The 133,309-nt window shown below is 31.2% G+C and overlaps 2 protein-coding genes and 1 long non-coding RNA gene across 3 annotated transcripts; 1 reads left to right on the top strand and 2 right to left on the bottom strand.

The window, feature by feature from the left end:
* Positions 1–17,048: 17,048 nt before the first annotated feature.
* LOC146993386 (uncharacterized protein F54H12.2-like) lies at positions 17,049–17,747 on the bottom strand. The gene has a single exon (XM_085808246.1). It carries the CDS (start codon positions 17,745–17,747, stop codon positions 17,049–17,051), a length of 699 nt encoding a protein of 232 aa, XP_085664372.1.
* Positions 17,748–34,569: 16,822 nt separating this feature from the next.
* Positions 34,570–67,420, bottom strand: LOC118197243 (uncharacterized). Its single transcript, XR_004759547.1, has 3 exons — positions 67,283–67,420; positions 36,327–36,366; positions 34,570–34,790 (listed from the first exon to the last, which is right to left on the bottom strand). It is a non-coding gene; the product is annotated as an uncharacterized LOC118197243 (long non-coding RNA).
* Positions 67,421–67,442: 22 nt separating this feature from the next.
* Positions 67,443–130,469, top strand: LOC118197242 (homeobox protein Hox-A5-like). The gene is made up of 2 exons (XM_035368749.2): positions 67,443–68,214; positions 115,957–130,469. Exons 1-2 carry the CDS (start codon positions 67,629–67,631, stop codon positions 116,244–116,246), a joined length of 876 nt encoding a protein of 291 aa, XP_035224640.1. The 5' UTR covers positions 67,443–67,628; the 3' UTR covers positions 116,247–130,469.
* The last annotated feature ends 2,840 nt before the right edge of the window (positions 130,470–133,309 follow it).

The raw sequence follows: 133,309 nt of genomic DNA, 5'->3' as shown, positions 1-133,309 counted from the left end.
TAGTGTCGCATCTCACATTCTTAAAATTGTACAAATAGTCTAAATATAAGAAAAATCATAAAATCAGAACATCACTCATAGTTCATTCGTTACATATGAGATGAAAAAAATCCTTTATACTACATATTACTGAAATATGCTATGTTACAAAATGCATATGGGTAGCTACTTCGAAAGTACATTTAGCAAAATGATGTACTCTCAGAAAACGTATCATCATTTAATTCAATTAAGTACTAAGTATTAAACTCACAAATACTTAATACTTAGATTCCAGTAATATTAAGGATAACATTTATCATTTTAAATTGCTTGGAACTTAAAAATGCAAGAATAATTTCAAACAGCGAAATTAGTACATTGCAGAAATGTATCATTTATTAATGTTGTGAGGATACTGGCAGTTATTCAATTGAACATATGGCTTGATTTTCACATTTAATGCTGTTTTGCTGTTTTCCTCAGGTATAGCACATAGCCAATAGCAAAATTAGACACTGAGCAGTTAATATTTTTTTCTTCTTTTTGGGGAAAAATTAAAGTGTGTCCAAGATTTTACAGCAAGAATTCTTAGTGCAAAACATCAGTGGTGGGGGAAAAAATGTTAGAAGAAACTTTAATACTTTAAGATTTTAAATCGTAAAAGAGTAAAGTAAGATAGGCGTACAACTGAATATGGAAGCAAGGTAAAAGTTCTCATTTATATCCAAGAGCAGAAATCGAAAAAAATTTCTTTTATCAATAGCATTTACCAATAATTTGCGAATTTGAAGTCTTGCAAAATATTGTAAGATCATATAAACATACTTGTAATAAAATGAGATACGCTGTCACTAACCTGGTACTCTATGTATTATTAGTTCATGTTTTAATAAATGTTAGGATTACGCTCTGATCAGTTTGAAATTCTATCACAGAGATTAGTAAAACCCTAAATGCAAAAACTGATAAAGAGTTGGTACTTCTTTTACTAGGTAAGAATTATTTCTCATCCTCTGTATTTCATGCTATATTTTGCAGCATTCTAGTATTTGGAGGAAGAGATAATATTACATTCCTCCACAAAAAAAGTGGCAGAAGTCTGTTTGAAAGATTGCCAAACAAGCACTTGATCAATAACTATGTCAAGAGTGTTACTTCTATATTTTATATCTTCTATCCTTGCACTCTTCCCTGTCTTGGAGCAATAACAGACCTTGGTGCTTCATTTTTTATGTGTTCAAGCAACATGTGTCGGTAGGAGTTGTGGATATACAAGCAGAGTATCAATTCTTCCCATAAATGACAAAAAATAAGTATTCTCCAGTAAACAAATTTTTCCCCTTCTAAATAAATCACTTTAGACGAGAATGCATTTAATATTTTGCGAAGTTTTTTAGAACGATGAGCATCGAAACACACATATTTCAGTGGCATTAATAATGCATAAATAATGTAAAAGTACATTTTATAAGACTGGGGACAAATACATACAGAACCTAAAGTAGATGAACGCTTGGCAAAGAAAAAACAACACTTCTAAGAAGATTTGAATGAGTGGATTACTAATAATAAAGTGCATTTCTTGAATTTGCTCACAGTTTAGGTACTTGAGATATTCCTTTAAGGCAAAAGCAGATTTAATTTAAAGTCCTGCCTGCTACAATTAAAGCTAATTTTATACTATTCATGGCCGAAAGGGGCAAGTAAGACTTGAAAATCCTACTAAATAAATAGCGGGTTCTCGTTACGTCTTAAACAGCTAAAGAAGACTTAAATAACCTTTTTTTATTTAATATTAATGCAACAGAACAGATACAACTTGTGCTGCAGACGAAATTTATAACGCTTGTGGATATTCAAATTAACATAACAGACAATCATATTCAGATATTGATAACGTTGTCTAAGACTACATACTATACAGAATAAAAGCTGGGCGCAGATATTTTACCGGCACCTATTTATCGACTAGCGAAAATGCTAAAACCAGAATAAAACTTTTAAGCAGAGCTGGCAACAAATACTAACAGCAACACGCCTTTGCCAGAAGCTCTAATCTAATGAAACTAAAGAATCAAAACCCTCAACTTAAATTCACAGCAAAGCAAATTTGTATTCTGGTAAGGAATACGAGAAGAAGAAGTTATAATAAAGACTTAAATCATAATAACTGGTTAATTAACATAAGATACTTTACAATCCACAGAATTTTGCATTCAACAATTAATTTTATAAAATACTTGAACAGATAATTATTGCAGAGAAATGCAAATACCTGAATATTTTGCGGAATCTGAAATTTTATTATTACATAAGTAACATGCTAACAAATATGCTTAACCTAAGGGTTATTATTTAAAAAAATTTAAAAGCTGCTTAGTCATTTAACAAAAATCTAGATAAAAGTCACTCAAACAGTTTATTTTTTCTTACAATGCAATGAAAAAAAAAACTATATTTGAAAATTATTTTTATGCTTGTATGAATTGATATATGAATTCTAGAGTAAAATCTGAAAAACCTGGAAAGATGAAAAAATTACGTTGCCAAGAATATATGTTTTGCATGCATATTTAAACTTTAAAATAAAAAAAAGTATCCATATAAGTAAGAAAGCTAAATTTTATAGTAATTAGATATATTTTGTTTCTACAAGAAAATAATTCACTGAGTTGTTGTCAGACTTCATTGTATATTAGGTAGACAAAAATAATTGTTTTCTCTTTACCATTCAGTAAATTTGAATGAATACTTTTTGTTACTTATATAAATAACATTTTCGTGCTTTAAGTGCCTAAATCTTACACACTACATATTTAACTGTATTTATGATTTTGTTTTATATCTGTGTAAAAGATTTATTGTTGTTCTTTGATAATATACCTTTGCAAAAAGTACTTAATAAAAACGAATTTTGAAAGATCGGTGGAAAAATGATTTAATAATATTGCGCTTTATTTTTCATAGCAGAACAAATCAGTAATCCTCTGAATGTTTTTCAAGAAGGCAACCCTTAAAAGAGGCCGACCAGCAGCCGAGCGGTAAAGTACACTGGTAGTTCGGTCCGAGGTTCGAATTCCGCGAATGGACTGGATGCATGAGCGTTTTCGTGGTTTTACCCATGTATAACATATATACTAGCCAGTTACCTTAGAAAGTTCTCCACGAAGGCATGTCCTCCCCTTAGGAAGACAGCCCTCGAGGCTTTGTCGTAATCATGTAAGCCAAACCAACCCTTAAAGGCAGATAGACCTCGCGTGTTTTGTTATTATCACTTATCAACCTAATTGTTTGAGCCTAAAGTTTCTTTTTTTTTTTTTTTTTTTTTTTTTAAAGAAGTTATCCTAGGCCATAGATTTGAGCTGTATGTTGCCATAAAATTACTCAGATCTAAGACTTAACCCTTCATTAGTTTCTAGACTACAAGAAGATTTCTTAAGGTGCTACAAACCTGACATTAAATAAAACTGGAAGTAAAGCGTTTTAAAATTTAGCACTGCATATGTAAAAGGGATTAAAGAAATTTGTAGAATTTTGCTTACATTGAGCAGAGAGGAACCAATAACTTTTGATCTTGTAGAATAAAGCAATAAGGAAAACTAAAAATTAAATTCATATTAAAGGAAATATATCTTAAAGAAATCAAAAAATTGTACGGATAGACACAGAAAAATTCAACTGCAATTAGTTGTTTTGTTCTTGTAACTGAATGCGTAGGTTTTTTGCACTGTATAATGTAAATGCGGATAAGTTTCCTCAAAAAATTCTTCTCGAAAGTAAGTTCCAAAGACAGAGGTCCTTCGAATGCTTTTCTCTAATAGCCAACCTAATATATTATTTAGACTGTACAGCATAATATAGTATTTAGAGTGTGTACAAGAGCACTGCTTTTCATTTCACAGCATTTGGAACAGTCATTTGGAAAGCACAAGTTTCTCTTTGTTACTCTCCTACTTCACCCTCTGCTTCTTCACAGTTCCTTAACAATAATCATTAAATGCGTACAATAACACGCACAGTACGCATATCTAGTATCTTATCATTACAGTGCCAGTAATGCATAGTTGAAAGAATAGGAAGAGAGATGGAGAAAGAATATCATTAAAAATGAAACCACATGCACAAGTATTAATGTTACTAACTAAAGTCTTAATAATATTAAATACGAAGTAGTGAGATCTAAAGTATCTTTTTTTCTGATTAGAATAAAAATCTTTCATGAAAAGTAAAAGGAAACGCACGCGGAAGTAAAATGTAGTAGGAATTTAGCTTCCAGCTGTGTATTTGATGTAGTACGCATTTTAATTGCATACATTAGACCAGCAATTTAAATTACATTGCCAGCAAAAGAAAGTAAATAGAAAAGTTTCATAATATACCAAAATTTGAGCTGTTACCAGTCTAAGTAAAATTAAAGCTCCACCTATAAAGAATTATACCGTTTGTGGCTGTCATTAGCAATCTGCAATAAAGCTTATTCTTTTCAATCAGATAAAGGAATTAAAATAATTAGTTTATATGGTTCTAAGTTTCTGCTGAATTAGGGAGAAAAAAACGCGTATCGGCACCTAAGGCTGAATACTTACTTCAGGAAGTGAAGGGGAGGAATAAGTGAAGAAGGTTACGCAGGGGGTCGAATATCTTCCACCCCTTTTTAAATAAACAAATCAAACAACCCCTCTCCCACGAAAGGGAGATTGACAGGATTTCTTATCCACTCAGAACCTAAGCGAATTTTAATTGAGGCACCCCAAAAATTCGATCTTTTATTTCAAATTAACATCGACGTTTCTTCCTCTTATTTTTTCCTAAACTTACCTCTCCCCCCCCCCCCATTTATACGGCAGATTCGAATCGATGGAATTTTTTTCCATCAAAAAATTTATAAGAGTAAAAAAGTAATAAATAAAAAAAAGTGCAGAGGAGGGAAAAAACGAGGAAAAAATGACGCTGAGTACACCCCTCCTGGCAGAAACGACTTTTTAATAGGAATGTGTTTAAATGGGACTTTAGAGTCCCGAAATTAGGGGGAGTGTAGAGGAAACTGATGTGGCGTATTGTATTTCTCCTGCTCACTATATTCGACAACCTGAGTTATCTTGTTTCCCTCTTGAATTTCACATAAATTTATCATATTCCAGTTTCCCGGTTGCGGACAGTAAAAAATCCATTTCGCATGCGATTTATCCATCATAATGACTGACAGGTATTACAGCCTGGAGCGTATCTGCAATGGAGAGTAGGTTTCCGTTGAGTCCTTTTTCAGTTACCTTGCACTCTTTTCTTTCCTTCATTTCAATTTTTTTTATTTGTTTTATATTCTAGTTCAAACGAAACACTTCAATCTTCCATAATTGGAAAAGAAAGTGAGAGAAGGGAAACGGATGAGAAATTCAATCTTCAGAAGTCCTTGCAAAGGAAACGTGCGAGAAGAGTCATGCATGTAGTGTTACGATAATGATTTGAATAACCATTTATTTGTTAAAGCCGTGAAAACGTGCTTCTGGACAGTTCCTGAGACTATTTTTTGAACCATTGTGGTATGTAATTACGTAATGGTATGTAACCATCGCGGTGTGTAATGTTTTTTGCTTTAAGGTTATAAATAAGTCACAAGATCTAATATCTATCAATTGATAAATATTCTTATAATTTTTTTCCCTAACTGGAATATTTTCTAAGGCATGATGTTTATTTGGAAGCATGTCTTTGTAAATATGTGGCCTTCATATTATCATACAAGATGTCTCTGAGAAAGAAAAGTGACGAAAATTAAATACAAATTATGGTGATAAATAAAATAATATTAAAATCGGAATAACGCAGGTTCTTATTTGATATTTTTACTGATATTTTTTACAAAAGATAACTTTGCGAAGACTGCGTGAAGGATATTATACTTAAGACCATGTAACATATTAAACAATGCGGTAGATTTTAGTGATGACTTTTTAAGTTACATTTTTAAGTTACACACTCGTAAAGTAGAAGGGGGAGGGGAACAGAGCTTGGCAATCCATCATAGCTGCACAATCTGAGCCAAAGAGTAACACACCTTCTAGATAGGACACACCTTCTAGATAGGACATTAATATATATATGCGTTATATCAATATATATATATATCAATTGCGTTGAATTTTAAACCCTTTCTTCAGCTTCTAAATTGATAACCAATGAAGCTATTGACTTAACAAACAAGCAGTTTATATGCTCAAGATTTAGTTTCTTAATTAGTGATATCTGTCGAAAAAAATAAGGCATTATATATACACTTTCATTCGTTACATATGTTTTTATTTATCACCCTTCTTCCCAACTAGCTATATATTAACTAATACCTCTGCCAGCCTATACATAACGAATATACATAAACTGCTTAAATCAGAATTGTTGAGTAGTGTAGTCTTAACTTAAGACAATAATTTTACTTTAAGAAATGCAAATTAAATTTAAGGGACTAAGCTCTTAAATTCTGTATCTCCACTATGTTTAGCAGATTTGTACCTTGCCGAAGTTAAACCCTTAAGCAGGTTTATTTGCATAGTGAATAAATAGCATATTTGAATAGTAATAATTGTTAAGTAATAATATCATTTTACTCTTCATGAGAATGGTAGATTATATACTACTGTGTTACCTTATGAACTTTTTTTTAATGAAGGACTTATTCATTTTTTGTCTACTATTCTGTTTGTGCATCAGCTCTGTCTTATTGGTCTGACCTAGTTCTGATATATCTATTGAGTAAGAACTCAATACGAGAAATAAATACAAACACAAGAATAGCACTTTTCAAGTAATGTATTTTATTTTGAGTACAAACACACTCGTAAAGTAGAAGGGGGAGGGGAACAGAGCTTGGCAATCCATCATAGCTGCACAATCTGAGCCAAAGAGTAACACACCTTCTAGATAGGACTGGAGTTGAAGTGGTAGCCCTTTTGAATAAGTGCCAGGCTTTATAGAAGAAAGAAACAAAGAAAAAAGGAGGAAGCAAGAGTTGTTGAGAGGTTGTCATAATGTGCCTGCAGCTGACAAAGACTCGAGAAACATATTTCTTCTAATATATTATTCTGTCACTAATAACAGGCTTTTAAGAGCGCAAGTGCGATGTGCTCTGCACTTCCTCGCGTCAGCGCTTAACTCTTTTGAACCGTACCAGTCAAAAACACTTAATCGCCTGTAAATGCTCCTAGTTAACCTGGTTCTGTGAGATTTCATGTGTGATATCCAAAACTGGATGAGACATACACCCAGCACGAGTAATAGCCGAAAGACGCGTATGTAGGAAATGTTTTTATAGGCTTTCAAAATTCAAGTTCCTTAATGCAATTACTTTTTGTAAGTGGTATAGTCTTCATTCATTTTTATTATCTAAATTTATATGGGTTTTTATGGGAAATTTATATGGGAGCACATAAGATTTTGAATTTATCTGATTACACAGATATTTGTAAAATCTTCTAGTACATAATCCATTCTGAAGACATTTTTAATGCATTTATAAGTATTTTCATTATTAGAATGTCGATGCTTTTGCACGGTTTGTTATACAGCAATGGTGCGATTCTGCCTGCAGGAAATCTGTTCATTAATTTTAATTACTATAAATTAGAAACTATTTTGTATAATTTACAGAAATGTCTTATGTATTTTTCTAGATGCACATTTTTAATATAGCGAATAAAATTTTAATACTACCACAGGGCCACAAAGAGGTCTGGTTAAAACTTATAAATAATTTTTCATACAGATAATAATAAAGTTTAAAAACTAAAGATTCTCAAAATTCTGTAAAATCTTGAGAGTGAATGATCATTCTCCTAATAAATAGAATCTTATAGAATGATATTTTTCTACAAGTTTACATCCACAGCAGCTGGTTGCTTCTGTGAAAGATAAATTTCACTTCATAGGCAGGAGTTAACTTCGGTCTTTTTTTTTTTTTTTTCCTCGAATATCAATGCTACATCCGATTTTCAGTAATTTTATTTTATTAATTTAGTATTCAATCCTAAACTAACTTCTTATTTACAGTTTTCACAGTTTGGGGGGATAATTAAAAATAATAAATATAACGCGGTAAATAACCTAGCGGTTATTAAAGTGGATTTCTTATTTCTAATTTAAAACTTCCTCATCTTGAGTAACTTTTATATACCTATTTTTTCCTTATTATCGCTTTATAAGAAATAGAAAAGTTGTCATCACCCACATTCTGTTGTGGTGTTCAGGATCTTGAACTGATTATTCACAGGTCATTCGTAAGTCTCCATTTCCAATCTATCAGAGGCCGAGCGGTAAAACAGCTGAAACACAGGTTGTTCGACTCTGGTTAAATTCCGACAAGCAAGTTTGCTGTATGGAAGTTTTTGAGGCTTTGCTCATGAATGATTGCCCAGTTTCTCTTTAAAAAGTGTTTTACGAAGGCAGTCTTCCCCTTAGGGAGACTTGGATTTAGAGAAATTGGATTTTAGTTTAGCCATTACCATAAACTAAAATCCAATTTAAATAATTAAATTGAAAGACTCCTAAAACCTCTAACAACTGGTAATATTTTTCTCCTCAAATTACAAAATCAGCCGGTTAATGGCAACGTCATATATTTATTCATTCTTCTTTAAAATTAAGAAGCTATTTCAGTAGTAGATAGAAAATGACAGTTCTGCGACAGGTGGGTCAGTGGGTCAGGGGGCGTGGTCAATGACATCACAGAGGGCGGGGCCAAAGGCAACGTCATCACACTAGGAGGCGTGGTTTCGAGTGGAGTTGAGTTGTTTTTAGATTGTTGGTTGAGTTGTAGACCTCCTGCTTTTCATTTAAAGTTAGTTTTTTTAAATTGGCAACAGAGTCATGGCGTCCTCTAGGGAACGAAAAAAGAAAATAATCTATTTTAGAAGTTTCTTTTTTTTTTTAAATGTCCTATGATTCAAAATATAGGATCGAACCCTGAAACAAAATATCTGCTTTTCTGGAAAGGAATAACTGTTAAAAATATTGGAAAGAATAACATAATACTCATTAAAATTTCACACACACACACACACACACACATGGGCTTTTATCGAAAGCCTCAGCTTTCTGACACCTGAGGGTCTCTCTTCACAGTTTCACAGTCATGGGGTTTTTTTGAATACCCAGGTGCCAGCCCCTTCCCATAACTCCACTGTGAAGTCATTGACCACATTAAAAATAATCCATTTTGTTTTCCATTAAACATTATTTATATTGATATGCCCATAGGCTAAGGAGTGCACTCCATCCTTTAAAATATATCTTTTATCATCAAAAGCTGAAAGTGCGATTTTATTTATAGCCATGGTAAAAAGATGATGGTTCTTACTCTGAATATTATATTGTAATTCTCTGGTGAAGATAGATTTCTCTAAACAATCTCTATAATTTTTATGTTTAAGTTTCCTTTTAATAACACTTCGTTTAACTCATTTCGCGGTTTTCTTCTCACTTTCATCCAACAGTAGAGAGTACATTTTCGCCCTCAGTCCTATAAACTCCAGTATTGGTTCGGAATTCATTTCATCTTTGAAGCATCCAATTTTCTTTTTATTATTGATATTGTATAAAGCATGAGTCTTCGGATAGTCTGACATATCGTACAGATGCGTATGAAAACTCATATCTCGATATACATCTTCTGTTAAAATTTCGTACGTGAGAGAGTCTGTGTCAGTAAAAAGTAGCTTGGCTCTTTCTCCATATTGTTTTTTGATATGATTGTAATGAAAATTGTACATATGATATTTACTAAGTTCTAGTATGACAAATCCTACATATATGGGCCTGTTTAAACTAACACAGTTTTTCAACCTTTGTACTCCAACCAAATCATTATCAAAAATTCTGAAATTATGAAAGGTTGGTGCAGCTACCAATTTTTTCGCTTTTTTTTCTGTATTGACTAATTGGACATCAACATGTTTCCTCACGTTTTCCATAGTTTTACCGTACACACTATTGTTCATTAGTTTAAAAAAATCTTTCTCATATCCTGTCTGTGCATTTTTACGTTGATCTGTATTAAACTGTATATAAGGTTGTAACCAAGCTTTTTGTTTAAATTTTATAATTTTGTGAACATGCATTAATTTCATACCTAAAGAGAGATATAACTGTAAATTTTTATGATAGATGACATAATTAAATTTAGGATTTAAATTAGGAACTAATTTAGTATTCGAGATAAATTTATTATTTTTCAGTACACTGACTGCATAAGGTGAAAGATGATTAGCTATTATTTTCATTTTTTCTGGAGCTAAGGGATAATCGTTATGAGCATTATGAAGTTCTTTGGGATATTCCAGGTCTACTTCCAAGATGTATCCATCCAAACTGTCTTCTGATAAAGTCAAAATCTTTTCTATGACATTCTTATGAGGTTCAACCCACTCAAAACTTCCATAGGGTAAGGGTTGACTCATAGCCCACCCGTAGAGATTGTTTGCATCAAGGTATAAGATATATTTACTTTCTTTAGTTGAATCAAAATTTTTCAGATATTTATTATTTGCTACAGACTTACGCTGGGTAATCATGGACACACCTCCACGAATGCCCTGCTCTATAAATAAATGCATATTAACATCCGTTAATAATTCCAAAGCTTGATCAGTCATTTTTAAGCAGGCTTGCCAAGCTAATCCAGGTGCAGTCATCAAATGCGCACAATCTAAACTATAGTAAGTTTTACAAAGCTGTCTAAAATTTTCAAACACATCTGCTAATTGTAAAACATCACTTTTTACGTATAAATCATGATATTCACCTAAATTTTGAATATGAAAAGCTTGCCAAACAGTTTGAGCATGAATGTAATCATCCGAAGATATACTTTCACCAGTTAAAGTACTTCGAAAGTTCTCTATGGATGGTAACTGAGTATCTTTAAATTTATCAAAAGAGTTGATGTATTCATATGGATATATTCCCTTCCGTAATAATAATTTTATGTTTTGATCATTGGGAAAATTTTCTTTTAAAATCCTAAATTTTTCTTCAGGCAAGTTAGATACCAGTTTTTCCAAAGACGCGTTCATAAACTGTAAACTATCAATAAAAATTAAAGATATTCTTAGATTATTCCATTTTCTTTTAATACTGAAAGAAATATATTTTTCCATATTATTAGGTATAACATGAAATTCCCTGTTTTGAATTTTGCCGATGCCTTGCATGATTAAATGTGCATCATAGTGTTTTAAATTATGAAATACGACAGGAATTTTCTTTTGAAGTTTAAATTTCAAATTGCACTTATTGTGCAGAGCTCCTCTATACTTTCCCGTAAGATGATCGTGATTTTTTACACGATCATTATTCAAATTTTTTTTGCATAAGTAGCAATGAGTTGCATTTTTAAAATTTTGTTCATCTTGAGATGTCATGGAAAGAGGTACAATACTATATAATTTTTCAGCTATTTCCTCTTCTTCACGTAAAATATTTTGTATAAAATGGTCTACTGCATTTGGACCTCTATATACTGTTACTGGTTTAACGCTTTTCCCATCAGGTCCTACAATTATGTAAGCATATCCGCAAGCTTTATGATGATGTATTTTTTCTGTAAAAGACGCAGTAGCTACATCAGGTGTACAAGTGTCTATGTTTTCAAGTAAAGCTTCAAAATCAGCATAAATAATGTACGGAATAGATTCTTCATATTGATAATTGGTATATTCTAATATTTTTTCTTCTTCTGATGGCATTTTAATTCTCTGTATGTTTTGATGTTGACAGTATTTTGCATGTTCTTCTAACAGGTTTTCACGGGTGAATCTATGCAAACACCTCATGCAATAGAACATATTTCCATCATGTTTTGTGAGGTTACCTAATAACCGGGACATATTTCTTATTAAGCAATAATGTTGAGTAGTGTCATCACTGATTAAAAGTAAATTAATACAATCAGTTTCTTTTCTGTTTGAAATGTAGAGGGGAAAGACTTCTTTTTCTTCATATCCAAATACATTTATTCTAAGATTATTTAGTTTTTCAATAGATGATATTTTTGTAATAGGAACAGGGCATTCAATATTTCCCAATTTTATTTCATGTTCATAGGGTTTATAACGATTTACTCGTTCTGGTTTATTTTCTCTTGAAAAGGCATATTTGTGTGCAAGTAAGCACCACACTAAACATTTTTGATCCTCATTTTGAATGTTTAAAATGGCTTTTTTCATGGCAAGTTCTTTGGGAAGAGGTATATAACTACTAGCGGCTAAGGGATGATATCGAGCTGTGCAGAGTTCTAATTTTTCAATTTTATCTAATGTCCATCCCGAGCCATTTTGTAAAAATTCTTCAAACGATTTTTTTATCTTGTTATAGGCCTCATTCAATTGTTCTTCAACATTCTCTATTGTTAAACTTGTGAGGCAGGTAGATCTAAAATGTGGTTTAATAACCTCTTCGTCCCCATCATGTCCTATTCTAGAGAACTGTGCTGTTACTATAATGTACCATTTTAAAGCCTTTTTCTCATTGATTTCTTCCTCGAGTTTCGACATAATATTTAATTTGATATTATTTAAAAATATTTCTATATCTTGATTAATTTCTTTGGTGGCGATAATTGTAAAAGAACTGAAGACGTTTAAGGCCGACGCTGCATGCTTCATTCGCTTGTTTAATGGATGGGGGTTATTACTTTTCCTTTTAATACTTTGAACAGTACCATGTTGAGTACGGTCATGTTTCATTAGATCATGTTTTCTGCTAAACACGTCGTTGCATTTTTCACATGAAAAGGTATTTTTTTTAACATGAATATTTTGTATGTGTCTTCGTAAACTATCTGCTCTCGTAAACTGAGCCTGACATTCTTCACAGTGAAAGATTTTTCCCTCATGTGTTTTCGAATGACGAACTAAATGACTTTTATTGCTAAAACTTTTACCACATATGTCGCAAACCTGTGAAAGATAGAAAAGCGGCTTTCAATATACATGCTTTCCTCATTATAAAATTACGCATTTTTAATTATCCCTCACTAAAAAAAAAGTTAATTACATAAATCATTTTAGAAATCGTTTAGTATTAACTCTTTACGTTTAAAGAACTTTAATTTAGTTTAAAAAACTCTCTCTCACTACTTTTTTTCCTAATAATCACACATTGTACAACAACGACTGAAGGGAAAGAGAACCATTGAATAAATAACTATATCTGCAAGTCACTATTAAAAAGAAAAAAAAAATGTTACCTCTCTTGTACTTGGTTGAGGTTCCATTCTTTCAGAAGTTAGAGAGTTGAATTCCTCCTCCTGAATTCCAAAGTCGATAAACTAAGAAAAAAAAAGAGAAAAAACTGTGTTAATAAAAAATATTTTTTTTAGAATATTCAAAAATGATGACTGCTGTTTAAAAGTATTTGATACTTCATTCATTATCTTATAATAAATATACTTTTAAAATAAAGATTCAAAATAAAAGCATCTTCTCTCATAAAAAATAGTTCATTCATGCATTAAAAATATCATGCAACGATATACAAACTCGACTGATTTCCTTCAGACTCATACAAATGCTTTAAAAAAATTTTTTTTGAGCTCTAAACTATGTAAAAAGCAGGCTATTTAATTCAAATCATACTTGAAGCAAACATATAAATCATGCATTAAAAAATAGATTGATTATAATTCATTTTAAAAAGTTCATCTAGTCTGAAAAAAAATAATAATTAAAATAATATATAACAGTTCTAATACTTACGTTGGAAGAAACAGATTGGTGATCTTGTTCAAAAGCCATCGCAAAAAAATATTAAGCTCTGTGAATCAAATCAGGAAGACTTGCTCTTTTCAAGGTTGAGAAGAGAACTGACTTTTTCCATTTCTGAAACACCTTTTATAGGGATTAAAGAATGTTCTCGAAACATTTCAGATTTGTATAATCTGAACCAGGACAACAACAACAACATTATGATAACCCTTTCTTTCGAATACGATTTCAACTTCCATTAACCCTTATCATAACGTGAAGTCTACAACGCTTATCAAGGATCTTCCTTCACTTCTGTATGTATTGTCAAACTTGGAATAGCAACAACAACCTTAAGATAATACATTCTTTCACATATGATTATCAGAGTTTTAGAAATTTCCATTACTCTATCATGATAAGTGGATGATGCTTTTAAGATTACCCTTATGCATATATGTATAAGTAATGTCAAACTTAAGAATAACAACTCTTTCAAATAAGTTTTCAGTGATTATCAGAGTTTTCCGTTAACCTATCTTACCATGATAACGCAATAATATGACGACGCCTTATAGACTGTCCTTCCCAAACAAGACAAGACAAGAATGTATTACGGTAAGTGTTGATGAATTATATTGGTGAAGATATATTTTTATGTATTAATTTTAAAAATATAAGAGATTCTTTAAGGCAGAAAAAAAAATTGTTCATTTATTTTGTGATAGGTTTTTTGAATCGAAATGTTATGAAGATTATAAAAATGCATTAATATAAGTACAGCTATTCTATTTAAATTTCTGTGTTTGGTTGATGTTATGACTATTTTTTTTTCCTTATGTTTTTAATAGAAATATATTGAAATTTTAGTTTTAATTTTAAAGCAAACGTGTATATCAAATGTCAGTAAATGGATATTGATGTTAATTTGATATTAACTAAGGAAAGAAAATTCCAAGTATATTTTATGTATAATACAGAAATTTATTCTTTGAAAATAAATGTATTGAAAGGTAAAAGCTTCTTGGTGAAATGAATGTTTTTCATAACATTTAAAAACGATGTAAAACAAATATTGATTGTAGAGAGAAGAAAGAGTCTATATGTAAAAATAATAATTTTATTCATTTAATAAGGTTCCCATTTTCGTGGAGAACGTATATGTTTTACAGATTTAACATGCAATACTTTTTTTTTTCATATTAACATCATGATTCTGTAAATTTTCATTTTTGATATAGTCCATTGGCATGTTGATTTCAGTCAAGGCTTTTAAAAATTCGTTTTTAGCAGGAATATTAATCTTTTTCTTTTTGGTTGTAAAAAGAATATTGAATAAGTCTATAATATTTGAATGCTTAATTTTTTCCTTATGATAAAGTACCTCGCCTTTATCATTCCACTTAAGAATATCAGGATGTCGCTTTAAAATAGCTAATGCATTTTGTGCTTTTCTTCTCATTCGTAAAGGTACACTGTCTAAGATAACAGTAGAATAATCAGTTACAGTCATCTGTTTGTCGCCGTCTGTCACAGATGAGGGGGCTTCTTCTTCCTCTTTCACTTTCTTCATCTCAGCTGAATCGTCTAAAGAATTTTGTGAGTCGTCTTTAGGAGGTTTAAAGGGTGAATTGTATTCCTTTAAGTTCAATTTCTTTTGTAAAAGTTCATAATAACGCACTAATTTCTCACGATCGTCATCTGAACTGTTTAAAATATGCATCATGGCTTTATCCAATTCACTTAACTGTTTATCAGAAATGGTATGCTTTGTCATCATCTCTTCTGGAACTAACACATATTTCTTAGTGAACTCCATTGATTAGTCCTGTAAGAACACTGAGAGCAGCAGGAATCAAAACGTTTAGAAAACCTCCTTTTTGTAAAATTAATTTTCGTTTCTTCACAAGAGAAATCTTACGATTTCCTAATTTTCGTAAAGTTGTTTTATGCTTACAGAGAGACTTCTTTTGTTGCTCTGACAATGGAACGTTTCCTTTGAGTATGTTTAAACTACATTCGCATATAGCTTTTATGCAATTGATATTAATTTTCTTTAATAGCTGTTTCCGTAACTTTAACGGACAAATGTTTAACAGCTGTAACTGTCTTAGCTGTTTCTTGACCAGCGTCATTTTATAAAATGATGATGCATTTTATAAAGCTGTTGTTTTTATTATTTTTTAGTAATGTTTCATTTGATAAACATACTGTACTTGGTTAGGTAAAATTTGGGTGCGTAAACGTAATTCTTCCGGAGTTTCACTGCGCAGATCAATGAATAAATAAGAAAAAGGTTTCTTGGTTGCATCTTCATATACTTCTTGAAAAAACTTTAAATGACGCGGAAAGAGCTGTTTTCCTAAATGTACGATTTGACTGACATCTCTTCTGTTTTTACACAAAATCAAATAGTGTGCATTTAAAGTCACTTCACGCATTTCTTTTCCCTTGTGAAAAAAGTTTTGTGTGATAAAAATAACGCTTAAATTTAAATGATGACTTCCTTTTGTAAATAAGTTAGTCAGACGTTTATCATTCCCACATTCGCTCATCAAATCGTCTATGATGAATAATGTGTTGGAACCTAAATATTCTTGATATTTAATTGGTAAACCTTCGACAAAAGTAACATTCGGTATATCATTATACAGAGGTTGGTAAATTCCATAACACCATACTACTTTATCGGGAATCGTTGAAAACATTTCCTCTTTATACTTTAACAGTTCTCGTACAAAATAGGTTTTCCCACATCCAGTGGGTCCCGAAATCACCATTGTGAAAGGATGTTGTAGCTTTGGAAATTCCATATTAAATGAGACAAGACACATAATGTATAAAGTTTAAATGTATTTATTGATAGAAAGAAGATCTTACATGAAATTTCTTGATTACAAAATTATATACTTTAATATCATTAGATATATGTTGAGGTATGAAAGATAACAATATATCATTGAGAGATTTTCCACGACATTTACAATGTAAATAGTATATGCAATATTGACCACATACTGCTGTTACATTAGTTTGGAGAGTCATCGAATTAAAGTCCATCTGTGGAAATCGTTCTGCATACTTGGTTATCGGTCCAGGAAAATAGGATGGGTCATGTCCATAGGAATCGAAAAATTCTAAATGCTGTGGAGATGAAATGTAAAAGGCTAACCAGTGACTACCGGATTCAGATGCACGATCTACATTAGCTATAAAGCAACTTGGATATTTCTTGATCTCGATAGGGAGTCGATCACTTGCAAAAACTCCCAGAAACGCTTTTCGTGTCTTTGCATTCTGAGAGAGTGCTCTGTTTATTTCAAGGCTGTCCATTGCTTAATTAGCAAAATCGCATAGTACATGGCGAGATTTTGTTATTTCAATCACGTTTTGAAATTCTGCATAGACTAGCACCGAGAGAGTCACAGAGAGAGCTTTAGCAAATTTAATTTCTACTCGCAAATTGCCTTGATGCTGTAAGTTAAAATGAGATCCATCACACATATCTGGAGTTAAATCGAAAGCATATAACACATGCCCTTTCACAAATTCTTCTCGAGATAAATAGATGCCTTTGTCGCGATTAAATCCAGAAAATAAACTGTGGTAAGCACGCACATAATGATTAGATTCGAAATCAAGGTCCATTGGTTTACATGGAACGGGTTGTCCATCTACATAAATCGATATAAAGTTGACAGGATAATGGGCAAACAGAAAAGGATTCATTGAATATTGTCCATTCATTGAAGCATTTTCTACACAAGTAATAATGACTCGCTTGGGCATCAATCCTAAAAATACATTATCTTGCATAAAAGACCAACTTCCCTTAGATACTGAATATGTTTTGCATAATACTCGATCTATAGGGTATTTAGCAGAACTTTTTTCCAACGCTTTTACATGTCCGAGAGAGACTCCAGGGTTTACTTTTACTTTTCTGATAAACAAAGAAGCATGATCCAAGATCACTTTATAATCGGCATCTTTCTCAGTAGAAACTAGACAGAAAGCAGATTTACTACGCACCATTTTAATTTTCACATCAACTAAATTTAACATGAGTCGATTTTGTTAAAAAATGTCACAATGTAATTGTCCTATCAAATCCACACTTTGACTGTTTTTTTATAAGTTCACCGCGAGCTTTTAGTCCAGCATCCGCATCTTGAGCTAAGACATCTATTTTATTAGGTGAAGTGTCTTGGAAAAATCCTTCGCAGGTGAGTAAACTTTTCTTTGCATCTTCCCCATAATTCAATAATGTTTCGATGAAGGCTCTATAGGAATAGGTATTTGTCGCAGATGAAATGTTTCTTTCATTTAAACTTACATCTACTTCCGAAAAGAGAGAATGTAAAAATAAATTTACAGGGGCAACCGGTTCTTTGTCTGTTAGATTGGATCCGTCTGCCTTAACTACTTTAACTTTCACGTGTATATAAGAAGCAGCTAGATCAATATAGTCTTCACCACTGCCAGAAATATTAAATTCGATAGGTCCTCCATCTCGTATATTTGCGAGAGGGTGATATTCCACAAACTGTCCTTTTTCTATAGCTGTTTGCGTAGGAGGAATGGTAAATAAATCTAATTCAGATTTGACGCAAACGGGAGAGTCTCGATGAATATACGAAGTCATACTTTTTTTTAAGAGAAAATATCCTGTGCTTTCACCTTCTTTGATCGGTGAGAAATGGTACGCTTTTTCCTACGTTTTTGCTTTTTATTGACTCGTCCAGAACCAATCATGTTCTTCACTTTAGTAGCAGCTTTATCCGTTAATATATTTCCGGCTTCTTTCAGTCGACGCTTAGCAGCCTCTTTTACATCTTGTCCTTGTGATACATCATTTAACAAATTCAGTCCACTATGCCATACTTGTTTTCCAATTGCTTTGGCTCCTGATTTAATAAGAGGTACGGCAGCGCGAAAGAAGGATCTGAATAGACCCCCTAATCCGTATCCTCTCTGATAAAGATTACCTTGATAATAATTCAATCCATGTCCTGTTTGCTGTACATAATAATCTTCAAAAGATTTTTGACAACACTTATAAGGTACATACATTATGACAAGTATTTTTGACGGAAATGAAGTTTCACGTATGACCTTCCTCGTTCAAATGGCGTAAATGCTCCCATATGCGTTCTTATATCAATTTCCAAAGTGTCTATCATTTTCCGATTCACAGGTAAATAATGAGGTCTATCAAATAGTGCACTCACCACTTCTCCATCGCTACCAGTTACTCTTACAATTCGAAGTAGAGGAGCTAAAACATCTCCTACGATTTGAGGTTCTACAATATCCGTATATATCATTAATACACGATAATGTGCCCAGGGGTCGGCTGCAAAAGGACTTTCTACAACAGTTTCGGAACTATCATCTGTAGATGTAATTTCCATAGGTTCAAAACCTAACATTTGTGCTAACCCATCATGTAAAATCACTTTAGCGTTATTTTTCACTTTGATTTTCACTCGTTTTGTTACTGGGTTATAATTAAAAATTATTTTGTTTTGATGTTCTTTAATATAAATAGCTTTTAAAATATCAGGTACTGTTTCATAACATCCTGGAGGTAATCTACGACCTAACATTTCACCATCTTTCTCTAAAACAAATCCAATTAAGTTATTGTCTGCATTCACATTGTGCCATGTGTGCGGATATAGCAATTCAACCAAACCAACTTCCCACATACCTTTTAATTCAATGGGAACAGGTAAACGTGTTATAAAATGTGAAATTTTATTTTCGGGGAAATAATTCATAGAGCTATCGCTCGGAAGTGTTACGTAGAAACTCATTTTCATAAATGATTCGGATACAATATTTTCTCACACTTTATATCGAGAGTAAATTAGAAGCTGGAATCCATTGATTGAATTTGTCGGGATAACCGCGATATTTTACAAAGTATTCTGTCTGATTTTTATGTATACGTTTCTTTAAAATTTTTTCAATGCGATATTCCTCTTTCAGTCTCACTTTCTGCAACTCTTGTGCATAAAACGTTCCTTTTACTGAGTCTCCAAGTAAATCTTTAATTCTATACACGGCTGGATGTCTTTTAACACACTCTGTCACCACAAATAGTTCTTCCGTCCAATTGGTTTCATAGCCTTTTTCGAAAGTAAGCTTTAGTTTGGAAACACGTACCACATCTCCTACAGCGAATATACATTTAGAAACGTTAGAAGGATGATCTTTATACTAGGTAAACCATACATCACTCTCATTTTCTGAATTGACTTCTATGGGAGCTCGCTTTATACTTGAATGAAAAGTAGCATTATAACTTTCTATTAATTTGTCTAAGACATCTACATATTTATATGTATTTCGAGTCGTAAAGTATTTCCACATTTTTGTTTTCAAAGTGCGATTAAACCTTTCCACCACGGATGCTTTAGTAGTATTGAATGTACTGAAAAGTTTAACTTGATTTCTTTTTAAAAATTTTATAAACACTTTATTTTTAAATTCGGTGCCCTGATCCGTTTGAAGGAATTTTGGTTTACGTTGACTCATTATTTTTTGAAACGCTTTCACAATATCTTCTCCCCTCTTTTGTTTCAGAGGAATAGCCCATGCATATTTGGATAATATGTCAATACAGGTTAATATATATCGATAACCATCATTATGATCACGTAAATGTGAAACATCCACTAAATCAGCTTGCCATTGTTGATCTATAGAATACACGATTACTCTATTCGTTGGAAATTTTCGGCGAATTGGCTTGTGAAGCGTGTACGCATCTATTCCCTCTAACCATGTTTGAATCTCTTTCCTGGAAACTTTACCTCCTGCAGCACGATGTAAAGCTTCAACACCACCAAAACTTGCAACATGAGCCGGATCCTGATACGATAAATTCATATTCATAGCCTATTGAATTATTCTTCATATGGATAATGATAAGTTCCCACTGTCGTTAAGACGTAGCGTAAAATCAATAGGAATTTTATGAAATTCTGTAAAAATATAGATGGATGATAAAATAACACATAAAACAGTGTATAAACACACCGCAACGGTGGCTTCTCCTGGAGCAGGCATAATTGCAATTGATGAGCTGATTCAAATTCCATTTTCTTATATAGGCTTTTTTACCTAAATCTGAATGTATCCCGTCAGCTTAGTGGTTAAAATCTTCAAACTACTCGGCTGGTGAGATATTTTGTTTCAGGGTTCGATCCTATATTTTGAATCATAGGACATTTAAAAAAAAAAAGAAACTTCTAAAATAGATTATTTTCTTTTTTCGTTCCCTAGAGGACGCCATGACTCTGTTGCCAATTTAAAAAAACTAACTTTAAATGAAAAGCAGGAGGTCTACAACTCAACCAGCAATCTAAAAACAACTCAACTCCACTCCAAACTACGCCTCCTAGTGTGATGACGTTGCCTTTGGCCCCGCCCTCTGTGATGTCATTGACCACGCCCCCTGACCCACTGACCCACCTGTCGCAGAACTGTCATTTTCTATCTACTTTCAGTCGTGCTACTAATATTTGGGTTTTAAGTCTTAAATATAGGAATTACATCATTAATTGCTTGTTCCTCTTATTCTTTGTTACGAAAAAAAATTTAGCTATCCAAGGGAAATAAATCGAGTATTTACTATCCGCGAATTAACTTTCACTGTGCTATTTTCTAAAAAAATTTTGATGTAAATAATCGTGAGCATGCACTCTTTATTTCGCATGAGAGATACTGTATAACCTCACAAAACTCTGTATGTGTAGAATCTCTAGCTAGTTTTCCTAAAGTGTGTGCCCCAGAAGCATCGCTTCCCCTAGGCAGATAGCCTTCGTGTGATTTACTTTAATTCAGAAAACAAACGAACATAGATCGCTCCCTTTCTACACCACTGAAACTTGCAAGGAAAGAAAAGTCAAGAAGCTTTAAGCAAAATTTAAATGGAATTTCTAAGACAATTGAGTGGCATAGAGGTAACATTGTATTTAACTTCTTAAATACATCTTTGTTTCTTTGATCAATCAGATACTATCATAAAGTTCTTAATTTTTACCTCAGAATATATATACATATATAGGAAAGGTGCAGTTATCAGGTGTCTTTAAAAATGCATGATAAGCAGCAAATTGCAATAACGCTGTACCATTTAAGTGCCATATTAATAATAACTTAAATTAAATGCTATTAATGACAGCAAAACAAGTGAAAACTGCCTACTCTAAGAAGAGATTATTTTGCAGCTAAAAGGCAACCAATTTGAAAATACGTTAAATGTTTAAATTTTCTAAAATATTTGAGTTGTTATTCATATTTTTAAGACTGGATTAAGACCCTATATACAGGGAGTAATTATATACATAAAGGAGTAATATGTGGAGCCACTTAACTTAGTTAGCTGTTGATGGCTGATGTACACTGAAAACACAAGGAAGTTTCATTGATGAGAGCAAGTGTCAGTCATTTTGTTTTGTTTGTTATGACATTTGCATTCGTAAAGGCGTCTTGGAAAGATCTTAAAAACCATGGCTTAGTCTATATTTCTTTAGCGTATTCAGTAAACAGACGTTACTGTATTTATAGCTTGATATCTCTGCCTTCAGAAAAGCTATAGGTTAAAGCTACCATTTTAATTCAAACTCACTTTTACTAAAGTTAGAACTTAAAAGTTCTAAGCAAAATATTGCCACTCCCACCATACAGTTAACTAAAATGAAAATTATTCTGAAAGTTTAACAATAAAACAAAGAGTTTCTTATAATAGTACTAGATTGTAGATTGTGAAACTTAATCAACATTACTTGCAGAAGAGACTTGCAAAGTACACATTAAAAAACTGCTGTTTCGCTTCCTTACAAACTAACTCAAAGCTATTAAGGGCTCAAAATAATACTGTTCCCATAATTTTAAATTAAAGGTTTATAAAACTTCACTTCTAACTTACCACTCTTGCTTTTAATTATCAAATGACTGGGCGGAACGCCGCAATTAAAACAAAGCGAAATATCTGGGAAAGATGCGATAAGCCAGCGCTTAGGTACTCTTCACCTCAAACTGCAAAAGTGCGAAGCCTTAAATGTTCCAAAATTTGTATTTTCTCGAAGAGTTAAAATGACAGGTCAGAAACTCTAACACAAAACAAGTTAGAAACGAAAACTCTGTAAGGCAACTATGAACTATAGCAATCATTTTTGTGAAACAGCAGGGTAATAAGGATTAGGAGCGCGAATATTCAGGGTCATATTTGATATTTGGCTATTCCTTTGACACATGATAGATTTGCCTCTTTTGGAAGAATGAGAATATTCCATTAAATTTTCCTACTACATGGTACATCCAATGTTATCCATTTGTTCAGCTACGAAGAGCAAATATACTAATTGCATGGTTGATTTCTGTCCGCCTTGAAACCTGTTGCTTGGGAAAACATTTCCTTCCACTCAGATTTTTTAGGTGTCTTGAAACAATTAGACTGCTCAGGTATACAAAATCCAAGTTACCAATCGTATCTAAAAATCTAAAGGATAACTACGACTTAAAAGTCTGTTGCCAGATTATAACCCAGATGAAGATATTCAATCAATAAATAAACCTTATGTTTTGAACTTAATAACTTAGGTAAATGGCATTAAGCAAAATGTTTTTGGACCGGTATCAAAATAACTTCAATTTTTCTAGCACCTTGCATAAATTAAATGGGACCGTACTCTGAACAATTTCAATAAAGCCTCCAGTCTCTCGAATGGGGATTTCCCGTTTCGTCCTTTCCCTTTTCATCCTGTGGTCAAGATTGGGCCGTTTCATCCCCTGCTTTCTCCCAACCTCCTCTCATCAGTAACCCTTACTGACAAAATCTTTCCCGTTTCCTCCGCTGCCCTCCCGTATTCCCCTCATCAGTACCCCTATTGATGGAAAGGTGAATTTTCCCCGATTTATCCTCAATGCTATAAATGTCAATTGGTTTGTTACGCTTAACAATCTTATCAATATACCATCTGCTGCGAAATAATTTCAGAACGATGTTTAGGGGCGAAATATAATTTTAATTTCAATCATATGTGATTATTCTGAATTTATTTCTTGATAATTTTGTTCATCTCGGTTTGAAACGTGATCATGAATTTATTTCAATGACAAATACAGAAAAAACAACTAAGTTTGTATAAGAGCTGATTGTGAAAAAAAAAATGTACACTTATGCTGCTCTTAAATCTCTCTTAGTATAAAGAGCCGGTTTTTCAGTTGATGATAGATTAAATTAATTTCACTATCTGTTAGAAAATAATTATAGTGAATTCACTGTTGGCGACATCTCTAAGAGGTCACCTTCTGAAAGAGACCTGTATTTTTGTGAACATAAACAAACATTAGCAGCGAACATAACATTTCTAAGTCCACCACATCCACAGAGCTCCAAAATCCCCTAAAACCGTTGTTGATTACGTTTAAAAAGAGTTTATACATTTTTTACATCTTTATTTTCTTTCTAAGCAGTGAAACCGTGGTTCTATTGCTTTAAAAGCACCTGAAATTAAAATAAATGGATATTTATATAACAAACACGTAGCTACATTCAGATATACAACTTTTGAACGTGTCTGAAATTTATTAGTCTACTCAAGATGAAGAAAAAGAAAGAAAATATAGAGTATATATTTAATATAATTCTAAAGTATATATTTAATATTATAATTACTTGAAGTATATATTTAATATTATAATATAATTCTAAAGAAAATACTTAATAAATATTAAAAATCAAAAGCGAAATCAGGTCAAAGTGGTAAGGGTCATCTCGTCTAAGCCGTTTTGATAAACGAAAACCTGTGTTCGCTTCATCACAAAGTGACTTTTCGAACAACGAATAAAACTGAAAGATAGAATTGGTGGGGGAAGGCAGCGGACGAATTTCCACCTGGGGATGAAACGGGAAAGAACGCAACGGCACTAAACCCTTCGAATTCCTTGATTTTGTTTCACATATTAGAAAGAAGTTGGGGGTATTTCGTTCATGCAGAAAATGAATGTTTTTTTTTTTCTTTTTTAGCAAGACAATAATATTTATATGGGTCGGCAGAATGGGTTAAATATCAGAACAACTGAATTTTTTTTATCTTTTCACATTCATCGTTTAATTTGACATTGATATTATTAACACTTCCCTGTTCTAATATTTATGCTCATGACTCATTTTAGATTTTAGTTTTTAATAGAGCTTTCTTGTAATGGTTTGAAGTACTCTTCACAGTATAGAAAGGCCTATGTTAATGTTATTTATAAAATATTAATATTACTTATTCTTATGTGCTGCTAGATGCTGTGGTTATACTATATCAGTTACGTCGAATCTCCTGTGTCCGCTGATTCAATGTCCACAGTTTCACTAATCGACAGCTCAGACCACCAGAGGAGAATAAAAAAATAACCATTAAGTTCCGAAATGCAATCAAAGTGACGCCATTGTGTGGCATAGCTGAAATAACAGCGATTCAAGCACGCCCAATACTGTCCTTCCGTGCATCTGCATGATCGTTTGGAGCAATGGTAATTAAAATACTTGGAATGGAAATGTTCACTTACAGGAAAACCCTTAAATTCTGAGCTCATACTTCAGCCTTATAATCATAAATACATTGATAAGCATTCTTGGCTCTGAGAGATCAGAAAATTTTTAACTTTTCTGGTTTTCGTATCCTTACTCTGTTTTAGAATATTTTCCACTCTCATTTCTAGTATTCAACGTACTCTGTCTTGCACTCTAAAGTTTTATTTACCTGCACAAAAAGGAAAGTGCTTGGAAACTACTAGTGTGATATTTCATTAAGAAAATGAAGGATTTTTTTTACCTACCATCCTTGGAAATAGCGTGTTTATGATACACAATATAAGAACTGATTTTTTCATTTCTCTCTTGTTTTTTTTACTTAAAATGTAAGAGTCCTTCAGACAATTTAATAATCTCTTAAGTATTTCACTGTGCATACACTTTAAAGACAGTTTATCGAGTTATCCGAAACTTGAAAAGTGAAAATCAACAGTGTTTTTGAAGAGATTCAAATGATGGGTCTTTCAGTTTTTAGACACATGTGCTGAGCACTTACACTACACAAAATGCATGGAAAAATGAGATAATTCCTTCCAACTATACTATGTAATATATTTTACATTATTTGATTTAGTAGTACAGCGTATAACGAATTGTTGCGTAGAATATTTTATTACTATATTATTTAATGTTCTTACTGTCCATCTTACATAATTTATTAATTTAATTATATGTGTTACATGAATAACCTGTTTTACAGAGCATTCACTATTATTCACGGTTGCACATATCCGTGGTAAGTGTTAGAACGTATTACTTGAGAATGCGAGGGTACTATTGCTTTATTATTATTAAAGTTATTAAATATTCAGTTAGAATATTCCTTATCTATTCTGTTTTTCCAGAATCTTCTAGATTCTGTTCTTCCATTCCGAAAAGCGTTGAAATGTAACTTTGGTCAACTTTCCTATCATGGTTTAAAGGATTATAATATTGGAGACGGCTAATTAATCTTATGCTATGCTCTGGTAAATGTCATGCATTGAATTTAACGAGGTATATATCCACACCAAATGAAAAGAGTGAACAAATACAAATCCAGCAGTAAATAAGAAATATATAAGAAACAGAAAACGGCTATGATGGTCCTATTTGTACCAAATCCACACCATATGAGAAACGTGAATAAATGGAAGATTAGAAATATACAAGAAGCAGAAGACGGTTATGGCCCTATTTGTACCAAATAATTCTTAATTTGTATTATACGGAATGAATAAAGATCGAAACAGCAGTTTCGAGTCTTGAACTGAATGACCCATTTAGAGAGATAAGTGAATTTTTATAATAATCGCATCTTCCCGTTGTTTATGGATTTCATTTTTAAAAAAGACAAATCAAAATGTGTACAGCTTTTTCGCAAATAATAATTCATATCTGAAAACGAAAACGCATCGGTATTTTCCTCACTCTCCGGTCTCCTATGTCGTGTCTTTATTGAATTAACTGACCGTGTTACGTCCAGATGGTATATTTGATAACGCTGTCGAATTTCAAGAACGTGCAATTAGTGCAAGCGCATTTAACAAAGTACTAGCGAAAGGCAGATATTTGCTTAATACGTGAATAATCGAAAGCAGTTTTAAAAATTCAAAACATTTGCATACCTGAAATCAAATTTAACCATTAATTTTTTCAAATTTAATGGAAATTTAATTGTTGTTTCGTTATAAAAACAACTAATAGTCTAATAGTAAATTTTCACATAAAGATATGAAACATATCAAGCACACTTTGCTTAATCAGGAAGTATTTTAAATCAACAGTTCGATAGTTAAATCATTGGTATTTTTATGAATAATTTCGTTCAATGGATTTCGTTTTATTTCATTTATAAACAAAATCGATTTCAAGCAAAATAGTAATAATGATTGTATAATGGTAATAATGGCAACAGTGATTATTTTATAATGCTTTCACCTTGATATAAAAAAAACTCTTATTTTAGTTCTTACCGAAGAGGACTGAAAGCTTTCAAATTTGCTTTCAAGTAAAAATTGCTGCGCCATTACTTTACCATATGAATGCAACATAATTTGACCAGTTACGAAAAAAACATTTCACGTATAGGCTCTGTTTACCGATTTTTAAATTTATTTATAAATTCTAAAATTCAGTAGTTGAGTACATACTTGTGTATGCTCTACTTTTTTAATGTAATTTTGCCTCATCTTTGAAGTATGAGACTAGTAACTGAAAATGTCAAATCGGAAGGTAATTCTTTTAAAGTCTGAAATAAATTACTGTTAGATTTCATGATAATGTGACGAAATGCAAGGTAAATGTAAGAATTTGAAAAGTCTTTTTGTTTTAGAGATTGTGACAGGTTGTAATTTTCACGCGATGGTTGAAAACTGAGAAATTGTTTTCGAACAGACATGGTTACGTGAAAAAATATTTATGGTACTTCAAAAGGTCGAAGAGGAAAAAAGAAAAGATTTTATCAAACCTTGGAGAAAAGGGAGGTAAGAGATAACTAATACTTCTTTGTATTTAATTCTAGGGAATTTTTGAGATCACGTGCTTTCTTTCCAAGCTTAATTTAAAGTGAGCTAAAATTAGTACTCTACGCTTCAAGATAATAATCTCTTTTGCATTTCTTTCTTGTCTCATGAATGACTGATTGAGGTCAACTCTTGGATACAAAACTGAGATTTGTTCTTTTCTGTCCACACACACTTTCCTACGATATTACGTTACTAAGTTTTTTTATTTGTATTCAGATTTTATCTCTAATCATTAAATATGCATTTTGGTAATGCATCCTTCATTATCCATTTTTATTTTATTTCGGGCTACCATTTTATAGTTAAATACTGTAAAGATAATATTAAAGCTTGAATTTTGAGCATAAATTTCGAACTGAAAACCCTTATATGGACCAGGTGTCTGAAATCTAAGGGAACTTTTTTCTTAAGGCTCGTTGTTATCAATGGTGCATGCAGCCTTGTAACTGTTTTTTCCAGCAGTAAATAATTAAAACTTAGGAAACACTTTTGGTAAATAATCAAAGAAAAGAATCAAATAAATTCAGTCGAAAAAATTCTTTAATTAACGAATTACACATAGTAAAAAACTTAAGTAAGAAATTATTTGGTTTATTTCGGATGGGAAGAAATTCCATTGTCTTCCTAAAGTCAGACTTTTTATGTTAAAATTTGAGCCAAATTAACGTTTCTGTTGATTGAGTTGTTAAGTAATATGTTCTCCATTCTTTCACTAATATCGGCAAATATGTGGTTTTAATACTTAATGGAGGAAATAAAATCCGCGTGCATTAAAACTAAAATTTTCGAAACTCTTGCGTAGAATAATTCACTTAAAAATCGCATCAAAACGTTGTTTAAATAAAATAATAAAAAGTAGTGGTTTACTTTTTCGCAATGATTAACAGAAGAAAAAGTCGTCTTGGTGTGATGATGATTCCAACATAATTTTAAAAACAGCTCAAATTTTATAAGTGCTCCTAAGAGTTAGTAAGGTTTTTATATTTTGAACGTTAATACTTTTTTAAATTTCGTATTTCAGGAAATTAATGTGCATTAAAAGGAAATTAATGTGCTTTTTGCTTGCTGATTCTGAGTCATATAAATATTTTAATCTCTTTATTTTTAAAACGAGATTATATGGTTGTAAGGATTCTAAGTTTTACTAACGTTTATTTTATTTTAAAACTGTACTATCACTTCTTATTTTCTACTTCCGGCCAGAATTAAACGCTTTAACTTATTTATGCAAATTGTCTTGCTAACGCCAAGTACTTAAGTTGTGGCTTTTTGCCAAGCAAGAGAGAGGATCCGAAGTTTCGGAAATTCCTGTAAAGTATAGAAAATAAAGGGTTTCGTATACCCTTCCTGCTTGTATTGTCTACTTCACACACTCCTGAACATAGCTTGAGTAAGCTCCCTGTTCCTATTCAGGACCATTCATGTTTCCAAAGCAAGTCAAAAGGAACACTAGTCCTGATATGGTTATCGTCATGCAAACGCTGGAGTTTTAAATTACTACCGTATGCTTTAATATTTTACCTAAAACTTTTCTTAAAATGCGAAACGCTATTTACAGAAGGGAATGTATTTTAACCTTTGAACTTTTGCGTTCGATCTGTCACACATCAAAATTTTAGGTAGGTATTTCTGTTCCGAGAGCTTGTCGATTATTTTTTTAGATGGTAATCTCTATTTTTTTAATATATTTTCATTAGAGTAAGATAGACACTTGCGAAAAAAATGAAAGACTTTGATGTGGGGCATAGAAATCCTTGGAATGTCCTATAGTATTTGGTTCATAAATTCTGGTAAACAAGTTCCGAGTACAGCCTAGACCCTCAAAATCCGATTCTGGGACCTCAGATCCCCAAAGCTGAGAAGCACATAAAAGGGTGACATTCAGAAAATTGTGAAATAATTTTATCTTTAATTCGTAGAAACTGGAAAATAAATAAATAAAAAAAATTGGTGGCTTTCATGAGACTCCATAAATGTGCCAAGCCGATTGTTAAGATCGCCAGACTCGCTCTAATAGCAGTTTCGACAATTTTGATAAAACGAACGAAATGAGTAAATTCGTGTTGTGTAGTTTGAAAATAATTTCTCTAATATACACATCATTTTTTTCACAATTAATTGTAATAACTTTTGTATATCTGAGTTGAATCATTTTATCAACACTGTTGAACAGGATTGTGTATCATTATGTCGACGCTCTGAGTTGTTTGTATTCTGAACTGAAAGCTTATGAAGCTATTTAATTATTTCTTTAATTTCCGAAGTACTTGTACTAAAAAAAAACAAAGTAAATTGAATATCAATTTTGGTAATTTTACGAATTTAATACAATGAATTTGAACTGAGAGAATATGAAGCGAATACGAATCAAAGTAATAGCCGTTTGAATAATCAAGAGGGAACACAGAAATTTGTAATTTTTGTCGTCGAAATATTTCCGTAACTCGCAATAAAACACTGGAGCTGTAGAAGAGATTAGTTGAGTAAAAATTGCGATTAGTAAATCGGATATTTATATGCTATAATTTGGTTGAAAGTGCTGAATATTGTGTATGCATTACACGAATGACTTCGTATAACTGATGCCACCCCTGTATGTATAGTTTAAAAAAAAACGTCCAAAATTAAAAAAAAAAAAAAAAAAAAAAAAATAAGGGAGGGAGAAAGAAGAGAAAAAATCGTTTTGCCTTTTACGTGTGTTAGAATTAAACAATTGATGCAGCCATATTTTAAGACACTTACAACCTTGTAAACAGTGTTAGAGAGCCGAATCATTCAAGCCTATAGATTGGTAAAGGAAACTGATGTTTGGTAAGATTTTGCTTCATCTTTTGAAGGAAAAAAGTGTCATTTGTTTCTCTCTGAAACACACGACCTTCAAGATTTAATGATCTTTAAATTACAGGTGTGCGATTCGTAGGTTAAATTTCTAGAGAAAATGAAACATTTGTGTGTAATGAAAGGTGAATCGAAAGGAAGTGAGTTCTGCTTCTAAAAGTAGCTTTTGTGAAAGCCCAAGCTGAATTAAATAGAGAAAAAAAGGGGAGAACAACAAAATTTCAATTGTAATTTCAATGGAAGTTGTTTTTATGTATACGGCACGCATTCTGCCCTATTCGAATTTTAGTTGTATTTTTAACACATATACTTAATACGTGTTACATAGCAAACAACAGGATGATTTTTTTTTTTTTTTTTTTTTTTTTTTTTTTTTTTCAGTTAAATTGACAGGCTTACAAAGTTTTTGCTGAGTTTTACACCTTTAGTAAGCAGACAGAAATTTTCTGAAAGCACTGAATATGAATTTTTTTAGAAGATAATAAATTCAGAAGTCTATATGAAGTAAACAGATTCAGTCTTTATGCAGGAGCTAAAAAAGACACATTTCCGTGGGTGACGATCTTACTTAAATTAGAATCTGGAATGTCAAGATATCGAAAGGCTTTAATTCAATAATGAAATTGATAAAATTTTTAGATATTAAAGATAGATATTGATATTTTAGGTTAGAATTTAGATATTTTAGATATTTGAATTTATTAAAGAATACTATAGACTCTGTTCTTCACCTAAAAGCCAGGATGTTGTGACACTTGAGCGTGCGGCAGTTCCGTACTGGTGAAATTTGCACACAATATATAACTGTAGAAAACTGAAATCTTCTAATAGGATTAATAAGTTATGGACAACAACACTTCTTCACAGCCTTTCAGAAACAATGAATCAGCCTTATATTTTTTTGACATAATTTTTCTTTTTTTTCTGCTCTGACGTAGTAGTATCCGTCAGTGTACGTGAAGTAGAGTTCGTTCCTTCTTTGAATCCTATTTTTTTTTTAAAAATTGTAATGCATTGTGGAAAAAAAATGTGAAGAAAAATAAATTAAAACTTAAAATCGCGATGTAGTAAGGGCTGTTTCTACTACAACCCAGTTTTAATATTTTAATTTATTCATCCTTCACAAATTTTTTTTCAACAATGCATTACAATTAAAACTTATTATTATTGCATTAAACATTACAGCTTACTCCTATCGATGAACCAAATACTACAACTTTTCCCGTTCTTTGAACTGAAGTGACTTTATACTTCGCTTGAACTCAAAGTGGTGTTTTTCTTAGGATTCATTATTCAGGTAATTCGATGTTTTTTTTTCCTTTTCAAATTATTCCTCTTTACTTCTACATATTTTATATTACAGCAGAAGTTTTTTATAATTATTTTTTACAATTAGTTTTTACTGAGTTAAATCAGTTCAAAATTCGTTAGTTTACACTAAAACTTATTCCATTCATTGAACTAAACACTATAACTTTTTTCATGCTTAAACTGAATTGAGTTAATACTTCACTTGAACTCAAATTGGTTTGTCTTTTTGGGATTCCTGTAATACGATGCTTTTTCCCTTTTCAAATTATTCATTTTTGTTTCTACAACTTTTATGCTGTAATAGAACTTTTTTCCTCGTTATTTTTATTGAGTTTAATCAGATTAGAATTTGTAGTTTATCTGAATTCATTACTCAACACAATTTAGGCTTTGTTACTATATATCAGTTTTTCATTTCGAAGCTTTTGTTATTCTTGTGATACAGATCTTAAAAACTTACTCCTTTTCTTATTTTTATTTTTTAAATCAAAATTTCATTTACTTCTTTTTATTTTTGCATACATTGTATTAGTTCTGCTTTGCGTGTTTGTAGACTCGGTCTACTCATATTGAAAAATTTTATTAGATTTTTAACTTCTTTTTTTTTTATTTAGTCTATTATTTTTTTATTATATTATGTTCTCAAAATCGCATACAGTTTTGTTATTGTCCATACCGGATTAAAAAATTTGAATATCCTTTCGTTTTTCAGGTATTGGATTATTATTTTTGCAAGGTTTATCTTTGGAGTCCATCAACTCAAAATAATTTTGTAAATTTTATTTCGCAAAATTTTTGAATTTGTCTATGTTTTTGATGCTATAATTGTGAATTTTTGAGACAGTTTATTTCGGCCTGTAGGGACTGGAATGATAAAGACATGAATTACTTTAAATATTAAATTTGTATTTTTTGTCGGTTCAGAAATTCTTTAATTTATTTACTCCTTCCTCAGTTACAGCCTCCCCTCCCCTGATGACGATGCAGCGAACGATCAAATTTGATTTTCATTTTTGATTTTGGTATGTTTTGCCTCTACCTGTTTCTTGCAGTTTACCACTGTGCTTCAGTTTTTAAGTTTTTGCATGCTGTTTATTCCTCATTATATCAACGATGTCTATGCCCCATTAAAATCTGTCTATCAGCTCTGGTTATAATCCACCAAATGTGAAAATTCTATTATTTTAAACCAGTGGACATTTTTATCTAGCAATCAAAGGAAAGAAAAAGCGAAAAAATGCAAAAATTAAATAGATTTATAGAGGTAAAGTCACTTTATTTCTAGGCAGGAGGACACTTTATTGTTACTGGGTACTAAAAGTTTTGATTTGAATACTTTTGGGATAAATTTTCTGGCGTTACTGATATATTTGTGCATTACTAGCGTTATATAAAAAACACGTGATAAGCACTAATTTTGCAATGACCCACTCCAGAAAGATAAAGTATTTTACTACTTATAGTGAAGGACGGGAAAAACCGAATTAAAGGGAAAATTTTATTAATTAATTTTATTAATTTATTAATTAATTAAAAAATTAAAGGACCACTTTTAAAGTCAAAATTCAGTTATAAAGGCAGCAGTCCACTGCGTTAATTTTCGGACGGCCGCCGCTAGGCTGTCCTTCCAAAAGACAAGATTTGGTTTGGTTTAGTTTGTTATGGCAAAGAACGCTAAATCTATCTGCCTAAGGAGAATCATGCCTTCGTGGAATACTTTCTAAAGGAAACTGACTGGTATATACGTTACACATAGGAAAAACCACGAAGACACCCATGTAGCCAGCCCGTTCGCCTAAATTTGAACTCAGGTCGGAAGTACCAGAGTTCAGCGGCCGCTGGTGGGCCTCAACTAAATAAAGGTGCATTTCGCTTCGAATTTATTAATATGTTTAAGCTGTACTGCGTAACGACTGACTTAGGACTCCAAAAATGATACTGCCTCGCTTAATTTTTATATAAATACATGCACAAAAATTCTTTCTTGTATTTCAACATGCATGCATAACACATATTTCTTTGCTAATATTGGAATTGTAATTGATCAATATGTTAAACTGCTTTTATTTAAATACAGCTTTTGCCGTATTCACTAGATGCTATGGAATGCACTTCGTTTAAAGAAGCCTAGTTTAGATTAAAATTCTTTACAATGAGTACGTTGAATTCAATTTACATGTGTATGAAGCGGAGCGGTCACATCTGAAATTTCATTTCAAGGAGGCAGGAGATGTTAGCACTATCACTGTTAAGAAACTAGTAGCACTTTTTGCTATTTTCATTGAACTCATGAAATATTATATTGGCTTCGAAGATTCTGCTATTTTGAAATTTACTGTTACGCATAAATGGCACATGCGAGCGTTATTATGCACTCCCATTTTTGTTTAACTGATGCAACAAAGCTATACGAAAAACAAAACTTAAATATGTGTATATGCTACACATTTATTAAGAATCTATACGTATATAAGTACGAAAAATAAAAGATGGGTAAGATGAAATACTAACTATAATTTGCAATAGACCTTTTTTAATTTGATTATTTCCCTTTTCCACCCTAAAACATAGTAGCTGTTTGTAATAAGTAGCTTGAAACTACATTATTTAAAAATTTATTCTTCTCACAAGAATTTTACAACGCTGATGAAGCAGCCATATCATAACATTAAAATTTCCTAGCTAAATCTTAAGTTAACTAATGAAAATGAAGCTGAGCTAAAACTAAACCAGTCTTATCTTGACCTTCGAGGCAGCCTGTGGGGATTCCTTTTCTGCTTTTTTCTCATGCTGGCTTGCTGGTGCTGCTTTTCTTATTTACTGAAAATACATTATAAAAATATATAATTTGCTTAAAAACACAGGCGCATGTCTTGTGCCAATTTAGTAACTAAGAGTTAAAAAAATCGAGTGATCAAGAAATGCAATTTCTGTGTTTACCATGAAATAAAACGCAAATGTGTGCCAGGACTAGATCTTTCACTCCATGTTTCGGCTTTCATCGTATACATCTACCAAGTCATTCAACATATATATATATATCTAGAGAGAGATATATCGGGCCTTCCAATAAGAATGATATGATTTGAAAATAAAATAAATTAAAAAATATTTCATTTACAACCAAACGTTTTGTATTATATTGAAATATAACTTATGACATTATGCTTTGAATAAAATATCATTTAGGTGTCTCCCTCGACTTGTCTACACGAGCGACTTTGATGAACACAATTTTCGATGGCTGTGTGCAATAAAAGGGCTTAATGTGACGAGTGCAGGCAGCGTTTGATGTTTATTCTTAATGCATGCTTCAAGGGCTTGTGGTATGTTTGCATAGACTACGTAGTTTATATCAGTCCAAAATAATCATAATAATAATAATAATTTAAAGGAGTTAAATTTGATTTTGGGGGCACAGCTAATAGTTGCATTTCGTGAAATTATGCTTTCACTAAACTTCTTCTGCAATACGTCGAGAGTAGCGTTAATAGTGTGACATGTGGTACCTTTTGCTGAAACCACATGCTCTCCAAATCAATATCCTCCAAATTTCGTCAAAAAAAAAAAAAAAAAAAAAAAAAAAAAATTAATTAATCGGTATCGCTGACCAATCACTGTAGCAGCAGCAGCATTTCCTCTTTCGTTTTGGAAAATAATTGTCTGGTGATGCCATTATGTTATCAACCACACCATGCAGTGACCTTTTGCGAGTGCAATAAGAGCTTCTCGTGCATCTGTTGAGGTCTCTTTTCACACCTAAATTGACCCCAAGCGACAATTTTGTTTCTTAATTTTATACATTCAAGCAGAAATGCGCTTCATCTAAGAAGATAATTTTTTGCCCAAAAGTTCTTGAAACATATATTTAGCCATGATGCATTGTCAGAAAATACGAATGAAACAAGTAAAAATTAGCGAAACAGATAAACTTTTATGTCATTTCGTTTTACAAGCATTCCAATAGGAATGATATATATATGTTTCAATATATGCATGAATAGCAAGTAAATATCAAAGGAGGTGGATTTTAACATGAAAGAATTATTAGTAAAAAGATGATACTAGTATTTTAAAGAGGAATTCTTATGATGCTTTATCAAACATACATACAAAAATGTGCAAGAAACTAAAGACGAAAGGAGCAGATAGAAATATAAAGAGAAAGAATAATGCCATAGCACCAGATAGAAAACGGATAAAGAAAATAAGTCATTTAAGCTAAATTGTTTGAGAAACCGTTAACTTAAATTACGAAGAGTACATACAAACGCAGTTTGCTTAGGAAGGTGTATGGCATGCAAAACATTTCTATCTCAAAACGTGTTACCTTGTACGCTATTCTTAGGTACTTACCATTCTTTTCTTCTTTTTCTGCAGAACTTGATTCCCAGACCTATAAAGAAAAGAAAAAATTAAAAAAAGTTTCTTTTCTTTTTTTTTTTTTTTTTTTTTAAAGCTGACAGCTAGATGTCAAGAACAGGAAGACACGCACATCACCTAATCCCTTTTCATTCATCGAGAACATTTGGGAATGACGTTCTTTATTTTTAAAACGCGCTACACTGGCGAAACAGATGAGCTCGTGGTCGGCGGCCATATTTGTTTACATTCCTCCCCCTTCCCGTTCCCTCCCTCGTCATATCAAAGATGGCGAATACCGGGTGTTTTTTAAAGGCGCGAAGGCGATGAACTTTGACCTGATGTACATCCGTTTTCACCGAAGCTCGTAACTCTGGTAGTGCTACTGAAACAACACGGAACCGTATCAGTTGGCGATAAAACACAAATAGAACTTTATTTATCGTGCCAACAATTCATTCATTATTTTTGCTGGGACAACTTTTCCTCAAGAGAGTGGATGGCTATTTATTTAACGGTTAATGAAGTAAAGATGATGTTCAGTTGTTTTTCCCGGCACGTGCGTTTTTCAGTCGTATCACCAGTCATTAGTGTTATTTAACTGGCCGCTAAATAGCATTTAAAAGTTCTCTCAAAGAGAAAGACGCCTTTTTTTATAGGCATTAAAAAGCAATTTGAAATAAATAAAATACTCTTAAGAGTCATTAAGTCGTTACCTAAAACTTAAGGTTTTTGAATTAGCAGAACTCGACAACTGAGTTTTGTGATATATTTAAAAACAAATTTATTCAAATTTTAGTCTTTATTATTTAAGCAATATGATAATTATGCAAGATAAAAAACATTCAAGTGAAGCAAAGGAAAAAAAAAAAAAAGACATCTCTCTTTTTTCCCCCAAATCAGGCAAATGAAATTATTCAACAGCTAAAACATTTTAAACTGTTACTCAGCTGCATCAACGCAGTTTACGAAACTAAAATTTGATTTTCAGATTTATGAAACATAGACTAAATATTTACTTCGACACAGAAGCATTTGTTTAAAAGGTCTTTTCATAAATTTGTTATAATAAAAATAAGTTATTTTAATTGGAATTCCTGACTGCTTTGTATCCTGACAAAAAGGGTTTAATTTTAAGAAGCATTTATATAGATCTTTTACTAAAAGAGAAAAAAAAAATTCAGATTAAAATTGGTAAGAGAATTTATTTTCTTTCTTCTTCCTTTCAATTCAAAAGAATCTTTCGTGACATTTCATTCTTTGACAGATTTCAATGTGCAATAAATATGTAAAATGTGTTTCTTAACGTGTGTTTCAATATGGAAAAACTTTTCTTTTCGTTATTTAGTAGTTTTTTACAAATTTCATTTAGAAAATTTACAATGCTGTAAAAAAGCATAAAGGCTGGAAACTTAAAATACAGGCATAAAATTTCTCATACAAAATAAAATATCTTATTCTTAGAAATATCTCCAGTAATCAACAGGAAAACTTAAGAAAAAAGTAATTTAAATATAAATATTTAACGTTATTATTTGATCAGTGGAGATATGAGTCCTGCTCCTTCCTGTAAGTACGTTTTAATGCATTACTTCTACATTAATTTGCTGCTTATAATTACATTTAGAGTTAATTTCTTTTTTAGAAAAGTTCTGCAAAGTTTTTAACTTTTATATTCATGTTGACTTTGACAGAAGCTATGAAAACTGTAGTATTTATAAAGTACCTTTTCAGTTTCTTCAAAGAAAAGCAGCAAATGATATATGCTAATATCATTATAATTATCCAAATAGTATTCTTTCACCTATAACTAATCAGATTTGGAAATATTGAATAGTTGTTAATCAAATATAAATACTCGCATTTTCCTACGCGTCATTCACAGTTTAAAGTAACATTATGGTGATTTAATGCGAATTCCCTTCGTTACCGGTTGCTGCATGAATAGCATTATATTGTTCCGCCCCGTTTCGCCGTTGTCCAATAAGAGATATGACATAATTGTAACGCTATGTATACTTAACGTTCTACCCTGCACGTATGCACAGTTATACTAAATGTTTTAATATTAACTACTGCGTGCATGTACATAGTTATCGGTCTATTTTCTTTGTTATTTAATTTAGAAATCGAAGTAAATTTTATGGCCAGTTTTTCAACATGCTGTTAGATATAATTAGCAATTGTAAATTAGCATGCACATAAAAAATTCTTTTGCGCCGAGCAAGAAGAGCAGTGCAACAAAATTAAATTTTAGCTGAGATGATACAAAATTAAAACTAGTAACAAAATAAACTATTTTAATTTAACAATATCAAGCTACAAAATATTATGATTTGTAGTAATATTACTTACCTTTAAGAAATGAATAAATGTTTCTGTAGAATAATTTGAGATAAAGATTAATTTGCCAGTTATAAATCTCGACTACATTTCTAAGTGTGCTTAACAAACTTTTTCATAGAAAAATTAATTAAATGTATTCTTCTTCTGAAAATGTAAATAGCACCAAATGTAAATAACTTATCATTTCAATTTTCATGCGAAGCATTTCAATGCGAAGTCCTTTTTTCCTGTAAAAGCTCTTATAATATCCATTGTATTGTAGCGAAAACTGTTGAGATGATAACGAGTATTACTAATCCACAGACTTTTCAGTTTACTTTGATTATAGTAAACTAATCAATCGAAAAATTCAGGAAGTTAAGATTTAGTCATGAAGTTTAGATTAGAACCAAGTTAAGATTCTTGTCCATGCGCTGAATAATTAAACTGCACGCTTACTTACAAACATACTCCGATCACAACTTAAAACTTCTATTAAAAGTACCATCTTAATTTAATATTTTAAAAGTAAGATTTCTGAACTAATTTTAACTCACTGTGAAATAGCTATCTTAAACTTCTTTCCTATCTATTAAGACTGAGAAATAAGCGTTCCGATTCTTATATTTGTATTTTTTTTTAATATTATTTGCTCCATTTTTAGGGCATACTGCCTTATACTAAAATGCTTAAGCATTGTTTTAATATTTTTTCCGAGCACTTAAAATTTTAAGGAATCCATTCAACAAAATGCCGTTATGAAGCGCTTTAGATATAAAAAGCAAAAATAATTTTATGAATTATTATATGCGTTTTGCTAGATTATTATATGCGTTTATTATTAGAATTATTATATGCGTTTTGCAGCGTGTTCCTCGCTGCATTGAAGTTATTATTAAGAGATTTATTTTTTTAGTTCCTTATTCAGTTAATTATTTAGGAATGGTAATATGATGATCATTTGGAGTTATTCCGATCCGATGATCGAAGGGGACAAAACAAGGAATTGGAGGAACAGAAAGAAAGCAAGAAATGTCCTGTCCACGTGGAATAGCTATAAATGCGATATTTTACGATAAGGAAAAACCTCAAAACCAGCAGTGAGGTAATTTTTTGATTCAGTTTCGGATATCTACACGAAAGAAAAACTAGCGTAGAAAGCAAATATATCAGGTACCAAACGAAGATTGATTTTATGAGATATCATCAAATGGAAGGGAAGCAAGCCTGAAAGAAAATGGAGAACTCTAAAACGGGAAAAGAAAAAAGTTTCATGTGGAGCTTTAAGTAGAAAATTTTAAGAAAGTAGACAATTTAATGCTAAGTTAATTTAAATTAATTAAATGTTAATGACATTTAAATCATTTAAATAAACTTCTCAAAAACAATTGAAAAATTTCTACAAAAAAATACTTTAAATTTCCTTTTGATTGTATAAATTCATTCTTTAAAACAGAAGTGATAGAAATTTTCTAAAAAGAAAAAAATATATTTGAATTCTCCAGAAAAAGCACATAACTGATGAACAGCAGGTCTTTTCCAGTTCAATCCAGCAAGTGTCTGCAATGAAAGAAAAAATATGTAATAATATGAACTATACGTGATTCTAGTTCACTACATAAAATATATGACGAACATCATATATTATTGCTTTCATTATTTATTATTCATTTTATAGATAAAAGCAAAGGAAAATCCTTTCTCTTTTGGGACAAAAATAAATGTATTAAAGCAAGGATCTTATTACTTCTAACATAGCATGTATTTAGATACTTACTGGAATGTATGCATACATGCAGACACAGCGAGAGGAATATGTAGATACTTATCACTTCTTTCTATTAGGAAACAATAAACAATTAATAGTTTCTTTGTATTAACAACTGTTTTGCTTATCTTTATCATTAAATTCGTAATATGTGCAGTCTTGATAATCATAAACACAATGCAGTCTCATGGAAAAGCAAAGCAAAGTTTGGTTGACCCCTGTTCTCAGTATGTGATGTCAGGCGAAGACAATAAAGTTATTTCGAAAGCTAAATGACAGAAAGATAGAATAATGATTTTAAGTAAAGACTAAAGTAAGTTATCTGCTTAAACGGAGATTAAGCTTATGCAGTATCGGAATAATGATGATGAAGAGTACTTAGAATGATAAATCTTTGAACACTTGTTACATCTAAAGTTTTAATGGTATATTTTCATGATAAAAACAGGAAGCGGGCGTTAAGCGGATGTTTAGGCAAGGGGTTTTCTGTAAACGATTCTTTTCAGCTTTGCATATATTTCTCTTAAAATTTCATCGCGATTTATTTAGAAAAACTATTACGAATAGTTTGATATGTGGAACTTGCTTGAATATTTTGCACCTTTTTTCTTTTTTGAAGGAAATCTGTTGGTGTCGTAAATTTATTTTTTAAATTTTATTGAATTTTATTGTGTTGCAAACACACTCCTATATTGTTATTATAAATAATTTTAAAATTGACAGTTTCTTGTCGGGATCATATCAAGCGAATACCGGTAAAACACGTTTGATAAGACATGAATTTTAGAATCATACGAAATACAAACTTCTGTGCCACTTTAATTCAAATCTTTCAGGAAACAGCTTAATAACCGTTGTTCAATAAAACCTTCATATAACGTACACACCCCTTAATGTTCCTTCAGTAGATCAATAAAAACCTTACACTGAAATCAATGTATTCAGTATAACTCCATAAATCATTGTTTATGCGTAGTTAATTCTAAATTCAAAATTAATTTGTCTGCCTAACCTAAGCATGGAGCTAATTTTTGGTGAAAACTATTTATAGCATTTATTTTATTTAACTCTATTATAAGGTAAATATATCCAGTTAATAATACACAAATAAAATAATTTATTCTTAATTTAAAAAGAAAAAATGCAGTTTAGCTGACAGTTCTGCGCATTTTATTCTTTTAAGCCATCGATTGTTAGTTGATTCGATTCTAGTTTATGTTAAAATATCCTCAGACTGACAAATGTGAGCAAGAAGCATAAATATTGAATTCCTATACGTTGTAGCTTTTGAATGGAATTTTTCATTTTACTTACCTTTGGTAAATGAATTCCGTCTTTCTCAGAGGAATTGAGTTCCAAATAATTGTAGAGTATTGAGGTCGCTGGTTACAGACAGATTCTGCGCTAATTAGCGGCCATTTAAAACAACCGTTAAATCAATAGGACAATTATCTCCGCTCAGGTTATTTCACAGGCACAAATCAAATTCGGATTCCACAGAGGCTTTGAGAGTGCTAGTAATCTGATCGTAAGATTCACTTTAACTGGTTTCTCGTATAATCACTAACGGCACGATTGCGCTTTCAACTGGCGCTTCGAATTTATTGTAACAGTAAAGTATTTAAAATGCTTTTCTCGGATTTCCTGCAGTGAGGGGACTGAATTGCAGGCTCTATCTAAACTCATTTACTAGAATTTCTCTTTGATTTCTTTTCTGCATTCCTCTTTAATAGTCTGAATAATGACCGAGTTTTTTAATCAGAAAATAAAGAAAATCTTTATATTCGAATAATAGTTAACGAATTTTTAAGGTTACTCATTTAAAAGATTTAAGATTTATAGAATTATAAAGATTATTTTAGAAACAGAATATTGTGATTACGTTAAGTAAATAAATCAGCTAAAATAGCAAAACCGCATCTATATAATAGTACATTTATTGCTATCTGCCCACACAGATGCACGCACACACACACAAACAAGACAAAAAAATCACACATCTTGATTAAATTAAATATATAACAACGGTTACGTATAGCAAATATGTTCTCAATCACAATATGCCAATCCACTTCATACAAATTATTAGATTGCTTCTGAAATTAATGTGCTTTTAATTTTTTCTGTTGAATATGTTTCCTTCGGTAAAAGTAAATGCATGGAATTTCACACTGTTGTTTAACTTGAAACTGTGTTTCTTTTTTCTAAACAATATTAAATGCTAATTTTAGTTTCCGCATTTCTCGGAAAAAGAAAGCGTCTTTGCTTGAGACTTTTCCTGATCAAATACTTGTATAATTTTCTTAACAAATTTTCCGCAATTTTCGCCAGTTACAATTATCTAATGAGTTATTATTATAAAGCTCAAACTGGTATTGAATTGTAGTAGTCTATCAGGAAAAGTACTGATTTCATAGCAAAAATTTTCTTAGTGAAGTAGATAGTTATAACATTCAGAAATTAATAAAATTCAGAAACAAGAATATAATTTTTCTTATTGATATAGTTAATGGTTTCTAAATGTTTCCCATATATTTTATTAGGACAAATTTTTATCGACGCTTCTGCATTATTTTCTCAAATGCATGCAGCAAAGTAGTTTTCATAAAACAGATGTTATAAGGGAGTATTAAATGAAATGTTATTTTGCACCTGTATGCAGTGAGTTAATAATAGGATGATGCAAATAACTTTTCTTATTCATTATTACAAACAAAAAGCACCATAATTATAAATCGGTGAAAGAAGCCATTCATTAAAAGCGAATGACTTCTCCCTCTTGATTTAAGTAGAAGAAATGCAGTCAGGGTCATATTCAAAAGAAAACAATAAAATGAAACAGATCATCTAAAAGGTAGGAAAGGTCTTTCTCTGAGATGGAAAAAGCTGAACACGCTGAAGGGAATGATTACATTTGAATCCACAAAGGGCTGCACTTGAGACACTTTTAAATCCCCGAAATCTCAAATCCCCTCCATCAATCATCCCTAGGGATTCGGTAGGGATTTCAAAGTGCGTCGCATTAGGCGGAATATAATCGCGATCGAAGTTGCCATTCTCTTCCCTTTTTGTTTCCTTGCACTTGTTTTTTTCTTTTGCCCTTCTTCTTCCCCATTGTCCCTTAAAATCGACAGAAGAAGTTCAAGACATTGTTGTCACCGTTCCTTCTCCTTGTTGCTGGATCTCTTTCGAATTAATCCGAAGGAAATAGATGGAATTCTCTAAGAGGGTGGCTGAAGTGGCCACAGTGTTAGAATTAGGGAGCTAAATTAAAGTCCTCCAAACGGAATACAGGAGCACCGGCAATAGAAAAGTGCTTTTCTTTTTCGCTTGGAGATCCGTATGTTTGAAGCAGAGAAATCTTAGATTACTTGCTTTTTATTCCAGATAAAGGAAAGGGTACACAAGGTATGTTTTTGCGCTGAGAAAATTAGACGAAGATCGGAAAGAGAAGTAATCTGAGTAAATTTCTCAGCGGAAACCATCAAGAAAACTTTTAGTGGTTTAGTATATAGTGCAAGCAAACAAACTGCCAAGATTTAATATATCGTACAGCACATGCGAAATCTTTTTACAGCTTACATTCAGTTCTAACAATATACTGAAGCAATATGCCAGTAGTGGGGAAAAGTGAATCTCTATAGGAGAATAGTAAATACTTATATTACTGCTTTTGATCATAATTAATTGCTAATTAAATTAGATTAGCAAATAATATTTGTAGAGTATATGCTTATTAACCCACTAACTTTTTATTTTTATCTTTACTGTTACTATTACTGTCGTCGACTCCCACTAGGAGGCAAATCAAGTAACGTGTATATGAACGGAGTTCTTGAAGTTAAGAGAGAGAGCTTTTAATACAGACAGCTGATCATCCCCGAATTATTTTTGTTTAGCTTTAGCTGAATCGGCTTTAGCTTTCGCTAGCCGTGTTTGACTCGTGTGATTAGAGGACCTGAGCCAAAGCTTACAGTAGGGGTTTGGAGTAGGAATTGCATACTTAAATTACTCACGTTTCATCTTGATTTTTATGTTTTGTTAATCCATAAAAACGGTAAATTGCTCTGTTTATTTTAAACCTTAGTTTGGAGTTATTTTCGCTGGAAGACCAAGAAAAGGCTTTAAGTCGCTTGATTGTCTACTCGGAGCAAAGAATCAGAATTTAGCACTGAAATAGACTGTATATGTTTAATGTAATAGTTCATCTTATTTTTAATGTAATCTGTTTAATTTGCTGGTTAAGTAAGTATAGCAAAGCACTAGGCCGTCATCTGTCTAAAGAATCCCTTCGTTAAGGACTTAAGCAGCATTCGCTCGCACTTACATTGCATATGTGGAGAGCTCTAAAACCTGAAGCATTCAGTTCGTTCAGTCATCGGAATCAAATACAAGGTAAATTACTCCTTTTTTTCCCCAAAACTTTAGTATTTGATCCCAAGTGAACATGCGGTAAAACTGTAAAAAATAAGCCAAGTATCTTATAAATAATTAATGAAATGATCGTATCTGAGTATGATCGTATGATGATGGCATCCTAACAGGTAATAAAATGGACTTGAAGATTATTGTGCACATTGAGATGTTATTAACAACTTATCGAAGTAATCGTATTGAGGTTCAAGAAAGATGAACTTGCAGTTTCTGCATAAAGTATAAACACATGATTAGGAGATCAAAGGAATAATTAAATTAAAAGGCTAAAAATTTAATAATTGCGCTGAAAAATAAATTTTCGAACTGTATCTGGAAACTTAAATAGCAAAAATATTGCACTAGGATTGGACCATTTAGTTTTGCTTATTACATTTGTATCGTCATTATTATTATTATTATTATTATTTGGATGCAGGAGTTGTGAAAAATGAGCAATGCCCTCACCGGCACTCGAACCACGGACCTCTCGAATACGCGCTGAATGTGCTGACCATTACACCACGAAGGGATGAGAAGAAGGCGGGAGAAATATCTTATACATTAAACAGGAGCTAAATTGTGTTATTCACCATACGTTAGAAGTTTAAATAGCATTTTTCTCTCACTTATCTTCAAAGAATGCATTAATAGCTGAGGATGAAGACTCTTCATCAGTCTGCAGGGAGCCTAAGTTTGAATCCAACGATTAGAATAAAATTCCTTATCTACATCTCTTAAATATCTCAGCTATACTTGTATTAAAGTTTGATTACGGCAAAAAGCACTATAGACTGTTGCAAATCAAAGGAAGAATTAATGAAGAAGAGAGGGAGAATAGAAGAGGAGTAGTAGAACTTCCAAAGATGTTTCTGCGCTTTTTTCCCCTTTCTCTTTATTTATCTATTATTTTTTTAATAACATGAGTGGACAAGTTTCGCTAATACGTTCAAATTGCTCTTAATGATGCCGTGTTAGCAGGCGCGCCGAAGCAAAGTATGCATCTCGGTGAAACTGCCTAGAAAGATTGTTTGCTTTTTCATGCTAAATAATTTTTCAAATGGCTTGATTAAAATACGTTAGCGTTATGCTTTTGATGTACATCGTCTGGAATTTACATAATGCAATTTAATCCTAAAAACGAAAAATTAACAAAAAGCTATATCAAAAAAGATATGCGCACTTTTTGTTACGGCTATCATGTGTGTTAAAATCAAACAGATATGCTAGATTTACCTTAAGTATGAAATATATAAATAATCTAGAACAGACAGTTATTACAGTTAAATTACATGCTTATTACAGTTGCACATAACGACTTCGAAAGTTTAAGCAAAAATAAATTTTAATAAAATTATTGATTACATCTCGCTATAGTAAATAGAAGTATAGTTTCAGAAAAAAATTATTTGGTCTGTAATTAATGCATGGAAGAAGACAATTTGATTTACTTTCTTTTAGCAACAATGGAACGAAACAGAAAAAATGAAAGTCGTAAACTGTCTTTGTTTCACTCGACATAACATTTCAGATATCTCAAAGCATTAAATTTCATGAAATTGTTTACTGCATGTTTTCTTTTACAAAATTTTCTTAAAAAATATAGTAATATTCAATTTCATGATATATTTTTCAGTACTTTATAAGGTATTTTCTCACTCCTTTCTGCATGCCTTCGTGGCGTAATTGGAAGCCTACTCGCTGTATATTCGAGAGGTCCAGGTTCGAGTCTCGGGGAGGGCTGATTCTAATGAATCTACAACCACTGTTAAATATATTACAATTTTGTAAGTAGCATCCGGCTAAAAAAAAAAAAAAAAAAAAAAAAAAAAAAAAAAAAAAAAAAACGTAATGACTTTGCAATGGCGCCCGAACTAAAAGGTGGTGAACGATAATTCGTCACCACTAGGTTCGTTCTCAAATCGCCAGTCGCCCTTTAAAAGAGGGAGTATATAAGGTATTTTCTCCCTTTTTTCCGCATGCCTTCATGGTGTAATTGGAAGTATACTCGACGCGGATTCGAGAGATCCAGGGTTCGAGTCCTGGCGAGGGCAATGGACATTTTTCACGTTTCTTGCTTCAGAAAAACCCTAATGAGTCTACAATTTGAAATTTTTCTCTGACTTTTGTATTACGGTAAACACTTATATATATATATACTTAATTCACTTAAATATTACACCTAATAAATACCTGATTATAAATTACCATATGAATAAATTCTTAACTTAATCAGTTTTTATGTGCAAACAGATAAATTTTTAACATATTAATAAAGTTAACTAAAAAAAAGCATTCAAAATCACATTTGTTTTATGAACATTTGTCTGTTTTTATACAATTGTGATAAGTGAACCAGTTCCTATTAATATGCGTCAATAAACAGCACGCATCTACTTTTCTGATCAGAATTGCATATTGTGAGATACGTAAATAAATCTCATTAATATAATCATTAACATGATTATAAAACTGATTCCTAATTCGATTTAAATCTATAGGAGTAGTTTTCATTTGGCAAATCGAAGTATTTTGTTAAGATTACTTGAAAAAAAAAATCACTTATTAATATCCCTCATTATGTTTAATCAGCCAAATCTAGATGCGCTTATACTTATGCATGACTGTAATCAAAGAAAATCTTTACTTGAAGTTAGTAGTATTGAGAATAAAAAAGGAGTCGTTGTGACTCTGCTAGATTCAAGTTACATTGCTTATTAGACATAAATTTTATAAAAATTGTATAATATAGTATTTTTACTTATTTATTTAATTATTTAATATACTTCTATTTAATAATATTTTTTCGCCCTTGTTTTATAATGCACTGAAAATAACTTATCTCGAGATTTCATAAGATTTACCATATTTCCTCGGGTATTCCTACCCCTCTGGAATTTTAATGCCAGGTTCTGAAATTCTTAAAAATAGTCACTTAATTTTCCCCTTCCTCACTGCGTTCAGAGAACTAGATCCCCTAAATTTTAAAAGGAATTCGTCCATGTAGTGAGTGTTTTCGTCTTACTAACAAACACAAACCGTGACAAAATGCATTCGAAATTTAACCTTTCCCTTCTAACTATTAAAATTTATGCTAACTTAATACAAAAACCGACCAATCACAGCGAAGCAACGACGAACTGACATTCAGTCTACAGTTTCACCAAGTCAGCTGCACATTCGTCTTCGGGAATTATTTATGGATGATTTGAGGTCTAAGGAATAGAAAATATAAGACTAAGAAAGAGTGAGATTCAAGTTACAGTGAAGTAGGAAGATATCTTATTAGATATTGCGATGTTAATATTATTATGTAAGCTTACTGGTATGCAGGTTTCATTCAAGGAAATAATATTGTTACAGTTACCTTTAGTTTATCCATAAGTATACTGCAACCGCGTCCTTTTAAAATGAAATTATTTGCATAATTTTCCTCTCGATTTCGGTTCTCCTTCGATTTTCTGACAATACAATTAGTAAAAAAAAAGGGGGGGGTGCAAATACGGCATTTGAAATATCTTTATAACTGTAGAATGTCAAGAATGAAAATAAAAATATCAATCATATTACCGTTAAAAGACTTAACTACCCATATCAAAATAATTATTTCACGGAATTCATTGCAAGAAATGTTTTTGAATCATTTCTATTGCAATTCATTTCAAAAGGTTTGAGAGAAGTAAATGCACTTTAAGTTTTATGGCAAATAGTATTTTCTTACCTTTTAATCTAAAACAAAAATCAATTTACATATTATCCCATAATGTAAACGATTAGAAGGGGAACAACAGGGTAAGGGCACGAACCTCCCTTTCTAATCAAGGTATTGTTTTGTGGGAAGATTTACTACCGGGAGGTTTGGCAGCCCTGTGGGACTTGTTGCATGTGTCATGACGTTAGTTTCCCAGTCGTGAATGATGCGCGCGGCTCTCTGGTATTTCCGGGGAACGTATTAAATTACTTAGACGTCGCATATTAACGGAGGACTGTGTTAGCGACCACCCAGAAAACTTGCTAAAAAGTTATTTTTTGAAACTATTTCTTATATAAAAATTTTCTTCTCTTTTTAAAAAGCTTTATTCTCCTCTTCCCTTAAAAAATCAATCCATTCATAATATTTTCATGATTAGTATCCGATGCAAAATTTCCTGTGCCTTAAAAGCAATGAAAGACAGTCAAAATATTTTCTTTTTCATTTCTGCTGTTACAATTTGCGGCGCAAAATTACTTACTTATGTATATTATCTGTAGACACCGTCTCTACTATAGCCTCATAAAAAAAGGCGGAAAGTTAATTTACCTCAGCTGCATATTTGCATCAATATTCACCTTCAAACTGATACACCGCCGACAAATATTGAAGTTTTATCCTGCGTGTGTATTAATCTTCTAAAGCCATTGTTCATTACGATTTGATGCAATGCGGTTTCACTTATATCACGACAAAAATATTACGACATAATAGTTTATTATGACTTTGTCATAATAAATTCGAGGCTTTAATAATAATGCCTTTGCGGATAGCTTTAGGAAGATACTGACTAGTATGCACGTTACACACGGGAAAACATGAATACGAGAAAACATGAAAACGCCCGCGTAGCCTACACCCTAAGTTAGAAAAATCGATAAATTAATGAGTATCGCTAATTAAAACCTCTAAAATAATTTTGATTATTTCTTTCTAAATTATGAAATCTAGATAATTAGGAATAAATTTGCTTCAAAGCCCAACAACATGAGTACACCCTAAGTTAGAAAAATCGATAAATTAATGAGTATCGCTAATTAAAACCTCTAAAATAATTTTGATTATTTCTTTCTAAATTATGAAATCTAGATAATTTCGGATAAATAGCTTTTGAATTCTTTGTGTGGTTAAGGAAAATGTAAATATCTGAGATTTAAGAAATCATGTTTTATTAATTTTTCTTTCCATTCAGATCTTAAGACACTGCAGCCAGGTATGACCCATATTATATTAAACATTGTCAAATAATATTTGTGTTATTTTATATCCTTAACGTATGCGTGAGCACACTTAAATAAATATTAGCAGCTTGTCTATCCTATTATCCTCTCAATATAGCAGCTATAGCACAGCATAACCTAAATAATGTTTTCTGTTATGGTTTGGCATTTGCTGAACAGTGATCCATGACGCATGGAGTTTGTATTTTAAAAAATGACACTTAAATTAAATTCGGGCTCTACAAAATTCAAATTCATTAAGCATTAAAATAACTCTTTAAATAATTGGCCAAATATGATCAAACTCCTCAACGTTAAGTGGGCAAAAACCGAAGCTGTAACAGATCTGAAAAGAAAAACCATTACAAATTTTATTCGTAGTAAAATTATTCTTTTCTTTTCAAACCTTTGTAGCATTACATGAGGAAGCGGCAATATTATCTAAGTTAAAAATTCTGTATTTTCTTACATTACTAAAATATACCTTCATTATAACAAGTGAAAAATTGTATTCCCTTCTTACGCAATTGTGTTGCTGATTCCTGTGATTTATTTCCGTTAGTAATAAAGTTAATCGCCTTTCAGAAATATTTATGCGCTGTATACTTATATATCTTACTCAAATTGCTAATTAGGGAAAATTTGAGCTGTCGCAAGGTCAGCTGTATTTATTGTACCTTCAAAAGAATTAATTTCCAATAATTTCCTGTTTAAGAGTAGGTACTCGGCATACTGATTTAGATATCACGTAAAGTGAAATTTACCTGAGGATCAGGTGCATTGCTTGTCTATTGCGGAGATGCTACAGGAATAAAATTAATGAAAGTTTTAACTATTCAAGGATTTCTCATTTCTGCGTATGACTGACAAAAGAAACGCATAAAGAATCTTATTAATATTGGCGTCGCGAGTTCAACTGACACGCGAGGTAACCTGCTCGCTTAGTTGTTCAGTCACGGCTTGAAGTACTTGCCGCCTTCTAATTGTAAGCAGCGTATAATAGCGTTCGTCTTACTTCAAGACGGAGCACTTTTAGAATTTATCGTGGCGAAGCTGAAACGAGAGCGCAGCCACAGTTCAACAAGAAGAAAGTCGTTCTTTGGAGTAATGAAAACATGCGAGGACGAGGGAGGAAAACATATAATGCGATTTTTAAGAACATAATACTTCTTGCCATATTTTTAGTAGTTAAATAAACAGCTAAATAAAAGCATAAAACCAAGAGTACTATGACTTCTGCACCTAATTAATTCCTATGCAAACGTATAACTATTTTTAGTCTTGATATGACCATTAGGGAACTTTATATAGTAACACAATTCCCCAGTAATATATTATATTCATTGCAATTTTGAGTACTAGGAAATAATTAAATGTCAGTTGTTTAGAAAATAAAACTATTATTTAAAACAAAAACACGTAATTTAAAAAATAAAAATACTGCTATGGCCTATCCTAGCTAATTGGACGAGGGGGGGGGGATTTAGCGAAGCAGAACTATTTATTTTCCAAATTTCAGCATTATCTTCTAATTTTACTGTAACAACCAATTTATAAAGTGAAATTCCTTTCGTATTCTTATTCAGGGTTGAACTAATTTTCAATTAGAGATTAAATCTTTCGGTTTAAATGTGCCAAAATTATCACTGAATGCCAATGTAAGAAGTTATGCAAATGTGAAATCGCTCATTTAAATTATTTACTTACACTAAGAATGATTAGAAATAAAAATATGAAATTAAAATAACATTTATATAATTTCTGATCTTAGCCTTTACTATCATTAAATGCAAAGTAAATAAATATTAGGTCACTAGAATAATACACCTTCAAATGTAGATTATAAATTGATTGTTACCTTGTAAACTTATTAATGTGTACCCAGACAGAGAATATAGATCACAGACAGAGAATATAGATTCTTACTCACGCTAGTAAACCTTTGCAATAATTAACATGCCAAAATCATTTAGTATAGGCAAACTTAAAATGTGCAACTATAACAGCACGTTGCATAAATGAGTGCGGCGTGATAGCAAGTTGTCTCTTCACTGCTCTAGATCCATGTCCAAATGCATTCGCGAAGGCTATTTACTTATTTATGTATTTTCCTCTAATTTATGATCTCTCAGTGAATGTTCGTCACACGTAAATACATTTTACTATAATCTCTTCGCGCAAAGGTGTATGTAAATAGTTCAGATTGTATTCAGTTACTTATTAATATTCGTGTCTTCAATTAAAGTGTATTTACATAGCAACAATTCAATTTAAAATAGTTGTGCAGGAGAATTTCATTTTTGATAGTAGTTTAAAATTAAGCATCGAATTAAAATTAGAATTACTACATTAAAATAGTGCTTTTCCAAACAGTTAGTACCGCTACCCACATGCATACAGCTGCAAATTAACGTGACAGGCTTGTATATTAGCTGTCTGGATAGAAGGAAAGGAGGCGGGACAAAATAAAATAAATAATAATAATAATAATAATAAAAGCGCTTGAGAGAAAGAAAGTAAATTCTATGAATATTTAAGTAATATTTATAAACTGATTAGTAAACATAAATAACATTCATAATGATATAGCATCACAAAATCTACAAAATTTTTCTCGACCACCCTAAATTCTTTCTGGATATATTTGTAACACTCACGCGTGGGGCGTCCACATGTGGGTAACCGCTGTATTATTACCATGTTTTACTAAATGAAAGCTTATTATGACTATAATTTAATTCAATTCATTCTTTTTACCATACGCCATAGTCAAAAAAACTTCAAAATAGCAAGTTTTTAATAGTAATTCTCAAATTTTATTTTCAAATATACTTAACGACAAATGCCAGAAAAAAAAATATAAATGCTTTCCCTCCAGAATGGAGTCTTAATTTTTAACGCTTAAAAAACTTCTTTAAAATGCATTTCATCAAATGTAAGACGTAAAGAAATGTTGCCTAACAAGCTGCTATTCCTAAAATAGGCTGCTCTGTGTTGATATTATAAAGGGATCTTTATCCGTTTTGACAACGAATCATTTTAATACATGAATTAGTTTTAGCAAAGTTCTTCACCAATTTCCTGCCAACTGCAGATTTTTTTAAAGAAAGAGACTACAAGAATTTTTATGGAAAACTTTTTGGATTCTAGTAGTTCAAAAGTTATTTAAAGAACATTTGACTCCTTACTTGTTGTACAAGAATCTAGTACTAATTTTAAGTAGACCTAAGAGCTCATTAATTTGATTTTCATCCTAATTCCTTATCGGAAAACCTTTTTTTCCGAATTTAAGAAAGGTTAATACATTCATGTTCTTTATTTTGTTGAAACATGCCTGAAAGGTATAAAATATATCAATGACTTACGAGGTCACTATTTGAGAAAAACTGGTTAGTACAAAAAGAAAACTAATGGAATTTTCAGAAGAAAGAATTCAAAGAATATATGTGAATTTCACAGAAGATTCTTCTGCATCAGTAATCGAGAGGTTAAAGACTGCTGAATACTGACAGTTTGTTCTGGGTTCGAACAAAGGTCTATGGGGCTAGTTGCATGGTTGATTTTAATGGTTTTTCTCTATGTGCAACGTGAATAGTTTTCCTTAAAAAGTCTTCCAGTTTCCCTTCGAAAGTCTTCCACGAAGATATCCTTTCAATTAGGAAAATAACTTTCTTCTGCTTTGCCATGTTCCAATCATCAGTCACAAATGTCTTTTCAGAACTTATGTCCTTAGTGCTTATAATACTTATGTCCAAAAAGCTCCACGCTAAATAACTATTATTTGTTAACTAATATTTGTTATTTGTTCCTGGAATTTATATCGGAATTTTGTTAAATTTGCATATTTGTTGTAAATTTGCAGAAGTCGTTGTGCAATACGCAAGCTGCCACAAGCTCTTTGTATCATATTTCTGAAGAGTAGTGTAGCGGAATTACTAAAGTAATACAATGTTGTTCATAATTTCGATACTTAGCTTCCATGAAGGCTTAGACATTTCTTACAGACTTGCAAAGAAGGCAAAATTATGAATCCGTAACGCTGAAAATTAATAAAAGCATAACGAAATACAGATTTATTTTTAAAATTTGGAATGTAAATAGGGAAATAAATCGGAGTTTTAAATACAACGCCAACGCTATTTTCCTATTTAGCTTTTGAAGAAAATTTACTTACCTTGGAGTCAATGTTGTCCAAAATTTGAAAAGAATATATTCCTTGCCTTAGTCCGTCCTAATCCAGAATCCCTGTCTTACTTTAACATGATACAAAAATGTCAAATATTTACAAATTACGATTATGGATATGTAGAATGAAATATAGACAAATTAATATCATTAGAAAAAGTATTTGTATAAACATCGCTGATAGTAAAAGTAATAACTGTACTTAGATTTAATCATGAGAAAAATCTAGAAACCTAAGCTTAGCTGCGATGCACTTCCATTAATTATTCCTATCATGATGCATTACTTGCTTACTTAGACTCTTAACTACATTTAATATTGGAGCTCAAATTCTACTTAAGCCGCGTCTGTCAATTACTAGAATCCACTAACAGATAATATGACTTCTCACTCGCTGTCTTAACCTGATTTAGACTTCCCTGGGGAAGCAGAATACAATATTAAGAGTTCTTGTATTGATAGATGCGCTGTAGGAAAGCTGATGTCGGTGATTAGGAATCTAATTCAAGTAGCAAGATAATTCTTGCACTTAAAAAGAAAGAATGCACATTTATTTATTTTACTTTGACTCAGTGAACCAAAAAAAAATCCTAATAAGTCTTAGAAAGTTGAGACTAACACTCATAAATGAAATGACAAAAATTCATTGAAATAAGAATATCCTATTTTGAAAAGAGTGGTACTTAGGGAAAGGAATCCCTTGAAATACCGTACTACATTTTATAAACTCTCCCCAAATGTTGTGCTTCTATGCTTCTTTCCTTTTTTGATACCATCATTTGCTTTTCCTATTCTCGCATCTGTGTGTCATGTCTTGATTTGAGAGAAAAGAGGAACGCATTCTTGTCACCAGAGTAGCGCGATCATTAAGGGAAAGCGCCACGTTAATTGCGCTGCCTGAGTCGCAAATCCCCGCCACAGTGTAAACGCTCCCTGGATAAAGGCGGGCTTTCTTTTCATTAAGGGGTACCCCTACGCTGAAGAACAAAAGAATGGAGAAATGCGTTCGGAAAGATTTACCGCTCTCATCTCTTGATCGGGGTTGATTAATTCCCAGCCGCTTGAATCGCAGGGTGCTCAACTCAGTTAATAAAATGAATTAATACTCTTTTCTTACAGCTGATCCATCCTGCGGTTACAGCAATTTTGTTAGATCTTCTGCTGCAGCGGACTTTGCAACCAGTAAGATCGCGAATAACCGATTAATGAGGGGGCTAAAAACAAATAGGATAAATATATCAATGTTGGCGTAAACGTTCATTAGCAGAAACGTGAACTGTTTGCACTTAACTGTTGTAATGTAATGTTGGAAGAAAATGCATAGTCGAAAGATCCCAAGACATAGAATCGAGATATAATCGAGAGAAAAGTTGTTCATGGTACATAAAAATTAAAAGAAAAAAAAATCATCGTAAAAAAAAAAAAAAAAAAAAAAAAAAAAAAAAAGGGAGAATACGCTGATATACCACACAGATTCTTGTGTCCAGAATGCGAAGCGAAACTATAATACTTAGCTTATAACTAACTTATGATCAGTGCCTATCTTTGAGATGCTAAATAAATATATCTGGAAGGGCATTTATGCGTGTGAAGGGCGAAGTCCTTCCATTTATAAATGCACCTGTGTCTTAACACGAAGTCTTTTACTACAAGCATAAATGAGTGTACTTTGAGACTAAACAACAGTACAGTTCTTCGGAAAGAGAGAAACTATCAGCATTATCTCGCAGAAGCTCATCAAATGTTGCAGTTGGCTACAGAGAAGACACATTAGACGGTTTGCTTCACACTGCTGACCAAGGAGTGCGAATAAAGTTGTCTCGAATTTTTTTCTATAGTAACATTCTAATAGATTAAACAGGTTTAGAATGGTTGCAGCACAGAAGATGCAAAGAATCAGAATCAATATTTTGTTATGTACAAAAAGAGTCGCCATGCTATACAGGAAAAAAAAAAAAATAGGTATTTGTCCTTAAAACTTTGTCTTGCCTTGTCATCGTATATGGTCTAACAGCTGCATCACCTGACGCTCCAGTACCTAATAAGAGCATATAGTAAATGGATTACAAAAATGCTACTATAACTGCCTTCCAGATCTTCGGATAACAAGTGAAATTTTGTAAAGGGTAAAATATCTAGCAGTTACAATAAACAGCAATAATGAATTATGATACTGCAATTTTTAATTGCTATTTTTTCTTTGAAGATGTGTTGCATTTTCATTAAGCCATATACTCTGCTTCTCTTTCCATATCTATATAAATAAATCAAACTGATAATAATAAATTAATAAACGAAGGTCAACAAAAAGATTGTAGTCTGCAAACTTTCGATTACAGCTGAAGCACTAAGAAGGAGAGTTTACCAGTAACGACGCCAAAAAATTAAGAACTATTAAAAAGTTAAAAATATCAAAAATTATGAAAATAAAAAAAATGCTATCTGATTTTTGTACTCGGATTTAATTTAACGCATGAGATAAGCATTTAAGATGAACCAATTATTTTAAAATTCAGTCCTAGAAACTAAAATTACAGAACGTAAGATGATATATTTCAAATGAGAGGTTCAAAATAAATTTCTTTGTTTGCTAAACAGGAGCAGAAGGGGGGTTGCTAAATGTTATTCCATCATAAGTTAACAACCCACATAGATGTTTCTGCTTTTATTTAATGTAGAAAAGACTTAGCTGACCATATTTTGCATTCCATCGCTTGAGCACGAAGCTTGCAACAAATATTTCTCGGACGCGACAGCAATTTCTGCTTTGCCAAGATAGGAAATTTATGTAATGAAAAGAGATACCGTTTTTGAGGAGTCAGTAAATTGTCCAGATTTGCATAGAAAGAGATACGAAACCTGAAAATAAGCAAGCATGTTAACTACCTCTAAAAGGTAAAATAAAAGTATATTAGTAGTTAGTTATTAGAGTTAAAAGTAAAAATAAATGTTTGATTATTTAAGGAAAAAGGCAACTATAAGACTGTAAAATCTATTAGTAACTGAGAAGGTAAATAATAGGCTATCAAAAAAAAAATTAAGCTTGATAACGTAAAGATATCCAATGGTTCCGAAAGTAGCAGTTAAGTATGTGGAGGGGGGGAAGGCAAACTGGAATATAGATTTAGAGAACAAAGTCTCGAAAGTTCATAAAATATATTTACTCACCTACAATTTCTTTTCCGAGGAGACAGAATTATAGTTATTTAAATTAATTACACTATGCAGAGCCATTAAAACACTCAAGCACAGAGGAGTAGAAATCCTCTAGCTGTCTAATTAAAACTTACAGTAAACTGTTGCAGTTATACTATACATCGCGAATAAAATTCTCAAACTCAGACGAGCAAAAATTAACTAACTGCCATTCTAATTAAAACGTACAGTAAATAAAACGTAATTAAACAAAATGCATCGTGACCAATCGAATAAAGTTTCGAGGATTATTTAACCTATAGCAGTTACTCTGCTATTCGCCGTAAAATGAAGGAACTGATGCTTCTGCCAGAAAGAGGAAATATGGCTTAAATATTCTTTAAAAAGTAATCCTGACAATACACTCATAATAATTGGTGTCTTCTTCTACAAGGCATTATGTTCTGTAAGTCATGTATATGCTAGAGTGCTTTTAGAAAAGATGTCATGTACTGTAGTTGAAACTTGATAGAAAAGATAATTAAAAGAAAATCGAAAAAAATAAACTTTCAGCGAAAATATTAAAAACGAATGAAAGGCCACCTATATATTTGAGCGCGTACAGAATTTGAGGCTATAAAGTATAATTGGCAAAATAAATAAATAAATAAATAAATAAATAAAAAATAAATAAAAATAAAAATAAAAATAAAAAATAATAAATAAAAAAAATATTCCGAATACCGTCAAGCAACTCTGAAATCTTATTCTGTCTGAGACACGATTTTAAAACCCGATCAGGAAGAACGTAAGGACATCGATACATAAGATGAGATATACTTTGCCCTTGTGGTATCAAGGACGAAAAAAGTACCTGAAATGGGTAAACAACGAAGAGAATGGAAGTATGAATTGAGAAAAGAGAAGCTGCATATTCACTCTGCGAAACTGTTGCCATTTACTTTTCAAGACATTGAAGTCAAATCCGACCTTAGACATAAATCACAATAAAATATGATTTCTAAAAAACTTTATCATTAATTTATAATTAATGCATCGAATTTAACGCGTTTAATGTAAGTCTAATCCTAAAATGTAGTCTATAGGTTCTCGGGGAGATAATTCTTTTACTATGTGTGAATGAAAGAAAACAAAAGTTATCATTACCTGTGATATGACCAAAAACTGAGTTTGTTATGAACACTCATTGCTACACACTTTTCGGGACATTACAAAATAAACGATTCTTTTTACTTTAATAGTAATCCGAATAATGCGTGAACAGGCTATGTGATTTGTAATGAATGAAATCCTTTCATACTAGTTTCAGTGTTGATATAAAAAAATATTTTAAGAAAATTTACTGCATAAATTAAGCTCACTAATAAATAGGTTTAATGTTACGAAGATCTTGTCAATAATTTTATACTTTTTTAAAGAAAAATATTCAATAGACTTTTGATTTTAGAATTCTTTCTGGAATACCGTAATTATAACTATTGTCACTATCATGCATTACAGAGCATTTTCTTTGGCAGGCTTAATAATTATTGATTCTTCACGGTGTTTTCAACATTATTCTTCACACTAATGCATTTTAAATTAGGGATGTATTTAATTTAAATAACTTACTGTTTTTTCATTCATATTCTCGACGAACCTTAACGTTATGGTTTTTCATTCAAAAGATCTCATAAAATTAACAGACCTCATTTTGATCTCTATTAAAGGCAAACAGAGTTAAAAAAACAGAAATTCTTTCTATTTATGGGTTTTTAAAATTTAATGTTTGTAGAGACAGACAGCTGTAAGTAAAAGAGGATCAACGTTGGTCTTTCAAAGAATTACATCTAACAACTTCCGTTTTTTTTTTTTTTTTTTCTTACCTTACCCTCCATTTTTGCTAAGAATCCTTCCAAACGTTGCATCAATTTTAAGTTCTCATTTTGCTGTGTCATCTGAGCGTAAGCTACGAAATGCGATCAAAATAAATGTTATTCTACTCAGCTGAGGCTGTCACGGAAAAATTCTAAATTAACACAAACTAAAATATCACAATTCTTAAATAACACTATGCGTAGCTGAAAAAACAAGCTTCTAAAAATTTTCTGAAAGATATTGAATTTAAAAAGGATATACGTTCTGTTAAATAAATAAATTCAGAGCAAACAATAAAAGCGGATCCTGATTCTGAAGACTGTGAGACACCACGGTTGTCACAAGAGCAAATTACGAATGAAATATCCAGTCGCGTATTGCTTCTGGTCGTCACGTCGTTTATTTTAGGGTAAAGAAAAGCAATTTTTTTTAAAGAGAAGCCGAGTTTAATACATAATTCATTATTCGGGCGTCAAAACGCTGCAAACGGATGCGGCAACAAAACTCGATAGAGAGTTTGCGGACAAATTGGCAACTTTCCCAGAGATGGAGTAGAGGCTAGTTAGAGGCTTAGCTTGGATTCTGGATTTCCCAGTTGGAATGTTTGTAATTCAGTTCGTGGTAGTTTAAACTAAGGAAGAATCTAGCTTACGCTGATCTGTTTATCAGTCTATGGTTGAAAATTATTCCTCTTACGAATAAACTCTGCTTCAAATTTCTGCTATGTCACTGGCGCCATTAAGTTCACGTATTAAATGGATTGCAAATATATATGTTACGATTAAAGCGTGGAATCATTTATTTCCTAAAATAACTAGATATTTTATGAATTACCAAACTGAATCAGTTAAATTATGTAAAATTATTGGATTCGACGAGTTAACTACTTATTTTACAGAATGACGACGCCCTAATCGTTATAAAGTATTGAAGACGACGCACGAAAACTATTTGAACCGGTTACCCATAAGCATCTGTATGTCCGTGAAAGCCGTTTGAATCGGGATCCGTTATGTCATAAATTATTATTATTATTATTTGCATTATAAGCATTATTTATATTTCGCGTTTCGAATAAAATTTCTGCAATATTTTTTTAAACAGAATTAGTTTTTTTTTTTTTTTTTTTTTTTTTTTAAGCGTAAGTAGGTCTAAGGAGCCTCATAGTTCATATAATTAAAAGAAGTAAATATTTAAATATAACTACCGCTGCACTATGTTCCATTGTTTTTTATTACTGTTCAACTAATCTAGCAGTAATATTTTGTTATATATTCTGTTTTTCTTTATTATTTTTCAGTTAATTTATCCGTAATATGAAATGAATTTTTCGAGGGATATTTTAACTATTTATCATCAGTTAATTGATAAAACAACCTGCGAAAGATAACCAGTATAAGGTCATTGTGCAAATTCCATAACACGCAACTCCTACCATCCTGCTTTCAAAATTTAGATTGGACACCTCTAGCTTTAGACAACTAGAAGAATTTAACATAAAGTCAGTGAAAGATTTTTCCGGTTTTAAGTGAGATTACTAGCGACAATGAGCAACTTTTCAATATCTTTGAGTTAACACGAAGAAGTTCTTAAATTGTTTAAATTTGACATATTTTGCTGATGAAATCAAAGAAATTTACATAAATGTATTGGAAATAAAACTTGAATGGCATTCTAAATGTAAAATTAAAGTAAGACAAATGGTATATAAGTGTTTTGGCATTTAAATATGTATTTGTAAGCATTATAAGGGCACGAATGTTGTGAGAAAACACATTAGATAAAGGACATTTCAGGAAGCACGAGAGCAGTTTGTGTAGTGATTTTCAATTTGAAATTGGAGGCAAATCATACAGCTGTGCTCTCAGTTGAAAGCCTAGTGCTTTAATATAGGCATAATTAATGCAAAACTGAGCTTCCCCTTTAATTTTAATGCAGAGTTACTTTATGTACAGTTACTATTAAAATGCTGAAAATACTAGGTTGTTAATATATAATGCATATTTAGAAAATTTACACTCTGCACTTTTATTAGTTTCCCAGATACCAGATTTTTATAACACTGTTTTTTTTTTTTTTACTTTATTTTCCTTTTTTCTCAGAAACATATTCTATTTTTCATTACTTTGTTGATATGTTGAAATTGATAATGTTTTATATTTATTATGTTTAATTAGTTGCACAGCTTTTATTGCACTTTTCAATCTTTATATTGCACACTGGATAAAATAATCGCTGATTCATTGATCGTATTGGATGTAATCGCTGATCGTATTGAGTCTTCAAACTTTGCATTGTATGAAATAATCACTGATTACTGTTTTTGATCAGAACAGTTACAAAGCCAAACAGTTATTAGCGAATCTATTAATTACAGTATTTAAAACTGTTATGTCTTTATAGTAGAATCTGTCGCCCCATTTTTTTTTTTTCATATTTAGTTATTTTTCATCATAGCGCATTCTTACTACTTTAAATTTTACAGTTTGCCTGTATTTATTATTTGAGACTGAAATTAAATATGACAGCTTAGAGTAAAATTTGAATTAACAATTAAATTATAAGAACAAAAATTGGCGACTAAAAGGAATTTGGGTAATTTCAATTATAAAAAAATGACGGTGTTTTAGATTTGAAAACTATTGTGCTTTAATTACTAAAATGCAAAATTGTAATGAAAAATATTTTGACTTATATAACAGACTTTAAAAACACAGTATTCAGAAAGCCCTTAATTTGTTCGCAATAATGCTTGCTGCTCAGTGTAATAAAAAAGAGCTTCCACTTTTCAAATTAGCTTATGGGATGTTCTCACATATTAAAAGAAGAAGAAAAATTGCTTGGTTAATTGATTACGACAAAGCATGAATGGGCTGTTGCCCAATGCAAGGGATGGCTCCGAGGTTTGCTTCTAAAAGGAAACTCTCTTGTGTCCACATTTATACGTGAAGAATCATGGAAAACCCATGAACGGAGATCAATTACCAGCTTTCGACGGTTTAGCCACTCGGACAAAAATGGACTCGGAAGGCGAATAAGTAAACATCAGTAAATAAATAAAAGAAAATATTCATAGATTTTATAAAAAGTTGTTTAAATGAACTTTAATGGATTATACCGTTTTGTAAATCACGAAAACATGATTGTTTCTTAAATTTCAGATAAACAGTCTTACTTACTTTAATTTTTCAAGCAAGGTAAGTTACATAAAAGTATGCCGAATATATTGATTGTATTAAATTGGAAAAAGCATTGCAGGTTCTTGAGGAGGCTGCATTTAGACTATTTTCTGATTACTATAGAAAGGTACAAATAAGCATTCAAATTCTGGAGATATAATGATAAGCTTTGCGAATATTTCATTCAAAATGCTGAAAAAGTACATAAAATCGCTTATGAAATATGATATTAAACTATATTGGAAATAAAGGGAAAGAATACTTACATAAAATGCATTAATTTAAAGAAGGAAAGAATTCGACAGCGAAAGCAAGTATAAATATATCTTTTTTGATTGTCTTAGATTCGCATGCTGAGAAACGTTGAAAGAAAACATCCTGACATGGGGAGAAAAAGGCGTAGTTTGAGTGTTGGGGTTTTTGAATGGGTTTTCGGGACACGCCTCCGTCCCCTTCCAAAACCCCAGGAGCCGAGCCACGTCCTTGACCTAGACCGGTATTGGTTTTTGCACGAAAATGGGAGATTCTTTAAAATTAAATTGATTTCCTCTAACTCAACCACAAAGCCGAATATCAAAATGAGCACTGATTTTATTTGGAATCAAGGTGATTACACTATTTATTCGATTTCGATTTGTCTTTGACTTAAGAAAGGTTAAGCTGAATTGACACTGAAAGGCTACAATCGAGCAAATTTTTTTTATCTCTTTGCTATTATCCAAGGTCTTAAATAAATTTTTTATAAATAAAGTGTCACAAAAACTCTTCTTTAGTATTTTAATTTTGTAAATAAATGTTAACTTTTAATTTGATTAAATTGCTAAAACTAGGAAAGCAAATTGAATTTGGTAAAAAATCGAAAATTTTAAATTTTTTGTTGATATAATTGCTTTTACCATAAAACATCTTAAGCATTTTCCACGCATATTTTGAAATTTGATGGAAGAGTAACAAACGATTTGACAACGACTATAAATAGTAAATTTGAGGACTAAAGGCTGATTTTCAAAAACTAATATATTTTAAATTCATCCGGTTTGTCCGACTGTAAGTTTGAAAATAAACTGAAGAGTATTAATTCCTATTTCAAGTAGAAGTCTTGAGTTCTATATTAACTTGACGCTGTGTAAGAGGAAAAGTCGATTATTACACATCACAAGTAATATATTTGTTTAGCATACAACAGAAGTGACTCATACTTTGTCACTATCTGACACTAAGTCTGAGCTGTTAAGCATGGAATGGACGCAAAATTATCCAGAATTCTGTTCAGCGCAGCACTCAAGAACAAAAATGTTCAGTTTCTGGAATGAGCTAACAAGAGGAATATTTTCCTTCTTGCACATTCGTTTAATATTTGCATATTGCTATAGTCGTTTTAATACATATTTGAGATCTAGTCAAAAAATACTGTAATTAATTACATACTTTTAAATGATACGATAAGTATACGCCACAAATTCAAACCACTTTTGCTAGCGAACTTTAGCTCCTGGCTGAGAAATTTTTAATTTAGATGCTTTTGCTTACCTCATAATTCAGACTAAATTTATAACAAGTTATTTTAAAACTCATAGCAATAAAATCTAAATTTAATGACAGGTTTTGTGCTTGGGGGAAGGGAAAAAAGCTCTCTGTGCAAACAAATAATTTTCAAAAGCTAAAATAAATGTTCATTGAATTTTTATCATAAACAACTTATTTATTAAATTTCTTTATTCCACGCAGATATTTTCTTATTCCTAGTTAAAGGTTTATTTGATACTTAAGGTAGTCGAAATATACCATACAACCGCCAAACTCAGATGTATGATTTATATAATTGGTTTACTCATGAATTATATATATTTAAACAGAAATAAATTAATCAGTTAATATATTACATTTCCACAATTTTAAACGTAGTTTTTGTTCTCACTCATTGCTTCCTTCAAATAATAATTAAAAATTATTTTCAAGCTATGAAACAATATATATATATATATATATATATATATATATATATATATACAGTTTTAAAAGCTTGAAAATCAATTTTAATCAACATATAATATATATGCTGTTAAAACAGACTGATATATACATACACACACACACACATATATATATATTATACTAGTTACATGTATAGAAAATTCTTAGCACGAAGACGTATTATCTGCTGAAATTCCTAAGATAAAAGTACACTAAAGTGTATAACAAAATATTTTGCGCAGTAAAAGAGTGTTCTTAAAATACTAAGAAGTAAATTAGGAGATTGTATTTAATGAAAATTACAAAAGAAAATAAATTATTAATGCATACATATTAAATAAATTGTTCCCTACATTGTGTTATTACAATAGTTATTGTTTATTTAGTTTTTAAAGTTGTTCAAAACAGCGGTTAGTAATAAATTACGAAATTTTTTGATGAATTTATTTCAATAACAGTGATGCCATAATTTTCTGAGAAGTAATATTTATTTTCAATCCTATGGGATAACTATCATAATTGATCTGCTTCAAAAACTGAAAATATAACCTGAGATAATAAATTCAATAAGTTGTTGATGTTAAAATAATTAAATTTAAAAATATTTTAGAATTTGCTGATCAATTATTCATTACAAATTCATTTTGACATTGTTAAATGAATTGAAAACTTATTTGAAATTAAAAGGTAAGCGAAAAATTAATAAAAAAAATTCTCATGCACAATTTGTTTACAAATTTGTACTACGAATTGTACTGGAGTCTGATTCTATTACATACAACAAACACACAAGTAAAATAACAATTAAAAAAAATAATCGTAATAATAATTTAAGGTTTTTCAAAATTATAAAATGATCTTTAAAACACTTATCACTTATTTCTTTCCGATGAAAAATTTCAAATAAAATCACTATAACTAATTCTCATTTAATTTCTAGCTTGCTTTATAAGAAAGTTAGCGTCTATCGTCTAGAGTATTTTGTTAACACCTCTCTCAAAATACAATAGAAATTAGGTGCTTGATGAGATTCGTTTATTAGCACATTGTTTCAAGATTTGCTCTGCTATGAATTGTCAATCGCAAGGAACCCCAAACGAAGCTTCTTGAAACTGAAAGCAATTCATATTCTACTTTCAAAGTAAAAGTGATTCAGGAGATGCAACGATAGAGTTCTAGTAAAATTTATCAAATTTAAAGACAGATTAAAAACATTTGCGCAACAGGTATATGTTTAAATTACTTTTCTTTTCAATGTGGAAATATCATGCCCTCTATGTACATATATGCGTAATTTCCAGATGGAGAAAATAAAAAGTAATTTAAATGTGATTCCCCTTCATTGGAGAGATAACGCTCTGTTAAATATTCTGCTCACTTAATAAGTGGAAGAATTTTTTTATTTTTGACAGATGTATTAAAAGTAATATATATATATATACACACATAGAATTTTTTTAGAAATTCTTGTTAGTTAACCTTTTTCACTTTTTTAATAGAGAAGTGTTAAGCGAGATCAAAATGTTTTTAAGCAGTTTAAATGATTCATCACTTTTCATTTTATCAATCGTTGGAAAGAAATTAGTGACTATCAAAAACTATTTTGCTTCTGAAACTTGCGTCCGATATCGGTATAATGAATTGTTCAAAATTGGTCAGACGATCCCCTAGTAAAAGTACTTAATTCTAGTACATTTCCAGCAGGCTCTTATATTTCTTCTGAAAGAAGAACTTTGCGTCAGTTTGAGAGGAGAGTGAAAAAGAACAAAAGAGAAGAGAGAATGAAAAAAGAGACCAGTTGGAGAAAAGAGAATGACAGATATTAATTGCGGGGTCCAAGGTGGAAGAGCGGGGGCGGCCGGAGTGAAATTATAATGTGATTGCAGAGCTTGGGCATGTACTGAACGTTTCATTCGCTCAGGAGACGGATCGATCTTGAAGAAAATGAGCTATTGGGGAGAAGACCAGCCTAGAGAGGAAAAAGTTGGAACGTTATCAACCGTTCAGAACGTGAACAGCTTCACTCGCAGAGCAACGTCGTGGTCTGGCAGGAACCCCGTCTGTTTGGTCTGTCTTCGAGTTTTCACATAAATTACCCTGGATAGTTTCGATCAGCTACAAGCTGAGACTTTATTAAGAACAAGGACTTCCGGATGCACGTTGTTTCGGTATGTAAATTCTCTGCGATCGACATCTCAGAATTATTTTGATGTGTAACTTCGCATACAGAGACTGAGTTAAGTGTTTAGTTTTGTAAGCATTTTATGACTGCACATCTGAGTATGCATTGAGAAAAGGACAATAACTTCATTATGAAGGAGTAGCATAAGAAAGGAAGTAACGAACTTTGCAAAAGCGTTAAATTTAAACAAACTGTTTTGCTCGGTCATAGTTTCGAGTTCTTATTTTCTCTGAAAATCTCGTCTTGAAAGCCTACTATCTTAATAATTTCTCTCATAACTATATTAATAAATAAAACGCTGTAAGCTGATTCTTAACTTTTAAAATTATCAACAAAATTTATTTGTTTGATAATATATTTTTCGTTGAAGGGAAGATATCAAAAATTAAATAAATAAATTGGAAATTGATTTAAAAATACGATAAGAAACTCAAGTATTGCGAAACTGGCAGTTACTATTTATTAAAGTCAGCAAATAAAAACAAAAATTTGTAAGAGAAATTAAAAATAAAATTTCATAAAAAATCAAATGACGTAAGATATTTAAATATATTTAAATTAAATAGCGATATAAAATTTTTAAAAAATTATATATGTATATATCTATATATCCTCGAAAATATATGCATGCATTTAAGAAAGCATAATAAGAAAATTAAAGTTCATTATTGAAATTAGAAACTTTAAAAAAGTGATAGCTTAAGAAAATAAATATTGTAAATGCAGTAAACTATTCAAAGTTTTGAAACCGTGAAAATTTGAAATAGCGTCCGCCGGAGTGCGTCCGCCAGGACTGCTAGTTGCCAAGTCAGCTTGTTTCCTAGCAGCTGAATAACACGAGTTGTTGGATGGGAGGCGCTGTCAGTAGCAACCTTAACGCTATGAGCACTTACGAAGCAGCATTTTAAAGGTAGCGCTCGAAGAGTTAGGACACACTCACCTTGTAGCAGACGGTCCGTTCACGAACCTCAGCAGCGGGTCTCTCGACTCTTGCTTTCGTTTTAATAAGAGCTTAAAGTAAACAATTATTGCGAGATAATTCACACTTTAGTCGCAAATCGGCACCCGAGAAGTGCGAGTCCACCGACTCGATCATGTACTCCAAGTTTGCGCTCCCTCTGATTGGCGGAGCTGCGTCACGTGGTCGCTAGGGCCGTACCATATTTGGAATAATGTGCTATTAAAAGTGTGCCGGAGGTTTCCTGGTGTGCAGTATAGCCATAATTCATCAAAATTGCGAGGGATATTGGCAGAATTATAGCCTCTCTACAAATCAAACGGGACTTATGAGTTCGTATCAGTTTGTAAATTCGCTGACGTCGTGTTACAGTCAACCCAGACAGGATCCGACGGCTCAGGACTATTACACGCCGCCGGTTCAGGCGTACGGAAACTGTTTTAACGGGCCCTCGTCGCCGGTTCAGCCGCAGCAGTACGGGGCCCCTTATTCTCAGCATTTGCAAACACAGAATGGGGACCCCCATCAATTTAGTAGCTGCTCACAGCAGCAGAGACTTGGTCATTCTATCAGCAGCCAGAGTCCCCGTACTCCGACTCCCTCCGTGACTCCAGTGCCGAGCTGCAAGTATGCGGAGCCGCCGACGGTCCACGCCGCTTCACCGCAGGACCTGTCCACGACCAGCAGCAGCTCCCAGCCCCCGGAAAGTCCTGACCCGGGACAGTCCCCGACCCCTACTTCCAAATCTTCGACAAGTCGGCATCTCAGCCCAGATTCTTCACCTCAGGAATCCAGTCCTCAACAATCCCCTTCGCCGCAGCAGCAAAATTCACAGCAGCCTCAGAAAGGCAATGCTTTCCAAGGCAATCAACCGCAGATTTATCCCTGGATGAGAAAAGTACACGTTGGTCAAAGTAAGTCTCCCAATTTCCATAACTATAAACTGAAGCGACTATACATTGACTTAACACCGGTATAGATAAAAATAAAAATAAACCAAAGAACCACACTCTGAAAACTTACAACTTGCTTGTTACTTTTGCATTCACTTACCTGCATATATACATACAATTTAACTAATATTCTCTCCTAATTATGTGTAGTATTAAATAATAATTTCAAGTGAAAGTAAACGTAATTTCTAGACTACTTCTCTTTCTAAAAATTCTAACTTTTTGCAGTTACTCAAGTATCAAAACATTTTTCAGAAGCTTCTAAATTATTATTTTGTGTCTTACAGCAAAGTAATATTTTGAACACTGAATTAAGAAGGTAAAATTGAGAATGAGGAACTATATACATTGTGTTTTGTTGAAAATGTTTTTGCATATATAATCTTACTCAGAGGTGAGTAAAATTTTGAGAAACTACTCTGAAAAAGAGATAATAAATTACAATATACATTAAATTAATTAAATTTAAATAAAGAATATAATTAGTTAAAGACTGACAGTGAAAAAGTTTTTATATTTGATATTTTAAATAGTTAATTTTCATAAGTTCTGAATTTTAAGACATCTAATTGTTATATTAAAGTTTTTTTAAACACAAAATACAGTTTTAAATTATACTGGTAGTTTTATTATGCAGTATAGATAACTATCTACTCTAATTAGATAAATAATCAGAACAAACAAGTCCAAATGTAATAACATGAATAATACACAAGCTCTGAATGAATGCTGTGGTTTTAGAACTAAAATTAGCTTTCAGTACTCAGTATCAAAAATTGCAGGAAATAGTTTTGTTGTCTAATAAACAGAAGTCAGTATATAATATCAGAAACTGCAAGTAGCAGTAGATTGTTCTTTTGGCAAATAAACAAAATTCCAAAGAAGGAAAGCTGAAACTCAAGTATATTAATAAGTTTTGATAATGTAATATATGAAAATATATTAATTACCAATTTTTGATTTTATTTGTTAGGATCAGGACCGACAAATTTTCAATTAGTTAGCAAAAAAACTGAGATCAACACAGAATAGCTTTGAGAAGCTGCAATAAACACTGTAGAAAGCTGCATACAAATTTTAACGTTCACCTTTATCACTTTAGATATTATTTTTAATATGTTGATAGAAAAATGTCTCTTCTAAAATAATCAACAGCTGTTGCAAAGTTAATTTAAACTAAAAGTGTTAATAACTGAATGGTGCAACATGAAATTGTTTCAACTTGAAGCCAAACTGTTCCACACTTACAAACAAATTGAAACCATATTACAGGTTTAACTTTTTCCATCATTGAAAGAGATCGTTTAAAGGCATTTTACGTCAGGAATTCATGGCAATTAAGTGTATTTAATATAATCTGGGATTTGATCATGCACAGTTCTTACTTTATTATTAACTAATGCCACACTATATTATTATTTCAGTTGATGACAATTTAAAATTGTTTTAAAAATAAATATAGCAAACTGTAGCCAAAACTTTTTTAATTTACTTTTGGATGATATTTGCATGGCATTCATTGAAAAAAGAATTATATGTACTTAATTCCCCAAAAGAGAATTTCAAGGTCAAAGAAATATTTTAGAAGTGTATTTGCGAGATTTATGCTGAAAACTTACTGAGATATCTATACCAGATTAGCATGAAACACAAATGAAAAAACATAACAAATACAACTTCATGTTTGAGAGAAATTTTCATGCCTTAATGCTTTAGATATGATGTAAATACTTATATTAATTCACTGAAAGGTACAATGGAACACAGAAAGTTCAGAATTATTCAATGACTGAAATGAATTAAATGAATTAATTTGAAATCCCAGATTACCTCAATGCAAAAATCTATCTTCTTTTGAAAATAATTCTCTTTAAACAGATTTTAGTTTGTTTAATATTTTTCATTACAATCTTTTCATAAACATATATTTGGTGCATGATACACTATGCTTCAAATGAGTTCCCAACAAAAACAATGTTTTGTCTAGAAAACGCTCCTTAAAAATGAGTTTAGTAGAATTTTTTGTAACATAATTGTGGAAAATATTTGAAGTATGGATTTTGGACTTAATAAGAAAACTTGAATATGACTTGGCATTTTTGTCAAAGTTGATTCCTACAGAAATAAGAGCACAAGTAGCATATCCATGCCTTAAATTAAGCATGCCTGAAAAATCCATGCCTGAAATTATATAGGAAAATTTGATTCACATTAATATTCAATAAACAGTGGAATTCAAACATTGACCGCAAATAAACGGACTGACTAAATATGACATTTTATGAATTTATAATGAATTAATATTTAGGAGTTAAGTGATTTGCATTTTCTGATATTTTAAACGAGGAAATAATCATTGCTTTATCTCGCATCAACTGAATCGAAATGAGATCTTATTATGACAAACACTCCTTCGTTGATTATTTAGGTCATTTTAGTTTAAAAATTCCTTTTCACAAACAACAACAGAAAACACTTTCGAGTTATGAATTATTTTAAGAATAAAATATTTGTCCAATATGGAAAATAGTAAACAAAACACGAAATCATATCTTTTACATGTTATTTGTATAAAAGCGAAATAACAGAAATGTAAACACAGGCTGTTGAAATTTGGTTTAATATATGCATATCTGAAATGCATCATATGCATTCAGTGTTTATGAACTGGTTTTCTATCTTCTATCCTATTGTTTCATACATAAGTTTTAATATATTAAAATTCGTACTGAGATGAAACTAAAACTCTCATATAATTAGTAAAAGAAAGTTTTGTAAGCTATTTTAATGGCAAATTTTAGTTTATTTTGTTTTAAATACAGAGCCATGTTGGTTTTGCTGAGTATTTATTTTATGGCTCATTAGCTGCAAACTTTAAATAATGATATTAATGAACTATAGAAAAGGTCCATTGATTTCATACTCAGACTTTATGAAAATTTTGCTATGTCAAGTCTTTATAGTTCCATGTGCACTAATTAGATCTGTTTTAACTGAAATCGAAAAATTATGGTTGGTGAGAACTGAAGCTTAATTGAAAGATAATATTTTCTAATTCTTTACATTCAGAAATATGCGATATTTTAATTATAATGTAAATTCACGATAACTTATTTTAGCATTTTTGCTGAGAGGGAATGTGTTTATCTAAACAAAATACATATATCTCTGATCATTTGAAAAGAAATGCCTCAAAAAATACTGAAAAATACATTCCAAGCTTAATTGACATATTAAGGAGTGATAATCTTCCTTTTTTTTTTTTCAGACTTTTTCAATATAAAATATATTTTGCCAGAATTTTTTTTCCTGCTTGTAATGTAACTTGATTGTAAAAACAAAATCACATTGATTTTATGGGATTTTGCAAAGATTTTATTTCTCTTATTGTGATATTTTTACTTGTATTAGCAAATCCTTCTTAATATTTCTAATATTAATCTTTAAGCACCATAATATACAAGGAATAAGTTTTGTTTGGGGAGCAAAATCCAGCATAATGAAATAAAGAACTATTCATTAGATTTAAAAAAAAAAAAAAAATAGCATGCGTATTTGAAGGAATTAAATGTAAATATTTAATTCCTACATTTTTTCTCATGGAGTATTATAAATATTCTTGCTTATAAACCACTATAAATAAATAACAGAGCAATATAAAAATGAATTTTAATGTTAAAGATATAAACAAAACAAATATATCATTACCCAAGTGGTACTTTTGCTTTATTCCCTAGTGTATTTGTGTGTATCATGTATTACGCGAAATCCTTTATTGCAGTAACTGTCTGATTTCCATTACATTATATTTTTAGACATGATGTATCATGTTTAGTTAATAGCAAACAGTTTCAAAACAGTTTAAAAACAAAACCAGTGTAAAAAAGAGTTATTTATTGGTTACATTTATGCTATATTCTAATTTAAATAACTTAATCATTCGACAGTATGATGTTTATTAACTGTGCACGGATTTTCTTTTATAGTGTAACAAACTGGATGTTTTAGATGATTGTCCTTAAATGAATTTTAATATAAAGTAAATCAAAATTATTTACTTTCGATAAAAGTAATTACGCATGCACGCATAATATACTAATACAGTTTATAAGGACGTTTGTAGAAAGTAATACTTTCAGTTTACCTGGATTAGAGCATATTATCCAATTCCATTCCTGTGTTTACATCTTATCGCCGCTTGCCGATGTTAAGCCTAACGTCGCTTACGAGTTGAACTTGGGACGTTTCCAGTGCTTTTTCTATTTTGTTGGCGCCAAACGCTCCCAGAAGAAGTGCAGATTTCTGCAAAAACATAATCACTCCTTATGCTGCAACTATAAGCATTTCCAAATCTTGAAACCAGATACAAATTATGTACTTACAAATAGGTTTCTTTGCTTTCGAAATCGTCGCGGCTATCGCGACGTGGTGCATTTCGTTGACAGTCAGTCTAGATGTAAAAATAAGTAAATGAGTTTAGTTGTTTGTTTTCAGATAGCCTAGAGCTGATTCATCATGAAAAGACCCTACAGGATTCACAAAAACGTTGTTAATGAACAACATCGTCATTTACTCTTCACTCAGGGAAGCACCGGCAGCGGCCTGCCATTAGGCATAATCTCACTTAAAACACAAAAAGTAGCTCATAATCACTTAGATCATTACAATCCCACGGTATAATGTAGTTTAAAATATAATCCAGATGTTGAAAAGGAACAAAAGTTTAGGTTTCGCCCGGAAAACACACCAACGATCCGCCGTGGAACATCTGGTCCGAAGAGCGGGAATGGTGCTCCCCGTCTGCGAGAGCTCCTGGAGCGGGCAACGCTTTTCAAGACGCTCGAATTGCCGTAAATATTCGGGGCCAGTTTGCTGTCAAAGTGCGTTTTACCCCTCCCTTCCGACCATAAAACTCGGCGTGTAGGGCCTATAAAACTTTCCGCACGGCCATAATTTTGTCCGAGCTTAGCTGTAGTCCCAGTTCGCCTTCGGCCATAAAACGCAGCCGAAGGTTACAAAGGGGCTCCTGGCTAGACATTTTTATGACCGCTATAAACCAGTGGGAAAGAGCCCGTTAAAGTACAAAAGAGCCTGCGCTGCCAAAGACACTGCTTAATCATTTAATTTGAGTTTCGGAGTGGAAATGCTCCTAGAGAGGTTTAACGTCGATTGCTTTTATTGCTGTGACGATAATCATCTGCAGTTTCGGTTCGTAAAATACTTTTGTTGCTTCTTTTTTTTTTCTACTACATTCTTTTTTGTCGTTCAATCCATTTTTGTTTTGTTAACGTGTTAATTGTTGAGACAACCGTATGGTTTTCATGACCATTGTATTTTATTCTAGACTTTTTACAAATTAATTTAGGAAAATAGTATTTATTTATGTACTTCGTAAACTTGTTTCGGCTGAAAAATTTTGCAGTGCAGAGACCAGTTTTTTAGGGGCTCGCTTTTTTTAATACGCAGCCATATTTAAATAACGGTATTTATTGCAGTTTTAAAGAGACATGCATGAAGCATAATGGAAAACATTAGCTCAAATAAATTCTGATGTACGACTTATTCTCATGTGAAGAATTACTGCTTAGAAAGTAGTTAATATTGGATGTTAAACAATTTTAATATTTTCATTTTTTCACCGCGGTCTCTAAGTGGGCAAGAACTTAAAAAATAAACTAACACAAATTAGGAAATATTCTGAAATTGGAAATGGCGCTGAATTATTTCACTTTCTTCTTATCTGTTTTATCGTTCCACCAGGGTTGCAAATTTCAGCATTGTATATAACATATACAGAAAATGCAGGTTTTTTTTTTTTTTTTTTTTTTTTTTTTTTTTTTTTTTATATATATATATATATATATATTGTTTTCTGTCTACTAATATGATGAATATATATTGATTGTTTAAGAATTTTCGCTTTCGCTTGAAAGATTCTGGTTGATATATATAGATTAAAGTGGCTATTATTTTTCATTACTGTGTTAGAAATACAGCTATCACATTGTAATTATGGCCAGCCTTATACTTTTAAATAGACATAATGTAGTATTGACGATATAGTTCTTTATTTATTTATTTAAATTACAATTTTGGAGATCAGCTCACACATGTGAAACATAATGAATCTTTTACATCTGAGCTAAAAATTTTGGAGCAAGTAGCATGTTTCTTTTTTAGAATTAAAGGAAAGAGAGTGGGGGTGTAAAGATATTATTTTCACAGCTTTATTCTTGAAATACATTAAACATTTTAACTGGAAAATTAGACAATATTAATTGAAGAGGCTTAATACATATATGTGTAGTGATTGTGTGCATACACGTAATATAATTCACAATTTTGCTTCTGAAAATTCTTAGTGCATTTTTTATTTACTTAAGAGATTCCTTCAGCATTGCAAAGTAGTAATGCCATAATCTTCAATAAAGAGCCACGATTTTTCTTAATGTGCCATATATATATATTAAGAAAAATAATAGCTCCTTTTTAAAGATTATAACATTACTACTTTCTCCTTGTAATGTAAGGCAAATCCTAAGTAAATAAAAAAATGCACTAAGAATTTTCAGAAGTAAAATTGTGAATTATATTACATGTATATGCATACAAACACTACACGTATATATTAAGCCTCTTCAGTCAATATTTTGTAATTTTTCAATTAGAAAGTTTAAAGTATTTCAAGAATACAACTGCAAAAATAATATCTTTAGCATTTGTTTCCAGTTTCTTAATGTAAAATTTATTACAAAATTTCTTCTATGATTAGGCAACAAGTTGCGTAAAATTTCTCACAAAATTGTAAAAACATATAAAAAGCATAAACATAGTTTCTTGCAATAGTTTCCAAATAAGAAAAAGCATCATCATTGCCTTATCTAAAGGTGATTGGTTTTTGGAACGTTGGTGAAGCATACCGATATGTCTTTTCATCACCAATGTCAAACGTCTTACAATAACACGTGTTTAATGACTCTATAACACGCTGTTTACTCACATATCAGTAACTGTAGAGCTGATGGGGAGGTCAGTATAAACCGGTCTTGTTTGTCCCTTTCTTTGCAATTTTGTTTTACTGATTTGCTTTTATAGTCAGCCAGCTGATTTGCTGACTGTTCTGATACCGAACCTTCTAAACCATTAAGGTGATAATGTCCACCCAGTTTCGACTGTATAATGGAGAAAATGTGTTAAGCTGAAATAAATAAACAACGATATACAAATTAACAGGAACTGGTGCATGCCTTAAGATAAATTTTTTAATGAAAATAGAACTTTAAAAATACTATTACTTGGATCCCTTACTGCGTACTTTCAGCTTAAAGCAAAAGAAATACGCAAACACATGATCATACTCATTATCTAGGAATTTTGTTTCATAATTGTTAGATTTCATAATTATTCTGAAGAGTAGCTGCTGCTTTAGAAGTAGATATACCTGCGAAAATGGTAGATAACATTTATAGGCTCTAGACATAGATTAAGCATCTCTCTCTCTCTGTATATATATATTATATATAACAAGCAAGGTAGTTATTACAATATATATATATATATATATATATATATTATAGATATTCTTAATCAATTTTTATCATGCAACAGGAATTATTTATCCTTAAAAATGGAAATTCTCCTCAATAAAGTTTCTTGCAAGCAAATTCTGGCTGAATTTCTTTAAATGTCCGATGCTAACGCTCTGGAAATTTTTAGAAGAACGTTTTGTTTCTAACATAAATTCTTTATATGCGTATGATTTCATATGTTACAAAAATTTTATTTATTTGTAAATATTCCCACGATACTTTTACGAAAAATTCTCTCGAATAGAAAAAATAAAATAAAAAGTTATATTGGTGTCTAAAAGAATGCTAGGAAATAGCTACATAAACAACATATTATCTAAAATAAATTGCGAATATTAAAATGTTCTATCAAATATTGAAAAAAAGGTGTAGATAAATAATGAATGCAAATTAAGCAAAAGATGTCTAAAATCAATAATGCTAATAACGTTATCTGGACAAATCAGTTTAATATTGAAAAAGCAATTTGTAAAATTTTAATAATTGTTGCTAGCGATTCATGTTAGAATAAAATTTTTTGTTAAAGAAAAACGAATTTGCATTAAAATCTGCAAAAGAAGTCAAAATAAAGAAAACATTTTTTTTTCCCCTTGTTTGGTCAAGATAATTAGTTGAGTATTAAAATTTCTGTCTATTACTATATATTTATTCTATGAATATACTGAAATATTCTGTATATTTAGTCTTCATGCCAAAGACCTAATCGATCTTATCATGATTTCTAAATCAGGCAGTGCTATTAGATTATCTCAGATAAACTGCACACTATAGAGACACAGAAGTTTTACGAATGATGGGTAATTTTTAAATCGTTTACAGCTTGAAGTTTTGAACATTTATGAATGCTGAGTTCCCGATATACATATCATTACATATTTTATTTTAGATAAAGCTGCTGTTTAAAAACCATTTGCTCTTTCTAAAAAAAAAAAAAAAAAAATCATCTCTGTATAACGACATTTCGTCGAATATAACATTCAATTTTCCATAAACGTACGGTTAGACGGATAGATTAAAAGCAAAATCTCTGCTTATACTAAATGCTTTTTTGTTTCTTGTTATTTCATTACTTTTGAAAAATATATTTCTGGTTACCTATTTGTACAGTTATTTTATTGTTTTAGATAGCATAAATGTGTAGTCCTCTAGTAGTTCGAAAACGCAACGAAAATCTAGTTTTGTAATTAGACAGGATGACATATTTCTATGCGTGGGGGATCACAACAACCAGTCCCATGCTGATTTCGCATTCGCCGGGAGAAAGTCGGATCCCACGGACCTTTCCCCATCCCAACATAGAAAGTGTTGCCGATAAATATACAATTCCTTCTAAATAGGGAGCTTGAAAATTTTAAAAGGTAATAAATAGGTATGCATTTGTAAAGTTATTTTATTGTTTCAGATAGCATAAATGTGTGGCCCCCTAGCAGTTCGAAAACTCGACGACAATCTAGTTTTATAATTAGCCAGGATGACATATTTCTATTTGGGGAGGAATCACAACAACCAGTCCTATGCTGATTCAGCATTCGCCGGAGAAAGTCCTATCTCACGGATCTTTCCCCCATTATAACATAGAAAGTGTTGTCGATAGATATACTATTCTTTTTAAACAGGTTTCTTAAGGTTTTAAAAGGTAATAGGTAAGCAGAAGTTGATTACTAAAATGCCTTAAATGTCAAATCTTTCTCAGAACACTGAAGTGCAATGCACTTTTATATAAATGATGAGGAAAATTTCAATTCATTTAAATTTCCCTTCATGCGAATTTAAGAACTATGTCAAAGTATTGTTTATTATTCATAGTGGAAAAACAATAAACTGAAAAAAAAAAACTATTTGGCAATTTGATGCTGAAACTAATTCTGTTAAAACGAAAGAATTTAACTAAGTCAATTAATCTCAACAGATTTTTTTTTAATCACAACTCATAATTTAGACAGACAAAAAAAGAATTTTGAGAAAAAGATAACCAGGGATTGCGCAAACAGCCATCAACAGTTAAATATGACTAAAATACTACACTAGTGTTGGATTCAAACTTATGTCGAGACATTACTGCTTATGTTACAGGCCTGAACTAAACTTCAGTCTCCTTGCAAGAAAACCTAAGTTCAAAATCTCGAAAAGTGTAGAGTTCCCCTTTGACACATGGCTGGGACTTTTTCACCTCGTTTGAAAGTATACCGAGGAATATTTTTTATTAATATCATTTTACTATATTATTCAGCCCTCGAAGTAAAAGTGCATTTTTTACTTTTCTGAACTTAAACTATGCCCCATTGGGAGAAGCCGTTCAACTTAATGGCAAAACATTAGAAGCCAATATCAATTTTTTAAGAAACTTAATTCGTTTAGAAGACTCCGCTTTCGAAAAGTTGTGGAGGGAAAAAAAGGCGCTAAAAGTTTTCTTGAAACTTAGCGCTGATAAACAATCAATATAATCACTCTTGTTCTTTCGTGACGACTTTTACCGATAGGGAAATGGATTTTTTCTTATTATTTTTTAAGAGTAATTAATTACCAACGCTTTTGTGCCTCTTAAAACTTTGTTCTTTATCTGCTGATAATTGCGTTTTTATTATTTTCCACTGGGCATTTATTCCCGCTTGTGCGTTAATAATATAAACAGATAAGAATTTTGTGTGATGAATGGTAACGTGTACACGTTATACATGACTCTTGGTAATTTATTTTCATCTTGTTTTCATTATCGGGTGCTGCTTTCTTTTAGCATATTATTTATGTATATTTTGCATCGATAACTTTATTTTTCGTTATGTGGCTCTCTATAGCTAGACTATTTTGTTGAAGACAAATGTTTACAAAATTAGCGGAACGATTTCTTTGTTGTGGACATAAGTAAGAAAAGCGGTAGTACTTAATTTAATAGCCATAATTTAATGTCACCCTATGCTCCGGGCATTTGCGAGTCATGTTAGAAAGGCACCAACTTCTTGAACAAGATGGCTTCCTCACATTTTAATACGGGAATTCTAATGAGTGAGGACTACAAAATATTCTTTTGAAGCTACGGTATCAACAATGTGCTAATATGACGTATTTTTGGATCTTTAGTTAGTAGTGAATCCAGTAATTGTTAGTACGCTGTTTATATTATGCTACTTTCTTTTAGTCATTAAATGGAATGCTAGCTGATAATAAGAATTTAATTTATACCCTATCATTTGAACATTATACCTGAAGTTCTGAAAAAGAATTTCAAACTTATCATTTGCAGTAAGCGAAATGATGCAAATAGTTAAAATGGGAAATTTCCTTTATCAGTCTGCTTAATGATAACTAATTCATTGTCACCATTTTGCAAAAATTTCAGGTATTTGAATTTCCTGCGATGCATCATCATAACTGCATCTCTATAATATGGAGAAAATCTGGCTATATTTGACTGTTAAATTAAATGCGAGTGATAACTAATCTAATATTTCGAAGAATATCGCATTTCTTACCTTTGAACTTAGTTATTCATGAATATGTACTAGTCTAATAGTTTAAAATTAGACATTCATTCTTTTCTCTTTGCATGTTTGATGTACTTAAGTTATACAACTGCAGTACAGGCATTCCATATTGTCGAATGTGTCGGTTAAACAATTTTGATATGAAACATATCATTTTAAATTAGAATAACGATTTAGAAAAATGACACAGAATAATGATAAAATCTCAACAAAATGTCGTAGAAAATTTTCTAATAGAGAATTTGATTTTTCAAATTTAAACATTTTAGTATTTAAATTCCATGCTTATGGAATTGATAACGTCAGAAGTATTTCTATATAGTGGAAATAGAAGTTACACTGAATTCTCTCATTCCATTTTTTGACCATTGCAAATTGTTGTCACAATCCCTCATCCTTTGACGGTAATATTTTTTTTCAATATTTATTGATTTAGCTATGCAATTAATTCTAGTGATTATGAAGTTATCACTCTGAGCCAACAAAAAATTATCTCTGGTAACACTGACAAAGCTATTTTTTTTAAATTTTTGTATACAAATATTTTATTTTTAAAAACTAAACTCAGTGGCGTAACAGCCCTAGTGGGCCAATGCCTGCAGTGCCCCGAAAGCTGCTTTTTTGACCGTGGGCCCCGGGATGCGTAAGCATATGCCCTGAACAAGTGGTCAGCTTGTCGCCGGAACCCCAGTGTTTAGTCCCCAAGCGAACTTAATACTCATTTTATCGACCCAAAGAATGGAAATCAAGGGATGAAAGGGTGAATCGACCTTGCCCAGCCCGGGGATCGAGCCCCGAATCTGCGGAGCTGCTGCGCGATGCGCTAGCCACTGTGCCACCGGGCCTCATTTTATTTTTAAACTACATATAATATGCGATAAATATTTAATTTCAGTTCATTGCTGTTGCTAAAGGAAATAAATTTATTTATTTGCTTATTTTTCCTCTTTACCCTTATGGCAATAATAATAAAATATGATTATAAATCATTTTTTTATTCGGAAATAATCTCCTCAGTATTATATAGATGTTTTTTTTCTTTCTAAATTCAAGGATTCTTCAACTGTCTTTTGATTCGCTCTTTTTATAAATGAACGTCTTACTTTAATATTGCATTCAAAAACTGTAAGTAACTTAAAGCAATATTTTTTTCTAAATTTATATAATTTTAAAATAACAAGTAAAAAGTATTTCAAATTTTAATTTATTCACTTGCTTATAATTAAAAGCACTTCTAATACTTCTATGACTACTACTAACTACTGTTTACTTGCATCTGCAATTCGATTAACATAAAAGTTCAGTGACTGTGAAATATTAACTATCAGTTTAACTTTTCTTTCGGTGTTTAAATTAATTAATGAGAAATGTAGGTAAATCAAGCTGTATTTAAACTCAGAAATCAACACTAAGCCTATATCTACGTTTAAGAATAACACATTACGTGCAGAAAACATTTCCAAAAACTGGGAATTCTAAGAATCCCATTAATTATATGAGTGATGAATTAAGCGAGCGTAGGTCAAAGGACCACATTGTCTGGGTTGCAAATTACGGAGCATGCTGTATGTTAATTAACTAACGTATTGTTGACCACAACTCTCCAACTCCGCCCTTCAGGCACAGACAGACTCGGGGTCAGTGGAAGTGTTTGAACCGTACCATGTCCAATGTTATGAGTGAGCACAATGCCCGTACGGTCTTTAATTTTAATTTCTGCTTTAACGTCATGATTAGCATTAAATGGCCGAGTAAGCGTGTTCTCTAGGATGTGGAACTTAATCGATGAGTTGCAGAAAGCTTTTACGGAAATAGTTTGATTTAGAAAATTACGCTTTGCTTTTAAGCGCATCGTTAGTAGTATTTAAGAAAAGAGCTATTCCTAGTAACTAGGCCTTTTAGCTTACATAGTATTTCATTATTGAATAGTGGCGGTTTATGGGTATTCAACTAACCCCTTTCAGATTTCCTATTGAGAAATCTGATTTGTTTACGTATATCCATCCAAGAATTAATTTGAATCAACCTAAAAGATAGTAAATCTTGCTTGGGATCATTAGTACTTAAAAAAAAATCATTTTTTAAAACTAGTCACATAATGCGCAACATTAAAATTCCGAAATATATGTTTGATTTTGAGATACAACTATTTAAAACAGATCACTATTTTATTAAAATTACATCATAAATAAATTACAGATTCCTTTGCGTGATTGCTCATTTTGAGCTCAATAATTAACCACTAATTTTTTTTTATTATTTTTTTATTTTTAAAAATTTTTTTTAAAAATTTTATTTTGAATAGAATACAATTTTATGTGTTAAAGGTGCGCTTTTCAGCCAAAGTAATAAGCATTCTTTTTAGATTTTGTAACCAGAAAATGAGCAGAAAAGATGATTAATGATTATTATTATTTGACGCAGAGGTGTTTAATTCACATCAAATGCCAGCATGATTTCACAAATCAAGGACTTGCATTTCTGATTTTTAGACATGCCTTACAGACCAGCTTAAGAATGGACTTCTTTAACCTAATTATTTCTATGCAAAAATTAAACAGCTTCTTTATTGCATCGTTTTAGTTAAGAAAATTCTACTTTAAAAAAGCAAATTTTTTAAATATAAAATAGCATTAGTAATTATTCACTACTTATTAATGAATAATTACTAATGCTATTAATACATTAATAATTATTTTGCTTCTTCTTAGCTATCGTAACCAGCCATTATTAAGTCTATTTCGTGTTACCGTATTATTAATATTAAAAATAAATTTGAAAAAAAAAATTCACGGAATCTTTGTTTGGAATGGTTTCTAACTTGAAAGCCACTTTTGACAAAATAAATCTGAATTTATCTGATTTTGTTCTTAATAGAGCGATTTTACTGCGATGATAATGGGAAAGCTTCGAAACGTCGAAGAGACCAGGGCTACAGTGTTATCTTATCATAAAAACCAGTGTAGTTTGCGGTTCACTTGTATTAATTTCCGAACAAAAGTACTAAACGAAAATTGGATAGGAGTCCCAGACAGAGGGAACTTTCCTTCTTTCACGCCCCTTTTCTGAACGTTCAGCAGTAAAGTTACGATCTCCATGTCTTTTTTCTTTCCTTTTTTTTTTTTTTTTTTTTTTTAGAAGTGCATGCGTGACTTTGTTGGCTACTATGGGGTTCTTCCTTTTGTCCCTCCTCGCCTGCAGTGTGAGGGATATTTGGGTTAATCCCTTGCTTATTTGCGAAAATTTTTCTCGAGGTTTTGTGAGGATTCAAAACTGTTTGCTGAAAATACTTTATCTGGCACTTGCTGTAACATTAGCCGAAGATCTAAAAGTATGGGTCAAGAAAATATTTAAAAACCGTCGTTTCTCATAACAAAAATAGGCCCCGAACATTATAAAGCGTAACAAGCTGTCTCAATCTAAGTTAGAAATTAAGTATACATACTCTTAAAAGCTGTGTGCGCACTGTATACGTAATTTGCTACGGTGTGCAGGTTAGCTTATTTCTCATTCATCACTCGCTACCATTATAATAAACGCACGTAGAATATATGATATGAATATCAAAAATTTCATAAAGAAGTACATATGTACCCAATATGGGGACCTCCTTTATTACCGCAGAACTCTGAAGGGCTTGTAAAAGCAATATCGTTCGAATTATAAAGCATTTGGCATAATTTTAATTAAAAAAGTACTTTTAATACAAAAGTTTAGTTGACGGACATATCGTTGACAACGTATAAACTAGCTATGTGACACAATACAAAATATTTGGCATTGATTTCAATTTGCAAACTGATTTGATTTAAGTTTCGCAAATTTCATCAGTTATGTAACTCTGTAATACTAGTGACTCTTCGGTTTTAAGAACTCTTTTACGTATTATATGATACGGGTTTTATATTTTCTCGACAATGAAAAACTGGAATAACTTTTAAACGGAAAAAGAATTTTGTTTCAAATTTTCAGGATATATAAATAGGAATAAAGGAAACTAAAAGATGAGTTTCTCAAAATGTTTGTGATTTGAGAAGACTGCGGAACGAAGTCTTAGCTCAAAGTTCTTGATAACCTGTTTTAGTTTTCGAGAACTTCAAGCTCTGTTGAAAACGACCCTGTAATACTTGATATCATTGTTTTCAGCTCTTCTGTGTTTTTCGGCCTTCTCTGTAGTTTTAACATAGCAGGCAAGTGACGATAAGTCACAGGAGGGTCTCAAAACAAAACAATTCGGCAAGTTTTTTTGCTATGGCGCAATAATCGTGATGACTTTTGAGCAAGTCCAGGGCGTTCCATGCTGAATGTAGAGGAGCTTCATCCTGCTGAATCCTTGCATTAGGAATGAACCCCGCTTTCAAGAACTCAAAGTAGAGTTTACAGCCACAGTCCTACTTTTTAAGGTTTTCGGTAAGTTTTTTAAAGATTAAAAATTTAAATAATAATAAAGATGAAAAATAAATATTATTAAAGATTAAAAAATTAAATATTATTAAAGATAATAAAGATTAAAAATTTTCCTAAAAAGGTACAGTTTTCGACTGATTATCGGCTCGTTTTAGCAAAAAAATTTCGAGCAAAAATAAACAGCTAAATAAGTTTCCTTTCAGACCCTGCGAAATTGATGAAAATTTAGGGGTACTAGATCTGACAGTTAACGAATTATTGAATTAACAGACTAGCGAGACTCTTTGGGACACCCCCTAAATTTGTAAAACAGAAAGTCTTAAACGGGAATGCGTTAAAAGAATCATAAACTTTTCGGAAGAGAAGCTTTCTCAGCAAAAATGTGCAGCACGTAAATAAGCCTTGTAAAAATGTATAGTGATGTATAGTATATACATAAACGAGGTTTGTAACCACTCAGGTCTGCTGTTTAAAAGAATAAGTACATTAAAAATTGTATGCATATTTTTATTTTCTTTAAACATTACAAAATAAAAATTAGAAAACAAATTGTAATATATTTGCCGCTGAAAATTAACATGAATTTTAATCGCTAAGCTGTACTTAAAAACTATCTAAGCGACAGCCTAAACTTGGCATTATAACGAGATATTTTATTAACATTATTAGAAATTATTCCCTTCCTTTTCACTTTCGTAAAGATCGATGCCATGTAAAAATTACCATTCACTCATCGTAAATTTGCATGAATGGTTTCATAAAATGAATTCAGAAGTACTATTTAATTAAAATATCAGGCTGCAGAACTAGAACAAATTACTCAGTGAGGCTGTAAGTAGGTAATCAATAAGATAGAGTACAGAATGTTTAATTCGCGATGCCTTCACAGGGTTTGATTGATCTAGGAAAACCTTTTCGGGATATACGCTGATGTACACGGCAAGTGAGAAAAATCGCTAAGCGAATTGAAGAATTTCAGCTCCAATCAAAACTGATATTTAGACAACTTTGTAAATACATTAACATCTATGTAACTGCAGTATTAAATGACTTTTATTATTTTTATTAATTAATATTATTAATATTAATGTTTTTAAAACATATCAAATGCAATATGTTAACTAAAATTTATACAATGTAGAGTAGAGTTGCGTGCATTAATTTAAAAGTTGCAATGTTTACCTTATTATCAATATTTAAAGCAATAAGCTTGTAATCAAGCTAGTTTTCTTATGCTTAGTTCTTGAAGAGAGAAAAATCGCAATCTAAAATTATTTAAACACAGTATAATGGATATTTCACCAAGGTTTGACAGAATTCAGCGTAACAAGAGGAAAATAGCTTTTCTTTTAACTAACATTGTATCTGTCGCTTGAATTGTGAAGAGTTTTGAGAAATCGTATTACGAGAGCAAGGAACCGCTTTCATGTGGAAATAAAACGGAATCATTGTGCGCATAAAGAATTTTGAAACAAATATAAATTATAGCGTATGATTCATTTTTATCTGAAAATAAAATTTGCCACATGCCTTTTATAATTCAATAAAAGTAATTTCAGAGGTAGATAAATCTTATCAAATTTAAGACGTTTTTTATTGGGGGAAAAATATTCCTTGATTCTAAATATCGTCGATGATGACCCTTTCCCCCTATTTCTGTCATCAGTAATGCACTGCACGTGCACACTTCTCAGGGATGAGGATGAAGATATCAAAAGAGGGTGACTCCCTCTTTTGAAGTCTTTATTTCGGGTTAAGTATAAAGCTTTAACGACATGTTTGCCTCTTCTTATAAGTCTTTCGTATCAGCGTTAAATTGATCTAAACACAGCTTTCATTAATTTATCTTTTGGACTGCAACACTCCATTGGTGCTTTTAAATATGGTTTCTTATCTGCAGAAGATTCCCGTCGTTAAACGCTACTAGTCGCAAGTTAAGTAGCAACATAATTCCTTCCTGTGTTTCAGCTTTTAAGTTATTATTTATTTATTTATTTATTCCTGCAATGTATTATTATAACTGGCACGCTTGTAGCAAGGCACTAAGCGACCAGAGTGATCTGGTACTTCCTGTTAACTGAGTAATTGGGAATAGTTGATGCAGTCATCAGATTTGTTATTTTCGGAGAAGTCGCACGGCTTTGTAGCGCTAAAGAGTAGCGATAAGGTATCATCACACCTGTCTTAAGTTTATTATCTAAAGAATCAAGTCCGCTCCTCTAAAGCTTTTCTAATATTAATGATTATGAATTGATAAATCGCCTGAGCAAGAAACGGAATCTTAAATAACTTGTGAAGATTGAATAATTACAATAAATGACTAACACACTCAAAAAACCAGAAGGGAGTGAGATCAACAAACCTTAAATTTATTAAAATGCATAATGGTCCTCTATATAGAAATTAAAGGTTTCCAGCTTTATTGTAGTCTATTTACAAAGAAATATGCTTCAAAAACATTTCCTCATTTTCTTCCAAGCATTAAATTTCCGAAGTTCTAAAAGGAGATAACCTGATTGGCGTATTTAGCAGATTTTTCAACAATATGCTTTGGGGAATGAAAAAGAAATTACTTTTCACTCTCTTTTATACAAGCGTATTTTAAAAGTCTCTGTAGTATACAAAATGGATATACAGATAGATTTGCATTTTCATGTAGCAGTTTCGAACATTTATTACAGTTTCCATAAAACAGAAAATTCCAAAACTGAACAGCTCATAAGATTTAAATTTAATTGTCTTTGTCTATCAGAATTTGACTCTTCTCAGCATACAGTTAAACAATTGTTGCTCTTAGATAGATTTAAAAATAGCTTCTTATGAAATAATCATCTTGAAGGTCTTTACGAATTATTTCATAAGAAGCTGTTTTTCATTAAGCCCATAATAAAGATATTGAGTCAAATTAATTTGAGCAGAAAAATTTCGAACCAAGCACATATGCTTCGTAATGGGTAAACAGGAAAGTTGTTAAAAATCCCCCTTTTATTCTAAAAAATAAAATGTGCATGATTTTATTAATTGGATACATATAAATAAATTTCACATTTCATATTCAAAACTCTCAACCTGAACAAATTAAAAAAATTCAGAGAAATAATCAATAAGAAAACCTTATTCGCCTTTTTTCATTTAAGAATGAGAAACTATGTAAAATATGATTCTGAAAATATGGGGAATTCATTTTGAAAACAATTTTTAAATAATCAAATTTTAAAAAAAGGTTTTCTACAAACGACGTAATTTGGGACGGTAGTTATGAATACTACCTCTAACACCGAAAATGATTTAGTGATCCACATAGTAACTCCTCGTATTCTAAAGTGAAACTGTATTCTGCATATTGGAATTTTACACGGATTTTTAAGATTTTTTTGATGTAATGTAGGCGATGAATTTTGGATATATTTACAAATTATTAAGCAATATTAATTCACTAAAGCAAATGTTAGTAATAATAATAGTGCATCCTTTTTGTATGCAAAATTAAACCCATCTAATATCTGCGCTGCAAGTAGTACAAAAATAAATGTGTTCCTTCTCGATTTGTTTACTGTTTCTGTTATTTTTTTGTATGGTAGAGCAGTCAGTAAACAAATTAGTCTCTGAATGCTGAGATACATATATAAATGCGATTTTAGTAGAAAATTGTATTTCTCATTTCTTCGCTCCGTAGAACAAATAAATAAGTTAAAAGAGTTCAAATTTCTTACAAAATTGACTCATGATATATACGAAACTTTCATTAAAGCACTGAAACATAGCTATGAACACTAGTTCTTTAGCAAGTCATATATAGTATATATGATTTGCTTTGTAAGAGAAAATGTTGAAGAAGTGAGCAAGTTTTTATTTTGCACACTGAACACAACGAATAGCTCCGAAATATTTAATCCTGAATATAAATAAACTTAAGTTTCAAAATTTCATAATTTGAAACGTGTGTTATTTAATAGTTATTCCTTAAAAATATATTCATGAGCAAGCTCTTACAAGGCGCGAGAGTACATGAAAACCAGTTTTTATTGGCTATGAAATACGTTGAGTTAAGCTTTCGCTATCTGATTGGCGATCTTCAAGAATCAAGTTTTGATGTACGATTGGTCGGAACATATGATTCAATGCTTGAAATCTGCGGTACTGAGTTTTTACAGAAATAAAATAAGAAATTCAAGTCTAATTTCACATGCTTTGTTCTTGAAATTATACTGAAATTCCTTATTTAGACTCATTTTGCCTTCAGCATCTAAACTGTTATAACTTTAAAAGAAATATGTTTTTGAAAAATTACTGGCTGTTAAATTAAAACAAAAGCATCTTTTAAGCATGTGTTATTATTTGGATTTAATTTGTTTACATTTTGGGCAATATATTAAAGTGCTATAAGAAATTCCACAGTACAGTATATTCTTTTACATGTCACAAGCTAAGACAATAAACTGGTCACATTTCTTTCTTTCTTTTTTTTTTTTTATTTTTTATTCCGAAATGTGGCTCGGTGATGGTTAGTAATTTGCTTTTCTAATGTTCTTCTGCATGCTTGCTTCATAAACATGAACCCCAATTTTTCGCATTCAAAATTTAGATCATGTAACACAAATATATGTATACTCTTCTATAAATTTCATATTTTAAATGCTTTTTAAAAGCCCAAGTTAAATTCTACGCATCTAAAGTATCTGCCAGTAACATATTTTTTGACGAATTTGGGGAACAAATGTAAGCTTAAATGTAATGACAAATGAGATCGCATATTTCAACACACTCTAACAGAATCATTAGTAATAGATCGCAATTTAATCTGACATTGAGTTAAAGGTTATATTGCAAAGTTGGGATATGTGTATATTCTTTTCATGCGGGTTGATAATATACAACCATAAATTCGTTTTTGTCCAAGATTATGAAGTTTCGGTTCACAGAGCACAGTCCCCTCCTGATACCGTACTTTTTAAACGCAGTTATCCCGGATACAGATATAAAGCTTAATTTGGAACGTCTCACTGCATCTTTCCTTTGAAACGGAAAATCTAAAAGTCTGGGATAAAAATAAGGAAGACCTCCTGTAGATCGCATCTCATGTTGGACCTGTAGTGCATCGACAATCTTCTAAATAGAAGATCTTGGGCAGGCTTCAAGGGGCATAATGAATCTTGCAGAATGCAGATACCTAACATCATTTATCAGTTTCACTCACTCACTGGATACGACAGACAGGTGCGTTTTTTATTATATTTTTTACCCAGTCTCCTTCTCTTCTTTGTTAGACATAGACTTCAAATGCACCAGGTGTGCTCATAAACACCTTCGGAGAATGCGTTTTGCTTCTTGCTAAATGCTTAAGGCTAAGCTAAAGGTCACACCCCCGCCCGCTTGAGGAAAAGGAAAGATATGTGGAAGTACGAGAAAGTTAGTTGTTACATATTAATTTGAGACACAGTCATCTCCTCTTCATGCTTACTAAAGCCATTTGTATCATCTCAACATTTCTTTCTTTCATATCTCTGTTAAACTCAACATACACTTTTTTGATGTTAAAATTAAATGCAGTTATTGTTTTTAAAATTAGATTTAGAGATAATTTTATAACTTCTGAAATCTTACTATTTTAGTTTCTCAATAAATGTATCAATCATAGATGTTACTTAATAAACTTTTGGGCAAATAATATAGCTTCTCACTTTTTTTCCCCTTTTGTGCATTAAAGAACATAGATTATTTAGTATTTAAGTTAGCATCAGTTAAAAAAGAAGTAGTAACCGTAGCCTATGAAAGGATTTGTTTTTTATTAGTCAGAACACAGCTGATACACGAGGTTTGTAATAAGTATAATTTAACTGCATCAAAGCACACTAAAGTTTACGTGCCTAAAAGAAGGAGCCTAAAAGTCTAAAAGTCTTATTGGAGGATTTGAGAGAAATCGAGCAGTATTTACATCACACATGGGGAGAACCACAGCAGGATATAAAAAGAGGGGCGTAAAGCCAACTCTATTACCAGACGGGAACCGATCCTGGGACGAACAACGCGTGCTTACATCACTTGCTATTGGTGAGCTAGATAATATTTAACCTCTTGAGGATTTCTAATGCTAAATATGAATTAAACGAGATTCTTGCAATTTGTAAAAATTAACTGATCTAAAACCTCAATAAAATTGATTTTATTTTGCAAAACTAATTGTTCTGTATTATTGTAGCATGAATTCGAAACTAATTGAATGAATTTGAAAGGCTTAATTCATTGCTTTGCTAAAGAGCCGTATCGTTTCCTACAGAAAACAATACAACAGGAACATTAAGCTGACTCGTTATCTCTTATTTTAATTTACCGAAACTAATGTGTCATGTGTTGGAGAAATTTGCTTCATTGATCAACATATAACATGTTATTTCTTCGTGAGTTTTTCATATTAGTTGGTATATATCAAAGTGAATGTGTACGCTGAAATAATCAGACGAGAGCAAATATCTTCAGCAGCAAATAATTCGTTAATAGATTAATTATATCGTTCGTTTTCTCTCGAAGTAAAACTAGATTACTTGAAAGAGTTGCATAATGGACATTACATAACAATGTATTTTATGCAGTCAGAAAAATGTCTGAATGTTTTCTAAGGCAGATGGGGTCATATGAACGTGTAAGGAAGACGAGAAAATTAGAAAGAACATATAAATATCGACTTGTAAAATACCAGTGAAACATAGTTGAGGTTGGACAAACAAAAATGTAGAAAACCAGTTCTGAAAGAAAAACGGAAGAGTAACCAACGATTACTTTTTTTTCCCTTCGTTCGAAGTTTTTCGTTTTTTTAGAGAATTATCTCTGCTTGAAGATCAATTCTACAGATGAAAGTTGTTCATCATCATCAACAGCTGTCAAAAGTGTCACCAACTCGGGACGCTAAAACCACAAGGACAATATTTTTCTTTTTCGATTTTCGTTTAGTTCTCGTTCAGTTAACACTAGTTGACTAGGAACTTGAAGACTTAATTTTCGTAAAGGATGCTTTGCTTAAAGAGTTGATCGATTTAATCATTTGGCTTTCTGAACTCGTAATACTTCGTGGACAATTGTGGTGAAAGGAGAGACATGTGGTGTAACTTATATATATTTTAAGATAACTGACTATTGATTATAAGGATAGTAACGTCGGTTTGTGTTGGCATTATCTACACAAATGTACTTCGCATGTCATATCCTTAAACTGGAAATCAGAATTCAAAATTTATTTTTGTAATTATTTTCCGACATAGTCTGGAAATTTGAGTGTTCAAAGGCAGAGTATATTCGTAACAAAGTATTTTATATTAACGTTTGTATGATGGGAATTGTACATTAAGAAGGTGTCAGACACTGTCGCGTAAGACAGGTTTCATCTGCTACCTTGAATGTGTTTATTGCTGTCTTAAAAGTCACTCCTTAACCTCGAAAATGAAAGTGTTTCCGTAAATTGCAGTTAACTGGTTTCAGAAAATAATTCACATAAAAGTAAGAATTCATATTTAGCATTCCGTTCTTAATAATAAACCTTGAATTTACGAAAGAACAGAAGTTTTTCAATATCACAAGCTAGATTTAATGGATAAATGGTGGAATTGGTTTCTGTGTGACGAAAAGGTGATATGGCTCTTACAGTTTGTCTCTGCATTTTGAACCTATCTCCCATATCATATGAAAATAAATATAAGATTTTAACCGAAATCTTTCTCGAGTTCAGATACTTGAAAGGAAATTATAACTGGTCATTTTTTAAAATCTATTTCCGAAATAATCGTAATTATTTCAACGCAGGGTAACTCCACATAATATGCTATGGCAGCAATTATGTAATATTGTGTTTTGGTTAAGCTACTGAAAAAAAAAAAAAAAAAAAAAAAAAAAAAAAAAATGCTTATTCGGAAAGAAGAGATTTTCTGAGTCAATGCAAAAAGTTTTCATAGAAAAATTTCGACGCTTATGTAAATATGCAATACGCATTTATCTTAAAATACCAAAATATATGTATAACAATTAATGTCTTCAGAATATCTGCAAATGGCTTTAAAGGTCTCAAGCAATATTTATAAATGGTTAAATAAATGTAAATATGTTAGACCAAAGGCTAATTTTCACTCGTTGCTATATCTACAAGAGATCAGGAATTTCTTAATTGGTAAACAATTAGCCACATCAATGCAAAAAAGAAGAAATTGTTTTCTTAAATTCTGTTTAATGGCCTATGGAAGTTTAAAAAAAATAGTTCCAGGCTGAACAAATTACAGAATTTAAAAGAGAGAAGAGCTAAAGTCTTGAAATGTTCTAAACTTTGTGAGAAACCGCTCTTATATAACTACTGTAAGGTATTTCTCCCGTTTTCCTAGCGTGCCTTCGTGGTATGGTGGTCTGCACTCTAGGCCGGTACTCCAAAGGTCGGTGGTTCAATTCCCGGCGAAGGCATTTGCTCATTTTTTTCATCTTGCTTGCTTCCAAAAATACCTAATGTCTCTACACTTGTAGAAAGATAGGAATGGGGGGGAGGGAAAACCTCAAGCTGCTTTTGATTTTTAAGAACGCGCGAAATTAAATCCATTCTGAATTAAATGAGAAATAAAAAATTTAAAAAATTGTTTTTTTTAAAGAAAAACTTAAATGTAAGTAGTTTACCTCAAATCAAGTGACACTAGTTTTTTTCAATATTTTATTTATTGGACATTTTGTAAGTTATCATTACTCAATCAGCAACACGAATTTATTTTAACAGTATGCGTTTAAAATTATATATGATGGCAAATTCAGACGAACTCTTACATAATATAGATAGAACTAAAAAATCTTGCGGAAGGAATTTTCCAACTGTTGGTTAGAGCACAGTTTCCTAAAATTCTTCGGCTCACCAATTTTTTCCCTCAACACTCCCTTGCCCATCATATATTAGATATTACCAATCAGAAACACTAACTGAAATGCATTAGAATTATTTGGAATTTACTTCACTGGCATCGCATCCATTAATAATAAAAATTCATCTCGCGATAAGTGAGTATAGCAACAACGATGAAAGATTTCTCAAAGTATTAATATTAATAAACTGACAAAGTATGTCCAGATTCCTGTCGTGGCCTGACTATTGGCGCACATAGCAAAATACGTCACTTGCGCATATTTGTACATTGGAATAACAAACTTGTAGTTATGTGTTTGAAATTTTGAATTAATAGTTTGCAGCTTCCATTATCTTAGAATGAAAAACAAAAAACTAGCTTACATACAACTTGAAAAAACACGTTTAAAAGGGCGATTGACATAATATGGTATGATTCTTGTAAAGCCCATTGGTTGTGATGTTTGTAAAATCAAGTGAATATTTGCTTCAAAAATTATTTAAACAACTAAATTTTCGAAGCTTATTTTTTCTGCACACTTGCTTCTCAATGCCTCCTTATTAAACATTGGACAAAAATGCTTTCTAAAATAACCTCAGTGCCCATTGGTAGGAGATAGTCCCACGTTGGGAAACTGTGATTTATAAAATGTCTTGAGAAAGTACTTGATAAACGGCAAAAAAGGCATATTTATTCCCTTTTATCTATATTATAAAAATAACGAGGGATTTTGGTTGTACTAGACAAATTTACGAAAGGATAAAGTATAAGCCGTTGCGGAAGGTCAATTATGAGTAACCATGATCTCCTCTTCCACTCTCATATTTCAAAACTAGTAAACCTCACCAAGTTAATGCATTTGACTTTTTTTTACGCAAGAGAGGAGAACTGGAAGATTTCCATTTCGAAAATCTTTCAAAATATTTTCATCTTATAAGAAAACGAATCCAGAAGATATCCATCGTGTTCATAGGGAAAGTAGTAATAAATACTGCAGGCAGCGAACAGGAAACTAATAACATTACCGATGTTTCTACGGCGTTTTATCTTCACGGAAGAAGTAGTAAAGTAAATCTATTTTCTTTATTTCGGTTGTAATACCGCAAAGCGGTTCTCTTTCCGGAGAACCTGAAAAGCCTTCGCGATGAAGAAAAACTGTAGCGATTCTGAATGTGAAGGCAATTAATGAGTTTCGGTTGATTAATGAGAGCACCGCGAAGTTCCGCGACGAATTCGAAACTTCAAAATGCCAGGCGGCCGCTCGCCTTTGCTTCACAAGTGCAAGATAAATTAATCCATTTTTGGGGAAAGAAAACGGGGAACAAGTAACTCAGCAATAATATGTATAGAAAGAGGAGGCTGCATAGAATCGCAGTTGCTTTTCCGTCGATGCTGATCTAACTTTCTTCTTGCCTATCCCGAAACTGTGCTGCGTTTATCATCGTCAAACAACAATTCTTAAATTAAGGGCTGTATCAAAATTACGCAGCGCTCCTGCTTCTCGCTGGCCCCTACCTTTTTTGCGTAATCAAATTATTTCTGTGTTGCTAGATTGAATGATCACTATGTCTGACGCTTGTGAACTTTAGTCTCATAATTTGTTTTTTAAACTTGACAGCACACTTTTATTTAATGTTTTCAGATCATCTCGGCAGATTAATTTTCATAGAAAGAAGCGATTTCTAGCTCGGCCTACATGTATAACAAGAAGAATTCACTCTAATGTGTGTACGAGGAGAAACAATACATCTTTTCAACGACTTGCGAGACTGCATTTAGCGCCTGGAAGTTAATATTTCACTCCGGCATGTAGCGCTGGATAAAAATAGTCCAGAAGAAAATAAATGCTTCTGTTGTAGCTATGAGTCTTGTTAAGTAGACATATGTCATTCACTCTTTTGAAATATTTACTTTTAAGGAAACGCTGTTTAAAATGCATCTGGCCTTATTCTCTTCTTCAAAATAAAATTATCATATTATAAGTGGAATAATTTTTACTTATTGGAGGGGTAGGGAAATATACCTCTTTGTTTAATTCCAGATATGTAAAGTATTTAATTTCTCCTTCGGTTGCCTTCGAGGCGTAACTGAAAGTGCGTGCGGCTAGCTGTTGGGAGATCCGAAGTTCGAAACCCGGAGAGGCCACTGTACATTTTTCATGTTTCCTCCTCTGATAAGCATAATGACTTTACAAAAAAAACCGTTTTTTGTGAAAGAGAGACATAAACAAATGATTAAAACTGTTGTGTTTATGAAGTGACCATAATTACGTGATGTTGATGATTTATCTTATCCAGATAAATAAATAAATAAAAATAAATGTTTGTACAAAGGCAATTATCAGAATATACTCCAAAATTTGGAAAATATTATTTTGGTCCATTAATAGAAGCAAAAGTGTCTTATTACAATCGAAGAAGTATATATTGCCGAGAGTTTCAATAGGAATTTGTTGACCTGATTTTAATAGAGCAAACAACACTGATTTTTCTAACTACGAATTTTTTTTTGATTGATTGTGTTACTACAAGTCTTTTCCTCAGGAAGAGGTTGCTCTCCGTAACATATTTTATCATCGGGAATTCCCTTCTCGAATTCAAGTCGATGTCCAAAACTATTGTAGGAAATTTATGTAGATTATTAAAAAAAAAAAAAAATTTTCGTACATAGGACAAAGCAAAAAATATTTAGACTAAAAATTCTTTCTTTTTTAGAATTTGTAGTTTCGATTAGATTAGTTCTGTAGACATTAATATAAATCAAATAATAAGTTTATAGCTATAAATCACCTCCTACTATTAAAGCGAAAAAAACTCGAAATCGAGTAGCGGCCATGCATTCAGTTTTAAGAATTATACATCCTTAGCCTACTTTTTTAAATAACATGCATAACATTTCGCTACAAGATTTTAATGGGAGGATGCTGAAAACTCTTACTATGAGAAAGAATTCATTGGCTGAAATTAACGCCTTTTTACATAAATTTGAGCACATAAAACAAACCTTGAAAATCAGCAAATACATTTAAGTTGTAATCATTCATCTTATTGTAAGTTTTTTTTTCTTTGAATACAAAACCTCGGCATAATTACTAGCATCTGATTTGATTTTGATTTCTACTTCGGGAAGAGAAGAAATGATTATTTCTTTCCATGACTGGTACGAAATGGAGACAATTTTTTGAAAAATTTGTCACTATATTATGTACATGTATTATTCAGCATTTTAAAGCACACTGTCTTGATGTGATCGATACACCTTTCATTCATGCAATTTGTCTTTAATTTGCACTTTAATTCATTCAGGAAATTCATTTTTCCAACAGTTTTCCTGGACACATTTCACAGGAAAAGAAATTTGTCCTTGGTACTTTTTTTTTCTTCACTTCTTTTCCTCACTTTATGCCAAAGATTTCAATCGTAGGATTTATCTCAAGATATTTGTCATATCATAACGTACATTATCCTGTGTATGACGGGTTTTATGTTTCAGGATGTTAATCACATCTGCAGGGCATTTTGCCTGAAAGAATAGGGTGGGTAGTTGCATTGTATTTTCACGCAGTTTTTATATGTAAACAAAGCCTTTTCTGCCAGTTATCTTAAGTTTTGAGTCACATCTATGTCTCATTTTGATTACAGCTACGAAAGGTTTTTATAATTACACAATTACATATAAAACAATACCATTTCCATTGCGAATCCGGAGCATAATCATTCCGCTCTTCAAGACGCCTTAGTTTCTGAGCTATATGAGAGTAAATTTTGTTTATCGTAGTGATATTTTATTGTAGAAATTACCTCTGATTTTTAGAAGCATCAGTGGTTCCAACAGTTTTATGAGTTTTATTTCTTTAGCAAAGGGCTGGAGTCTTCCTTCTCTGACAGTGTTTTGGTTTTCTTCGTTTCCCTCTTTTTTATTACTATGTGAATAATTAATGGAAGCTGTTATGGCATCACTTATGATAACTATTTCAAAATAATTATTAAATTTTATGTTTAGATTATTATAAAAATAAAATTAGGTTTTCAACATCCTTCATACTTACCTTTCGAAAACGGAAGAAATTCGTTTTTTAATTCAGAGTGCAAAATTTCAGCTAAATCCTCCAAACATGTTTAAAACTGATAAAAAAAAATTTTGCAGCTTTATTTAAAGGAATAGATAAAATAGAAAATTATTTATATTTTTTAAGATTGTCGATCTCAAGATTATTACACAATAGCTCACGATCTAGATGCTTTTAAATCTTTTCTATTAATAAGTGATTTGAGTAATTTGAAAGAAGAATAAAATTAGGACACGTCAAAAAATTTTTAGGCTGCACAACTTGTTAAATTGGTTCGTACTGAAACATTTGAAGATCTAATTAGATCGTCAGAATTAGACTTTTTCAATGGACTGAGAGTTGTCATCTTTTGCTCTTTTATTTATGTCTATGTTTCGATTTTTAATTATGCTGCAACACAGTCCATATAGCATAACTAAAAATCTCTCAATTAAATTATATATACTAATTTAACTTTTATCTCCTTTGCAGTTACGTGTATAATGTCATTTAACAATACAGAAATTTAATATAATGCACATCATCTTAAGAAATATATATCAAGGAGGAAACTCTTATTGAGATGTTAAGTGTTGCACTGAGACTTCATGGCACCTTTTATGTTTCAAATAAAGAATATTATTGTAAAATAAACATCTTAAGAAAGAATTTTAATCTCTGATATTTATGCATTTTTCAGTATGAACACGAAATACATTTCAGACAACAATCCATACAGTTATACGGAGTTTAAAATTATAAATGAGCTTCACACACCCCAACAGTTACACGGAGTCTATATCTTATAAATAAACTGAAGGACTTTTTCTGTAACTTTTTTAATTAATTAAACATACCTTTTATCTTAGCCTTAAAATATTTAGAATTTTCAGCTGTCTGAAAAACAAATTTCTTGTCTAGAAAATTGGTTGACCGTAAGAAAAATATCATTTGAATTAGCATTTGTGACGGAAATTGCGTCATACTTAATTGCATCGAAATTATTTACATACACTTAACTAAATTGAATTACGTTGACATTTGAGTTTACTTTATTTCAAAAATATGCATTTCCTATCATTTATTTTCAAAGGTAATGCACACGTTTACTAATGCACTTTCTGCCATTCAATTTGAAATTTGCGCATAGTTATTAAAAAAAATGAAAAAATAAACTTTAAGTCTAAATTTTGTTTATTAACTCAAAAGCTAAAATCGACCGATGCCATTTAATTCATTTCCAACCCGAATAAGTCAGTATCTTGGAACTACGAACTCAGCAATTTGGCGTTATCAACAAGACAAATCTGAAAGAAGACGACTTCTGTTCAGCTGACAGCCGCCTTCACTGTTTGCCATATATTAAACAACTTCGTATTCTAAGATGTTTATCAAGAATTTCGTTAACTGTTATTCTAAAGCAGATTTATCATGTGATTAATTAATCTAAAATTTATTTATGATACTAACCTCTGCTAAAGTAAACCAACTAAGATTTATGTTCAGTTTTTAAGTCCTTTTCATGGTCAACCAACTTTCAATAAACAAATGTATTGAAATAGTTTTTTTAAAGTTGTGCGGTAGAAAAAAAGCAAAGCGCAATTAAAAAAGTGTACATTTATTAAATTGGACAATTCACTTTCATATTAAAAATAAAGAAATTCCTAAATTTTTAATGCATTTAAAACTTATTGATAAAGATATTAAATGATTAAAGCTGTTAGAAGTCGAGAGCGAAATGCTCAAATGATCCCAGGTAGCATCCTAATTAATTTCTAGGCCATGCTTTAATGGTAACCAATAATGTATTTCCGAAGGCCATCTTTGTTGACACTACAGAATTTCCAATTCGGCTGAGAATAGCCCATTTGCGAATTTGCAACTAGTTCTTAAGCATTAAAAATTAATTTCCACCCTAATAGCTGTAAATGGCGCCGTTTGTTGATCTGCTTCGTAGAATTCGTGGATAACAAAGGAAATCAACTAAAAGCGATAATGCTAGTTGCTGCTTCGAACACATCCAGATGTAGTCATGCTCTTTCTGGTAAAGTCACAGTTCAGTTGTCACTAAAGCTTCACGCCAGAACAACAATAGACAGGGAGAAATGTTTCCTAACGCGAAAAGTGAATTATTGTCACAACTCGGTTTCTTGCTTTTTTGCGGATTTACTCATGTGCTTATTGTCAAAGATCATTTTTCACAGATTTAGAGACAATACATACTAGTTTATGGAAGCTGCAGCTTTCACTGAAATTCGGGCGCCTTGCACTTTATTATGTATGTTTCCTACTATTTAAATATTGTGAAAATTCTATTAAAGTTTAAGCACCGTGTTTTTGAATGCATTGCAGACAGTTTAATTCCTGTTGATCCAAGTAATTTTTGGCAGGTCACTTATTGCGCTTTCGGGAATCGTGTTAAGATAGTTTAAGATTATTGTACAGGTCAGTTTGAAGTTTGACCAACATGAATGTCATGAAGTCAAATTATGAAGTCGTCTCGTTAATTATTTCAAATTTTTCATGGACTATATTCATTTACTAACTTTCTCTGAGTTTGCACAAATCTAAATTGCTATTATCAGTATGCTCCTGATCTATTTGTAGGAAATAAAATTGTTTACTAAACCTCTATGACCCAGTTACGAGCAATACTTTTTAATGCGTACTACGAATAGATATATGTTCAAATTTCCTTAAGAATAGTCATACGCACCTTACGTAATACTATCAATTAACACATTAGAAACGCTAAAATAATTTGATTTGTTATTTAGATGATTACTTTGAATTGATCTGAATGCTTCCAACTTTGTATTGTAAAACCTCATATCAGAGAGGACTGTTCTGTTCATTTTTTTTAACTTAAGAGCTGGTGAAGTGAGCCTATGCTCATTATATTGTTTTTATATTTTCTTTGAATAGATCTGAAATTTATAATCAAATCCAGTTTTCCACACGCTATTTTCAATTGGTAACTTAACCTTTGCAGGATAACAGAAGATATGCGACCAAAATTCTAAGTACTTAAGAAAGCTCAATGCTATGGATCCAGATTCGTGCCCAACCTCATTACCGGATCCCAATATGGCGCTGAGACTCGTTTCCTGAAGTAATCAGAAAGGGAGATGTAGGAGAAAAAAGACGAATAAAAGAGAATCATACAAGGCAAGTGGGATATAGAATCACAGTAGGTATGAACCTGAAAAGGAAGTTGGTACGCAGCAGTACGAGCTGAAAGGGAATTTTGATTTCCTTCTGCTTACCAACTTCACAAATTTAAATGCTTCTCGATTAAGAGTTACTAGCGCTGCAATATTCAGTAGTGAACACATTTTATTTCCTAACATGAACAACTGGAAACAAAAATCATTCAGGTATAAATTATATTTTCTAACACGACAATAAAACGTTAAAATGACAGGTGCCATGGAGGAACACAACACATAATATTTCAGTAAATAAATAACATGACTTGACAAATGAATACCAAATGTGCGACTGTGTAGCAGACTAAATATTCTAATAAAGGGTAATGTAAGTAGGAATTTCAAATGATAACATAAGTAGAAATTTCCAAGTATTCTGAGTTGCAAAGAAGTAAGTAAGAATAACTGTGAATGGAAAACTGGACTTACGGAAATCGATTTTCTTGCTTGGATTAATCAGAGACAAGTAAGTACAAATTTAGAGCTATTTTGCAAGAAGATGCAACTTATGCAACTGCATTGTGGACATTATTAAGGCAATAAGTAAGTATGCTTGTTTCAATTTATAGTGAAAATGGACATAAATTGAAATTTACTACTTCAGGATGGCATTTTTTTCAAATAGTTGGGAAAAAAAGCGTGAAATATAAGTAAGAAAGTTCACTTTTTTAATTGCACTATTTTCTAATTATTATAATAACAGCCCTTGCATCTAAGAAAAAATGATAAAAATGAATATTGCTTGATAATATTTCCTTTACAGTTTGTTTTATTATTACTTTCGCCTTTATTTAAACGCAATTTAATGGCTTAACGAGTATGTTAAGACAGCGAGCGTAACTTTTGCCCTTCATTTCACTCATGAAAGAAATTTATGTATGTGTTATACGCTTAATTTTAATTTAAGTAAAGATACGTTCGGAATTGGGGAAAGTAAAATAAAAGCATTACTGCTTACTTCAGATTACGAAATGTAGCAACTGATTTCTAAGAATCCTTGAATTCTTTCTGATGATATGCTTAATGCTTAAGATTTTCTCTCCCCCCTTTTTTTTGTAGATTTTATTATTAGAGATTTCGGAAAAGAGAAAAGATCTTCAGACGGAGTTCTTCACTTGGAATTTTACATAGGCTTTCTGATATATAGATGCAGGGAGAAAATGTGCAGTTTGTTTTGTAAAACAATAACTTTAATAATAGATAAGTGCACATTACTTTATCAATACCGTCAGATTATTAAAGTTTTTTGCTGTATCTGAACTAAGTATTTGTTAATGTATTGTTAGTATACATTATTAATACGAAAAAAGAAATTGGTGTTGAAATATTAAGATGCGAGACATACTGAATTCTGAGGGAGATGATTTAAATTTCGAAGACTGGTGGAGCTTCAGTGACTAAGAAACAGTACGATGCTCGAATGAGAAGCGTGGAGAGAATCCCTGGCTCGAATACGGATAACTAAGTGCTTCACACGTAGCTGTGGAAAGGAGAGTGTTCCTCCAGCAATGAAGTGACTGAACCGTTCGCTGCTCCGAGCTCATCGATCAAGCAGCCAAGAACAACCTAGAAGCAATTCGAGGCAACACTTTCGTGGTTTTCAGCGTAATGTGTTAATTTCAGCTCTTTTGAAAGGGGTGCAGGAAAAACACAAGCACCACTGGGGTTTAACCGCTGGATGGGAAGGAATGCAATTGAAAAGGGGGACTGTGGTCAAATTTTTTTCATCATTCCCTTCTGTTTTCTTCCTATTCTCGCTGGACACGTATTCGTCAGACTTCAAAATTTCGCATCTTGAAGAAAATATCAGGTAAATTACCTTAGAATTACCATAAAGGGAAATCAAATTGAAATGCGCTTATGTAAGGTTAAGGCTAAGTAAGCAAACGTTTTAATTTTAAAAAAAAATTCTACTTTTGTCACTTTTTTCACCCATTTTATAACTGACTAATGCGTGCCTGTCTTGAATAGTCCGCTTTTAAGTTTTCATAAAGTGAGATGAAGGAAAATCATCTCCTAAGATCTAGATGATAGTTCAACATTTGTTTAATTAATTATCGAATTCTTATTAATCATTCTTATTTGATTCATGGTGCGAGGTTTGTGTAGTTAAAAACCTATTTAGAAAATATTAAATTTTTCTGAAAGAAAGATAATTTAAATTAGCATCATTGAAAAAATCGACGATTAACTAAGAAATTGTGAAAGGAAGTTACATCATATTCTAAGAAGTTTAAAAGGCTTTTTTAAAACTTTTCTTTTATTTATTACGTACTCCGCTCTTCCTTCCTTTACATGGAAAGGAAGGGATGCCTCGTGGAGGTCTTTTTAATGGAAATTGACTTGCATCCACGTTACACACGGGGAAAGCCACAAAAACGCCCATGCAGACAGCCCATACAGCTCGGCTGCTGGTGGGTCAAAGTTAAAGACTTAAAATGTTTTTAAAGTGAATACTTACATTTTTTTAGCATAGAGAAGGTTTTTAGCATAGGAAGGGAAATTTACTGTGACGGAGCAAATAAACAAAAGAAAGGCGTCTTTTTTAAAGGATGGGTCGCATTTGAGTTTAAATTTCAGAAAACGACAAAGCCAACAAAGTGTAGATAATCAGGGTTCCATTTAACCGACTTAAACAAAACCGCAGTGCTACCAGTCTACATCGGAGAGGATAAACATTTAATTAAGTCAACGGAATACTTTTACTATTATTATGAATGTTACAGGCCCTGCACATATGATGAAAGAAGACAGAAATACTAAAGATTAGAAAATTGGCATTACAGTGGCATACCTATTTTTTGGGAGGCGGAAGAGAATTGTTGCAGATATATAAAATGCTAGTAATAAATAAAAATTGTAGAAAGCTCGCCTAAAAGTTACCAAAGTTAAGCTAAATTATCGTTCTTCAGATTTTAGAATTATAATCCTTTGCTTTGTCCTTCCGAATAACTCTTTTCAGTAAGATGTTATACGCAGCTTTAAGAGGATTGTATTTGTTAGGCGATAATTGAAACACGATATACGTATATGTTAATGAAATAATTTTTCTTGTTTTATTTACCATTTCATGATCACTTCAACTTCTATATATAGCAAAGCAGCATAATTCATACGATATCTCAATGATTAGTTTAATATATTAAGTATTTCTAACAATTTTCACAATTTCTAAATACTTCTGAAGTACTTCAGGAAATATGGAATGTAATTAAAGAAATGAAGTATGGTGCAATTCAAATCACCATGATGCACTAGAACCTAAATAAAAAATAAGCATTATCTGTAACCTTTAGTTGACATTTAGTGTCTCTTCAACAAAAAATTTCTTATTTCTTACTTGTGTAATTTATCAAAACCCGGGGGGGGGAGGGGAATCGAAATGCTCTTCCTATCCATCGTAAAATGTCACCATCCAGTCTGATGTTTCGGTTTTAAGCGAACGTCATTTAAAGGCAGTTCTAAATGTATACCAGTTAGAAAATCTTTGAACAAAAACAAATTCAGGCAAGTCATCCAATTCCAATGACGTTTCAAAACTTCGGTAGCTAAAACGAAATTCAATACCATTTTTGTAAAGGGAAGTGTTGTTCAATAGCATAGGCTTACGGATGGCTTTCCTTGTAAGGAAAAAAAAAATCTATGCGGAGAAAGATGGAATGTATCGAAACGTATTTCATGGCATTCTTTAGTTATAAAAGGAAACTTTGGAGCTTTGTAATGTCTGCTTCTCTCTTGAATGAACGAAGAAAACACCTCCGTTATTGTAATACACACACACACACACATATATATATATATGTAAGTATTACTATATATATATATATATATATGACGTTGTTTTCCTTTTAATTTTATTATATAATGTTATAAATATAAAGTTTTAAATACTTTTATATATATTTTTGTAGATGAGCATTCATTTTACAGCCCCCTTCACAGCTCTTTCTTGCACAAATTTTTCAACATATAGCATGTATAGCAAGCATTATCTTGTCATCGCTATTATTAGTTTAATAGTTCCTCTGTTTTACAGCAACAGCAACACAGTATTTTAGATAACAAAGTATTTAACTTAACAACAGCAAAATATTTATGGCAACAAAGTATTTTAGAAATTCTATTTAACTCTGTTTTGGAACAAAATCGCAATAACAACCTTGTATTTAGCGTACAAAAGACACATTGGCGTATACAAAAAACACATTGGCGTGTTTCTCTTCTATTCTGTTTTGGATGTTATTTCACGTAAGGCTTTACAAATTACTCTGAACATTTTATTGCATGTGACAAAGATTTTCCATCACTTAAAAAAAAATTGAGTGTGGACTTTTATTAATCGCTATTCCACATTTAGTTTCAGTTTAGCTTAGGGGTTGTACATTATTAGTTGTTGTTTATTAGAAAACATATAAAACTCTTACTAATCGCGAAACGAATTTGAAAACGTCGAAATCCGATCAATAATAAGACAAAGAGGTGGATAATTGCCGTCTTCAGTTCGTTTCTAAAGTAAGAAAACTTAAGCTAGCTCTTCTCAATTTTCCCTTGAGGTATAGAAAAAATTATCGCTTTTTTTTAAGAATTGTATATCAAGTAATTTCTTTTCATCGTAAACATTACATTTGTAAGATCTTCTGTAATAAAAATAATTCTGTTTTGCGTTTATACTAAAAAGAAAAAAAAAAAAATAGTTTTGCGTAATAGCATTTTTCAAAATTTTTGAACAAATAATTGTAGAAGGTTTTAATTTTTCTTTCCAAAAGAGAAAAATATTTCTGTTCATTTGTTTCTTCCGAAAAGATATAATTCGCACCTCTAGTATGAGCAGTTAATTCTAAATTTCTCTTGTTCATTCCTTTCTTTTTATTTTCTTTTCAAGTTTTATTTAATTTTAATAACATAAAAGAAGTTCTAAACTATCTTGTATGTTTAAAAACGTCTAACTTAGAAAAAATTTCGGGGCAATTTGTGACTCTTTATTAAATTAATAAAAGATTTTCTGACATTTTCTAAGTGAAAAAATTGGGCAAAAATATCAACAATGACATAATCAGACTAATTATCAGAGAATTGCAAAACTTTTGTTTTTACTCTTAACAAGGAAATCAACAAGGAAAAATGAAGTTTAAGAACACAGGAGATGTTACAAACTTAAATATTTTAAAATGTTTATGAAAATATTCAATTTCTAAAATTAAAATTAAAGCATTATCAGGAGTATAAAAATGTTTAAAATAAAAATAATTCGGCATTTATTATACATTTTCCAATACTGTCACTATTTTCTGAAAATAACATTATTTGACTTAAAACTGTTTTTCATATTTTTCACCGAGCTGTTTATAGAATTAATAAATGAAAAGATACATTAAACGTAGTTTCCCCATTTAGTTATTGATTTTAAATAAATGTAAAGAGTGAATTTACAACATTTGTCCAAAGTTTCTTATGCAAATACTAAAAACTGGAATTCTTCTTACCTTTTCTGCCCACGTGCTATTAATAAGCAAAATATTAAAAGCTCATTACATATAATATATGTTAACGACTTTGACTGCAATATCAGCGTTTTCTAACATTTCTTCATTTAAAAAAATAGTGGCAGAGGGTAAAGTAATTTTTTATTTCTTCGACCCAAATGCTGCCACGACTTTTTCCTCTAAGTTAGATCGATGGAATATTGATTAAATCATTAAATGTTTTTCAGGAAGTTTTTGGGATTAAAGAGGGAAGCTACCTTGAACTCCACTTTTAAAGGGTATCAGCCTCCGCAATAGAACGCATATGCCTTTGAATATCAGAAAGAAGTTTCTTTTAGTATACGTATGCGTAAGAATTCATGAATCTAGTGGTAGGCAATAAAGATAAGAGAAATATTATTGTTCCTCTTTCCTCTCGGTTATAAGTCAGATGAATTCATATGCAAGTATTGCTTGTGTGTTTTTCCTCCTCCACGAGGATGACGTCCACTGATGACTGTCCTATTCCAGCACTCATTTTAGTTTAAGTTCGATACTGTTTGATTTACGTTTTTCTAGTTGGCAAATTTCTTTCTTGGTGAAGAATCTATGAATTATGGTTACTAATTTAATAAAAGGTCCTATTATTATTATTAGAACCGTTTTATTAAATTAGTTTAAAATACTTTTATTTGCTTATGTAATGTTGGTTTGCAAGGTTCGTTTTAAAGTCAGAATTGAAATTTCTTGTAAAGTATTCGTTTATTGCAGTTAGGTCAATGAGTAACTTACTTTCCAGGTTAAATATAAGCGATTTCCAAACTTAAATATTTGAAGTATTCCTTCACCCTAGCCTCCCTCTCAGTCATTGGATGCTTGCTTGAAAATGTTCATCAGAAATGTCGATCGCATCACTCGTTTGACAGTCTTATCACCGAGAACATTGCCCAGGGTATCACAAGGGTAGACTGGTATTACACTCTCGAGAAGGACAGACACCTGAGCCTTGATACAAGAGTCAGCAGTCAGTCTTCGCTAGCCACTACGGTGTACTACAGTAAACAGGTTGGCAACCTGGAAATAAAACTAAAATGTTTTCGAGAATAATTCTTAATTGAATGACGTGCTTTAAAAAGAAACATTTAATTTTATTTATACGATAGCGAAAGTAGATATATCGATAAAAAGTCATTTTCCCTCCTTTTTATGATATCGAAGAGTTTTGAACGAAACCGTGAAGCAATTTTGAATTATTCGCTAAAATGTGTTTTGTCAAGTAAAATTTATCAAAATCAGGGTATTGAATCTTGGATTTTTTTTTTTACTTAGTTAGCTTGTTTATTTAATTAAGGAAAAGCCCTCTCTGATCTGCTTGTCAAATGAGCAGTGATTTCATGGAGACTTTGAAAGGATTATTTATTTGTATACGCAAAATTACACGAGGGTTCTCTAGCTAGAAAAACGGGTCTCCATGGAAGACATTCCAAGGGAAAATGGCTTGCATATAAGTTAAAACTGAATGAAACTGCAAACACATTCATACAACCAGCGACTTTGGCGCGATCCAAACACGGCTCGAACTATCAGTGTTAAGCAGTCTTATCTACTCAGCCGCTAATAAACACCTTTGTAGGAAAACCTGGACATCTTTACGCTAATCGTGGGATTAATCACGAAATCTCGTTCTCCCAGCCCATTCAGTCTCCAAGAATTAAACTCGTGACGAGTTTTACCTACTTTACTTACTTAGCCCCTTTTGGGCTTTTATGGCTAAGTTAAAAACTATAAAATAATATCAATCAACACGATTTAAACTAGGAAATGCACATATTACGTAATTTCGATGCCTTGATGAGCATTTTGTAAATGAATAATAACTATGATTTCTTTCACTGATGTGAATTTATCACTGCCAATAAATTTCACAGTCCCTTTTTTTCTCTTTTTTTATATAAAGATTTTGGAAACATAATTATTGCACTTGCTGTAAACATAATTTAAAATTAGGAGTATTTTTTTTTTCAGTTTAAAAGCAGCTCGGCTTAACCTTTGGGTTTCCAGTGCATCGAACTGGTTAGAGTAATCCCTCTGTTTGATACGCTGACTTTTTTAATCCTAATTAAAAAAAATTATGTATACAAGACTAAAAAGTAAACTAAAGTTCCTTGTATTATTATTTAATGATATACTTTTGATACCAATGTTATCAATGCTCATTTAATTATCTCTGCTAGAGAAAAGGACTATACAAAAGTGAAGCTGAATCCTTGTCTATTTGTGTTGTGTAGCTTCAAGCAGCAAGAAGTTTTTAAACATCTGTCGCTGTTACGAATAATATATTTGTAATTACCTTTAATGGATCTGTAAATAAAATGTTCCACATACTTAAATTGTTCGTCTACTAATATATTCTTTAAGGTGATCGCAATAAAAAGAGCACAATAAACGAATTTCATTCTTTGAAGAATTTCTTGTTGAAGGCTGATAAATGAAGATTCTCACTGTAGTCAAATTTATTCTATAAGATAAGACTTTGTACAACATGTTAAGTCAATACTTTGATGTAGCCTGAACACTTTTGTTAATTATCGCCGAAGGTCACATACAAACATATGTATATACATATATATATATATATATACGGACAAAATACTTATATTTAAGTTTGCTCATGTAGGTATACGTGAAGTATTTTCCCTTACTCAAATCCAATTGATAATTTAAAACACTGTGCAAAAATAAGAATAACAACAATAATAATGAGTAAATAAAAGAATAAAAATTTAAATACATGAAATAGTGGAAGAAATTAAAAGGGAATTGCAAATGTGTGAATGGTAAAGCAAATACCAATATCACGCAGTATAAAAAAAAAAAAAAAAAAAAAATCCCGTATTTCTCCAAATTTAAATCGCAGTCTCAGAAACCATCTCAAGAAACCGTTAAGAAAGAATAAAGATAATCAATGAAAGAAATTGTGCGTATCCCCTTATTAGTAAGTCGCATATATATATAGTTCCTTAAGATGCGTTTCTGATTTTACTAGGTCCCTGACAAAAACAGTTTTCAATGTTTTTCCATTATGTAGTCCACCATTAGGAAATTTCTGAAAAACGGTAATAAAAAAAAAAAAAAAAAATCCGAAAGCTTTCACATTGTATATTATGTCCAAAGTGGCGTTTTTTAACGTTTTCTGTGTTACTTTTATTTATTAAATATCATATTCTTAGTATTTAAACTCAATTCAACAGAAATATCACAAAATATTTAAAAGAGCATATCTTTAGAATTTTCGATACACAGTCTGGAGATAAAAATGTCTTTATTCTCCCGTACAGTGTTGCCATTGCTCGCTGTGAAAGCGTTGAGTTTTTTAATCAAAAATTCTTTAATGTCTGACAAAATATGAAATAGATAATAAAACGAATTCCAAATTCCAAATTAGGGCTTCCAGATGTCCATATTTGCTGGAGGATTACGTTATTCAAAATTTGATGGCTCTAGGTACCGTTGTTTTATCAATATGCGAGAACACATACCTACATTTATGCAGATTCTTCATTATTTCTTTAAATATAAAACAGAGTGATAATATTTGGTGGCAAAAGTTTGAACAGACAAATGCACATTTTAAAGTTTTTGACGCAAAATGCCAAAACGAAATTAATAGCCCTTTGAGCTAAAAAAATAAAAGGAAGACCAATAAAAAATTGATAAGTTAGACTAGATGCTTAATTAAAGTTGCTTATTATGAGAAAATACTATTTTGTATGAAAGAAGAATAGCTGTAATACAATCTTACTTTGCCTAATGTATTTTAACAATAACTGATTCTTCTAATTTTTCTTCTCGTCTATAGTTTGGCGGGATCATCGGGGGGGGGGAGATTTGCAGTGTACATTTCTTGCTTGTTCGCCTCTTAACTGTATGAATTTCACATTAATTTTATTTATTTACTTTATTTAATTTTATTCTTTTGGTGTACTTGTAATGTATTGCTTCCAACATCACTTTCCAGTTTTTTCACTTGCGCCTTGGTTTCTTAAGTTTTATTTAAAATCAGATTACTTTTTGTTTATTTGCACTTTTATTAGCCATTTTTTTAACTCATTTTGGTGTTGCTTATGTGTAGGATCGTCACTTCACATTCTATTAATAATTAATTTGGAAGTTGTTGCTAAATACTATACCAAATGTTAAATCAAAACGTTAAAAACTTCTAAAATTTCTAAAAAAAATATTTTTGAAAGAATATTTTGAAATTTTTTTTTTGTTGAGATCAGAAATTTAACTAATGGATTTTACATACGCCTCACTCCGATGAGATATAGGTATAATATTATTATTCATTGAATATGTTTGTTTTCATTTTCACATCAGTTTTGATACTGAATTTTAAAATATTGGGATACCATGAATTTCTTTTTTTTTTTTTTTACTCTTCCCTTTTCCTGAAATTTAGTGTTGCGCGATGTTTGTATTTACTTTAACATTCATATGTTAGGAATTTCATTGTAATTTATTCCAGTCTGGAATATAATTTCTTTTTAATCTCATCTTTACAAGTTATTACTGCTAATATTCTTATTCCAGCACCTTATGGATTAAACAAACTTAAATCGATAAAGATAGTTTATCTTAGTGCAGCTTTGTTGTGCATTTAAAAACAAATTATGCCCCTTTTTTTTTGCGTTTTGTTTATATTTGTATTTTGCTTATTGCGCAAACAACTGAAGTAGTTTGCCAAAATTCGTTCCTGTTACAGTAGATTTTATGATACTTGACAATTTAAGTAGTGAGAACATAAAAAGTCTAAAGAAGTAAATGAATGCTGATCATGATGAAATGCAATTGAATAACTTCTGTGCCTTAATTAACTGACTAGTTTTTGATTAATAAACATTATAGCTATAATTTTAAATTTCCAAAATTATATAATCCGTAAAGCAGCAGGGTTAAATCTCTAAAATGCAAGAATAATAGAATAGGAGCTTATTCGATTCTGTTCCAAAATTTAATTACAGTCGATCAATTAAAAGTAATTAGCAGAATTAAAAAGCAGGAAGTCTTGCGTGCTTCTTCTGGATGGAAAAAGTAATGTATTATCATATAAGATAATTTTTCGTATGTTGAATAAACTGACTAAAAATATGATTTTCGTCCTAGAAATAACTATTAAGCTTCGTACATTACGTTATTAATTAAGGGAAGAAGTTCCATCTTTTCGTAGCTTTTCTTATTTCTGCTATAAGAGAGAAAAATAAGAATGACAAATTGTTTCCCAACTTATTTATCACTTCTATTCTCACAGCAAACACTTACTTGCCAGTCATTTCCAAATTTATTTGCTATACTTAATTTTAAGATTTCGCATCAAAATAATTTTAAATGTATTTCATTTGTGCAATTCTAAGTAAAACAATTTTTAAATACTGCTCCTATTTTTCTCAGTCCTTATGTTTTACTTCACATTGCCTCATTATGACATGATATCCCCAAGGACAGACAAATAAACAATGAGATGTCTAATTAGTTCATGTTTTGTACGTTTTCATACTTGTAAATATTTAAGGAAAATAATACTTGAAGAAAAGAAAGCGCCTTCCAATAATTATTTTTAATTCTTATTTTTAAATGTTTTCTAACAAAACCTTCTCTTTTTAAGTTAAATTTTTTACTTCTATAAACTTAAATGAAATTCCCAAAAACATGTTCAGACGCAAAAATCTAATTGACTTGAACTTTTCTTGGATTCTTTGGCGAATTTTCTTGAAAGTGAAAAAATTGTTACCCAGCGGCTTTTGATATGTCTTTTTCTAGTATGGGACCTTTTTCTGGTTTGGTTATAAAGGAGCGGAATGAACATAGTATGTAAAGATTACAGTGTGCGTAGGCTATTTATTGTAACTAAGGATATCCTTTGAAGATGCACTTAAAGAAAGGTGTGGCAGAATGGAAAATACCATTAAATGCTGGCAGTTCAAACATGATTCGAATCCCCGCAAACAAGTTAGTTGCTTAGGTGCTCCCCTAGTTTTCCTCATGTGTAACGTAAATGTGATTGAGTTTTTCTCAGGAAGTCTTCCAAGAAGCCATCCCTCCCCTTAGGCAGATAACTTTTGTGTGTTCTGCTGCATTCAAATAAGAAACTAAACTGAAAGGAAGGCCGCTTTTCCACTGGCACATAAATTCTGTGTATATTCCTGAATTAAGGCAATCTAATTCATTAACCGTGCTGCGTTTGCAATCACTTTGTTACTTAAAATCAGTGTTTACAGAATTATAGAATTTCAGCTCTAATTTCTGAAAAACATAAAGCCCTTCATTTAAGTTTTAACTTTTCAAACTAAACTAAGAAGATAACCTTTGCTTAGGAACATGAAAAACCTTGTATCTATGAAGAAGAGTTCTGACATTGGGATGTTATCACTTAGAAAATTACTTGCCTTTCATCCATGGCGCCATGCGCTTCACCGACGTCTCTCCACCAAAGTACTGAAGTGAAATATTAATCTCTGACAAAGAATTCTTTCTCTCTTTACTATATCTATTCATCTAGCTGTATATATGTATATATGAATAAACTTGGGATTTTGTTGTACTATTTAATAGTCTTTTTATTTTGTTTGTTCCCCTTGAAAAGTCAACCAATTTCCGATCAATGACGATAATTACTTAGTTTATTGATTAACTTTCATTTTAAAAGTTTCCATTTCTATTTTTTATGATTAAAATTCAAGTTTCTTTTAAAAAATATTTTCGGGATTCAGTTTCAATGTTTCAGGGTTACTTCATTCCGATACAATTCTGCTAACTTTATATAAGGATAGAATACACTGAATATTCTATTAGCAAATAAATTCTTACTATATTACTTTGCAGCTCTTGCGCAAGTATTAGGAAATTTATTTCGATATCAATGATTTTCTGTTAATTAATTCAGTTTTATATGTATCAATCTTATATAAATCAAAATCTTGAAAATCGGAACGAAAAAGAAAATGCCGTGTTAAATATTTGAAGGTTAAGCCTATTTTCTACGTGTAACAAAATAAACTGGTAAAACGCAAATTAAAGAAAATTACATGTGGGTTTGTGTTTATATTATACACAAACCCATATGTAATTTTCTAGGATTCTTTGCCAAGAATAAAAGAGCAATATGTATAGACATACATATGCAATAACAATATGCTTATGCAGTTTTAATGTACGACTTATCTGTAGATTTAACTGTAGTTTTCAACGCAACTAGGCACAAGTTGATGCTTTTGATCAAATTAAAAAATGCTTATTTTTATTATTTTTCATGTTATATGATATTTTCTGTAGCTATATAATACGCACTCATACATGAGTAAAGTTATTCAGCAATATTAAGTTCACATAGTATTAGGAAAAAATAGCTGCAGGTTACGTTTTCTTAAATATTGATGCTAGATATTTAATTCTAATCATAAATTATCAAAATAAGAATTATAATTATTCCTCAATACAAGTCAGTTGAAAATTCTCTCGGGTCGCTTTTCAATGCGTATTACTAAGAGATTCCAATTAGATTTAGTGAGAATTTAGAAAACGGAATTTGCTTCGTAGTGATACCGTACTGTGAAAGAAAGCACTCAATACTAGCATTAAAACTAGCTCTTTGGATCCATTAATTAATAATACTTCCATGAATTTTGCACATGAAGGCATGAAACGTATTCTGTTTAAATTTTTAAAACATGTTGAACATCTCAGTAATATAAGATTTTGTTCCTTGGATACCATTTAAAAAGTTAAATTTTGTAATTAAAGACCATCACACCCTCTAGCTGAAACTGTTTTCATAAGATTTTCTACTGATTTAAAAAAAAAAAAAACTCTGCAATTGAAAGTGCATATCTATAATCACGCTTTAAGGAAATAAAGCATGTAGGCACCTTTTTCGAACTCATTGTATATCAACCTTATTATGCTTTATTCTGGAGATATATTTAATAAACAGAGTTAGTCAAAGGACTGGAAATACCTTTCTCATTTGCAAACCATTTCAGGAATCAATATCTTTCATATGACGATCATCTTTCATAATCGAAATCTTTCGTATGGGTGACGGGCAGAAAGGGCCACTTGTAAGAGTGCATGAGAGTCGCACCTGTCTGTCATAATATAAAATGAACAATTTTAAATGGGGAAAGGAGCATGGGATAAGTAAATTTAAGCTGGATTTTCTTAAGAATACAAGAGTACAGTTAGCTCTCTGATATCTTATACATTAAATGAATAACAACCTACGTATTTTATTTAAATCGACGTTTGTTTGTTAATTCTTAATTCTGCATGATCCAGCAAGGCACTGACTGTCTAAAAACAAAATGAGACCGTCCTTATGGGACATCGGAAGAGGTTAACATGTTATTGTTGGTAAGTTCAACAACTTTCATCTCAGCAGAGCTAACATTGTTCCCAGAGCTCTAGTCAGTTTATTTTAAAAATATTCCGCGAAATGGATCAGTGCATGACAAACTTGAAAAAGAACCCTCTAACTTGCAGCAAATGAATAGGAGCCATTACATTTATGGATTTCTTAATAAAGAATCTTGAAAGTAGGGCGAGTATGCCTTACTTGGAAAATGAAGTTGAAAGTATGACAATACAGGTGTTAGATGCAAGAAAGAGGCATCTTCATAAAGTTTAAATTATGTAACATTAGAGAGGAAAAAGATCTCGCAAAGCAACTCCAGGTTGCCACACGGACTCTGCGGAAAACTGATGGTAATCCCGTGTTCCCAAGAAGTTTCTGTTCAGTAATTAATCTCTTTTCTCTGTGAATGATGAAGTTAATAAACAAATTACAGATACTGATGTGGTTTAAATCCACGAGGGACAGACCTCATAAACTGTCGCACAAAATTATGGTATAATGATTTTTTTCGGTATTCATAAGAACGTTGTCAGTTCGCTCATGGGCAGCTGTGTTGGACCCCCTGGAATCAAGCATTAATAGGCCATTTAACAATTCATTCAACTTATAGATCATTTTCCTTTTAACAAAAGCAAACTGAGCAGGGTGTTAGTAAGAAAATTCTATTTTAAATTTATGTATTATGCTTTCTTTTTCCTATTTAAAATGCATTTCAAGACGGGGGACCATGATGCTCATACTTACAGCAAGTAGCACTTTCTATTTGTCACTCATGTCCAAAGTTCCTGTCATTCCTGAAGCGGTTTATGAAAGATAAAGCTTTTCTCAGCGTTTAGAATCATCACATGTTGCGTTATATATTTATATACTAAACTTTAAAGTCATCTTCAATCTCTATGTTAAATTAAACCAGATTATTTCAAGTTTTCTCGCCTTACATTTGTAAATCTTATACCTCTAAAATTCTATTGCTTTTCTTCAGTTCATTTACCTCCTCGTTATTTTAACTTCAATCACTTAGTTAAATAATTTGCAAAATTACAACTATAATTATTTCCTACTTCTTAACTAATAAAAAGGACGTTGCAAGAGGTAAGCATAATTTGCAGGTAGGTGAGAAAGCTCAGGGCAATTCAGTTTACATTTCATATGTTATGCACAAATACATTACGCATAGAAGTTATTAAACATTTTTATCTAATAAGCCCGCTTTCTTTAATGGTGAGATTAATACAGAAATTTTGTGTTATGTCACATTTAAAATACATTTCAAAAGGTGTGAAACATTACTTTATTTTTCTTAACTATTCTCATTACGACTACAAAAATACACACTAATTAGCATTAAAATACTAAAATGCGTTTTATTACTCATTAAATTTATTAATCATAAACGTTTTATTACTCATTAAAGTAAAAATCCTTAAAATATGCTTACAATACATACAGTAGTTGATTGTTTAAAAGTCCATTTCATGTATGCAGACCAAACAGAGTATCTCAATCTCTCGTTTAATATAATGAGTGTAGAAGTTCTTGATTGTTTTTCAGAAAAGTGTTTGTTTAAACAAAAGTGATAGAAAACAAAATTATTATTTTACTATAACTCAGTCACTACTCATGGAATATTTTTAACCTAAGACTTAGCAGAAATTTTTAAATTTTATTTATTTTTTTTTTCCTACTCAAATTACGCGTTTTATATTTTGCACGATTTCTGGTTGTTTGGAAAGTAAGTGCCTTTTTTATAGGACATGAAAGGAATTCTCAATAGTTAAAAGCCGTGTTCATAAGCCAAAAAATGTGATGTTCAAAATGCTATAGTTTTATAATTTATTTTTGTAAATTTCTGTATTATTTTAATTTACGGTGTTTTAAGTGAGTTCCTATTTCCTTTCAACACATTTAATCATCTCACGGTGTCTGACAGAAGACACGTAATTTGAAAAATCAAATTTTATGTTTCCGCTGCAAGTTATGCTTCATTAAGAAATTATTAAATATTCTGCATTTCCAAGATTAATGATTCTTTCTCATTATACATATATTAAATAGCACTATTGAATACACCATAGTACTTTAATTTTGCATTATTTTACGTGAAATATTATGATATTTCATTCAAAGAGTTCGATTGAGAAACGCTGTTGAACTAAATATTGTATATTTATCTCAATATTAATTTCCAACAATTTCAGTTTCTTTGATTTCAATTTCCCTTTAATCTTTCAGATGGTGTCAATTCTATGGGAGAAACTAAACGCCAAAGAACATCTTACACCCGGTATCAAACCTTGGAGCTGGAGAAAGAATTCCACTTCAACCGATATTTGACCCGTCGACGAAGAATTGAGATAGCCCATGCTCTCTGTCTCAGTGAGAGACAAATCAAAATCTGGTTCCAGAACCGGCGCATGAAGTGGAAGAAAGAACATAAGATGGCGTCAACAATGCCCCCACAAATACCTCAGGTTATACCGGATCACCTCCCACATCACATGCATGGGGAAACCAAAGCGTAACTTCGCATTTCATTCTGATTTGATAAAGACGATAACATGCATTAAAACATACGTCACTAAAAGCCATGTATATCAGTCACAGCTTTAGATCTCGTTCGCACGGACCTGTAATCAGAAGGCTGACGAGACGCAGACTCCATTCGTTTCTTCTATTTATCATAGACTAGAAGAGATGTGACTATAGATATGACACTAAAAAGTATTTATCAATCCCCTCAGTTTAATTCGCCATCAAAAACATGTGTATTCGTAACGTATGAAAAACTTTTTGTATGTTGTAGAATGCTGGGTAAAAAATGAGATGGGTTTCAACGAAGAGATCTAAGATTGTGATGTGCAACTGCTGGCACATGTGGTCTCCCGAATGAGGTAACTAAGATTCCAAACTCAAATTATCCTAAATTGCTTCGTCTTTGTAAAAGAACCTTTTTAAAGCTGTGGGACAACGTTTCTCTCCTCCTTGTCTAGAAATGAAAGGCTCGAAATAGCAATATCAAGTGTTCAGCCTGATAATAACTTGTTTCAAAATGGATAAGGTGTAAAATATTATTTTAATCTCTTTACCAAAACTGGTAGGATAACATAAAATGCTGTTTTAAACTAGCAATTTTATGGAGGCCTCCAAATAGGCCAAGAAGATGAAGATAAATTGCGATTAAAGCGTTCTGAAGATTGCCATGGTTTGCATTGTGAAAGTCCCACAGAAATTCGAGTCGTGTGCGCATATCGATAGATATATAGCTAGAGCAAGGGAGGGGACGGCGGCACCATCCAGCATTAGAAAACACTGAAGACGGGCTCCGGATGGAACTTTTTTCAACTTTCGTTGCCATGACAACACACAATGTACAAAAACAGAATAAAAATAAAACTGGAAAAAGGAAAAGAAGAGAAAAGAATATCGACACGAAGTCATTACTCAATGTCGATCAAAAACTGTCGTCCCCTTCACTAAGCTATGCCAGAGTCGACTTTTTTATAGCAATGGCTGCTTACTACGTTAGAGAATCTCTATGGACAGCTGACTGGAAGATAAACTGATGTACATATGGTATCAAATGCACGTAAGAAGTTACTTTTACAGGGGACGAAGATACGAGAAAGTCTTTTCAAAAATTGTCTCAATATAGAGGGGAGGGAAAGTGGTTCATTCATAACATGTTGAGAAACATAAATATAAGTCCAGAAAGGGAAATTATTAATTAATTATTACATAAGCAAAAGTCAGTAGAAATATAATAGCAAAAATGTGGAAATCTTAGTTTTCTATTATATGGTAAAATATACAACATAATTCTTTTTGTTTACTAATTTTTATTTGAAGCTAATTTGATGTGCATGGAAAAAAATTGTATATAACTCATAAGTTCCATGCAGAATTTCAGCGCAATAGAATTAATTAAATCAAAAATGTGAGCAATTTTCATTTGAACTACTGTTATTTTATTATTATTATTATTATTATTATTTATTTTTCAGATGAAATGAACAGATTGCAGTTGAATAATTTATTGCGGAAAATTAAGTTTAAAATCATATTTAAAACAATATAGTTCAAATTTATACCTATACAAATCTAATTATTAACTCCCTATCCCTTGTAGGAATAGACCAGTTTGTTAAACCAGATTGCTCAATGAAAGCTAGAGTAATGGAGTTGGAAGATTTAAATATTCCTACACTTTTTTTATCTCGATACATTTGCCGCCTTCATGTGGGTACATTTGCACGATATTAAAGAAACCTTAAACCTTAACCTTATGTTGATAATATAGTACTATAGACAAAACGTCCCATTATTTATGAGGCATATTTGCATTACCATGAATTATCAGCATGAAAGAAAGCATACTTTTATAATCTAAACATACGTAGGTACAATCAAGATAGCTCGTTTTAACTAGTTAGCATTTCTGTAATGATTCAATATTTCTTAATTTTCATCATTGAACCAGGCTTAGTACAACAAAATTTGCTGCAGAAGCCAGTCGCTTCTTAACCCAAAAGGCCGGAATAAGTACAAATACCTTCAGTTTAAACTGAATATTCATAACACAGCAAGAAATATTTTAGTTGCTCTACCTAACATGATACTTTTATTCCTTAATCATCTTTTCCAAAATCTTATACGTAAAGTATTTGAAACGATAATAAGAGGAAAATCAGTTTGAAGTTAGAATATAAAGGGGAAGGATGTGATTTTTTTCCCTTTTAAAAGAGCTTGAAAACTCTTCTTCTATTTTCCCGCTTTTTTTGTGCATCTTGAGCGAACGATGAATTCACTCAGAGAATTTCCCAGACTTCTGCATGACTAGTCACCTGATATTTGCGCTGATCTTGCATTTTGGGCTTGGTTGAACAGTGCTACATTTCTTCGAAGCAGTTTCTGTATTCTCTTTTTTTCTTCCTTTAAATCCCTACCTTTTTTCAATCGTTTGCCAGAATATCTGAAATTCTCAAACTTTGCATCAAGAAAAGAGCTGCTAGAGTTATTTTTCAATTTCCCCGGCATTTTTCTCCATTATTTGAACAAAATGCAACGGATAAATGCATAGAGTTAGATGATTTTTTGTAAAAAACATATCATTCTTCACAAGAGAGTTTCTTTCTGTAAATGAAAAAGTGCCGAGAATAATTAACTTAAAAAGAGTGATGGAATAATAAAAGTATTATCCATATATATATATATATACATATATATATATATACATAGCTCTCCGATAATTATGTAAAATATACGCTTAACAATTCAATCTTTCTAAAATTGAAAACAAAATTTACAGTACCTATCTTTCGCAAAGAAAAAATTATCTATTTGTATTTCCAAATATCTTTCGTATTTAACACTGTTGTCGAAATCGCGTAGTTCTGAATTAATTAGCGAGTCTTGACTAGGTCTTTGAACGTAATTACATTTTGATCACTCCGTCTTTCGATGAATGAAGGTTATTTATCGTTATCTGCTATTTGCATGGAATACCAATCAGTATTTTCTTCTCATTCTACAAAATGAATTATGAAGGCTTCATATTTCTATTTGAAACTGATCATGATATTTTCATTCCATTTAGACCTAGTGATGATATTTTCAACCTGTTTTCTTATATTTAAACACTGTTTATAAATTCAATAGAAGTTCCAGAGAGTTTAGACTTCCACTATCAAAAGAAGATCATGCATGCTGCAGCCTTCAGAAATAATTTATATTAGTGAATCTCAAATAAAGGAATGGATAAGATACAAAAATTTACTTTTTTCTTTTCTAAACAGGACTAAATGCTTCTTAATGATGTAGAAAAAACTTTAGATGTATTCATTTATTCGCCATTAAACACTAATGTATCGAGAAAGGACAGTATACTAAACAGAATGATCTGCAAAACATCATCAACTGCATGCGGCAAAATGTAAAATAAAGGGTTACGAAGAATCTTGATCTTCAAATTACGTATTTTTTATTTCTCTGGCAGTTTTTTGTATTAACAAATGCCCCAGGTATTCCGTTGAAAACACAAGTTAAATGTAATGAAGGTAATAATACTTTTCGAGCCTTGAGTTTTTTTAGTAAGGGAAAGCTGTGCTTTGCGGAACTAATCACGCATTTGAATTGTATTTATATCTTAACACATTCTTACTATCTTAAGATGAAATAACAGTAGAATAGTCTTAAGAATTTAAACTATTATTCCAGCTTTATATCACATTTTATAGAAAATTGCTTCATTGAAATTTTGTCAAAAATCAGAGAAGATTCTTAAAACTTTCAGTTATTTTCTAATAACCTTTCTATTAAATCTCTAGTAAATATAGCATTTTTCGTGTAATATTAAGTATCATTCATCAAGTTTCATGTGAGAATTGTCTTTTGCTTTCTTTAAAAATTTTCCATTAGCATTTTACTAATGAGCATGTGAGTTGGCCGTTTCTGAAACTGAACTGAGGTACTTAATATGCAGTGCGCCTATAAGTCAGGAATCTTTAAAACGATCATTTTGCGTTCTTTAATAACATATTCCAGCCATATAAATTAATTCAGCTAATAAAGGCAAAAGAGTCTGATTTTTGTTTCTTTACAATACAATATTAAATAGCACATGTGAGCAGTTTTAGGATTCTAGATTTATAGGGTACCATGTGAACCCCATAAATCTCATATTTTCCTGATAAATTCCTTCAAAAGGTTGAGACGAATTTCAAAATTAAACCCAGCAATAGGAGGAACGTATCCGTTAAATAAAAATTTCTTCTGAAAGATAGTGTTAAAAAATCTTTCAATTAATTAAATTAAATCTAATGACATTTTAAAGCTGAATACTACCAAATTCACGTCACAGGATTTGAGTGTGTCAAGATAAGTTAAATCATGATAGACAATATTTTTCGTCCGGAATCTATTTTAAGAAAGAATCGGTTACCATTAAGTCTTAGCGTAGAGCAGTGTCCTTCAATCTTTTGGATCGTTCCTTTCCATACAACCTAAAAATTCTCATGTATTCCATGACAGGAAACAAATGACAAGTTTAAATTTTTTTATAATTGTCTGGGAAATTATTGAAGATGCCTTGAATCTTCTGGAATGACAAACTAGTAGTAAAATACTCCAAACGTGATAAAGTTGCTCAAAGAATTTTATTTTTTTATTTCACATTGGGAATCATTTTGATTAAAAAAAAAGTGAAACGAAAACATAATTTTAGTAAAAAATGTTTTTTTTTTCGTATTATTTCAAAATGAAATCTTACTGGTGGGCTAAGGTCACTATGGACTTGCAATTCCGCTAATGCACTAAATAGCAGAATAGAATAACACTTATGCAACATTTTTTTTTTTTTTTTTTTTTTTTTTTTTTTTTTTTTGCCCAAAGTAGGAAAAATTAGCAGAAAAGTAGGAAAAACTAGAAAAAAATTGGTATTTTATAATTTTTCAAAAAGGTCATATGTATAGGAGAGGAAAAAAGTCATTTCCATCACTATTTAGTCAAAATATTTTAACTATCTAAAGGAAGCCTTAAAATACAGGATTTATACCAAACCGAATCTATACCGACACAGAGATCATCATGATTGTGATTGACTAAAGAGAAAGCACTCAGGTAAATGAGGGTAAAATTAGACTTGACCCAGTGAAATGAGGTTACGCTTCATCTCATTCATTTTCCCAATCAGGCTTCCAGGAATTTAGATCTTACAAGCGAGTTGATAGAATTGGTCTTGTTAAGAGTCCTACTGCATCCTATAGCAAGAACTGAAGTTCGACCTCAGTAGCTTAGAGTTTCTTTTATGCCGTTTTCTTCCATGTTTATTACTGTCTCATAGGCAATAAAATTTGACTTACAAAGGCGCAGCTGATAAATATGTGCATTCTATTCACTTTTACCCTGTTTATCTCTAATATATGCTTCGCCTTCTTTACAAGTATCTATCAAAAATTCGTAATTAAGCTCCCTGCTTGAATTAGGAATCATGAATTTTACTTTAACATTTTTTAAATTATACGAAAGTCTATGTACAGTTAATCTCTGTTGCTTTTCTACATACTATGCTTCATTTATTTTAAAATCAACTTTTAGTAATCGTATCATTGCATTTCTTTACGTAAGTAATTATTCGCATTCCTCTATGTTCAGTATATAACTTGCATAAAAGTTTGAAATAATTTTGAAATTGCTTTAAACGATTATGTATAATTTTTACATTATCGTAAATTTAGAATCACATTTTCTCAATTAAAATGTAATGGATTTTGAGCGATTTTCGATTTATTATGCATTTGATATTTAGTTTCTCTTGTTGCGTTATTACTAATCATTACGGAAATCGTTGGAAGAAACGAGGTTGTGCATTTATTGCTTAAATTAAAAAAAAAAAAAAAACAAAAAAAAAAAAAAAAAAAACATATATTTTGTGCTCGAAGAATGTATTGATTTTCTGTAAGTAAATCTATTTTTACAAATTTGTGATTCAGTATGTAAACTGTGAATTCAGCTGTTATTATTTTTTACTCTTTATTATTTTAGAACTGACAGCAGTTATTCGTTATAATTTTTCTTATCGGCCAGAGGAAGAAGACGAAGGTTTGTCTTTTATTCCATCCCCGGACTTCCACTTCCCAAGAGAAAGAAAGGAAGAACGCAGGAAGAAAGAAACAAAGCCTCCCCACCTCTGAAATCATCGATTCTCTTGAAAGAGAAATAAAAACATCACGTCTGAGATCTATATATATAGAAAATAAAAGAAAGCTTCGTTGCTAAACGGAAAGGAAAGAAGGCGAAAAAACAACATTAAGTGCATCAGAGCTTGTGAGCAACACTTTCATTAGTAAAGCTAACCAATAAGACAAGTGAGACGTTTTTCACTCAAAGGAAGTGATAGGAATGCTCAGGTCACTCAACGATAATTCCAGCAATTCCTACCCTTAGCAGTTTTTCTCCCCCCCCCCTCACTCTATGTTTTTTGTCTGTTTCCCGAGGGAGCTTCTTCCTGTCTTTCTCTCGTACATACTTCATTTCCTTATTCGTTTCCTCTCTCAGTTGTTTGAATGGTATATATCTGTGTCCTATGTTAATGCGTTCTTAACGATCTTGCTTTACGCGAATTTGAAGCTACCGTAAAAATTTGGCTATAATGGTGTATCGTCCCTTCAACGATGGATTTTAAATGAAATTTACTTTTTCTTGGGAAAGAGTTAAGTTTTCACATGCTGCTAATTTACTATGAAGTCCACGGAAGGCAAGTATATTCTGTTTACTTCATCATCTTATCTGGCCATCCAGTACATATGAAATTCATTTTCAGTCTGCTGTAGGATCTGGAAATAAGCAAGTAATTTAACGTGAGGAGGTTAGACTATTCAAACTGCAAAAGAGCATTTTTATCGACTTGAATTAACTCATATGCTATCCTTTCAAATAGACATGAAAAATATTTTTTAATAAAGTGTTTGATATCGAAAATACTGAGATTTATTTTCGAAAAGTCATAATTCTCGAAAGCATGATTATCAAATATTAGTCTAACGTTATAGAAGGGGCAGTAAAATAGTTAGTTATTATTTACTATTAATATTATGTCTTATTACTATAGTTCGTGATTCTTTCATCCTTTTCTTATGAAAGAATCTGTGTTTCAAACGAAGAAATAACATAGAGACTTAAATGTATAAGGGTGTATGCAGAAATTAAGTAATTAAACTAAACCTTAACTTTTAAACTACTAATTCATAAGCCAATCTGTTTTCAAATGCGTTAGTTGTCTATGAATTCATTAGAAAGAGAAATTTGGAATATTGTTTTAAATCAGGTTTAAGCTAGTACTAGAGTATTTTTACTTACTAAATTTAAAAACGTGGAGATGATTTATTTTTGTAAATCAACTGATGACATAGTTTCATCAAAATGACTAATTACTTTTGCAGTTGCTTTGATACTAAATTATTCCCTCACCTAAAACTATTTCTATAAGTTTGGGATGCAGTATGAATTTATGCTTTTCCTTCATTTGTTAAAATGCGATAGTTGGCAAGAAATTCATTTTTAATGCAATCGGATTTGCGCTTTTAAAAACTAATAAAGTAGAGGAAGAGTGAACAATTTAATTAATCATACGTTGTCTTTTTTTTTTCCTGTGATTATTCTAACCGCAGTATCAAAATACAATGTTTTCTTCTGTAGTATAAATAAGTGCTTTGAAACTTAAAAATAAAATTCTTCAGAAGATTTAAAATTTCAACTATTTAATACCGGTCTTTCGATTTAAACTTCTCATCTCAAATAACCCACCAATTATCACTGAAGTTCTTGCATGGATTGGGCAGATATTTGTACAGTGTAAGCGAACTGGAGTAGAACAGACATTTATCTTCTTAGCAAAGAATAGAAAAAGGAAGGAGAGGAAATAAATGAAATAAAAATGTCAGAGATTTTGTTTTTTTGAGAAGATTCGGAGAGCCAAGACTACCGGAGAAAGAAAGGAAGCAGAAAAAGAAAAAGGCTAAGAAGGAGCAATAAGAAGAGAAAACGGTTTGAACAATTAAGAACTAGTGGTCAAAGACGATGAAGAAAGAGGAAATAAAATGGAGCAGAGCTTAAGGCTGCCATCGGGACAAAAAGAGGCAGTTTTTTCTCTTTCGCATGGTCAGAATTCGATGCGTGAATGTGGGGGAGCTTGACTTATAGCGTTAAGAATCTTCCACCAGGAAAGACGATAAGATGTATTTTTCGTGGTTGTTTTTTCGCCGCACGTTAAGAATCACTCGAAAAATTTGATTAGGCTACGAAAGCTGATTTAGGACGTTTTAGTACTTCTTTTTAATTAATTAAATTTATGCTTATTTTTATATATTGTAGTTTAAAATCCCTTAGAGAACAGAAGCTGTTTTAAGCTTTTTATTTGCTTCATCACTAACTTAAATTTCATAAGAATTGGTACAATTAATATGAAATAGGATTTCAGTCTAAACTGAATTTTATCCAAATAAGAAATTTGACTTGGAATAAAAAGCGAAAATATACAAACACGTAAGTTTTTGTACCTCCTAATTAGTGTATTTATATTTTTTTCTTCTTAAAATTAGTCAAGTTTCCCGATCTGAGGTTTTAAACAGAGATAAAAAATTCTTCAATAAAATTTGGCAAAACTCCACTCAAAATTCAACATGGGAATATTTCTGCTTCTTAGCTTACCTAAGTCGTGTATTGGGGGTCTGGAATAGTAGTTATTTTGATTTAAGGAGTTTACTTAATCTGAATTTTGTATTTTAGAAACTCAGTATGTAGCAATTTAGGCATGTCATGGTGAACTTTTACATGCTTTCCTTTCATTTTAAATTAGCTTTTCAAACATGTAGACATTTTATTAATACTTACGAGAAATTAATGCAATAAATCATTCAATTTATAATCATAAGCTAAATTATTGGAATTTATATACCTTTCCAAGAAAGATTGAATGGAATGAAAATGAATGAAAAGCTAAATACAGCGATGTTCTTACAGAATATACAAAAAATATTTAATTCCCTCTAAGTAATAAATTTATGAAATATAAAGTAAATAAAATAACAAGAATTAGTGAAAATGATACAGTAATATCTACTGTCGCATTAATGAAGAATTTCTGAAAAATTTGAACATTATTGTTCGATTAACGTCCTGTAAAATAAATTCAGTGTGGCATTAAAAATACAGTATGTGGCATTAAAACAATATGGGGCATTAAAAATATGGAGCACTAAAATATGTAGCATAAAACGTACTTAAGGAGTGAAATTCTTCAGAGCAAATCATGTAATAGCAAATATGCTACGGTCTTCATTTTATATTTTAATGAAAGGTGCAAAGACTACTATTTTCAAACTTGAAGTTAGTTTCCTCCTTTGATTATTACGTTAGCATTCTTCAATATAATTCATGATACTTGCAAGTATGCTTTGCTTAATAAATACATTATGTATTTCATCAGGCTGAGTCATTAGATTCTTTCAGGATTATTTAACGCATTTTAGTCAATTTTAGAGCTAATCAACAAATTAAAATTTAAAAACAGGGAATTTCCATTCGAAGTTAATGATGTTTTAACCACATTACTTTGCATTAATTATCCTTCTTTATTAATCACCTCTTTGTTTTTTTAATTGCTAAAACGATAGCGTTCATTATTTCGGAAGATGTTTGGTGTAATTAAAGATTACTCACTTCCGACTTCTCAAAAAATCACAAAACAGTGATTTATTTCCAATGAGGGTCAAATAAAGGCTTATAGGATTTTTTTACTGTATCTTATTTTCGTTTTCGAGTGATAACATTTTCACCAACTAAGGAACTATTAATATTCAGTAACTTTTTATATTGGTTAATTAGGTTTCAGTCAATCGCAATGTTTAACGACGAAGATAATTATAATCGTAACGTTATTTATTCTGAAAGGAATAAATTTATTACGTTAACGAACGAAAATAAATTTCAGAGCTATTCAAATGTTCTTTCAAAATAAAGTTTTGGTTTAGTTATAGCGGGTTAGAATAAACATATCTGAATGAACATAACGTGACAATAAATTAATTACCATCTATTGTATACGCATTGTTTCAAAGAGATAGCATTAAACGCATTGTTCTAACGATGCAACATCGGGATGTCAGGATTTTTTTACAAAATCTAAAATAGTTTATAATAATTAAATACCTTTATCAAGCTAATATACATCGTATAATATACAACATTTGCGCCCTCGAGTGCCAGTTTGATTTGTATCTTAGGGAAGTGGATCGTCCAATTTGTGATGACTAATAAACATTTAGGATTATATCCTGGAACAATAGGCACTCAAGATCATTCATAAACATTCTTTTGGGATTAATTTTCCATAATCTTCCTATAAAGGTGTCCTAAATGAGAAAGAAATATAAAAATTCACATAAATTCATATTTTTGGTCAACAATAATTAATTTTGTAAACCTAGCTGCTAGCATCAGAGAAAGACCTCAGCTGCCGAATTCGGCCTGGCGAATTCAGCTCACCAACTGGCCACTACTAATGTATATAGCTCTAATTTTAGTGAATATTGTGAACACTGAACTATTAAAACGCGCCTATTATCACTTTTATTACATTTATTTTTTATTAGGAAATATTAATTACAGCTTTCATTGAGCATTTTGAGAAAAATTATCAAATGAGGAATTTTGGGAATAATTTAGCTTCTTAATGCAAGAAAATGGTAATCAACGATTCAATGGTTTCTTAATAAATATATATTATGATCTGATAAGTATAACTGATCTGAAAGTTTATAAATACCCATAATGTTTAAATTTTAAATTTGCATATCAGTCTCTTGAAACCTCTTTTCTGTAATACAAAGAATTAAGATTAAAATTTTTTTGTGGGTTACCATTGTATTGCTTTGAGAAAGCTTCATGAAATGATAAAATTAGAAGGAATTTTAGAACTTGTAATCTTGAATTTCGGCAAACTGAAAGGAAATGAGAAAAAAATTAAAACCAGAAAAGGGCATTAAATTTTTAACAAGTAGAACTTAATAAATAAATTTAGTTACATTAACACTGAAAACTGCTAGAGACAAAGGTTATTTTAAAGCCGGGATATTAAGTGGCTCAGAAATTTGACGGCTATTTCATATTTTAATATCACAGTGTGACAGTATATGATTATATATAATAAATATTATTACACAGTTTGTAAATTAGTTTAATGCCTTGTTTTCATTGAAAATTTCATTAAATATGGCACGTCGAAAATAAAACATCTATTACAATAAAAGATGTAACTGCATTTCTTAATTGACAAGTTTCTCGAGAGTTAAACATATGAAATTAAAAATGTGGCTTAATTTGAGCAAAGGCATAAAAATCATTTACGTTTATGAAATAATTCGCATATTCAACGGGAAAGAATTGTGTACTTGAATGCTTTTTATAATTAAAACTCGGAGTTTTAAAACATATTTCTGCTGATATTTTCGCTTCATTGTTCTGTTATTTTGAGTTTCAGATTAAATATGAAAATTTGAAACTTATTTAATTCATTTAAACTATTATAATGTTTATAGAACATTTAGAGTGCATTTACGGCACTTTTTCATTTTACAGATAACTAGATAATGAGTTAAATTATCTTCTTACTACACTGTCATTGTCTATATTATTTATTTTCAGTCTGTTCAAATCTTCTTTCATTATGTAAATTTTAAATACTATCTATAAGTATAGTGTTCTGGTTATCTTATAATTTTAAGCTGCCAACTTGATTTGAATTGAGTGTTACTCATTAAATCTGAAAAGCTTCTGCGGAAGAAATGTATTAGAAACAAACAAACAAACAAAAATTAGTGCTGTCATATTTCTTGCAATCATATTAAATTTTGCATTCAAGGAAACTCCCTGTTAATAGGAGTGATATTCGGGAGCTTGTGCATTATGACATTCCTTAATCTCTTTTTTAAAATGTGGTATATCGTTGCAGTTTGTGATGTAATTCTCATTTGGAAATAAAGAAATGTTAAGATATTTAAACGCAAAATATATGTTTGTACCACGAAGTAAAGTATTTAATTGTCTGTAAATACAAGGCGCTCATATTTACGTAGATTAGTGTGGAATATTATATAGGCCTATTTATTACCTTTTAGTTTGGGATTCTTTTACTATGTGTTTCATTTGTTGCAGAGAAAGTTTGTATATGTATAGATCGGTGTAAATGTATCAAATGGATATTTTACTAAATTGGAATGAATTTAGTACTGTGGAAATTGCAATGTGAATGACAATGAGTGAATTTATTTGTCTATTTGAAGCACAAAGTGTCATGTTGTCCGTGACTTAACTGTATAAAATGAGATGTATTGGTGCATTATATCATGTTAAAAAAAGTAAGTAATCAAAACTGCTTATAAGGACGTGTATCATCTTTTGTACTTACTGTTAGTAAAAAATGAAATTTCAAGAGTTTGCAAGTGAGAAGGATTCCTCATTTTCTACATTTGCTAGAGCATTTTATATGAGCCTATATTTTATGTATCACATACCTTCATTATCATTACACTATTATTATGAATAGTTTCAAGGAAGTAAATTAGATAAGAAAAACGTTTTTGTAAACTATTGTAGGTTCAAAAGATTTTTTGTATTGTTCAAGCTATTCAAAACATTTGGGATTTGCCTTTAGTTTAGGATCAGATCAGTTTGCTTTCAAGCTGACTGAATAATCTTTAATTTTTTCTATTATCTGATTATTATTCATTGAATATTTAAAGACATAAATACAAATAAAGAATTTTTCGCTGATAACCACAAATTTTGAAGTCCGTGTTTCAGGATGTCAGAGCAAATTTTCATTTCATACTAAAAATTTTAACTTATATTAATAAAAATTTCAGTAAAATATCTTCAATTAAAGCATTTTACATCATTTATAGCTCTATTAAAAACAATCTAACTTTATTTTGAAAGTTTTCAAAATTTCTCTTTAGAATTAAAGCAATATGAGTAACTTAACACAAGAAAGTGCAAAAGTGGAATTTACTGAGTAACTGCAGTTGATTTCACAAATATAAGTAAATATAAGTTTAATAAAATAACTGATCAATAAAGAATAATTTTTCTAATATTAATACTCGATATATTTCAAATATGTGTGGTAACTGAACTATGCATCTGAATGTTCTGATTTTTGAGCAAGCTTTTTTAATTTAAAATCAGTTAATTTTATTAATTTTTTTGCTACTGAATATAAGGGAATGCAGTTTTAGTTTTCATGATATGTAAGATATGATCACTCAAAATATAAATTCTTAATTTCTACAGGTATATATATATATATATATATATATATATATATTATTTTTCAGAGTAGTGCACTATGTAACAATACAAATAGTCTAACATATTATCATTTTGTTTCAAAATGAAATGTTTAAAGTGAACTGACTGGACAAAGAATGAATCACTGTTTTGTGCAATACTTGATGGAAGAACTATTGAGTGTCACTAAGTGTAAAACGATATTTTCAAGAGCAATGTACTGTAATTTTTAGCAAACGTCTGGTAAATAAATATTTAAACTATGATACCAGCAGTTTTATATGTTTAAATTAGGCATTATAATTTGAACTATTTGTTTTAAGTTGTGATTTTAATTAAACCAGAACTGATTTTACTTCATGGAAAAAATTTGCCTTTTTCCTGAGCCAGTTTTTTCTCTTTCCAATATGATCGGTTTGAAATTGCAATTTATGATATATGTGAATTATTTTCAGTCTAGAAAATCAACATGTGTACACTGTATGGATCTTTATTGATATTCTGTAACTATCTCTTAAGAATGGGTAATCCTTGTGATGTTTTATTTCCGGTGTCTGAGTTCCAATGTTTATCACAATCAATTATTTAAATTATGTATTCCTAATAAGGACAGAACTGTATTTAAGCAATGCAATGTATGTGATTAGCCATTATGAGAGTGTTAACACCAAAGCAGTGTAGAACACTTTATATGATTGGCTAAAGTAAAATTCATTGTTATGCTGAATAGTGTACTTATCATATGCTTGTAAATACTGTAAATGTGTCGGATCCCAATCGCCCCGTGATTGTGTATGTTCTCCAACTGTGCTTGTACACAGGGACTTCTTTTTGCTTACATAATATGATGTGGCACAAGGATTGACGTTGATTTCTGCTGCTTAATAAAAGTACAGTGTAAAACACTTGTCTTCTAGTCATTTTTTTCCCTGACATAAATCAATCGAATGTCAAATTCTTATTTTAATATGGATATAGAAGCAAGTTATCATAATATAGAACACAAAAAACTAAGTTACAAGGCAGATCTTATATGATGATTACTACTGAAATCAACATTCATGATTACGTTTGCAATAATTATAATTGGTGTATAGTTAGTTCTAATGTGTATGAATTAGGACTAACTCAATCTTTCTCTTCAGTTCAAAATTAGAAGCTGATCGCTTCAGTCTGATAAAGTCACTTTTTTTAATACTTATCCTAACATTTTTATCTTAACATTTATTTAACAAAATATTTTTTCTTTTATTTTTGCATTAAAAAGTATGAAATCTTACTCAAAAATTAACACGTGAGAAAAAACTTCGGAGGTAGGACCTTAAAGGCCAAATACGTACATCTTTAAAAATTGAATTATCAAGATTGAAATTAATTGAGTTAATTGCGTATCATGTGTGTCTTCATGAAAAAATTAAGGCTTGAAATCTCCTTGTTTACCTGGTACAAATTTCTGAAAGCAAGAATAGTTTTTTTTTTTTTTTTTTTTTTTTAATGTAGAGTTCACTATTTACGAGTATATGTCTAAAATTATGAAGTTTACTCCCTAATCCTCTAAACCAGTGGTCTTCAAACTGTATTTCTCGAGTCAAACCCTAGGTTCCGCAAGTCAAAATAAAAATTCGAAAAGAAAATCATAAAGCACTTACTAATGCACTAGTTGACTAGTGTTTATTAACTGAAAAGTATAAACATAAGTTTCGTTACAGATTAGTTTTCAAACTTAATATGTGGTTGTCATACGTCAAAGACAATGACGCGTAAAGCTTTGAGAAACTAAACAATTTTCTAACGGAAAATGAATTAAATTTCAATGACAGTGTTAAAAATTATACAATAAAGAATCTTTTTCAATTGAAGAAAAGTATAAATGATTATTTTCCAGGAGGCGAAAAAAATAATAAGTATGACTAGGTAAAAAAAGTGCGTTCGAGTATTACGATGGATCAAGAAGGCTTGTTATTGAAGGAAAGGGGTAAATGTATCTATAATATGAATAGATTCGCCGTTGAAGTCTAAATTTAAGCAAGAGCATCTCATAAATTGTTGGTTATAAATTCACGCAGAATACCTAGAAGTTTCTCCCCCAAATATAAACATTTAAGGCTATTTAGAACAACGTATTTCAATTAAAATTTTTCTCAGTGTATGTGGCAGTAAAAATAAAATATAGAAACAAATTTAAATGCACAACATGAAATGCGATTGCAGATAAAATCAGTAGAGCTAGACTTAGACAGTTTACGTAAAAGTTTCAAGCTCACCTCTGTCACTAAATATAATGCAAAGGTATGTGTCACCTGGAGCAGGAGTTAATGCTGTTAATGAGTAAATTACGCTAATTTTATGTTAATTTTTTTAATTAAAAAACAATTCCTTTCTTTAATTGCCTTTACATAAAGTACTTATAAAATAAATTCTACTTTTATTACTACTGTTACTACTACTTAATATTATTTTAAGATTTATTTGTCTACGGCAGATGTCAGTTTCCCCGAAAATCCTTATTGTTCTTAGGTTTCCGTGAATGGACAAAGTTTGAAGACCACTGCTCTAAACCACCATTTCCTATTCCAGTATTCCAAATATTCTCCACCGATTCACTTTTATTATTTTAAAACGTAAATAAAAACTTATTATGAATTAATAATTAATAATCTCTTAAAAGTGCTTACAAATAATCATTTCTGTATTATACATGGAAAAGGAACCACATGCATTCTTTTCAGTAATCTATATTGAACTAGATAGTAAACTATGTAGTTGACAACTAAGATTTTCATTTCATGCCGTCAAGAGCAGGAAATTTTACATTAGTTGAGTCGAAAAAAATTACACCTGAAATCTTTGACATTTATTTAAATGTTAAAAGAGAACAAAATGAAAAGTATTCGAAGTGATTGCAATAAAGTAATGCATTAGTAAATTATACAACGCTTCCATTTTAACCCAAAAATAATTTAAATATTAATAAAAAGAAAATAAGAAAATTATTATAAAATTAAAGTTCTTTTCTTTTTAACTGATTTCTTGCAGCAACTAATGCTCCATATGAATGTATCTTTGAAATTTTTACCTTTTCTTAATGAGAAAATACAGATGTTTCTTCAAAATACAGTGCTTAGAAACTTAGCATTTAAAATCTTTTAATAAGCGCCATTTGATATAAAAAGCAGAAATTTCTACCCTTATAACTGCGGCATATTTCTTCAATTTCTCATAAGCGTTTATGTTAATTAAGCGTGCAGAGCTCTTGAATTTGGTGAGAGAGCTTTCATCAAAACAGACTTTGCTATGTTTTCCTGTTAGTTGACTTTTACTTTATCTGCTTAACTCGCTTTTGACTACTCACTTTTGCTTCGCGAATACTTACAGCCAAGCAAGGGGTATCATGTTAATTTGCATTTTACATTCAATTTGATTTGAACGTTTGTTCTGAAGCGCTCATAAGTTGCAGAATTTGTGTTTCTGTTATATTTTAAAGTTTTAGATGAGCGGCTGGTTGATGTGTTAATAAATAGACTCATGTTTAAGTTTATAATTTCTGTAATTAAAAGGTAGACCGGGTGATAAATCATGAGTGTCTTGACAGTTCAGCTGCCGAACTGTTAGTGACATTGATTGCCGTTACCGATGGACAAGGGTTCGAATCACGAAGAAAACATGGACGTTTCTAAGTGTGTATGTGTCTATGTTGGCACTCAAAATACACGGCGAGCATAAAATCATCTGTAGAGGTTGCTGC

The sequence above is a fragment of the Stegodyphus dumicola genome, chromosome X1 (genome assembly GCF_044657685.1).
Source record: "Stegodyphus dumicola isolate Sdum_Otavi_A_Nest chromosome X1, ASM4465768v1".
Classification (NCBI taxonomy): domain Eukaryota; kingdom Metazoa; phylum Arthropoda; class Arachnida; order Araneae; family Eresidae; genus Stegodyphus; species Stegodyphus dumicola.
The sequence above is the reverse complement of the archived record's forward strand: the minus strand, read 5'-3'. Positions and strand labels throughout refer to the sequence as shown.

What these genes read in the sequence shown, in the direction of transcription:
- LOC146993386 (XM_085808246.1), bottom strand. Translation starts at nt 17,747, where the DNA reads ATGGTGCGTAGTAAATCTGCTTTCTGTCTAGTTTCTACTGAGAAAGAT.
- LOC118197242 (XM_035368749.2), top strand. Translation starts at nt 67,629, where the DNA reads ATGAGTTCGTATCAGTTTGTAAATTCGCTGACGTCGTGTTACAGTCAA. An exon ending in AAAAGTACACGTTGGTCAAA is followed by an intron (nt 68,215 to 115,956) that starts GTAAGTCTCCCA and finishes TTAATCTTTCAG; the next exon opens with ATGGTGTCAATTCTATGGGA.